Source organism: Haliotis cracherodii, unplaced genomic scaffold (assembly GCF_022045235.1).
Source record: "Haliotis cracherodii isolate W230 unplaced genomic scaffold, xgHalCrac1.p SCAF_1, whole genome shotgun sequence".
Classification (NCBI taxonomy): Eukaryota; Metazoa; Mollusca; class Gastropoda; order Lepetellida; family Haliotidae; genus Haliotis; species Haliotis cracherodii.
This window is the reverse complement of record NW_027266264.1, coordinates 45,511,377-45,635,871: the sequence shown is the minus strand read 5'-3', so window position 1 is coordinate 45,635,871 and position 124,495 is coordinate 45,511,377. Positions and strand designations below refer to the sequence as shown.

The 124,495-nt window shown below is 40.3% G+C and overlaps 4 protein-coding genes and 1 pseudogene across 6 annotated transcripts; 2 read left to right on the top strand and 3 right to left on the bottom strand.

Moving 5' to 3' along the window:
- Positions 1-11,296: 11,296 nt before the first annotated feature.
- On the bottom strand, positions 11,297-13,555 carry LOC139464694 (uncharacterized; annotated as a pseudogene).
- LOC139464705 (uncharacterized) lies at positions 13,397-16,297 on the bottom strand. Its single transcript, XM_071246225.1, has 4 exons — positions 15,966-16,297; positions 15,482-15,582; positions 14,077-14,253; positions 13,397-13,467 (listed from the first exon to the last, which is right to left on the bottom strand). Exons 1-3 carry the CDS (start codon positions 16,295-16,297, stop codon positions 14,096-14,098), a joined length of 591 nt encoding a protein of 196 aa, XP_071102326.1. The 3' UTR covers positions 13,397-13,467; positions 14,077-14,095.
- A 15,479-nt stretch (positions 16,298-31,776) lies between these two features.
- LOC139478304 (NAD-capped RNA hydrolase NUDT12-like) lies at positions 31,777-39,224 on the top strand. Of its 3 annotated transcripts, none has more exons than XM_071260736.1 (7): positions 31,777-31,977; positions 33,092-33,216; positions 35,575-35,674; positions 37,116-37,759; positions 38,206-38,349; positions 38,493-38,644; positions 38,807-39,224. In XM_071260736.1, the coding sequence occupies exons 1-7, from the start codon at positions 31,931-31,933 to the stop codon at positions 38,966-38,968; spliced, it is 1,374 nt and encodes a 457-aa protein (XP_071116837.1). In that variant the 5' UTR covers positions 31,777-31,930; the 3' UTR covers positions 38,969-39,224. The 3 variants fall into 3 exon arrangements, with proteins under 3 accessions (XP_071116837.1, XP_071116830.1, XP_071116845.1); XM_071260729.1 differs by having other exon boundaries at positions 35,572-35,674; XM_071260744.1 differs by having other exon boundaries at positions 31,777-32,085; positions 35,572-35,674.
- An 8,771-nt stretch (positions 39,225-47,995) lies between these two features.
- On the bottom strand, positions 47,996-101,034 carry LOC139478299 (nicotinate phosphoribosyltransferase-like). Its single transcript, XM_071260717.1, has 14 exons — positions 100,931-101,034; positions 94,436-94,606; positions 89,390-89,600; positions 88,907-89,037; positions 85,660-85,775; positions 76,301-76,385; positions 75,867-76,116; positions 75,674-75,758; positions 74,771-74,851; positions 74,431-74,533; positions 73,110-73,195; positions 63,872-63,943; positions 56,791-56,898; positions 47,996-56,171 (listed from the first exon to the last, which is right to left on the bottom strand). Exons 1-14 carry the CDS (start codon positions 101,028-101,030, stop codon positions 56,094-56,096), a joined length of 1,677 nt encoding a protein of 558 aa, XP_071116818.1. The 5' UTR covers positions 101,031-101,034; the 3' UTR covers positions 47,996-56,093.
- Positions 101,035-112,684: 11,650 nt separating this feature from the next.
- LOC139478292 (uncharacterized) lies at positions 112,685-122,329 on the top strand. Its single transcript, XM_071260707.1, has 3 exons — positions 112,685-112,962; positions 115,768-115,867; positions 116,964-122,329. Exons 1-3 carry the CDS (start codon positions 112,859-112,861, stop codon positions 117,093-117,095), a joined length of 336 nt encoding a protein of 111 aa, XP_071116808.1. The 5' UTR covers positions 112,685-112,858; the 3' UTR covers positions 117,096-122,329.
- Positions 122,330-124,495: the final 2,166 nt, after the last annotated feature.

Sequence of the window (124,495 nt, the reverse complement as noted above, 5' to 3'; positions counted from 1 at the left end):
TTTTATGCATATACCGGTAAATTGGAGTGATGAATGAATTGGACAAAATATCAACACTGTAAATGGTGACACAGGAGTGTATTAAATGTTATGGATTTATCTAAGTGTTAAAATAAAAATGACTTTGAGAAAACAGCCACATAAGTACCATTTATCAGAGCGGTAAATCAGTTCTAGAAATGTGAATTTTATTGGGATTCCAAACTGTATATTTGTTCAAGATAAGGATTTGAAATATCTGATGTTGGTTCTTTTTGTAATGTTGGAAGATAAACATAAATACAGTCATCTCTTGCTAAAACACCCTTCATGATACCACAGATTGGGTTAAACTTCAGGTAAAATAAATGGGTCACATAAATTTAAATACTTCTCCTTTCTCCTTCCCCCCCCCCCCCCCCAAAAAAAACCCAAAACACATTTTTAAGCATATCAACAATTCTGCTCTGAATTGATGCAAGTTTGTTTTTTTTATAAACGTTTTTATTGTTCCCAGAGTTGTAGATTAATACAGTATTCCGTCAAAGACATATTTCGGTTTGCATAGAATGGCACAATACACTCTTTAGAAAATAAAAGGATTGGAAGCAAACATGGTCCTATTTCAAACCAAGCCGGTTGCAACATACAGTCAGACTCAAACATATCATGTATCAACAGAGAGCTATGAATCAAATGCTGAGAATAAAGGTAACCATTTTTGGTTAAAGTTACTTTTGTCATCCTTTTTTTATAGCAATTTCTCGATTGAATATATGTTTTTAAACTATTTTAAAAGTATGCCTAATTTCGGTTTGGTTCCTATAATTCCACTTACATGAATATGCCTTTTTCCCAATAAAACTATATGATTGATTAAAGTATTAGAGTAGTTAGAACCAAACCAAATAAGATATTTTGTCAATTTAATTTTTTACGGAAGATAATTGTTAAGCCAAAGTTCGAGATCATTCCAAAATTGTTTAGTTTCATTACATTCCCAAAAGACATGGCTGACGTCCTCTTTGACAGCATTACAAAAGTTACAAACACTGTTGTCTACAAGATTCATTGTTAATAGTTCCTTATTTGTGTAGATAATTCCATGTAGAAATCTGTATTGAAAATCTAAAAGTTTTACATCCTTCAGTTTATATCTATAAACAGTAAATATCTTTTTCCAATTAAAATCACAGTGAAAAGTTAATTGCCATTAATTAAAAACTTTAAAGGGGCACTGATCTAACGCCATTCCCCGGACTGGTTGTTGCCTTTGTTATTGTTTTTTCCCCCGTGAGTACCCGGATGATACGCAACGCAATTGAGCGTGACCAGAGACTGGGCTACCGTCTGCAAGGACAGCTAAATAAACTTGGAGGCAATATTTGTTTTACGCATTTTTGCATAAACGCTGATTGGTTAACTGTGATCTATAAAGATTCGACAAAGGGCGCATGTTAAATAATTTCTTCAGCCTAAACAAACATACAAAAAGAACGGCGGAGCTCATCGGAAGTCGTCATTTGGAAATACCCCAGATGGTTATAGTTTAATACTAAAAAAAGTATCCATGCAGTGAAAGCATTTTCGGATTTCGGATTGTGTAATACGATTACTACTCCCTTGTTGTCATACACGTTTTCTCGTATAACCCTACACTTGTGTATTTGTCGTCATTCACTTGATGCTCAGTTAATGAATTTATTACAGGTACAATTAGTGGTAGCACCACTTAGATTACCTGACAAAGGTTCTCATTTGGCATTTATTGTGTCTGGGGTAATTATTCAATCTAAATCCAGGTTTGAAGTGAGGTTATGTAATATGCACGTGGCAGCCCAGCAAGAGATGAATGATCAGTTGATTTACTTTTTTTTGTAAATCAACGGATCGTTCCTAGTCATCAAAGGATTAACAGAAAATACGTTGATTGATTAATCACTGTTATCTTGCACAGTGGATATGTCAAAAGTGAGTGTTTACATGTCTAGGTTTACTAAAACAAAGGGAATACACTCATATCATGGCGTGAAGTGCCGATGTAAAAACAACATACAATTTGTTCAAAGGGTTAACTGATAATACGTTGATTGGTTGCTCATTGTTATCAAACTCAATGGATTTTTTAGGAACCGTCGACGTAATGAAAATAGTTGTCACGTGGCCTTTCTCAGCCGACCCTTGAGACTTGACACCCGAAACGATATATATCTTTTAGAATATTTGATAGTTACAGAGACACGTGACATCGAATAAGTTATTTTGTATAGCTGCAGACGAGTGGGATATTATTCCTTTGTGTGGATATTCACGGATACATTCCTCGAATAAGGAAGCTGCCTATTTATACAGATAAATTTGGTAAGTTGTAATTATGGTATTTGCATTTTGTTTTCCTTCATTTGAAAAAAATATACACACTAAAAAAAAAGCAATGCTCAGGTGAAATATTTACTTTGTGTTGCAAGTCAAAATAGTGTAAACGAAAATCGCAAAATTAACAAGCAAGTGACTTATCAAAACTTCGTCACCATTACCGATGCTACCCACAAAGATGCCTACATTTCCTTATTATCTCGGAAACTGTATTTCATTTTGTTGATCAATGTGACCATACGCTCTTATTACTACCGGTATCCATAAAAGTGACTAATGCGCTTACGAATGGCGCAACAGAGGTCACGAGCTAGTCTAGATTTCTGCTCTACATCCGGGTACTCACTGGGGAAAAACAATAACAAAGGCAACAACCAGTCCCAGGGAATTGCGTTAGATCAGTGCCCCTTTAAGATTATTTTCATTTGATATTAATTTATCATAAAAGATTCTAGCACCTTTTACAGGCTTAGTCAGATCACTTAACCCTTTCGCCCCGACTGCCCGATTTATCGGGCAGGATAAACCGTGTCCCAGAACCCGGCTGCCCGAAAAATCGGGCGAGAACTGTCCAAGCCCCACACCCGGCTGCCCGATAAATCGGGCGGCGCGAGCGTGTTTACAAAATCGCTCTTTCTACTTCCTTTCTCGTGTGTAATCTCGTTCTAAATATGGAAACGAGATCTACACGTGATTGACACGTCATTCTATGGAATTTCCCCGTCTTTTTGGCGCGAAAATCGCGGATGTCACCTGTTTTCGCGACAGGTATTTTTCTCGCTTGAATCGTAAATCAAGCGTAATGGCGGCCAACTACGATTCGGATAGCGATCAGATGATTAACAACGACTCTATCGGGAATAATAATGTGTTTGAATTGAATAATTTAAGCGAAGGGGAGAGGGAATTTCGCGAATATTTTGGTGAAGATTTTGACGGTTTCGACGAGGTGTCCCCCCCGCCAACTTTCAAGAATGGGAGTGGCAGAGGGACCACAACAGTGGAGACATGAGGGATTTTGAAGAGGCGACCGGACTCAAGAATATATATATATTGACACGTACGGTGAGTGAAGAGTCATGCTATTGATTTTTTCCAACTGTTTTACAATGATTCTGTGTTTAAACAGATTATCAGTGCGACGAATGAGAATGCAGCCTACACGTGAATGAGCGATCACAACAACAACAAAGGTGAGTGGCATGACGTATTTGTTTCTTTTTTTTTTAATTTATTTTTCTGATCGCAATCCGAATTGTAGTTTGCCGGTTTGTCGTATGTCCTTATATTTCGCACAATTTGAATAAAATTTATTTCTATAATCATGTTTGTTCTCTTGTTTTTTACATCTTAATTTAAATTTTAGTAACTGTATAAATTATTTATTTATCAATTGATTTAATAAAGTACTGATTTAATTTATTATGCAGTTGTAAATAGCAGTGTATTGTAAATATGTTATCACAACTTTTATATTTGCAGAACTTGAATTTACGATCTTTCTGTCCTTTTACAATCTTTCCCTCTTCAGATCAATCTGTGATATCTTCCCTGTGATGTCATTCTTATAGTAGCTGTGGTTCAATGTTCATGTAATGTGATAAATTACTTTTTAAAAACTTAAATACTTAATTTTTGTTTCAAATCCTGAAAAAGAACAAAATAAATCAAATATTTGTTTTTACCTGTGTTAACGAGTTTACCTGCGTTAACAAGTTTACCTGTGTTAACGAGTTTACCTAAGAGGCTGTAGGTGTATCATAAGTAATATGTGACATCAGTATAGAAAACAAAGTCAGTACCAAGAGTTGTAAACTTGTTTATTTGTTTACAGATGTGCATGAAGAGAATTTACCTGTAACACCTGCGATTACCTGTGCCGTCCAAGATGACAAGACCACTGTGTTATGTTTACCTTGTATCTGTGATTTAGTTTTGTGATTTTTAATACAATTCGAGCCAAAATTCATTGTCTGTTTTCATTTTTTCAGTGTTTTCAAGTTTTATTTCACTTGTAAACACCTGTAATTAGATAATGACAAAGGTTAGAGACAATAACAACAAAGAATATTAAAGTATACTTAATCCTCTTTACAATGGTATATGATCAATGTATATTAAAAGCAAGTTTCTGGTAGAAAAAGTGCATCAAAAATGATGGTGTGATTTTCCAATAATACTGCCAGGGAGGCCAGTGTACAGGCCTTGTCAGTGTCAGGGACTGCAGGGTTTCAAGGGACATAACTCTGGGGCAGCCAGTGATGAAAGAGTTAAGCAATTGATTAAGTTTAGTCATATTTTTATTTGAAATACTATGTGCTTCTTAAAACACTTGCCTTCAAATATTTGAACTTATGTTTTTGATCGTGCAACTTTCTATGTACTTATCGGGTTGGAATGATCAAAAGTGTAGCAGTTGCTAAGCACAATGCCAGATAATAAATCTTGAAAGTGTGCTTTCACTAATTGTTGTATCAATAGGCAGAGAAATGTGTGAATGTAAAATATTTGAAATATTTCATTTGAGGTTTGAGATTAAATGCAAATTTTACAGTATTTTAATGTCCAGGTTCGAGATATCGTCTGCATGTCAATCTACAATGATGAGTTATCTGTTGTGAGCACCTCCTCAGAAACTACTGGACCACTGAAGCTGAAACTTCGCATTTGTTGATCACATCAGAATTTGTTCAAGACGTTCAAATCCAAATTCCAGTATGATCTTTGCACTTGAACTACACTGTTAGCTGAAACTTCTTATTGCCATTATTCAGTCAGTTTTGTACAAGTTCTAATGAAATTTGGGATTAAAAAAATATTTCTGATTTTTCATAATTCATAATTTTGACCTTGCTTTAACCATGCTTTTAAATTCTATCAAAATGCATATTTGTGTATGTTATGGGATTCAAAAAATATTTCTGTTTTTTCATAATTCATAATTTTGACCTTGCTTTGACCATGCTTTTAAATTCTATCAAAATGCATATTTGGCAATGTAAACTTCTCTAAATTTGCCAGACTGAGGGAGCTGAATTTGTGCCGTGTGCGTTTCTCCTCAAGATGATAGCATGATTTGTTCAGATATTTTAGTGTTTTTTAGTCCTCAGTATTTATATGGAAAATATAAAAATATATATATGCAGGGTAGCAATGATAGTGTCTGTATAGTGGTTGTCTTTTTGGTCATTATAAAGTGTTGACTACATGTGAAGGTGAGCTACACTGTTGTAGCACTATTTTTAACCAGGCTATGGGCTATCATTACCAAATTCATTCACCTTTCTTTGGCAAATATTGTAGCCTTATAGATAAGAAGAATAAAATGATAATCAGTATGTTTAAATTATACCATTTAACTCGTTCAGTTTTTTTTTTTTGTGGTTTCAGATATCCCCTTTAACGATGTCATGAACTGGACGCTGCACTCTTGATTCCAGCACTAATATTGTCATGACCAAATGTTAATAATGTTCATATTCAGCAAGTTGAAGATAACTGACACAATCTTTAAGTTTCACAAATATGTTATTCAGAAGTTTTTTGTTTTCACTACTGATTTATATAAAGTATAAAAAATGGATTTCTGTAATAGAATAAAGTATTGAAATACATGTGATACTAGTTGTGTCTCCATCACCATAGTGTGGATGTTTTATGCTGTTTGAGAGAAAAGTTGGCCTAATGGTCTAAAATGCTTCAACACTGCAAAGTTGTGTCGATTGGTTATGTGAGGATCCATTCTGATCACTGGTTTGGAGAATAGTGACCTTAAGCTGAACAGATGGACATGTGGCAGTGTGATTTGTAAGGGAGACACGGATCTATGCAACCACATGAGGTATTGTGGTGCTGATACGAAGGGTTGTATTCCCGATTTCAACCCATGACCAGGACATCCTGGCACTAACTGCACATCAAGGTCCATCAACCATGACAATTGGGCCACCTGTGCACCCAAGTTTCACTCACTCTACTTAAGCATAATTGCAGTACCATAAAGACAGAAATTAATAAGTAGGATCTGTGTGACTAAGAAAGCAGTTTCTTGTCACTTTTCAGCATGTGTTGGGTAACCCTAGCACCTCATGATTCATATTTCTGTTGAGATACAGTAACACCTGTGTCTGTATCAGGAATGACCCAGTTTTCTACACAATAAGACATATATTGGGAAGGAACACCAGCCTTAGAACCTTACGATTCTTCTGAGGGTTCTTTTGAGATACCACAACAGCTGCGTCTGATTCCAGAAAAATCCATTTTTACATCACTGTCGGACACATATTGAGTAGAAACCCTAACCCTAGCACCTTATCATGTATGTTTCTGTTGAGATTTCGTGACACCTGCGCCTGATTCAAGGATAATCCAGTGTTACATCACTGTCGGACATATAATGGGTAGAAACCCTAACCCTAGCACCTTATCATTCGTGTTTCTGTTGAGATACGAAAACATCTGCGCCTGATTCAAGGATAATCCAGTTTTACATCACTGTCGGGCATATACTGGGTAGAAACCCTAACCCTAGAACCTTACCATTCATGTTTCTGTTGAGATTTCATAACAACAGCGTCTGTATTTAGGAATAACCCACTTTTACATCACTGTCGGACACATAATGGGTAGAAACCCTAACCCTAGCACCTTATAATGCATGTTTCTGTTGAGATACGAAAACATCTGCGCCTGATTCAAGAATAATCCAGTTTTACATCGCTGTCGGACATATATTGAGTAGAAACCCTAACCCTAGCACCTTATCATTCGTGTTTCTGTTGAGATTTCGTGATATCTGCGTCTGATTCAAGAATAATCAAATTTTACATCAGTGCCGGACACATATTGAGTAGAAACCCGAACCCTAGCACCTTATCATTCGTGTTTCTGTTGAGATTTCGTGACATCTGCGTCTGATTCAAGGATAATCCAGTTTTACATCACTGTCGGACATATATTGAGTAGAAACCCTAACCCTAGCACCTTATCATTCGTGTTTCTGTTGAGATTTCGTGATATCTGCGTCTGATTCAAGAATAATCAAATTTTACATCAGTGCTGGACACATATTGAGTAGAAACCCTAACCCTAGCACCTTATCATTCGTGTTTCTGTTGAGATACGAAAACATCTGCGCCTGATTCAAGAATAATCCAGTTTTACATCGCTGTCGGACATATATTGAGTAGAAACCCTAACCCTAGCGCCTTATCATTCGTGTTTCTGTTGAGATTTCGTGATATCAGCGTCTGTATCGGGAATAACCCAGTTTTACATCACTGTCGGACATATATTGAGTAGAAACCCTAACCCTAGCACCTTATCATTCATGTTTCTGTTGAAATTTCGTGACATCTGCGTCTGATTCAAGAATAATCCAGTTTTACATCAGTGCCGGACATATATTGAGTAGAAACCCTAACCCTAGCACCTTATCATTCGTGTTTCTGTTGAGATACGAAAACTGCGTCTGATTCAAGAATAATCCAATTTTACATCAGTGCCGGGCATATATTGAGTAAAAACCCTAACCCTAGCGCCTTATCATTCGTGTTTCTGTTGAGATTTCGTGATATCAGCGTCTGTATCGGGAATAACCCAGTTTTACATCACTGTCGGACATATATTGGGTAGAAAACCTAACCATAGAACCTCATGATTCATGTTTATGTTGAGATACGAGAACATCAGCGTCTGTATTTAGGAATAACCCAGTTGTAAATCACTGTCAGGCATATATTGGGTAGAAACCTTAACCCAAATAGGGCTGTTACATATCTGTGGCGGCATCAGACTTGACATATATAACCTAACCCTAGCTCTTCCTGATGCGACCGAACGGTATGATGGCGAACCATAACGTCTGCAGTATCCAAATAGGGTTGTTAAATACCTGTGGCGGCATCAGACTTGACATATATAACCTAACCCTTGCTCTTCCTGATGCGGCCAGACCCGTGAAGATTCCGGGGTAGAATAGGTCTTCAGCAACCCATGCTTGCCGTAAAAGGCGACTAACGGGATCCGGTGGTCAGGCTCGCTGACTTGGTTAATACATGTCATCGATCCCAATTGTGTGGATCGATGCTCATGATGTCAATTACTGGATTGTCTGGTCCAGACTCGATTATTTACAGACCGCCGTCATATAGCTGGAATATAGCTGAGTGCGGCGTTAAACAACAAACCAACCAACCAACCCGATGCGGCCGATTGGCATGATGGCGAACCAAACGTCTGCAGTAAGTATCCAAATAGGGCTGTTACATATCTGTGGCGGCATCAGACTTGACATATATAACCTAACCCTAGCTCTTCCTGATGCGGGTATGTTGGCCAACCATAACGTCTACAGTATTCAAATGGGGTTAATATCATGTATGACACAACACCATACCCGCATGTTCCTATTATTGGCTTTGTTAAGATGCATTTTTTAATATATTCATTGAGTTTCATGTAATAACTCATTTACTTTTTACTTGTTTGAAGTTGTTTGTGTGCTGTATTGTTGCAAGATTCTTTAGTATTTGACTGGTGGTATTATTGTTGAATGAATACTTTTGTTACACAGATAGGTAATATGTGTTCTCAACAAAATAAATAAACACATTTTGTAAGTTTTATCTTTTTATTAAGACTAACATTAAAGCAAATAAACAAATCTATGTATGACTCATTTCACTGTTCAAACTACAACAAAATAAACCATAAATGTAAAAAGTTTGAGGAAAGCAGTATGACAACATAGATATAACTGGAAAAATATCATTCATCTACAGCAGAGTATTACAGAACAAAGTGCCTAGAAAAACCTCTTATGCACGGAGTAACCTAGTTGGGCTTGAACGACTTTAATATACAGTCTTAGAGCCAGTCCTACATCACCGGTATCATGCAACATTGATGTTAGTGAGTACTATTCATCACATTTTACTTTGAACCATCTAAAGCAACATGCAATCGTTGATAAAACATTTCAGTTTTTCTCTAATTCCATTTTGATTGCTCCAGAAGAAGAAGAAAACAAAACTTGCTCTGGCTCAAATGAGTTGAAGTTGCTTTGATATTTTGTAAGGAACTGTGAATTGAACTGCTCACAGATTTCGGTGTTGACACCCACATTTTCAAACACTGAAGACTTGAAAGCATCGCCACATACATGCGTACAACCATGGAAATAATCATGGAAGAATCAAGTGCCTTTAAAGAATGAAGGTTGTCTATTCAAGCAGTATTCAGAAAGTGAACAAGCAAAGTCATAAAGTACATGTGTTGGTGGTTCAGGCAGGTACCTGAACATGGAAGCAAATGGATCTTTTCTGCCTTCACTTTCAGGAATTATGTGGAACCCAAGACAATGACCATGAATGGAACAAAACCAGAAAAACAAACTACTGCGTCCACTTGTGCTGACTCTAGGGAAGTCCTTGTTACATCTTTCATCTGCTGCTGGTAGGTCATCATAAATTTTAGTTTTGCTGATCTTATTTAGGTTGTAGATAGGGAGTTTTCTAACCTGTTCTCCACTTTCAGTAAAATGATATGCCACGCCACTTTCTGGATTGTAAGATTTAGGGATGCTATGTGCATCCTGGTAAGCAGGTAAATATGTAAGCATTTCTTTGCATAGTCTGCAAGGTACACTATGAAAATAATGTACATGTATTTCAGCTGCAAATTGTGAGGTGTAAGAACTCTGCAAAAGATTATGTTTTTCGGGCCGAATAAGTTTGACATCTCTAAAACTGACTGGTTCCATCACATGCAAGTACTTCGGAAGATTTACAGAATGGATCTCCAATCTTCCTGAAGTCAATCTTCATATTAGCTGCCCAGGAGAAAAAAACAGTTGTTAAATGTACTCTGAGACAATGTGTCTTGACTTGTATATACGATCCATTTCTTTGCAGAAACCAGTGAATGTGACACTGTCACTTGAAAAGCTTGTAATTCTATACAAAAAGTCATGACAGTTCATCAACAGTGGTGGTTTCTTCCTCCAAAAAGGAATACTGTCCTCTTCCTCTGTATAATACAGCAAACATTTGCCATAATAGGGGCTAGTCGGGTGTAAAGTGTTGTTTTCGTGCTGTGCTGCTGTAGTAGGTTAATGCCATCTGGTGTTTGTACATCATGGAAGGTGCACTGAAAAAAGATTAAAGCTTGGTGCATGATTGATAACGCAACAAGGACCAGTAGTAACATATGAATTGGACCTGTAAATTCATGGATTGTCCTCAGTACATTTTGAGCATTATCTGACCCCTACAGTATACATTCTTCCAGTCATCCTTAATCTTGTAAATGGATCTAAAATATATATATATGCCAACATCTTGTGATTGGACAACATCAGACATGAACTGAAAGCAAAGGCTGTCAGAGTGACCTTTTGGTAACAAAGTTCTGTTTGATAAGGTTACAAAAAGTCAAAATGACCTGCAACTGTCAGGTAGTTTTTTAAGCTGATTCTTAACCATGTGCCCCTGGCAGGCAAATTAGGATTTATTTAATCGTTTGGTTAAAAATTAGCATTTTTCTAAAATTACTTAAATTATGATCCATCATAAGATTATACATATATGGCATTCAAGTCAATTTGAGCAGGTGTGGATAAATCCCTCCAGTCCCTATGGCTATCAGCGATAAAGCAAACTGGACATACTGTGCTTGGAAATTCATACATACCCCACATGAACAGTTTTCTGGTAGTGCAGGACAAAGCAAGATAATACTGACAAAACCAGTATTTCTGAAATACAACAAGATATGTCCTAATTAATCCCTTAAAATACAATATGATACACAACATTTTAACAAAGAGCAGTGGAGGAAACAATGTGCACTTGACATGTTTTAATGTTAGGAAACATGAATAATAAGCATTGACTTCAATAGCTTACATTTGAATTTAGATAGTTCCATTGCAGTGTTTTGTTGTCAGACTATATGAAATCTATACACAAATAGTTCACACAGCAGAGCAATTAAAGATAAAGATACTACTTACTCCCTGTATTTTGGGCAACTCTGAGCAGTTGGAATATGTTTACTCAGTGATCCAAAGTCCCAGAAGCCAGTGTCGACATTCAAGTTTGACTTGTGATGAAAGTGCAAACATTAGCAATAACAGTTTTATGAACATGTTAAAAGGAAACAATTCCAAGGATAAAATCAGCAATTTTGACTAAATGGAAAGAAATGTGCCTTTTTTCAACCATATGTTCCTGAACAGTATTTATCAGTATTTGACATATTATGTTTATTAATACTAAGAAGAATGGATGCATCAGATCTGAATTTAACAACAAACCACAAAAATGTATCAATCAGTAAATAATGAACCAATTACGATAGTAATTTTACAATACCGGTACTGGTATATCAAACTATAAAACTATTGCAGTTATTTGCTCTATATCGACAGGAAACTAAAAACACCTTGGTAATGTTAATAGTATGCATAAAAATTAATACCGTATTCGACGTAATAAGCGGCCTAGGCGCTCTCAAAATTAGAAATTGGGGGCTCTTATTAGAATATTATTTTGGTGAAAAAAAAGGAGAGTTGAAAGATAAATTTCGTGGTTTACGCTGACAGCCGGAAATGTTTATGTATGACAGATATATTTTTCCAGAATTTAATTCCCCATTGTTTACGGTGCATATCACAATACTATTGCAATAGTCATGATAGTGCGGGCTACTATTACAATACAACTACAATAGTGAAAATAACACCCAGTAGCCACCCCTATATATAGGTATTACATCTTGAAGTAACTTTGATTCAGATTTTGCTGATAACAAAGCCAGGACAGGCGGAATACTCATGACCCAATACCTACATGTACTTTTAATTATAAGATACAAACGAAGGTTTTGTTGCATGGTTTAACATACCTTTTCAGTGAATGTACCGGGGTAGAAGAAGAAGGGATCATTAGTTCCTCAGTGTTCTCAGTTGATGTTGAAGGAATCCAGAGTTGTTGGTTTTCTTTCATTGACAATAAATGTGGACAGAGCCTTTGGAATGCCTCTAAGTTCTTTACAGTTTTAGATTTTCCAACAGAACAAAGTCCTGATTGACATGAAATAGTCCAGGTATCATTGTTGACATGTACAAATTCAACATTTTCATTTCTTCCTTTGACTGTATATTTGGTTACACAAGGAGATTCTGCAACCAGCACTATTTCATGATTTTGCACTAACATTGAATCCCTTAACTTTTTATCTTTGTCAGATTCAGGTTGAAATTCTGAACTGAAGAGATTGTGATAATCTTGCAGTAAATACTCTTTCACAAATCGGGCATGCATGCATGTAACACCTGATGTGTCTAGATATGTTTCTTCTGTGTTGTCATTTTCAATGTAACTTTCGTTAACATGACATCTTGTAAACAGAACAAGAACACTGGAGATGTGTTGTATCCTCCTCCTCATGAAGCATTGTCACTTTGCAGTATGACTGGGGCTTGAACTTTCCACTTTCAGGACAATAGTCACTCATAATCAACACATCCTTTGTAAAGAAATGAGATTGCCAGAGAATAGTGCCACCTTCAATGAGAAGTTGAGAAGTTGTCAAACAGCAATGATGGTTGAGCAACATTAGAAGTGACTATGTCTTCGTGTAGGTTGAGAGAATGGGCAAAGTTGTCTGATGTCACATGGTTTGCAATTCATCTTCGTTTCTGTGGAGGCTGCATGGATGTAGTCTGTGATGAGTGAGTGGAGTCTTCACTGTTCCCTGAGCATGTTGAGCAGAAAGCATCTTCACACTTTGACTTTACTTTTCTTGACATCCAATTCAGAAGTGAAATATGATTTTATTTCTTAAAAAAAGGCAGGGTACTTCCTTGTGTCTTCATTGTATGTAGAAAAGTACTGCATGTAGCTCGCTTTTTGGTCATTGTACCAGTGATAGTTTGATACTGATGACAAAATGTGGAACTCTTCTTCAACACTTTTGGGTTTTATTTCTTTTTTCAAGCTGCTGAAGTCCACAGGGTCATCTATAACGTGGTTTCCATGGATTCTGTGATGCTTTAGAACTTGCAAAAGTGTATCAGTGTCATGAAGCCCAAATATGTGTAGAGGCCTGTTAAAATAGTCAAATAAATGTGTTACTATCATAGGTGAAGGGAGTACAGTGAAACACAACAGCAAGATCACGATACAATACGTATTGTAGAACTGCTTCAAATCATGTGGAAACTTCTTGACTATAAAAAGGTCAAAATAGCTGTAGACATGTTTTGCAGCGGCTATTTTTAGTAGTGAACTTGAAACCCTAATTACAACACATTTCGCTATATTTGACTGACAAAAATGCTTGGTGTCATCAAACGAGCAGTAAGTAATTAATTTTATCAAGTGTCGATATCGTCTTGTATTGATACAAAAAAATGACGATGCATCGATGCACCAATGTGCGGTTTCACCCCAAGAAGGGAGTAGTGAGTGAGCAAGATTGAGACGGTTTGTAAATAAGCAAACTTTGTGGTAAATGAAACTTGATAATATCAGTCAGGTGAGCTAAAAACAAACACTGACTTTTGTTTATTGACTATTTGGTTACATTCATAACAGGAGGAGGATGCATAATGATGGCCTTTCAAAGTTTAGCATTTGTGAAATGAGATTGATAGTGGCACTGCCAAGATAAAAACATTTATACTGTAACTATGGAACTTGTATATAAAGTTACACCGGTCATGTATGTGATTTCATCTGCATTCTTCTTGACAGTGGAAAATCACAGATGATACCTGACGCTTGTTGGATATGTCTTCAGACTGTGCAAGAATGGACAACTTATCAAACACTACTTTGCATATACTCCATCTGCTGTTGAAATACTGGCTGTAGCATTGTCTCTTGGGTCCTGAAAAACAACAACATTGCTCTGATCATGCTGATTAACTACAAAAGTTTTTAAAAAGTTTAATTTGTTCTTATTATATTCATGGCCAACTATACTTTATTATGTTTATACTTAAAGAAACACAAGGCTGAAAGAAACCCATGAAAATTACAAACAATGAAAAAACCTGATGATGCCTTAAACAAACCTAATCAAACATTACAATAATGTTATTGCTATTTTTCCAAACCAAGTTGGTATATACAATAATTACTTTTTCAATACTTGTCCTCTCATGTATAAATTCATATAAATTATTTGACATAGATGGCACCAAATGAGAATAACATTTCGTAGAAAATGTATTGTCCACTGTGGTCTTTAGTAACAGAAATAAAACATAACATAGTGATGAAACGTATGGAAATTAGACTAATATAAGATGTAACTAACAAAAGCAAACTACTGGGTATATCATTAAATGTGAGCAACTATGACTATGATCACAATGAAAATAAACATACTTACAAAGAAAATCTAAAGTATGCAATCATAACAACTGCTGTTAAGGTAGTGGTATGTGCATAATAAGAGATGAACATGATGAATGTCAACATACTTTGAGTTCAATACAGCTACTCCACAGATTACTCAGGGCTTGACACATTGGAGTGCCATACCAGCAATAGAAACTAACAGTTTTAGTACACTTGTCCTTATAATGATAACATACAGCAGAACCCTTAAAAAGGGTAAATTTCTACTGGTACGTATAATACCTTAACTAATGGGCAGTACTGCAAAGGACTACAGGACTCGAGCAGTGGTATGTAGAATTCAATGCTTTAGCCACTAGTGGGAAGCCCAGGTTTTTAAAAAGTCTCTTTGGTCTAGTAATGCCATATGATAACACTAAAATATACTGAATATGATGCTAAGAACCAAGTTTGGGCTCGTAGTCTCAAAATATACTGATCAAAAAGGTTTTACTCGGTGAACAAGAAAATGCAACAAAGGTAACAGAGGTTTCCACACAACTTATATCATTACTGCACATATATGTCCAATAAAATACAAATTGATTCATACATGGAAAACTGGCTGACAAAGGAACCAGAATTAAATTCAAATTGAGAATATGTACCAAATTACAATGCTCAATAAAATGCTTCCAATATATCAAAGATTGTCAACATGCCATTTAAACTGCTACCTTTTACAGCACAATATATTTATCTATATACATTACCATCAGTATGCCCATTCTGTTTCACATGGCTTTTGCTTCGAGAGAGTGCTGCCTTTTGCTGCTGTAGAACTTTCTTGTTCAAGTCTTTGCGGGCGAGTATTCTTAGGACAAAAAAGATATAATGTGCATAATTCATAAATGTATTATATTCAGGGCTGCACCACTCGTGCTATATAGGCTAGTAAAGTAACACATAATCAGTCTCCAAAAACTGCTAAGACTACTACTGGTACTAGTCTGAGGTCGGCTCTTAGGATCATTTTCAGTAGAATGTAGTGTTGTTATATGGACTATTCTTAACTGCGTTTAATAGACCAAACAGAATTTTACTAGCCTTGGGCTTCCAACTAGTGGCTAAAGTTGCAGACTGCTAAATGCTATACAGATAGATAATAATAATTTTCTGACTTCATGAAATTGGTATGAATCCATACTATGATAACTGTATTGAAGGACAGACATTACTAATACTTAACATCACCACCTATATGGTAAAAGTTGAGTGACTGTTGAATCCGATTCCTGAAGAACATTGGAAATGGATGGCATGATTCCAGAGAAGCATCCACTTTCAAAATAGGACACAAACATCTGACTTCCCTGTGTAAAGGCAATGGAGTAGAAAATGCCTTGTACAATATCTGTAGCCGCAGCTAGGTCTAAGACTTTTCTTTCCATTTCAGGGAGTTGTCTACGGGTTTTGGAGACAAAGCTGCTGTTAAAAAGGTCTGAATCCATTATAGCAGAGAAAAGCATGACTCTGTTACATTTATTTAGAGTCTCCAATACAGGATCTGCAAATTGAAAAATAATCATATGTATATAGAATTGAATCATGTCATGTTTTTGTCTCAACGCAACACTCAGCATTATGTTTATAATTAGGCTTGTGACAGTAGTTTGTTTGTTATCTATTATATTAACTTAATCGAAGATATCATTAAATATTGTTTATATTAATTTCGGCAAAATCGTGATTGAACTCAACTTTTTGAGTTAACGGACTATAAAAGCCCAGTTTCCATCCTTGCCAAACTAGGTTGGAATTTGCTTTTAAGAGTTATGTCCCTTCTATGTCCCTCCCAAACAGCAATCTTAACAGCAGTTTACGAACCACATGTCGATTATGTAATGCAATTTTGATTGGACTATGCATAGACTCGTAGTCCAGCCAAAACATAACTTAGAATTTCAAGGCCTAGTTTGGCAAGGGTGGAAGCTGGACTTTTAAAGTAAGTTAACTCCCTTGCCTAGGAAAGATGGTGTAAACTGATCAGCAGATCGCACTAAACTCACCATTATTTACAATAACTCTACTGACCCCTTAAAATGAACATGAGGAGTTAGAGACACAATGTATTTCTATCACAGCATTACAAATTATTCTCAGTTATGATTTTGGGTATTTTTTAAAGTGAATAACTGATAGATAAGGAAGAAAATGTGGGATGTACAGCTGATTGCTATTTCAGGCTTATTTTTTTAAGAGACAATTACACACAGTAATATTAATCTCATTATCTAAAACAATGCCTAGCATACAGTAAATATATAAATATTAAATTATTATCTCCAGTGATTTTCCTGAAAATTTGCAAATGGCAAAACAAGCACACAAACTCCTCAGAATCTGCCACCATGATCCAAACAGGAGATGTGCAATAGATCAGTGCTCATGTGACATGATGTAAAGAGAAGTAACTCTGCACTCTATTTTATCAGGTTTATCCTAGTATTGCAATATTTCACTGCTGAGGTTTGTGTTCGAGACACAGAATATTAACTGATGTTTTTTTATGGAAAAAAAACCCCCGAAATGTTCTGCAGACTTTATCATGATGCGGTTGTGACTGAAAACCAGGAGTATTTTTTTAGTCAACCATAGCAGTTTGAGTTGTCATTACAATTTAAAAGATACAACAGCAGTCTAAGGCCACTATAACTTAATGACATGTTAAATCTGAATGGTTTTTTTTTTGTTTACAGGTACTTTGGGAATTTTTTTTTAATGTAATAGAAGTTAAAAATATAGAAATAATTGTGCAAAATGTTAGATGCAAATAAACAAAGAAAAACGTTACTTTACCTCGAGATGGTCCAATCAAAACAGTTGAAAGAGTACTTGGTCCACCAAGCTCTGGCCGTGTTGTAGTATGTCCGCTAACAGAGACAATGCCACTCTGAAACAAATTTAGAAAATTAATAAGGTACGACACAGGAAGATAGGTTTGTGGAAATCTAAACACAATTATCTTGCTCTGGCATTTGGATCATCTCATTTGTGAAAGCTTTAGAAGTGCACAATCAGGGCCAATCCAGGTTTCAAACCCGAAACAGAAGAACCTGGCAATGGTAAGGGATGCAACAAATTGCATGACATGACTGAACCAAATGTACCCACCTAAATTGTTATGAATTCTCTGAACAGTTTGGTTAAGGTGTGCTATGAAAAGGTGTTCACCAAGAAAAGAATTCATACACTGTAATCAACGCCTACAGATGCTTGTGTTTGTTTGTTTGTTTGTTTGTTCAGCAATATTCCAGCTATATGATGGCGGTCTGTAAATAATCGAGCCTGAATGAAACAATCTATTGATTGACATCATAAGCATTGATCTACGCACTTGGGATGCGATGTCATACATCAACCATGTCAGCGGGCCTGACCACCCAACCCCATGAGATGTCTCTTACGACAAGCGATGGGTTTCTGAAGATCTATTCTAACCTGGATTTTCACGGACCGGATTATGACACACTAACAATAGCTTTTCAAATAATATCAATAATATAAGCTTCGATTCCTTCACGTTTAAGCCCTCTAGAAGTTTTCTAATAATTCTCAGAGGAACATTCTTGAAAAAAAATATTTGAATTTTGGTCTAATTAAATATTTTAACATATTTCTGGTAAACAATCATGACTGTTGCAAAGTCATCTACAATAACTGGAGTTAACTGTGCTCACGATGGTTGAAAGGAATACGAAACTACTAATATCAAATTAACATGCAAAGTCAAAATTGAGAAATGCCTATCTTAACCAATGCTTCACCTCACCTTTTTGGAAGTTTTGGAAATTAATACTGCACTGTCAGAAGCGAATAAGCTATTAGTAGTGGCTAAACCTTTGTGCATCTATTGTTTTATTTATTTATTCAAATTATCATGCCTTCACTGTATACAGATCAAATTAATTCACGGCCGTTTTGACTGTTTCTACGCGATGTCTATTTTGACGTGTTACCGTTTCAACCGGGCCGTCTAACGTCGGTATTTCTTCTGCCGTTCTGGTGTCTGTTACCAACAGAGTGTAAGTCCACTGAATTATACACTGATACCGCACAGTGTGGGCACGTCAGATATGATCATATAGAACAGTCCGTAGAATATTCAGACCAAATCAGTAGTTTCGTGGAATTTTTATATCTTCTAGGATACCCCTTGTAACAAACGCAAAGTTGCTAAACTTCGCTGTAAGCTAAAGTTAGTCGCATCACGTGACCTTTTTCGCCACGCCCCCTTCAACTTCGTGCACCTCAGAAAAAAACGAACGGGAACCAGCCAACTCATGCAGTGACAGCCATCCGACATCTTGATGCCTTCTCCCAAGCTGTCTATACTGTATACTTTGAATGTTACTTTCGACTCCCGCCTGTACTACATAACCAGGCAAATATTTATAAAGGGTGTGTGTAGCCCGTCCTTGCGTCTGATTTTACATCATCTTGCTCGGGAAAATACATAACGAATTTCTAGTTTCCTAAAACAAATTATCGCAGAGTCTACGATTTACGGAAATATAGCTCCGTCTTTTTTATTCCCGCACGTGTTGTCTGTCCTTTTTCATTTTGTCTTTGAAGCTGTCGACATCGTTACAACGTCCGTCGCACCAGCCAAAGATTATATATTAGTGGTGCTCATCAGTATAATCACGGAGTCTAAAGTCTCCCTGGTATAAAAAAAAATATTTGGAACAGCAAAACAAATAATTGAAAAATCCCCTTCTGTTTGGACTAAACTGTATTCTTAAATAGGTTAATAATACCTGTTATTACCAGTTGGGTTAGAAATAACCGTGTTTATAAAAACCGTATGTTCACTAGAGCAAATATCACTTCACGCGCACCAGTCTATTGTTGACGTCATCCGTAAGGCTTTGTTGACGTCATTTGAATCTTATTGTGACGTAAGGTCGGAATGACGTCCCACAAGCAACGACATCATAGCTGAAGATAGTTGACGTGATTCGTGAGTTGATGTTTTTCTAATACGGCGGTCGTGATCAGTGCATTTTTCTAACGGGGAGCTAAAACAATTAAGAAATAAAGGATAATAACGAATTGATTACATTGCATCTGTGTCAAACTGATTTTACGCAACTCGTGTAAGAATTCGTATATTACCCTCGCTCTCGCCCTGAAAATACAAGAAGTCTGACACTCGTTTCGTAGTATAAGTATGAGACATATGCTCGTATAATAATCTCTGTTACTTGTGAGTTTCTCCAAAGTGGTTAACGCCTAAGACCTGTACCACTTCGGACTTTCCTCTCACATCAAGCTGACATGGCGTGATATAACTCGAATACAGTTAAAAGCGGTGTAAACCCAATTCATTCACTCACTTAAACTTGCTGATTAAGTGTGTGAGCCAAACAGCATCGCGCCGGGATTTTTATAGAGAGGGATTTAAATATGTACGACCCCCTCTCATACACCATGAACAGTGCCAAAAACATTGATGTTATTGTCCCTGTGGGCGAGTTGTCGTCACTTGCATAATTACTACTCTACAAATGTTAGTCGGGGAGGCAACCGACAAACATTCACACAAGGGTCCTACACAAGGCACTGCAAAATACCTCTTGCCCCTGCCTGTTGAGGTGCACCCGGTCTTTCAGGAAATGTTGATACTGAATGGTGTGTCTCACCACTCTACCGCCAATAGCTCTTATAACAAAATATCGGAGCTGCATCCATATTCATTTGGTCGAACAACTCCAGTGATGGGACATAGGTCATTGGATCCAAAGTGAACAAGCTGCTGTATCTGCTCAGCATTGAGCCCCGGCATGGGAGCACATTTCTGGATTGAAATGCAACACAGCAAGAACAAAATGATGCAGACACTGTAGCAGCTGAATGATCGGACCGTAAGAAAATGTCAACGGGACCTGAACAACATCTGTTACGATGACGTCAGAAGATCAAAATGGAGTAGGGGGTCATACGATAAAGTCACAAAGTCAATAACGGGTATGACCACCCTGTGCGTGAATCACAGCAGTGCATCGGCGACGCATGGAGTCCACCAAATGGGCATGGAAGGCCTGGGGAATGGCCTGCCATATCCTCCTCAAATCCTGTGCCAAGTCACGGACGTTATCTGGAGGATGTGGAAGACGACGCAGACGGCGCTCCATTTCATCCCACACATGCTCTATTGGGGAGAGATCTGGAGAAATTGCAGGCCATGGAAGTAACATGACATTGTTATGGTGAAGGAAATCCATTGCGACCCTAGCCGTGTGAGGACGAGCGTTGTCCTGTTGAAATGTCAATCCCCAGCCATGACGTTGCAGGAAAGGAATGACCACAGGCCTCAGAATCTGATCTCTGTAGCCAACACCGGTGAGATTGCCCTGAACAACCACCAAAGGGGTTCGGTGCCGTGCTGTTATCCCACCCCAAATCATCACAGAGCCACCTCCAAAACGATTCCTCTCCACAATATAGTTGCGTGCATAACGTTCTCCCAAACGCCGGTAGACACGTTGGCGTCCGTCACTGTGGGAAATGTTGAACCTCGATTCATCTGTAAAGACAACATTTCTCCACCATATTCGAGGTTGGCGAACATGATTTCGACACCATCTTAGACGGTTGACTCGATGACGGTGTGTCAGGATGGGACGTATGGCAGGGCGTCGTGGTCGAATCCCGTACTGACGTAAACGATTCCTGACAGTGTTGGGATGGATACGGCGCAGTCCAGAAATTGTCCGGGACGTCGTTACTGCCGTTTGGAACCTGTGTCGGAGATGTGTAACTCGAATCCATCTGTCCTGTCTTGGCGTCGTTACTCGGGGACGTCCTGAACGTGGTTGGTCGGCAACGTCATTTGTGTTCTGATAACGCCTCACCAATGCCGATATCGTGTTACGATGGCATTGGAAATGTGTTGCCACCTGTTGTTGCCTCATTCCCGCTCGGATCATTCCAATGGCTTCATGGCGCTGTGCAGCTGTTAATCTTGGCATGATTTGCTTGTGATATGCTTGTGTCTGCGGCTGAAAAGTTTTGAATTTTTGAATGACCACAGATCATGCTTTCCAAAGTGACAGCGAATATTGAGTTGCACATGCTGTGTACAGCTGCACAGGATGCACGTGCAGTAACACATTGCACGTCCAAAGGCCCCCATCAATGACGTCATATCGCATGGCACGTGCATGAGCGTTTAAATGTCTCTAATAATTGCTGTGTTCAAACCTATATTTCATATATGGACGGTAAGCCCTTATATCTATATTTTCTCCGTGCACAGTTTCTTAATGTGGCTAGTATATATTCGTATAGAACAAAAAAACACCCCTCTATATACATACAGACAAGGAGTGACACCGGCCATCTTGATCCTTATTCAATATTTCGCACTGGGTTCGAATCACAGCTCAGCTTGGAATATGAATGTCACTTATTTCAACCTATTGGCACGCTAAACAAACCATAGGCTACACAATCGTGTTAATCTGTGGTCATCTTACCTCGTATTTATTTTTTTTAAAAACCACATCAAATCTCAACCCTAAACTTCGCCGCCGAGGTAAACAAGAAAAGGGTGGCCGGAAATGACGGCGCTACACGTGCTTGAACTCAGTTTGAATCTAAAATGAGTGAATGAAAATAAATATTCACATCGGGACATGCGGTATTATACAGTTATAACTTTTAACTTTATCTTAGGTAAATTTTTAGATGCAAGACATATATAAAATATAAAATTATTCCTGAGGTTTTCTTTGATCGAAGAATTTGAAGCCATACGCGTATTCTGATTGGTTTGTCGTATTTCCGCATTCATCTCTAGGAGGATGGGTCCTCATGCAGGTCACGGAAAGGGGTGAGTGGTGACGATGGAATGTCGCGACTTAAGTCTACGGACGCTTACGAGTGATCCCGATGCCGATGGTGAGGAATGAGCCGATGTGGCGCGAACTGAAAACGGTTCCAAGCGTCAGACGTCGAACTCGCCGATACGCATGAATGACATGGTATTAAATAATTTGTCGTGTGATTTAGTGACAGAAAAGCGTGGTAGGGAACACTGTTAGGATAATGTGTATCACAGGATGGAACGAGGGAGGAATAAGCATGGGTATAGTGACGCCACAAGAGTGATTCCACTTTTGAATCAATACTGAATATACGTAGCGGGTGAAAGTGGCTTGTATGAATGTTCCAGGACAGTTTCCAGTAGCCAACATATTCGACACTAAATCATTCCATCCTGCTTTTTCGACATTTTTGTTTGAAGGGTATAAAGAGCCGCTATAGATTCTATATTAGCCACTAAACCCTAGTGATCGTAAAGCTAGGGCTGATTGATTGTATCACAGAGTGACTTAACTGTACTCTGGACAACGCAATGTTACAGAATTATAGCTTCTGAACTACATCCCTTTTGTACAGTGTTGAGTACATATCGTTTAGGAAATTTGGACTACTGGTCTATTTAACATGATGTTATCCATGCGTAACAGCAGTCAGTTGTACCATTGTCTTAACACAGCATTTCACATTAAGACATTCATAGCCTTAATCTATTCCCCCCTGGGCCGTGTCTGTTATCACATCAATAAGTCCCATGTCCAGGGTAACGCCATTGTCTCTTTGTCTGTCTATTGTTGTCCAATAGTGTATATATATACTCAACAACAAAAGTTCCTGTGATACCAATCGTTAAGTGTATTTTTCAAACAAGTAAAGTTTGGTTTTCAATATTGTAGTACATGCATGTATGGAATCAAGTCACAAAAACGCAACTTCTACAGAAAAGCATGCATTCCATGCAAAAGTTGACTTCTATGCAAGCCCCATGCATTTCACTACCCAAGAATGGGTATAAAAACATGTGAGGTAACGGGATTCCATATGCATTGTTTAGCATCGTGCTGACAACAACCACTCAGAAAAACAACAACATTACACAATTATTCAACATTACGAAATATCACGCCTGTCCAAAAATGAGCGTCTGCGAGCCATTGGTATGCTTGAAACAGGATCGAGTCAACGTGATGCTGCAAGACAATTTAACGTCCACAGAAACACCATTTGGTGTTTATGGCAACTTTGGCAACAGACGAATGCAGTCAGAGACCATCCTCGGAGTGGCAGGTCACGCGTAACCAATAATCGACAAGACAACTGGATTCGAACAACACACCTACGAAATCTATTCCAGCCAGCAACCGTGACTGCAAAAAGCATCCCTGGCCTTCGACGAATATCTTCACAAACCGCAAGTCGTCGCCTCAGATGTGCAGGGATTGTCGCCAGAAGACCCGCCAGACGTCCCATTTTGACAAGAAACCACCGTCAAGCACGTCTACAGTGGTGCAGACAGCGTCTACGCTGGACTGCCATGCAGTGGGGACAAGTTCTATTCACTGACGAGTCTCGTTTTCACCTCAGCCACAGTGGTGGACGGATTCGAGTGTACCGACGTCGAGGTGAACTTTACGTCAATCATTGTGTCATGGAAGATAATCGGCGGCAGCGTTATGGTATGGGGTGGGATTACAGCAAGACAGAGGACCCGTTTGATAGTGGTAGAGGGAAATCTCAATGGACAGCGCTACCGCGACGCGATCATCGGCCCTGTTGTTCTACCGTTTTTGCGTCGTCATGGCCCAGGCATTACCTTTCAACATGACAACGCCCGGCCTCATATTGGACGACTTGTTCAGGATTCTCTTCAACAAAACAACGTGAATGTCATCCCCTGGCCGGCTCGCTCCCCTGATCTCTCACCAATCGAGCACATGTGGGATGAGATGGATCAGCGCCTTCGACGTCAACAACGTATTCCACAGCCACTCCAGGAACTTCGAAACATGCTCCAGCATAAATGGACAGATATCCCACAGGACTTTATGCGACGCCCGGTCTATTCCATGAGACGAAGATGTGTTGCTTGCATCGCAACCAGAGGTGGACACATTGCTATTGATTTGTAAATTGACATTTTGGCATGTTCATGAAATCACGCATTTTCTGAAGTCAGTATGGCAAATTAAACCATTTGAACACTAACAGGAGTCTTTTATCTGTTGCAAACCGTTTCAGATTTGGTAAAAAACATAACTTTGCATTAAGTCTTATTCAATGGCACAGGAACTTTTGTTGTTCAGTATATGTTTACATCTTTACTGTTAGTTAGCCTGGTATTCCGACAGCACCTGTATGTACAGTCGCGAGCAGGTTACGCCTGCTTGCTGGACTATTTCAGGAGTAACCATTCGCCACGGTAGAGCAAAGCACAACCACATTTTTCTTCACATGATGCCATTTATGCATTAGAAAATTATGGTTGTGGTGATTTCTTTTGGTGGCAGACATGAGTTTTGGTGGTAAAATGCACATTTGTATGACAAAATGAAGTAAAACAAATAATTGGCTCTAAAATAGTCAGTTTGCATATTGCAGTGCTCATTTCATAAACAAAATCAGTGTACTGACTTAGGAAACCCAAAATAGAACAAATTTACAAGTAGCAAAATGGTGGTTTAAGTCGAGTAAAGGGCCAAAATGTGTCAAAAACAGGAAAAAATCGCTCAATTTTCAAATTATTACAAAACTAAAGATAATGTCAATCATGTCTTGTGTTATCTCAAAATCTGCCTGAATGCTTTAGGAGATTATGAAAAATTCCAAATTAATAAAGGTATGATATAATGTATGAAAATTTAATAAATGCGATCCAACCCCCATCCTGTTAAAAACACAAATATATAATAGCATATTTATAAAACTACAATGACTCCACAAACATTCTTGTACACCAAATTGATTTATTTGAACACATTAATCGTTTAAGTATCTTACATATATGAGCTTGAGAAATTTAATTTATCCAACATGGCGGACAAAATGGCCTCCAAGATGGCCGTCAATACAGGAAAATGACAATTTAGATGTCCAAATATCTTGTTATTGTCATATATAAGATACTTATCGCCTATGTTATGTACTATAATTGCTGATCATATTGACTTACTTTGAAGTGTCAATGTGGAGCACTTTTTTGCAATTGCTTCAACATTGTCAGTAACTTATTAACAAATCCATTATTTTTCTCCAATACAGTAAGAAACATTTAGTCACTGCCACCACTGCCACTGTCACGCAAGCTTTCAGGATCATCATCATCATCGAGAAAGCTGTCTTCTTTAAATTTATAACCAGACATCGCCACAAGAATATCACATTTCACAGTGTTCTAGATCCAGATAATACCCAGTCTTGTTTATCTCAGCTCAGTGCAATTACGCAATTGAAGCTTGGGTCCAAAGCAGTGTATCCTTAAGTGGCACAAGAATGTGAGTTCAAATCTTATCCTTATAATTCTTTCAGCTAATTTGTAGTTATCTAATATGATCTCTGTTTTGACCCACCCACCCCTCTCTCTAACCCTCTAAACCGTTTAAACAGTTTTGGTACTTGGTGTATCTTCCTCTGGGATGCTTTCAATATGACAGGGGCGGTCGGGTAGCCTAGTGGTTAAAGCGTTCGCTCGTCCCGCCGAGGACCCGGGTTCGATTCCCGACATGGGTTCAATGCGTGAAGCCCATTTCTGGCGTCCCCCGCCGTGATATTGCTAAAAGCGGCGTAAAACCATACTCACTCACTCACTCACTACTATACGACAAAATCAACACCAAGCAAGACATTAACCATGTCTGTTCACTTTGTACATTTCAACAATCTTTGCTCGACTCTTGCTTGCTGCTGTATTTATCAAAGCAAAGTGATGAAATATTCAGGTAATCTAGTATTTAATGTCTAAATGTGTTTCGACTGACATCGCACAACAGTTGGCATTTCTTTTCTGACTCTTCTTGACTCTTGATCAAGCGATTGTTACGACAGTAGATGAAACGCTCCAATAATGTAATGTCTTTGATCCGCCCCTGCTGTATCCATTGTTCTGGCCAACTGGGGTTAGTACAGTGACCCTGAAAGTATGCTCCGAAACCCTGGCTGTCCGCATTGAAGGTGTGGGGCGCTAACCCACTCCTGTTCCAGGAATAACGTTGTGTTATTGATAAGGAATTTTTGCCAGAGGTTGAGGTTGCTGTATTCTATGATGAGGCTAACCTGACCCTTTTTGAGCGTCTATGAGGCGATGTATGAATGGGCGACCCATGGGAATTGCACTGCAAACAAAATTTAACTTGCCTACAATCGATTGCAGTGTATGCAATGTAACTTTCCTGCTTGTTCCTTCTGGTATTTGTGACAGTTGCTGGACCAATTGAACCACATTTGTCCTTTGGTAGCCTGGCTTCGCCCTTAAGGGTATCTATCGTAAGGCCAGGAAATGTAAGGCAGGTTGTAGGGGGTACTGTTTTCTGGTGTGCAACAGGTACACATAGCTTTGTTGCAGCGGTGTATTGAGGATACCCGAATATGTGCCTTACCTTGACTGCTGCCAGGATTAAATAATTTAGGTAGTGTGTGTTAGCCTTGCTCTGTGTCAGATCCATAAGTGCCCATTCTATAAAGATGCACAACCAAAGGCATTTGTCGAAGTCGATTTTTTTCTGGAAATTCATACCTAACAGTTGAAAATCTGCTGGTGCTACTTGTCGATGTCGGAGCTCATTTGATGTCAGATTTGCATATGTGTACGCCCTTACCGAGCTTTTGTATCAATGGAGCTTTTGTATTCTGGTGTACTGCACTGTGCATACCTCTGGAGGTATGAAGTCATTGACCGAAGAAACCCTCTGGATAACATAGATGATGGATGAAGCGGAAAGCAGCCTCACCTTGCAGTGTCGGATCGGATTTCTTTGGCAACCTAGTCAACTGGGGAAACTATAAGGTTATCCAAAGGTCTGTGAGAGAATGGGACTGCTATGCGTCCTAATTGAATTTCTTTCTGTAGTTTTCCCCTGACAATTTTTGGGTGAGCATTAACGGAGTTAAGGTTACTGGCATCACGTGGTTCCCGGGATTCCTTTGTAAAGTAAGCTAAAGCTGTGACAAAAACCTAGTTTTATTAATGACGCCGCTGCTGGGTTGATTAACCGATAACTTGGTAGCCATTGCTCTAACTGCAGGAGAATAATTGGGGTTGGGGACTTTCAGTGCATTTATTTATTTTTGTTTTGCATGTCGCTTTTGTGTTGGTGCTTGCACAGATTTGACCTTTTTGCCTCGAAAACAAGATGAAGCTTCATGACCGCCGATGTTCCATGACATGCATTTGTGAGCATACCGGCATGACTGACCCTGTCACATTTACATTCCTGCCAGTTTCTGCTGGTGTTCATGTGTGCTGTGTCTGATTGATAAACCTTGAGGATGTTGTGTTGCATCAGGTGTTGCCATAGCTGCCCATCGATCATAACCCATGACTGGGAAAGGTCCCTCTCCATTTTTTTGTAGAAACTGCAGCAGCGCCGCTGTTTGTCTTGACGTAGATGATCAGCTCCTGCATTTTGCTGACTTACACTATGCTTCACTCTATGACAATGCTGATGTCAGTCAAAAAGGCTGACGTCCAAGACTCGATACTGAAAGGCTTGGTTGGCTGTTGTCTGGGTTTGATGATAACCTCGCCCAATACATCCTAGTCCATGGTAAAGTTGGATCCTTTCTGTGTTGGTTGGCTATCCAGTGGTATTCATGTCAATAAAGTCGCCCCAGTGTATAACTGCATGTTTGACATGAAAACCAATGCTTTCAGCGTTGAAACTTAACTGATGGTTAATGACTAGCTTGGTCACTGCATTTATCATTTGCTGATTAGAATTTTGATAAGCTGGGTTGGTTTGGTGAGCCTGTGGCATCGTGACCAGGTTTTGGTGCCCTTGACTAATTAGTTGTGCATTTATCATTTGCTGGGTTGAGTTGTGTTGGGGAATGTCGATAGGTGTTTGGTTAACCTGTAGAATAAGCATTTCAGACATTATATTGACATGGTGGGCGTTTTGGTTAAACCGGTATGTACCTTTGCTGGTACTGTGAGGATGCCCCTGTGAGGATGACGTTAATAAATAATGCCACAAGCGATAGCGAGAGAAGTTTAGCAACGTTGATAAAAGAATGCTGAAAAAAGGCGACCTGGACCTGATGGAATTTTAAATGAACATTTAAAAAGAGTATCTCATATACTTTGACCATATATCCACAGGTTATTTAACAAGATATTATCTGTTGGAGTTTACCCATCACAATGGACAGAGGCAATAATTTTTCCTATTCATAAAAAAGGTGAAAAAACAGATCCTAATAATTATAGGGGTATATCTTTGTTATCAGTAATTGGAAAGGCCTTTACCAAAATACTAAGTAATAGACTTGTTGGCTGGTGTGAAGAAAAAGAAAAGCTGTATGAGGAACAAGCTGGCTACAGAAATGGATATAGCACCATAGACAATATATTTGTATTACAATCAGTTATTCAGAAATACCTCTCCAAGTCAAAAGGGCGCTGCTATTGTTTATTCATAGACTTTTCGAAGGCATTCGACAGCGTCCAGCACCATTTATTGAAATATGTACTTTTACAAAAATGTGTTAAAGGTAAATTTTTCACAGTTATTTCATCTCTGTATAGTCAGCTAAAATCATGTGTTCTAGTTAACAAGTCCTCACTGTCTGAGTTCTTTGAGTGTACAATAGCAACCAGGCAAGGGTGTATGATAAGCCCACTGTTATTCACCCTGTTTTTGAATGAGCTAGTAGATAATTACAGGTTTAATGATTGCAAGGGTATTTTTGTCATTTTTTAGTATGCTGAAGACATCACTTTGATAATGTTTGCAGATGATATTGCTAATGTTGGAGATTCTGTTAGAAGGTTTCAGCACCAAATAGATTGTTTAGCAGGATTTTGCAATCAGTATGGGATGAGGGTTAATTTGGAGAAAACGAAAGTCATGGTATTCCGAAGAGGTGGTATAGTAACAAAAAAGGAAAAGTGGCATTATGATGGTATTCCTCTGGAAGCAGTATCCGCTTATAAGTATCTTGGCGTGTTTTTCACCCCTAAGCTCTTATGGAGTTTGGCAAGAAGTACCCTGGCACAACAAGGAGAAAAAGCTCTGTTTATTTTGTTTGGATTCTTGAAAAAGTCTAAGCTTAACATTAAAGAGTCCTTGTTTCTATTTGATAGGATGGTTTCTCCAGTCTTATGTTATGCATCATGTGTTTGGGGATTTGAAAGTGTCCAAGTTATAGAAAATGTGCACTGCAAATTTCTTAGAAAAGTTCTCCATGTTAATTCAAACACTCCAGCAGCAGTCTTGTATGGGGAGCTAGGGCGGTATCCATTACATGTAACAACCATGTTCAGTTCAATTAAGTATTGGCTGAAAATATTAAACATATCCACAAATAGGTATCCTAAGGCTTGCTATCTGATGTTATATCAGTTAGATGGGGTTGGTAGAGCCACATGGGCAACTAGAATAAAATATCTGTTGAACAGACTTGGATTTGGTCTAGTTTGGTTTGAACAGGGTGTTGGTGACATAACCCATTTCCTTAGAATTTGTAGGGAAAGGTTGCAGGATTGTTGGAAACAAACATGGGCACTATCTATTAGTGAAACAAGTAAGCTTTATAATTATTCCATTGTCAAATCAGTGTTGGAGCCTGAAAGGTATTTGCACAATATGAAGAGTAAAAATTTAAGAATGGTTCTTAGTCGATTCAGATGTGGTAACCACAAACTGGCTGTTGAAATTGGGCGGTGGGGAGGTGTTGCTAGAGAGGATAGAGTATGTAAATATTGTTTTGATAATCTGAGTGTATCAATTGTTGAGGATGAAGTTCATTTTATTACATCATGTTACTTGTATAACAAGTTCAGAAATATGCTTTTGCCAAGTATTTGTACTAGTAATCTTTGTACTCTCGACAAATTTGAGAGAGTTATGACAGATAATTCTTTGTCAGAATCTTTAGCACTCTATATTGTTAAATGCACGCAGGCAAGGCAGGTTTATCTCATAGGTTAAAGGGAGACAACTTTATATACAGTTTACGAATGCTTCACCTCCTCTTGATGATTATAGTAGATCTCTTCTTAATGATTGTAATTGTTGTTTGTAACTTAAAATTGTTGTGACTTGATTATATACACATGTACTCTGGGCTGGAGGCCTTTATTACACAATAAAAGAGTCTTGAAGTCTTGAAGTCTTGAAAAAAGGCGAAAGTGGGGACGTTGTATTAGTAATTAATTTGATTTACATGGCAGTTACTATGTAATTGACTTAAATTGTTTAACACTTACTGCAACACAATCATATGTGTGAAGCCCATTTCTGGTGTCCCCCGCGGTGATATTGCTGGAATATAGGCTAAAAGCGGCGTAAAACTATTCACTATAGCTCACTGTGACAGCTAGATACCAATATGAATAGCAGAGCAACCTGTTTCTTTGACGTCCTAGTGCAGAGTTCCAGAATTCCTCGTAAATGGTGTCTACGAGTTGGCATTGTCTACGAATTCATCGCATTCCGTAAGATATATGAAATGTCTTCATTTGGTAAATATGTTTGCAAGATTAATTTGTGTGAAGAATAAATGGATGCATGGTGAATGAAACTTTATTTTGTTTTCATTATCCTCCCTTATGTTTCCCGATCCCGTTCCAAGAAACTCGACAATCAGTGGCCGTTTTCGCCAGATGACATAAGCGACGTTTCGATGGGGTGCCGTTTCAGTCCACACATAGCCAAGAGCCGCTATTAAAATGGGGTCCCAGTCAAGACATGACCCTACATCATGTAATGTCTTGACTGTAGGACCCCATCGCGTCTCTCGGAGAGTCATTTGGTCAAAACAGACCTGTGGAATCAGATGAAAACACAATATTTGTTAAGTGGATACAAATCAGAACCAGATTGATCAGTTCAAAGACGTATACGTCTTTGATCAGTTAGTATCGACTTTTGTCCCTTGCCTTGCCTTCGTGCCTTGTGCAAAACTGTTGGCTTTGATAAGCTCCTCACAGGGATGTCCTGTTCGCGGTGCTCCCGAGAGCGTAACGAAGGTGACACGCACTGGGAAGGAGCTTGGTGCTTGCCCCTTCAAAGGGAGGTAGCTCTGAAGAAATAATTGTAAACTGTTGCATTGCAGTTGACATCCGAGTCAGGATCTTGTATTGTATCAAATCTTGACCAATCGAGTCGATAAATATTTAAATGCGATTTCGTCCTCTCTTTCGACTTGGCTTCAGCTGTGCCAGCAGGTAATGGATCTGCATACATAAATTAATCGCGGTTGTACGTATAGTATTTGTTGCCGGTGACGTGAGTGCATTCTGCCGTCAGACACTGAACGATCAGCTGATCAATAGGTAAATGTGTGAAGTATTTGTGGTTTGTTTATAGATATGGTTATTACTATTTTGGGTCATTTTGTTTCTCTGGTGGGCCACAGTAGCAGACAAGACTACAAAATAGATTCCTTTGATGAGTTAACAAAGAATTATCAGTGTAGCCATGGACTTTGGTCAGATGATTTGCACTCGACCTAGAAAAATATTGAGTGAAGTTTCTACCATACTTTGGTAGTTTACAATATGTTAGTTAGTTATCTATATCTAGAGCATAGGTTTAGGGATGTATGTGGTATATGAACATATAAACCTGATAAATTGTGAACATGCCATTCTTTTGTACATGTTGTAATTTATTTGGTCCAGCACATTTCAACCTGGGCCCATTGGTTTTGGGGTACGATAGTCCCGAGTATGTATGCTCTGCTTGCTGTAAGATAAGAAAATACTTAATTTCCTGAAAGGGAATTCTATTTTCATCATATCATCACATGGCTTTACAGATTTACATAAGCATGAATGAATACAGAAACATATCAAAATTATAAAAGTGAAGTACATTCTATTAAAGTATGTATTCTGAACTGCAAAAGAAACATCAACCCAAGTAACATTTCATGAAAAGTTGTCATTTAAATATCTGGGTAATTTTTGTAAAGTTTCTAAAATTTAACATTACCTTGTCCAGAAAAATGAAATTTGATGATAAAAAAACAAAGCAGATGACAATAAAACCAATCGCCCAAACGCAATTCAAGTCACCCGTGTTTGTATTCCTTCTGACTTTTATATGTTTGAGTAAAGATAAGGCTTCAGTGTGTGCATGATCGGATCATTTTATACATGTATCGAAACTGTTTTTGGCAGAGCTCCAGTAAAACAACTCCCATTCAGACATATTTTACCCAACATGAGACCTACAGTGGGTTCTGGGTAGGGTCGGATTACAGAGGGTCCAGCCCTAATGGCTGTCCTATAAATATTGGAAATAGATTTGAAATGTATCGGTAATTTGTAATTCCAGAATGAGCGGAGATCGTACCACCAGTAGTGCAGTGAGGCCCAGCAATGTGGCCACCCAGTACCAGGAGCAGCTGTTTGACAGTGCTGCCAAGGGCAATGTAGAACATGTCCTCGCTATGCTTAAAGGTAATGCTGGTATGGTGTCAGTATCTTAACTAGTTACTTTAGAAAGTGCATAATAAGGACACAAAAATGGTTCTCAAAATGGAAATGTTGCTTTATTTTGATGCACAATCAGGATGATTGAATCTCTCTTCACTTGCCACACAGACCATTTTCAGTTTATACATTTACATATATTCTCTTCAAAAAAAGAAATGCAAAGGTGATTTTAGATGTATATTTTATGCATCATATAAATAATGAAATGGTAATCGATTGTTCAAAATTGGCACACATCATTGTCGAACCAGGTTCAACAGTAGATTTTAGAGGTGTTCTCAATATCTTGTGTGGCCACCATCAAAGTCCACAACATCGTCCTCCCATGGAAACAATCAGATCCCGAATTGTGACATGGGGAATGTTCACCCACTCTGTCTGCAGTGCTTGTGCCAACTGCCACAGGTCTGGAGGGCCATGGCAGGACCTGGATGTAGTGATAATGTTTGCATAATGGGAAGGATATGTGGCCGAAGAGTCTCATCTGTGTAACATGGAGCTGTTAATTTCCCCAGAACCATCTGTGTAACATGGAGCTGTTAATTTCCCCAGAACTTGCACCAAGACTGTTCTACGAGTGTTGGAAATGGCTGCCCACATCATCACACTACCCGCACTGTCCACTTTCTGTGTGCATAATGTTCCCCGCATCGCCTGTAAACACGTTGTCTACCATCCGCACAACAAAGCGTAAAACATGACTCATCACTAAACCAATCTTGTCTCCATCACAGTTGTGGTCAAACTCTGTGACCTTGACACCACTGATGTCGCAGCCAATGATGCAGTTCCATCAAAATGACACCTGAACCTTCAGCGCATAAACAGTTCCTCGCTATCTAGGGTGATATCCTACTCAATCCTAGTATTGCCATAGTTGTATGGGTGGCCGTGGTGGTTCTATCCCGTAAGTAACATAGCCATATGAATGTGCTCTAGTGGTGATATGTGGTCTACCGGATCTGGGAAGGTCACATGTTGTTACATGTGTCCACAGTCTTGTATTGATGTTTGGTGCAATATGGCCACAGCTAAAGATGATTCTCCTGTTAACGGTCGGATGATTGAGTTGTTGTGTTGGGCTTCTGTCAGTCCTGGCATGTTTTTGCTGTTCACTTGCCGTAAGATTGTGATGGCATGCAAATGAAATGTTTTTATATCCCAATCCATGCAGGAATGACCAATTCATTTCTGGTATTATTTTTGTATGGATGTCAACTGTCAGATATTTATGATTTTACTACTTTTGCATTTTGCGTTTTGCAGGGAAAATAATCTATCTTTATATCATCAAAAATATGAGATGTACTTCATAATCAGTGAAATGTTAGTAGTCAGCTACTTGAGATGGGAATCAATTTGAATTTCATCCATATTTGGTAATAAGCACTTTATTCTTGCAGCTGTTTTTTATAGCAGATGTGGTGAAGCCTGCTTTACATGTCCTGTATTGTTATGGCAGATGAGATGGAGCCTGCTTTACATATCCTGTTTTGGTTTGACAGATGAGGTGGAGCCTGCTTTACATATCCTGTTTTGTGATGGCAGATGTGGTGAAGCCTGCTTTACATGTCCTGTTTTGTTATGGCATATGTGGTGAAGCCTGCTTTACATGTCCTGTATTGTTATGGCAGATGTGGTGAAGCCTGCTTTACATATCCTGTTTTGTTATGGCATATGTGGTGAAGCCTGCTTTACATATCCTGTTTTGTTATGGCAGATGTGGTGAAGCCTGCTTTACATGTCCTGTATTGTTATGGCAGATGTGGTGAAGCCTGCTTTACATGTCCTGTATTGTTATGGCAGATGTGGTGAAGCCGGGTTTACATATCCTGTTTTGTTATGGCAGATGTGGTGAAGCCTGCTTTACATATCCTGTTTTGTTATGGCAGATGTGGTAAAGCCTGCTTTACATATCCTGTTTTGTTATGGCAGATGTGGTGAAGCCTGCTTTACATATCCTGTTTTGTTATGGCAGATGTGGTGAAGCCTGCTTTACATATCCTGTTTTGTTATGGCATATGTGGTGAAGCCGGGTTTACATATCCTGTTTTGTTATGGCAGATGTGGTGAAGCCTGCTTTACATATCCTGTTTTGTTATGGCAGATGTGGTGAAGCCGGGTTTACATATCCTGTTTTGTTATGGCAGATGTGGTGAAGCCGGGTTTACATATCCTGTTTTGTTATGGCAGATGTGGTGAAGCCGGGTTTACATATCCTGTTTTGTTATGGCAGATGTGGTGAAGCCGGGTTTACATATCCTGTTTTGTTTCAGCAGATGTGGTGAAGCCTGCTTTCCATGTCTTATTTCGTTACAGCAGCCGTGGATGTTGATGCCAAGAATGATCGTGGGTGGACAGCGCTGATGTTTGCTGCCAGGAATGGCCAGGTGTCTGTCATCAAGTCCTTGTTAGAGCAAGGGTAAGTTCAAACACCTGATCTGGCACCTACAAAGCAGTGTGTTGTCTAATCATTTGCTAACACTGAGTGTGATTTGGGTGATGCAGATGGCAAATTGTATGTCTTAGTTTTGTTCTTTGTATGCTTAATATCTGGAGACAGTTGTCCCACTACACAACGGCTTTTCTTGGTTAGATCTGAGCTGCATATCTAAATTGTGTGTTTGCATGTCAGTATGGAAGAGTAATACCATTGACAATGACACTCAAAGTCTCTGATACCACAAGGAATAAAACAAATTCTCCATTTGTCATCATTCAGGACAAGCAAGAAGACAAAATTTGAGATTCAATTTGTGTTGTTATCACTTTGAGATGTCTTTCAGTGTGTTGATGTATTATTGACAGGCTTGTGACATAAACATACACTAATGACATTGAATAATAACAGAAGGTAAATTTGTTGGATGAAAGGCCAAGTTGTGGATGCATTAGTAAGGCACCATCCATTAAGGGAGATAACTCCCATGGTGTTAGTATAGTGCAGCTTGCAAATAAACCAGCTCTTTTATGTACCCTAAGCACATGAACTTACCACTCTTTTGCTGGACCCTTAGCAGACAAGAGTTAACACCTGCTGAAGATCTGCAGGCTGGATAAATGGGCCCCAGCTGTGATCAAGCAACAAACATAATAGAACTACCTTTTTGCCCATACCATGCCATCTGCACTACTAGAGTGCCCCCATCCACAACTGCAATTACTTTGATCAAAATTTGATCCAAATTTCCCCTGTGAACAAAATTATACACTAACTGCATTACTTTGTAAAAACATGGGAGATATCTCTTATGAAGCTGGTCTGTGTGCTTGCACATTGTCTCTGAGGTACATACTATCAGTATGTGGATCCACGCGGTCATAACTAACCACTAGGCTTGTGAGCTCTTTCACACAAATGGCAGCTTGATGATTAAGCTTCTTTCTTGCTGTTTCGACAGCTCCTTCGCTGGTGCTTTGTAGCTGTGCCCCACATCCATTAAGCAAGTATAAGTAGAGTTAGTAACTTATGTAATGCTGATAGCATGACGATTAGCATGTCATGTCAGGGTTATTCATTGATATTAACTTTATTTTTCAAGTTTTGTTATTCGTGAGTAAATAATGACATGTAAGTATTTGATTGTTATCGCACACTGTTGATCTTTTTCAATTGATGTATTTTATCATAGAATGGCTGCCTATACTTCAGAGCTGAAAGTATGAAACAGAACAGGTTTACCAACAATCTGTGTTTTGCTGTACGCTGCCTCCAGCTTGCATGGTGATGGTATATGTTTTCCACGAATTGAAGGGACATCAATCAGGAGCCCTAAATGCTAAGTCAGTTGTCTCTGCCATGGATCTGTTATTTTCAGTGTGTGATGCTTGTGGGATGATATGTTTCCTTGTGTCACCTATAGGTGTAGTATGAATGTCCTCAACTCATCTGGCCAGACAGCTCTGGATATCGCCGACTTCTGGAACCACAGCGATGCATCTAGCGCCCTCTCTGACGGAGCTGTCGTTCCCACCCAGGAGTGTCAGAACTACTACTCCCTCAACCCACTTAACAGAGCCTCTGACCGGAGGAAACACCCAGAATGGATCCACCAAGCTGTCAGAAGGGACAACACAAAGTTCATCCTTTTCTCAGATCTGAATCCCTTTCTTATAGAGGACACAAACCAAAAGTCCAAGAAGAGTAAATATGTCCTAGGTCTGTTTAGTTATAATCAGCTAGCAGAACATATATCAAAGAAACCTCTACTCATATTCCTAGGGCTTGAAACTTGGGACCCTGAGTCTGCTGTGTGGTTTGCTGTTGATGTCACAGGGGTCGAAGAGAGCAAACTGAAGGATGTGCACAAAGATGGCTTCTTTGCAAATCCGTTTCCATTAACTATGCAGATGGATGACCGACATGCTGGAATATTTGCTGAAGCTCGGTCTATTCTAACCTGGCATGATCGGTACTCCTTCTGTGCTACATGTGGCAGCTCGACAGTGGTGCAGGAGGCGGGCTACAAACGGGTGTGCAGCAACGCTGACTGCCGCAGTCACAAAGGTGAGTGAGCTGTGGAGGAGACTGTTCTCAGGATATGGAGATAGGGTGTTTGTTTTCAGACATCACCTGTGTTAGATTTTCACCCCACATAACCAGAGCTGTGCTTTGGATTTTAAAGATAGATCAACCCCAAAAGACATCATTTGGAAAATATTCCAACAAAATATGCTTCCCGGTATGTTTTGCTGCAGGGATACTCATGTCAATCATGAACTTTAAAAGTAATGTTCATAGTTTTATCATGTGCTTTTAAATGATTCACTTCACATTGTTTTGTCATCATGCATGTCAAATGTATTGTGTTCATTGAACTTTGATTTAACTTGGCCTGGTTTTGGTTTTTGCATGAATCAAGGCAGGTCCATCCGTTCATTTTATTTGTTTCTTCATTATTCCTTAAATCACTATACTGGATAAATAATGTGGACACTTTAACACATTGTCAGGGATCAACAACACCTGTTACCCCCGAGTTGATCCATCCCTCATTATGCTGGTTGTCTCCCCTGACGGCAATCGATGTCTGCTGGGCAGGAAGAAGACCTTCCCACCCAAGATGTTCTCGTGCCTCGCTGGCTTCATGGAGCCAGGTGTGTATGGCCTGTCTATGTCGGACTGCAGCATGTCACTCCAAGTTAACACTGTCAGCTGCTGTTTTGGTGTAGTGTTGTATTGAATGGGTACGGAGAGAGTACATGTTGGTTGGTCAGTAAAGTTGTTTGTATTTGGGCAGGTGAAAGTATCGAGGACACCTGTAGGAGAGAGGTGGAGGAGGAGAGCGGGATACAAGTGGGCCGTGTGGAGTATCACTCCAGTCAGCCATGGCCGTTCCCTGCTGTTCTCATGCTGGGATGCATCACCCATGCCAAGACAGAAACAATCAAGGTAAAGCAGAAAGGCTGATCTGTCAGCATAGTAGTCATAACATATGTTTCTATAGTTCATGTTCCTTTTCACTTTTTCATTCTCCCACGGTCTGCATAAGGAATGGTAATGGGAGTTACTTCCTTCGATCATCTTGATGAACTTTTGATGCTCTTCCTGCAGCTTGATAATGATGATGAGCTAGAGGCTGCTCAGTGGTTCTCAAGGCCGGAGATTGTCCAGATGTTGACCCATCAGCACCCAGGTGGCCTCTTCGTTCCACCGAGACAAGCTATAGCTCACCAGCTCATCAGGACATGGGTTGGGAAGACCAGCAACCTGTAACTCATCTACACAAGGGGGGAGGAGCAAGATGGAGATTGTAGGAGCAAGAGGTGGGAGAATCTTTCCACCATCACACTGATTCACAGTCAGGGAATAATGATGAATATTATAATCATTAATCATTCTTTATCACCAATCATGCAGAATTCATTAATTTTATTGAATAATTTTAGTAGCATGTTACCATGAGTTTATGTAAATGATTCTCGGGGATCTCCTGTCTGTGATATTTATATTTATATATTCAAGAAATAAAATTTAGAACATAGAATTTGTCTGGGTTGTAAGTGAACAATGTAAAAAAGAATATCAAAAAAATATTTGTGATTCCTGGTTTTTTTAGTTCAGTGAAAAAGGTAAAAAACCACCAATGCTTGCACTTGGTGGAGGGATATCATTGTGTAATATATCGGCAGTTTTTGCACCTGGCAGTGAGATATCACTGTGTTAAGGTATGGGTAGTGCTAATGTCTGGTAGAAAGATATCACTTTGTAAATACATGTAGTTCTTGCACCTGGTGGGTAATTAACTGTGTGTGAACATATGGTCAGTGCTTGCACCTGGTGGGTAATTAACTGTGTGTGAACACATATGGTCAGTGCTTGCACCTGGTGGGTAATTAACTGTGAACATATGGTTAGTTCTTGCACCTGGTGGGTAGATAAATTTCAACATGCTTGCACCTAGTGGGAAGATAACAGTGTGTAAACATATGGTCAGTTCTTGCACCTGATGGGTAGATACATATCAACATGCTTGCACCTGGTGGGTAGATAACAGTGTGTGAACATATGGTCACTTCTTGCACCTGGTGGGTAGATGGCAGTGTGTAAACATATGGTCAGTTCTTGTACCTGATGGGTAGATACATATCAACATGCTTGCACCTGGTGGGTAGATAACAGTGTGTGAACATATGGTCACTTCTTGCACCTGGTGGGTAGATGGCAGTGTGTGAACATATGGTCAGTTCTTGCACCTGGTGGGTAGATAAATGTCAACATGCTTGCACCTGGTGGGTAGATAAATGTCAACATGCTTGCACCTGGTGGGTAGATAACAGTGTGTGAACATATGGTCAGTGCTTGCACCTGGTGGGTAGATAAATTTCAACATGCTTGCACCTAGTGGGTAGATAACAGTGTGTGAACATATGGTCAGTTCTTGCACCTGGTTGGTAGATACATATCAACATGCTTGCACCTGGTGGCTAGATAACAGTGTGTGAACCTATGGTCTGTTCTTGCACCTGGTGGGTAGATAACTGTGTCAACATGCTCGCAATTGGTGGGAAGATAACAGTGTGTGAACCTATGGTCAGTTCTTGCACCTGGTGGGTAGATAAATGTCAACATGCTTGCACCTAGTGGGAAGATAACAGTGTGTGAACATATGGTCAGTTCTTGCACCTGGTTGGTAGATACATATCAACATGCTTGCACCTGGTGGCTAGATAACAGTGTGTGAACATATGATCAGTTCTTGCACTTGGTGGGTAGATAACAGTGTGTGAACATATGGTCAGTGCTTGCACCTGGTGGGTAGATAACAGTGTGTGAACATATGGATGGTGCTTGCACCTGGTGGGTAGATAACAGTGTTAACATATCGTCAGTGCTTGCACCTGGTGGGTAGATAACCGTGTCAACATGCTTGCTCCTGGTGGGAATATAACTGTATGAATATATGGTCAGTTCTTGCACCTGGTGGGTAGATATCTGTGTCAACATGCTTGCACTTGGTGGGAAGATAACAGTGTGTGAACATATGGTCAGTGCTTGCACCTGGTGGGTAGATAACAGTGTGTTAACATATCATTATTGCTTGCACCTGGTGGGAAGATAACTGTGTCAACATGCTTGCACTTGGTGGGAAGATAACAGTGTGTGAACATATGGTCAGTGCTTGCACCTGGTGGGTAGATAACAGTGTGTGAACATATGGTCAGTTCTTGCACCTGGTGGGAAGATAACAGTGTGTGAACATATGGATATGTGAGTTCTGGATCAGCAAGCAAGTCTCCTCGGCCAATGATTGCTAAGTTCATTTATGTAGAGGACAAGGTATGGGCCTTAGGTCTCAGAGAAAATCTTAGAAAGAATCTCATTGGAATTTCTAATGACTTTACCATGAAGCAGCGTAATGTGTTAAAGAAGCTCAGAGAGAACAATAAAGTGGGCTACTATAAATATGGAAGGCTGGTTGTCAAAGAAGGTGATAGTCAGTCTACCACGAAAGATGGATCTGCAAATGAGTCTACTAATTTTCATGGAGGTGGAGATACTAGTTGCACCAACGTCAACAGTGGTGATGAGAGTCCTTTTTGGAATGTCAGCGGATTGTTGACAAAGATAGTGGACAATAACTTCATTTCTTTTGTCGATACATTCGACATTATTGGACTAACAGAGACTTGGGTAAAAGACATTGAATTTGTGGATGTATTCACAGATTATATTGCTTATAATGTAAATGCTATCAAAACTGCCCAGTCTGGACGTTTATCAGGCGGAATTTCACTATTACTTAGAAAATCATTAAAATCTTTTAAATAGTATGTGCATATTGGTGAAAATGCGGTATTCATTGCATTTAATAAGTCCTTATTTGTTCATGAAAAAGATATCTTGTTGTGTTCAGTTTATATTAACCCAGATGGGTCTTCATTGTATGACAGTAAGAACTGTAGATGTGGTATCACTTTATTTCAAGAAGATTTATTTGATGTCCTGCAGAAAGTGGGCGATGTTTATATAATTCTTGGTGGCGATTTTAACGCTCGGACAGGCACAGATGTGGATTTTGTAAAGGATGATATAGCCGAACACTTAAATATAAATTTCTTTGATTTTATGTGTGATAGTCTCAATATTACTAGGCATTCATGTGACAAAAAAATCAACAAATATGGCCGAAAATTGTTGTATCTCTGTGCAACTTTGAATCTGAATATATTGAATGGAAGAGTGGGTCGTGATGCCGGTACAGGTGATTTTACCTATATCAGTTCCACAGGAACAAGTGTGATTGACTATATTATTGCTTCCAGCAACCTGTTTTCTTTGTGCGATAGCTTTAACATTGTCTCGAGAGGGGAATCCCCCCACTTACCGGTCTCATGTTCATTTCAATCACGTGTTCAGTCGGCAGCACATGCAGAGAGGCAAGAAGCACGTGCTGGTGCAAGTGCCAGATATAAATATATGTGGGACACTGACAAGCTGTCTGATTTTAGGGACAACCTTCTGTTCCCAGGTATTTTAAATATGTTAATGTCATGCTCTGACGTAGCTATGACTGATATTGATGCATCTATAGAAAAACTTACAGCTATATGCTCCGCAGCTGACTGTATGAAAAGGGATCTGTTCATAAAACCGAAGTCACAACCTTGGTATGATAAGTAATGTGTTTACTTCAGGATGGAAAGAGATAGACTTTTGAAAGTATTCAGACAACTCAGGGACAATATATCTCTTCAGAACTTTATTACAGCCCGTAATCTGTACACAACTATTCTTAGGAACAAAAAGAGACTTTATGCTGAGAAGATTAGTGTTAAATTATTGTCACACATTAATAATGCTAAAGATTTTTGGAGAATATTGAGAGATTGTTCATCATCTAGTAATAATATATCACCTATATCTACAAGTATGTGGTATGAGCATTTTAATGATTTGTTTAATAGTTCTGTTTATTTGACAGAGCCACATGAAGATGATGGTGAAGTTGACAATGAGTGTTTTGATGACGTTGTTGAACCATGTGTAAATACCTTAACTGATGAAGTCTCTAAGAATATATACCAATCTCCCGAGAGGAAATATTAAAAGCAATTTCACAGCTTAAATGTTCAAAATTTAATACCAGAGTTCTTTGTGGCTGCTCGGGATATTTTAGTCCCATATATTGAACTTGTCTTAAATATTATTTTTGACACAGGTAATTTTCCACAATCTTGGTGTACTGGCATAATAATTCCATAACATAAGAAAGGTGATACCTCCCTACCCAATAATTATAGAGGAATAACTTCATTGAGTGTATCTAGTAAACATTATACTTGAATTTTAAATAACAGGCTATCCTTTTGGTCCAGTGCATATGATAAAATTGTGGAATCCCAAGCAGGTTTTCGGAAAGAATACAGTACAATAGACAACATTTATATTTTACATTCAGCGTTATTTAGCAAAAAGAATGGCAAAATTTATGCATTATTTGTAGATTTTAAAAAGGCTTTTGACCTTGTTGATCGGTCTAAATTGTGGTCTATATTAATGCAGCAGGGTGTATCCACCAAGTTTTTACTTTCTTTAAAGTCTATATATAAATGTGTTAAGGCTAGTTTAAGGTCAAATAATATTTTCTCTTTAGAATTTCACGGTCCTCTTGGCTTAAGGCAGGGATGCGTCTTAAGTCCAATATCATTTTCTATGCTTATAAATGAGTTGGCAATGGATATAGAATTATCTTGTTCAACAGGCATACAGCTTCATCCTGAACTTATTCAACTATTTTGTTTTTATTTGCAGATGATGTTATTGCTTTCTGACACTGTATATGGTCTTCAGAAACGTATTGATACGCTAAAATATTTTTGTGATACGTACGTATACGTGATACTTGACACGTACGTTCTTGAATCCAAGACACTGCAACAGTTTGCACATCCTTAACCAACAATCTAGTTACGTGTTTCTATGTAAGGTATATATTTAGAAAATAATAAGCAGATGAAACACTCCTACGCTTACGTCAACAAACACATGCACTATTGGTGGTCTAGTGGTAGAGCGTCCGCCCGGAGAGCGGAAGGTCCGGGGTTCGATCCCCGACCGCGTCATACCAAAAGACGTTAAAAGATGGTACGTGTTGTTACCCTGTCTGGCGCTCGGCAATAAGGGGCTAAAACAAGGACTGGTCGGCTCGGAGTCAGTATACTGTGTCTGAGTGTGGTATTCATGTTAAACTGCGGCATGGTATCTCAGTGAGCTAGCACTATAAATCGGCATCAGTCCGGACTAGTACAAGCAGCCACACAAAAAACACACACACGTACATGCACGTCTCTATATAAGTGCAATAATCTTGGACGCGACGTTAAACTCCATTTCACCTCACCTCACCTAACATGCACTATTGTTTCCAGACAATGCGTCCAGTAAGTGTGCGCTACTTGTTCTGTGATTTATCCTGGACAAATACATATATGTATAACTTATCTGTGATATATTTACGATGTGAACAAAGTCCTCTTGCGAAGATAAAAAAACAAGCTAGAAGTCATTTGGGGCTTGTGCTCAACTGGTGTCATCATGTACTGCAGTCGTCGTATGAAGGTTGAAAAGGCTGACGTGTCACCGCCTGTACGGATTGCTTGTATAAATATCTCGATACTTGTCCAAGTGGCCAGCTGGATATCAGGCTATTCGAACCTAACACGACCATTACATTAGCCAACCAACTCAATCCATTACACACTTCTATCAAACGTGTCCCCTATTCCATATATAACATAACTGCCAATCTGACCTGATATAAATCTAATTAAAATAAGACCTTAGTTCTCGCTACCGCTAAACAAAGATCTGAGGGCATCCCAGTAGAGGTCACGTCAGAACGACCTTTCATCCGACCAATCAGGGCTTCGCTTACCAGATCATGAAAGTGACAGTCGGAATGTGATTTCTAATCATGCATCCTCGAAGACTTTAACACGGGGTATTCCGAACGCTAGTTACGGGTTTAACGACTGAATCCATGCAATGTAGACCATCTAATAGCGATTCCAGAATGTTCTGTTGTTCAGGTTTCAAATTTTAATCGAGAATTTGTCAAAATATGTTTCGAAGCGTTGTCGCCAATTTGAAAATAGTGCCGAAAGCACGAGAAAGCTGCCTTCTGATTGGTCATTCCACTGGTCGGCAAAGCTTCCGCAAGGTCCATCGGACATGACCCGTAATGGGATGTCCTCAGATCTTTGTTTTAGCGGTAGCGAGAACTAAGATCTGATTTTAATTAGATTGGCCTCAAACGAGAACTATATATATGGCAAGCTAGTAAAGTTAAATCTGTTATTTAATTATCCTCACTTAGAAAAAGAAAAAAACAACCTGGAGCTAAAATTGAACTTCTATCTGGATACCTCCTGTGAAACCTTGCACTGACGTGCGCAAGACGCATGGCGTGGTACCAGAGTATGCCACAAGTTTTCAACCTCGGGTAAACTAAAAACAATTTCACTCAGAACATTAACTTGATATTATTTTGAATCGTGTATAATATCCAACAAGTATACCACAATTAGACTAGAAACGGTGATGGCCAAAATAGCGTCATATTACAGTTCAAAATATGAAAAAGGTAATTAAGTTGCTGTCACCATTTTGAGAAAGTAGCAAGGTGTTTACAATTACATGTTAAAAACCAAGAAGCCAGTCATATCACTGCATTTTCCTGATGCCTAAACTCAACCAAACCATGGCTGTGACCAACCCAAGAGAAGGAGTAGAGTGAGTTCGGTGATGAGAACATTCATTTTTTATGTTCGTTATTTAACACCACACTTAGCAATACTGCAACAATATGACGGGGGTCTGTAAATAATCGAGTCTGTATCCAGTTATCGATATTGTCATTATCGCCGAATATATTTAATTCTAATCTATAGTGGCCAAGAGGGGATATTGCTTTGACGTGAGAAAGAAATGTCCCTCTCGGCCACCACATGGAGACGGTGTACTCATGTTGTGCACGTGCATGCCATGGCGATGAAACCCATGCTTACCACATAAGGTGAATGTTTGTCGTAAGAGGCAACTACCTGGATCAGCTTGTCATGCTCAGTGACTTGATTGATTCATGCCATTGTATGTCAGTTGTGTAGGTCGATGCCCATGATGTCAATCACTGGTCCAGACTCGATTATTTACAGACCGCCGTCATATAGCTGTGGCGTTAAACAACAAACAAACATGACGATGAAATGAACAACGCTCCCGTGGACACATGTGTTGCTCAAAAGAATATTAAGAGGTCGGTGTGACAGGTCGATACCAGAACATTTACAGCAAATGAATTCCCTTCATTGTGACGATACTTCTCATTTGTTGTTATCTATGCAAATTTGCTGTTTTCACAGTAATCGGTTACCTCACATCAGCAAGTAAAAGTATACGCTATTTAAACTCGTCACTAGAACTCGTCGGTAGAACTCGTTTTTAGCCACAGATTACCCGTGAAGATTCAGGTTAAAATAAGGTCTTCAGCAATCCATGGTTGTGGTAAAAATCGACTATGCTCGTCGTAAGAGGCGACTAACCGGATCAATGTCATATTCACCACCAGCGTCATATAGGTGAAATGTTGGCGAGTGTGGCGTTAAACAACAAACAAACACACCACAACCAGGAGAGACCGTCTTGCTTCCACGACTGGACATCCACTTATACTGCTGCTTACATTATATTGGATAGAATAAACCACATTTTCCCATCTAAAAGGCTTCAGTCCATCGTTGGCCACAACCGGTGACAAAATGATGCCCTAACAGTGACTGAGGTAGAGTATATCATTGACAGCGTAACATCACCATGAACGATCTTATCTTTTTATCTACATCAACTTAACACATGTTACATTTGGGATAACACTCTCTCAGTAAAGTACACATTCTACTACACATGCCGGATTCGAACCCACACTTACTTCATCACCAGCACACAAAGTGAGCAATCTAACCCACTCGGGCCCCGAGGCTAGAAGTATACTTTGACATTTTAATGATATTTTCATAATCATTATCTATATTGTCCGTAAGCTGTGATAATTTATTTTCAGACTGTGAATTCCAGGGACAACTGTAATATGCATTATATCCAGTGCAAGTGTGCATCATCTTCATATTTCTACACATACTTGTGATGTGTACTTGACAAGTTGACATCTGAATGCTGCATGTTCGTTTTATACCTGACTGCTGTATTGTTTCACTATAAAGCATCCAGATATTTTCCTGGCTTTTCCCCCTCTCGAGGTTTTACATGTGTCAAGCAAATCATCGAGTCCTATTTTAACTATAAAATCTTGCTCAATCAACAATCATGTTGATATCCACTATACTTTACAGAGCAAAGTATAGTCACCAATCTACTTTAACCATCAGCAACTGTGGCCTTAGTTATGTCTTTGCCAGAGAAAGTTTTTTCAGGATATGAAGTGTCTCTTCCTGTGTACTGTACTGTGAGGCCTTGTTACTGTGAACAAAGACTGGAGTGCTGGCTGGTCCACAGTTCTACCTGGCGCAGGTGGGCGTAGGTGGCCAGTCGTCCAAGTAGCTGTGCAGGGGTATATGTTCCTTTGGCACACCAGAAACCTATGAACCTACTAATCCTGTTTAGGCACACTTATGTTTCTATGTTTGTGATCACCAGACCTGTGTTCGTGGGTTTCACTAAGGTGGTAAACAACCGAGACCTGCATCATTTGGGGCTTTCCTCACATCTGATGCTGACACGCCACTGGAATACTGTTCAAAGTAGTGCAAAGCCCAAATCACTCACTCACTCTTTTAGTGCAGGTATGGAATAACGATTCTTGGCTACAAAGTCTGGGAGAGATCTGATAGTAACAGAGCTCCAATCCTCTGCATGAGAGAGGACTGAGAAATCTAATGCATGAAGCTGTGATTCTCTAGCTGAAGTGTCCACAGAGCACAACAGATCTCAGCACTCCCAGCAGGTGGAATGGGTGCCCCAGCAATCTCGTATTTACCACATTCCCTGCAGGCAGCTGGTGATGCCAACAAAATGTCACCGTGATGAGATGGTCGACTGAAGGCACAAGAATTCTTAGCTGCAGACTTGCTGATTAGCCTGGGAGTCCAATGACAATGTTTATATACAATGTACAGTAACAACTTGCCTTACTCAAGCCAAAACCAAACGCTGGAAGTCATCATCCACCAGCCCCAGGATGAGATGGTTGGGATCATCAAGACTCAACATACAATCAAACTCCACCAATCTTTTATTATCTTTTATATATGTTTTTAAAACGGAAAATAACATACTGATGTTTAACAGAGGAAGATGTTAAACATGGCATCTACCTACAGTACCACATCTGTGTAGGTAAGTAATATCACAGTAAAAGCTAGCCCACTATCACACTCAACTATCCCATAGTCAAATTGATACTCAAGCATGCCAATACTTCTCCCAACTAAAACACAGACAATGGAATAATCTAAATATCATATTCTTTGTGTAGTTCAAAAACTATATATCAATATACTCAACATCTCATTTTGAGGGATGATAAGATAGAAAACGTGTCTGTTTAATATATGTTGCCAATACAACATCAATCTCACATTGCTATTTCCACCAATTACAATTGTACATAAGCTGTCCCTGCAATACCAAAAAGAAAGAACAAGTGGCTCAATGTGTGCAAGTTACATCTCACATCACCGTCTGAATTGTGACATTTTGATTAAAGGTTAGTAAATGCACATCTTCTGCCTCTCCCTTTGCACATATCCATAAAATTCAGATTGACCAATTCATGGTAGATTTATAAGTGAGTTGTTGTACGAATTTGTGTCAATAATGCCACAACAGAGAAATCCGGAGCACATTTCAACCTCTGCTACTACTGAACATATTGCTGTAAACAGTAAACCTTGGAGCAGTCAAACACATACTGACCATGCTATATGTAGCCAGTAACTGTCATAATGTTGGCAGAGAGGCTGTAACTGTCATAATGTTGGCAGAGAGGCTGTTACTATCATAATATTCGCAGAGGGGCTGTGACTGTCATAATGTTGGCAGAGGGGCTGTAACTGTCATAATGTTGGCAGAGAGGCTGTTACTATCATAATATTCAGAGAGGGGCTGTAACTGTCATAATGTTGGCAGAGAGGCTGTTACTATCATAATGTTCGCAGAAAGTCTGTAACTGTCATAATGTTCACAGAGTCTGTAACTGTCATAATGTTCTCAGAAAGTCTGTAACTGTCATAATGTTCGCAGAATGTCTGTAACTGTCATAATGTTCAAAGAGAGTCTGTAACTTTAATAATGTTGGTAGAAAAGTCTGTAACTGTCATAATGTTGGCAGAGAGGCTGTAACTGTCATAATGTTGGCAGAGAGGCTATTACTATCATAATATTCGCAGAGGGGCTGTAACTGTCATAATGTTGGCAGAGGGACTGTAACTGTCATAATGTTGGCAGAAAGTCTGTAACTGTCATAATGTTGGCAGAGGGGCTGTAACTGTCATAATGTTGGCAGAGAAGCTGTTACTATCATAATGTTCAAAGAGTCTGTAACTGTCATAATGTTGGTAGAAAAGTCTGTAACTGTCATGTTGGCAGAGAGGCTGTAACTGTCATAATGTTGGCAGAAAGTCTGTAACTGTCATATTGTTCAAAGAGAGTCTGTAACTGTCATAATGTTGGTAGAAAAGTCTGTAACTGTCATAATGTTGGCAGAGAGGCTGTAACTGTCATAATCTTCGCAGAAAGTCTGTAACTGTCATAATGTTGGCAGAGAGGCTGTAACTTTCATAATGTTGGCAGAGAGTCTGTAACTGTCATAATCTTCGCAGAAAGTCTGTAACTGTCATAATGTTGGCAGAGGGGTTGTAACTGTCATAATGTTCACAGAGAGTCTGTAACTGTCATAATGTTCTCAGAAAGACTTTAACTGTTGTAATGCTGGCAGATATGCTCTTACTGTGTTATAGTGCCACCAGTGAGGCTGTTACTGTGTTATAGTGCCACCAGTGAGGCTGTAACTCTGTCATAGTGCCACCAGTGAGGCTGTAACTCTGTCATAGTGTCACCAGTGAGGCTGTTACTGTGTTATAGTGCCACCAGTGAGGCTGTAACTCTGTCATAGTACCACCAGTGAGGCTGTAACTGTGTTATAGTGCCACCAGTGAGGCTGTTACTGTGTTATAGTGCCACCAGTGAGGCTGTAACTGTGTTATAGTGCCACCAGTGAGGCTGTTACTGTGTCATAGTGCCACCAGTGAGGCTGTAACTGTGTTATAGTGCCACCAGTGAGGCTGTTACTGTGTCATAGTCCCACCAGTGAGGCTGTAACTGTGTCATAGTGCCACCAGTGAGGCTGTAACTGTGTCATAGTGTCACCAGTGAGGCTGTAACTGTGTCATAGTGTCACCAGTGAGGCTGTTACTGTGTTATAGTGTCACCAGTGAGGCTGTTACTGTGTCATAGTGCCACCAGTGAGGCTGTAACTGTGTCATAGTGTCACCAGTTAGGCTGTAAGTGACTAAGCATATCAGGTGTTTTGACACATTCTGCAAAGTTTAGTGATTATTTTTCTCTCATCTGCTGTTGAACCAGTCCAACAGATGTCTGACCTTCTTCTGCTAAACTTTAGCCCCAGAGATTGGACTGCTCAATTGATGACAATGCCTTTCTTCCAGAAAAAAAGTGATACTTTTGTTGATAGTGTGATTTTTGGCATTATATCGTGTAACAACAGATTTTTAAATCTACCACAAAATGGAGACAACCTTGATAGTTGTACATATCAGCCTGGTAATTCTAATCAGGAAGGCAAACTATATAAGAGTACAGATAACTTTCAATACTAACAAGTACAGGCACATAAATATTGCCAACATTACACTGCTCTCTGTACTTGGCAGCTAAATGCTAGATTAAGGCGGCATCATATCTGGTACACAGGAATGCACATTAAATACATACTTTCAACAAAATATTTTGGTTATGTTAAAAAAATGAGTTAAGTGCAAGTAACATTGAGAATAAAACATTTTCTCAAAGAAAACAAAAGTGATTACAATGATTTCTTTAGTTGATTGTGTTAATAAACAGAATATATACCACTGAAGAAATCAAGATCAAATCACATTATATGTGTGCAAAACAACAAGAACACAAAATGGGTTATCACCCGTCAATTACAACATGAGTGGTTCAAACACCTGTGAATATTTTGAAATTGCCAGGTTTGAACAGGTTATAATGATGCAACATTAGTGAATTCACTTCATGACTATGCCAGACAGGCAACATATGCATCGCCATGTCAAGACTATCAAGTGTTTTGTAAGAGTGTGTTTCTGTTATTGTTGGTACCTGATATATCAGGTTAACATGTTATCCTTAACACCTCTCTAAAATATCATCAGACATGTTAATTACACTGCTGCCTGTTTGCTTCACAGCTCACGCCAAAGTATACAATATTGTTTCATGAATATAGTTTACAGTAAAAGTGGTATTAATTTTGGTCCTTGCCTTTGCCATGAGGTCTGACACCTATACTAGTAGTGGCTAGATGCATGTTCATGATGCAAACTAGCATGTGTGTACGCTAATTATGTTTGACATACTGTAGTAACACTAACTGGCACCAATTTCATCATAATCAAACACAGATACCGTATTCGACATAATAAGCGCCGGGGTGCTCTCAAAATTAGAAATAGGGGGCCCTTATTAGAATATTATTTTGGTGAAAAACAACAGAGTTGACAGATCGTAAATTTCGTGGTTTATGCTAACAGCCTGAAATGTTCATATACAACAGATATATTTTTCCAGAATTTAATTGCCCATAATTAAGGTTGCATATAACAAACATATTATGCATGAATAAATAGTCTTGCGTACATTTATCAATCAGAAGGGGTGCTAAATGGGATTGTTCAATATATTAGCAAATATTGCTGTGGGCGCTTATTAGAGCACGGCTCTTATAATGTCGAATACGGTAATTAATTTTGATTGCAAAAGCAGAAATATTTATAATTATTTTGTGTATACATCAACCTTTGAAACTTTCACTCTCTGTAATGGGAAGGTACACATCTGATAATATATCTTATAACAAAAAAGTGCAAGACAATTAGTTCTGTGAACTTGGATGCCCTTCAGCAACAACACATCTAATTACAACTACCCCGGTAGTCATGTGCCAGGTACCACAACTGTGAAACTGTAGAAATTACAATGAACATATACTCAAATCTGATTGAACAGCAGGATTGTGCTGGCAGTCAGCATTTGATGAGTTAACTCAGAAGTCAACCTGGTTTTGTGTCCAATGTATTTGACAATACAGATCTGGCCACATATTCTTTCACCTTAGTATTCTTACAGTGTAACAAAGAAACAAACTTAATGCCAAGGCAGTGTTCCTCACCAGTGACATTCATTCAAAGTGAGTGTTATTTGTTATTTGTTGTGTGTGGCGGGTGTGCAATGTGGTCTGGTTGATGTTAACAGACAGAATAATCTCAGTGTCCTATTCTTATTATATGTTAACAAACATTTTTGTAAAGTATCTATTTTCTGAAATGTATGGTACCTAATCGTCACATCATCAACAATGACCACACTGAGTGCAGATGGTCGGGCAGGAAAGTAACTGATAATAAGTACCGCAGCTTGACCACTGCCATATTTTTAAATATTCTCCGTTTTTAGTTCTTTGAAATAAACCTACATCTAATCTTAATCTAAATGACATTATTAAATCCCAACCTCATTGTAACGTTATGTCTCATACCAAAATACCAGCTCTCAAAGCTTTCGGGTTCTTTAATGTTTTCAAATTAAAAAAAACAGTTGAAAAAATAACTACAATATTCAGTTCCATGTCATAACAAACTGAAGGTCAAATTATGGTCCTCCACATGTATCTTTATAAGTGAGAAAAAGATTCAATACAAAGTTTGCATTTCCAAAGAGTCAAGTCTTTTTCATAAGGTGTACAACAAAGTCTTAAGCACATTTATGCATTAAAAACTATTTCACCCATGTTTTGATGTTGATTATTCACTTGCTGGCACAACACATGAGCCGTGCTAGGGTTAACCACACGTGTAAACATCCTCCTCCGCTGGACACACACTGATGAGTGTACCACCTTGCAATGCTCTATTGTCACTGCGTGTTGTACAGTGTCCAGTATCTGATGGACACACACTGGTGAGTGTACCACCTTGCAATGCTCTATTGTCACTGCGTGTTGTCCATTATCTGATGGACACACACTGGTGAGTGTACCACCTTGCAATGCTCTATTGTCACTGCATGTTGTACAGTGTCCATTATCTGATGGACACACACTGGTGAGTGTACCACCTTGCAATGCTCTATTGTCACTGCGTGTTGTACAGTGTCCAGTATCTGATGGACACACACTGATGAGTGTACCACCTTGCAATGCTCTATTGTCACTGCGTGTTGTACAGTGTCCAGTATCTGATGGACACACACTGGTGAGTGTACCACCTTGCAATGCTCTATTGTCACTGCGTGTTGTCCATTATCTGATGGACACACACTGGTGAGTGTACCACCTTGCAATGCTCTATTGTCACTGCATGTTGTACAGTGTCCATTATCTGATGGACACACACTGGTGAGTGTACCACCTTACAATGCTCTATTGTCACTGCGTGTTGTACAGTGTCCAGTATCTGATGGACACACACTGGTGAGTGTACCACCTTGCAATGCTCTATTGTCACTGCGTGTTGTACAGTGTCCAGTATCTGATGGACACACACTGGTGAGTGTACCACCTTGCAATGCTCTATTGTCACTGCGTGTTGTACAGTGTCCAGTATCTGATGGACACACACTGGTGAGTGTACCACCTTGCAATGCTCTATTGTCACTGCGTATTGTACAGTGTCCAGTATCTGCTGGACACACACTGGTGAGTGTACCACCTTGCAATGCTCTATTGTCACTGCATGTTGTACAGTGTCCATTATCTGATGGACACACACTGGTGAGTGTACCACCTTGCAATGCTCTATTGTCAAAGCATGTTGTACAGTGTCCAGTATCTGCTGGACACACACTGGTGAGTGTACCACCTTGCAATGCTCTATTGTCACTGCATGTTGTACAGTGTCCATTATCTGATGGACACACACTGGTGAGTGTACCACCTTGCAATGCTCTATTGTCACTGCGTGTTGTACAGTGTCCATTATCTGATGGACACACACTGGTGAGTGTACCACCTTGCAATGCTCTATTGTCACTGCGTGTTGTACAGTGTCCAGTATCTGCTGGACACACACTGGTGAGTGTACCACCTTGCTATGCTCTATTGTGGCGTGCAAATGTTGACATATAACTAGTGGCAAGATAGTATGAATGATTATCTTCTTAGTTGTTGCGATGATTCACTGTTTCAAGCAAGCCTACTTGTTCCTCATCAGCTATATGACACAATACATGACTGACTGATGAAAAGTAGATCCTATGTCTATAAGCACATTCAACGGACATGGAATATTGATCTTCATCATGTATACAGGAAGAGTGCTGTAGATTATCTGGAACTTGATAAGTACACAAACTTAGCCATGTGTGAAGTTCCCGGTGTCTACAGCACCGTCCATGCTGACAGACTACAGACACTCTACAGGTGTACATCTTTCTGTGACTGTAGGACACTATCATATTAAACAATTAAAATGACTTCACAAATCTGGACAGGCTCATAAATGTACAAGTACATAGACATAAGGAGCATTGTACAATATACATGTTTAATACAATATAGATGTTTAGTAGAATCTAGATGTTTTGTATACTATAGATGTTGAGTATGTAGTGATGTTACAGAAGGGATTTCTTAACAGTAAACTCTTTTGATGTGGACATTACATGATGTCAAAAACTTGACCACAGCACGTTCCTCAAATTTGTCCATTTTCCAAAGGTCACAGACCCCTGCTTATTTACGGACTGGACACAGCTACACAATTTGTTCTCTTGTCTCAAGTGTTTGTGGACATGCCCCGACAATATCGTGTAATGTCATGTAATTTCACTATTATGAAATTCTGGCAGTGGCAGTGGCTTTTATTATGCACTTGACAAAATTTACTTAATTAATTGACTTAAATAAATCACATATGAACATATTCTTTCATACTAAATTTCACTTTACTATTTAGAGCACTGTTAGAACTTAGCATATGACCTGTCCTAGTTGTTGAGGTACTTTAGAGGAGACAATACCTTCAGTCTAATTCTAACCCACCGTGTCACAGACAGAACATCATCATCATCACCCCTGCAGCTGACACAGTATCAGACTCTGTCTTCTTAAGACTATAACAGCTATAGGTGGAGTTCCATTTATCTGCTATATAGAGAAATATTCATCTCCTGTAAACTGATTGTTTACTGTTGACAGGAGGTAGTTACCACTTAGTTGTTATGCCCTAAAAATAAATAACCCTAAAATGTATTGCATTGTACATGTATTACATGAAACCTGTATATAAATAGACCACTGTTGATACGGTACATTCATGACCAGTAAGTTCAAGGGACATTATTCCTATTGAATAATACTTATCTTTGTCTGATAGTCTGTGCATGTATGATAACATTACCCCAGTAAAGACATATGCATCAATTATTGCCATGACACACGCACTCTACCCTGACCAGCAACATCAAATATGACCTGGCACAAGTAAATATACAATCCAATTAAATATATATCATCAAAAAAGATTATAACATCATAAAAATTGTATATCATAAAACAATATATCACTGAAGGTTCTAAAAATTGCATTTTAAAACTGTACAGCTTCAAAATTAATGAGATTTGTATATAACAAAAACCTAAAAACATATTCTTATCCCATCTCTACATATTGTGTCTAGCACTCTAAATACAGCAATACTGAGCTCTGGGAACCATGCTGTGTAGTCCTCACCAACATGCACACATATCTCGCTAAGACATGAGGATCCACAGTGGGCAAGACATCAGTAGGCACAAATAGGCCAACCCACAGCCCCAGGTTGGCCATTATTACTATAACTACAACTAGTAATTATTACTACCTTAGAGTTCCACTGGATGGCAACCTACTGCCTGGAAGCTCAACAATAACTGTTGTATCAACAAACAAATTCACATGTCAAAGAAAGAAGAAATGAAGCAAGATAAGGTACAAGAGTGCTCAGAGATGTGACAAAAACATGGGTGTCTGACAACAGAGTGATCATGAGCTCTCCCGCCACTGGAACAGAGACGTCCTAATCAGGTGTGGCTGGGAGATGTCTAGGAGAGCTCTCCTATTGGTGCACTCTCCAGCCACAGATCATGGATGAACGTGTACAGGTTGTCAGAGACAGAAACCTGAAACAACCAATCAGAATACAATCACTGTCCCTATTCAGTTACATGAGCGTCAGACATTCACTTATTTCATAAAAAGTATGTCAGAAAGCTGTTTCTTTTATCGAGTAAGCATGATTTTATGCCGCTTTTAGCAATGTTTCAATAACACCATGATTGGTTACACCTGAAATGGGCTTCACACATTGTACCCATGAGGGTAATCAAAACCAGGCCTTTGGCATGATGAGTAAACGCTTTAACCACTAGGCTTCCCCATCCACTATTTGTATTGAGCCTGACATGAAAAACTATCTTGTTCACAGGAACAGGCCTAGGTGAGTGGTGACAAATGGTAACTGAAGATGGTATTTTGTAGTTAGAAGAATATCTCCAAATAATCATATCATAAACCACAACAGGGGACTTATTTCAGCTGGCAAATCAGACTATTTCCCACATATCAGTGGAATAACAGATAATAACAGGAATATGAGCTGTCTGCTTGCCTTGTATATACTCATGCAATCTTTCCATGTATGGTCTAGCTGGCAGACTAGAGGTCACAAGAATCAACTCCAGCATTACCCCTTAAAGGATATACAGTCTTATATTGCTGCACAAATAGTTGGTGCCTTACCTTGTATGGAGTAGGGTTGAGGGCTCGCTTGTGGTCTTGTCGTATAGAATTGAGGGATGATTTGGCTGTATCTCGGATTTCTTTCAGTGATGGCAATGGTTGAGCCACCTGTTTGCAGAAATAATTGTGATGGTGAAGAGAGTAAAATGAAGCTATTCATGGCTTACAAGAACAGATATATTTCCTCTGCTGTTGCCACTCACACCTACAAGCTGGTCATACAGTGTGCATCATCAATTAGGACACCTTCCAATACAATCACACCTACAACCTAGTCATACACAGTGCATCATCAATTCGGACACCTTCCATTCCACTCACATCTACAAGCTGGTCATACACTGTGCATCATCATTTAGGACACCTACAAGCTGGTCATACACTGTGCATCATCAATTAGGACACCTTCCATTCGAATCACACCTACAACCTAGTCATACACAGTGCATCATCAATTCGGACACCTTCCATTCCACTCACATCTACAAGCTGGTCATACACTGTGCATCATCATTTAGGACACCTATAAGCTGGTCATACACTGTGCATCATCTATTAGGACACCTTCCATTCCAATCACACCTACAAGCTGGTCATACACTGTGCATCATCTATTAGGACACCTTCCATTCCACTCACACCTTCAAGCAGCTGATAAACTGTGCATCATCAATTAGGACACCTTCCATTCCACTCACACCTTCAAGCAGCTCATAAACTGTGCATCATCAATTAGGACACCTTCCACTCCACTCACACCTACAAGCTGGTCATACACTGTGCATCATCAATAAGGACAACTACAGGTAAGGGAACAAGAGTCAGCTGTCTGTAAAGTAACCACAAGTAAATGTGCATTTCTGTATGTAATGAGTAAAGAGATGAATGTTCTTGAAGAAGCTAAAATTGTTTACCCACAAAAGATCCACCATGGTCACATCCATATGAAATGGAAAGTAAAACAAGTGTGTTTCTGTGGGGTGTTTTTATGAAAACAAATGACAAATTACAAGAAACAATAACTAAACAAGTGTATAGTCAACGAAGTCATCTATATGCCCCACCCATTTTAACACGTTATGGTCCGAAACCAGGTAACTGACCCAACATTTCTCTTAGCCCGTGTCAAAATAGCTGCAATGGAAATTATAAAATAAACATTTCCAAATCTCCTTAATATCAAATGACACCAGTTCAGTCTGTCCACCCTTAGAGAACCAAGTCCTAATTTGTAGAATTTTCCTATTCGGAATATTCTATAAGTAATACGTTACCACTGTTATACCGAGGCTGTTGTCTCCCACAACTGCTGCTATAGCGAAATCTACCACAGAGATCTCAATTACCTCATGCAGCACGTGCGTAGCCACCTAGCTGCCATGTGACACCCTTCACTCTTGTCTCCTGCGAGAGCAAGTGCTCGGGGGACGGACGGGCGGGCAGCAGCCCAGTGGTAACGTATTACTTATAGAATATTCCGAATAGGAAAATTCTACAAATTACATTAAGTAATACGTTACCACTGTTATACCGAGGCTGACTACCACAGTAGGCGGTTGGGAGCACCTACAACCCGAATCCTGACTGCTAGCGTTCCTTCCGACCAGCGGAAGTAAACACCAAGGCGGAAGCACTCGATGCGCATGCACCTAGCTAGGCGTTAGCCTATAGGAATACCAAAGCACTGTCAAGCGCATACCGTAAGGCTCAATCGTCATTGCCAAAACGATTGGTGACTCCAAACGGCCCCACTGGATAGGTATTTCATCGCCGCAGCGGATGAGAACACTGTATCCGCGTGAGCTAAATCTTAGATCAGGTTAAACAGTCGAAAAGAGGGAAATTAATTTCCTTCAGACCGTATATCCCAGAGCAAGCCTACTTAAAGCATGCATTAGGCGCGTGACCTAATTCCAGTATTCGTAAGCATGTATCGCAAGGTTGGAATACACGACAGACAATTAAATGCATAATTGTCAAAATACAAATAAGGACAAAACACACAAAAAGCCGCCTCACCTGTGGTGTGAGTGCGCTGGTTTGCAGGACCCCCACTCCTGTACCCACGGCGTGGGAACATCGGAGACGACCCAGATTGACCACCGTGCAAGGACTGACGACTGCGGAGTTTGGAATTGCGCTGGACACACCCCCTAGATGACCGCTTGTGCCGCGATCAGCGGCCCAAGACGGTGCACCCCCTCCACGTCTTCATCAGAAACCTTTCTGAGGTAATGATTGGCAAAAACCGAGTCAGAACGCCAGTAACAACCTCGTAATATTCTGTGAACAGAGATATTCGAGTGTAGGGCAAATGTTGCCGCTAGCGCCCTGATCTCGTGCGGGTTTGACCCCGCTACCGGTAACCCCCAAGACCGGTACGCCAGATTGATGACAGAGCGAAGCCACAACGCAATCGAGTTGCGAGTTATGTCAACCGTGCGATTAGGGTTACACGATATGAACAGACGGTCACGCCCTTGTCTACGTTCATTCGAAGCCTTAAGATAATACTTCAGGGCCCTAACCGGACACAGCGCTCTGTCCTCAGTATCAGCAGGATGTAAGATTTCTTTGAGGGATCTTACAGTGAATTCTCTCTCCGTTTGCCCGACTCTCTGATTCTTGGCGACGAAGCCCATGAGCAGGCCCAGGCGGACCGCTCCTTCGTCACCCCTATTGAATCGTACCTTGGCGACATCGAGTGCATGAATTTCGGATACACGTGCCGCCGTGGCAAAGGAGAGGAGAAATGCTGTTTTCCAAGTCACATGCCGGAACGAAGCACTATGCAAGGGTTCATACGGAGCTTCCGTAAGTGATTGCAACACTAGGGAAAGATCCCAGGCCGGTGCCCGAAGGCGGCCCTTCTTAAGATCGTGCTGTTTGAAACCCTTGATAATACCCCGCATCACCGGCTCTTTGGAGAGACTGGTACCCATAGCAACGTCCCGTACTGTAGCAACGGACGAGACATAGTTGGCAATGGAACCCCCGGAGAGTTTCCGGGTCTCTCGCAAGTGAGACATGAAACGAGCAATATCCTGCACAGATACCTTATCTGGCGAATGAATGTGATGTTTACAACACCACTTCGGGAAAATAACCCAACGTGCATTATACACCTTCTGGGTAGAATCACGATGCATACTAACGTATGCCCGAGACGCCCGGCGAGAAAAAACTTTACTCCTCAGACACTCGGTGACAACATCCACGCGTGCAGATTGAACTGCCCTGCGTTTGGATGAAGCTGACGGGTGTGAGGGTGGATCAAGAGATCCGGTCTCACAGGCAGTGGGAGTGGCGACTGCGTGACCTGGGTCAGCAAGTCGGGGTACCACGATCTGTTCGGCCACATGGGCGCGGTCAGTAACATTCGACAGCGAACTCCTCGAAGCCGGCTTAGAATGTGTGGTATCAACGCTGTCGGCGGGTAAGCATAAGCGTCCAAGCCCGTCTAGTCTAACGCGAGAGCATCGTGATCGATGGCCCTCGGGTCCGGGACTGGTGATACAAACAACGGGAGTTGATTGTTGAACCGTGTTGCGAACAGGTCGACCATCGGACGACCCAAACGTTCGCACAGCCACTGAAACACTACTGGGTTCAGCATCCACTCTGTGGGGTTCGGATCCTGAGGCCTCGATAGAGCATCAGCCAGTATGTTCCGCACACCTGGGATGTGACGGGCGCGTATCTGGCACGGGACACTGTCCACCAGAGCGTAAAACTCGAACGTGAGATCGAGTAGCGAGTGACTGTGGGTTCCCCAAAGTTTGTTCACATAGGACACTACCGTCGTGTTGTCAGTCGCCAGCATGAGCCGGGCGTCGATGAGACGATGCTTCCAGTGATTGACTGCGTTGATCACTGCCTTGAACTCGAGACAATTGATGTGAAGACCTAGTTCGTCTACGCACCACAGCCCCGAACTCACCTCCCCCTCTAGATGGGCGCCCCAGCCCACTAGAGAGACGTCTGTTTACAGGTTCAACGTGGCCCGGTAGGGCCGCATAGAGACTCCTGATAAGACATTGTAAGGGAGCGTCCACCACTCCAGATGCGGTCGGAGCCGATCCGGGAGGGCGACGGTCGCACTGTTCACCTCCGTTGCTAACAACTGGATTAAAAACCGTTGCAGCGGGCGGAGTTAGAGACGACCCCGTTCGGTGCAGTCCTGGGCTGATACAAGTAGCCCTAACAGCTGTTCCCAAAAGTGAACAGTCTGTTGCACCGCTAAGACTTTGGCAATCATCGCCTGAATTTTGTGCCACCGGTCTGGGGGGACAAATAGGCGATGGGACCCCGTGTTGAACCAACCTCCGATGAACTGCAAGTTCTGAGAAGGGGTTAACTCGCTCTTGGGGAGATTGACAATCCACCCCAATTGCTCCGAGAGCCGACGTGCGAAAACGAGATGGCGTGACAGGGTGTCCGTCATTCGATTTGCTACTAGCGAGTCGTCCAGGTACACGAAGTACCGGACACCCCTCCGGTGGAGGAACCCCACTATGGGGGTGGTTAACCGGGTGAACAGCCAGGGAGCGGATGTAAGACCGAAGGGGAGTACAACCCACTCGTAGTGCCTGCCTTGAAAGACAAACCTGAGATACTTGTGATGATCCGAGTGAATCGGAACATGCAGATAAGCATCCTTCAGGTTGATCGAAGCTAGCCAGTCGGCCGGCATGATCAGTGCTTTCAGGTCCGTCAAGCTCAACATTCTGAACTTGGGCGGCTTGCGCAGGTAGAACTCGTTGAACGATTTCAAGTTGTGAATCATTCTGAGTTCGGCACTGTCCTTCTTGGGAACGAGAAATATCCTGGAGTAAAACCCCGGTGTTATTTCCGGTAGAGCTAACTCCCGAACTGCCCTCTTCTCCACCAACCTGCCGATGGCATCGGCGAGGAAGGGAAGATCGGTTTCCGAATAGAAACCTGCCGACGGGGCAACGGTGAGCGGCGGATTCGCTTTGAGATCGAGCCGATAGCCGTACCGAATCGTGTTGACCACCCACGGGTCGTCGAACACTTGTTCCCAATTCTCCCAATAAGTCTGGAGTCTGGCTCCCACTGGGGAAAGAGAGGGGGGCCGGACGGGCTGCGGCAGGCGCAACTGTCCAGGGCCAAGTGACTCGGGTTCGCCTACGGGCCAACCGAAGTTGGCGCTGTCGGCATACGAACCCCTCCAATGAGAGTCACCTGGAGGGGCCCTTGCCGTCCTTAGACGACTTGGGCTTCCCCCAGTTCCCCTTCTTCCCGCGAAAGGGCTGCTGAGAACCCTTACCGGAGCCCTCAGAGCGGGGCTTCTTCCCGGAGGAAGAAGGACCCGACCCCTTAGGCCTGCCGGACGCAGCATCCTGGGGCGCGCTCCGCTTCGGAGCGGCACCCAGGCGCCTATGCAAGGACCCCACAAGATCCAGTGTGTGCCGAGAGGCCTCGGCAGACACAGCGGCCTGTTGTTCCTTCAGAACCCCAGGGATCTTGTTATTAAACAGGGTCCGAGCAGACCAAGGCTGCACCTCCTGACGAAAGGAGCACCTCCTGATTGGCAGCGTCCAACCCTGAAGCAGCCAGATACGACTGGCGCCGAAGAAAATGGCACGTGCCAGAAACAAAGGCCGAAGCCCCGGCAACGTACTCCAGGGAAGCATTCAAACCGAGCAAGCAGTTGTAAATGCGCTGGTCTCGGTCCGTAGGAGAACCTTCGACCAGACTGGCCGCTGCAGCCAGGTATGTGTCTCCGTGAGACATTGCCAGCATGGAGTGTCGAGCGAGGGTGTCCAGCTGTTGCAAGGTACCTTGTGGTACCGTGGCAACCAGTGGGGCACAGACCCCCAAACGCTCCACATGGGCTTCCGCAGAAGGACCAGCCTCGGGAAAGGCAAGGTCATGTACTGGGAAAGACCCTTTTCTCCACGACGGGGGAGGTAACGGGAGACCCCGACCGGAGGCAGCCGTGAAGGCCTTCTCCAAAGAAGGCTTAATCCCGCGCAGCAAGGTTGATGCCGGGAAAGCCTTGTCGGACGTCTCGTCGTATACCTCGGAGGAATCCACGGAACCGTGGATTCCCCGCGGTATCGGAACCGGCCACCACAGGGGTGGAGACGGACTGTATGTACAGCCGGTACCGCTCAAACTCCGCAGGCCCCAGACCTTCGCACAGGGTGCACCGGGTGTCCCCGCAAGGAACCCTGCACCGCGGGCAACGATCGTGGGGATCCCGGGACGACAAAAACTTTCTGCACACCCCACAACTCCGAGGAGCAGGGGTAGAGGGGGTGGATACTGGGGACATATCCATGTCAGACATTGATTGTTTGCTATAAACAAAGAACAAAACATGGTTACAACGCACGCACCACAATGATTCACAAACGAGCATTTTCACAAGAAAATAAACGAGCAATGTGAACATATAACATACACATATAACTTTTATTAAAGAAATAAGTTATGTTAACCCCAAAAACATACAAGAACAGGGGAAACGTTAAACACAACGTGCATACGCGAACCCCGCAAGTATATAGAAAAACGGGCGGGAAAAATTTTCCGTTTGGCGGGAAAATTATAACCAAGCGTAGCTACCGCAACGCCCCATAAAAGCACAGTTTATTAGAGAATAAACTATAATAAATATCACCAAATCTTCAAGGAACGCTTCAGCAGGAGAAAACACGTCTTGCTTAGCAGACAAAGGAGACAAGAGTGAAGGGTGTCACATGGCAGCTAGGTGGCTACGCACGTGCTGCATGAGGTAATTGAGATCTCTGTGGTAGATTTCGCTATAGCAGCAGTTGTGGGAGACAACAGCCTCGGTATAACAGTGGTAACGTATTACTTAAAATAATTTATGGAAACACAAAAAATAAAAAATGTGACTGATAGATTTGCCAAGTTTCGATCAAATACACTGTATGGTTTTCAAGTTCTGCCCCGGGTATCGTCTGGAAGATGACAAAAATATTCAAAGGCCATATGGTTCCGTGACATAAAAGCTTAGAACATGAATAATAGGAGTGAAACTCTCTGCATCGTGGGGTTGATAGAGGGAGGCAGAGAGAGAGAATCCTACCTTGCCATTATCCCAGTACAGTTTGTGGAGTCTTTCTACTTTGGCAGGGTTTACATATGCTCGCTTGGATTCCTGCAATAAATTAAAATAATTTGTTGTTGTATTATCCAGTCAAGTGACAGAAATATATAGATTGAGTCACAGGAGACATGAGAAAGATGAAGTCAAAATAAAACATTTTTTTTACCTACTTTTTTTTTCTGACAATAATTCATCATTGGGAGAAAAGCCAAAATGATGCAGCTATCAAACGTTTACAGCTTTGGTGAAACCCACGAGCATGGATATGGTGCTGACAGACATAGAAACATAATCGAGGCGAACCGGTATCCGAACCCACAATGATAGCGAATTGCGGCACCTTAGATGACAGGGCTACCTGTGCTCCCTGCATGGATAAAGAAGGATAAAACAAACATCACAGGTAGAAAGGGTCTATAACATTGAAGGGGGTGGTAAGGAAGTCGATAATTGAAGTTTGGAAACGTTTTGCTGTGTCTCATTTAACTTCATCTATGACATGTTTTAATTTCCCGTTAAATGTTGTGGTCGCTGATGTAGGTTGTGTCATAATAAACTTCTTGGTTTGGTTTGACACGGCTCTGGATCTGATCTGAGCTAAAAGTTGTTGATGTTGTAGCCTCAGAAGTCCAAACTTGGGAGGAGAGAAAGTCTTCCTGCATCATGACAATCAAGTGTAGGAGGCTATGGATGAGTCCGACTTGATCAGTCCTAATAAGTCATGGGTGTTTCTGGTGCAACTCCTTCTGGAGACAGATGTCAAATACTTGAACCACGATGCCGATAATGTGACATAAGTGTCGGGATTGAGCACCAACTTGTAGAAATCTTCATCTATACTTGGGAATTCCAGAAGTGTAGCCTCATGCATCCTATAGAACTTCCATTTCATAGGTGGTAAAGATAAACATTCATCATACTTGAGCCTGTGAATGTTATCGGTCAACTGGTCAACAACCTTGCCAGCTTAACTGGGCCGAGGTAATGTCTGATGAATGTGTTGAGACGATGTAGGAGCATGACATCCCCTGTATTCAGGCATCTGGGGTGGCGAATTTTCTGCCAGGGCGGTTGAAGCATAGGCATAAGATGGTAGAGTTCATCAATTAGTTCCACGAAGGTATAACCTTCGGTGTAGTCTCGTTGAGGTGAGTTTTCAGCCTGATCCTCAACACCCTCTGACTCCGCCTCCGAGTGGCCTTGGGAATCTCCCCTGGGGGTTGGATAATCGTAGCACGCCATGTCTACCCTGAAGGGTTTGTCATCCTCCGGTGACCATGATTCTGGTATAATCTGCCTCCATGTGGCTTGTGGTCCATGGGTAACGGTAGTCGTGCGGTGGCTGTCTTCTCGGTTGGCTGGACCATCGGCTGGACCGTCGACTGGACTGCTGGCTAGGTACTCCCGTGTAGTCCGTGCGGCTGGCTTGGGAGATGTTGGTTGATGAAAGTCATATGGTAAGCCGAGTGGCTGGACGGTCAGCAAGGAGTCTGTGTAGCAGTACGGTGTCCTAACGGTAGGCTGGCATTGGTCGTTTGTAGGAGAATGCTGACTGATATCAGAGGTGCTACTCGACATTTTGATGCCACCAAGCAACTAGACACTGTCCCTTTTTGATAGTTAGTCACGTTGTATACAACTGCCCCATATGCACTTTCTAATGCATCAACGAAAACATGCAATCTCCTGTCCTCAATGTTGAACTTGAGTTGCAAGCATCTCTGGAATCTAACAGTCTCCATCTCTTTCACTTGATTGAGCCAAAGCAACACTTTCTCTTTCAAATCAGTTTAAAGCTCTTCATCTCAATCTAACCCCCTGATCCAGACTTCCTGCATGATAAATTTTTCATTTTTTCAATGGATCGAATACCCTAGCCATTATTTTTAAGAAAACCTCTCTTTGTAAGTGTCCAACTATTGTGTGTATTTAGCAACCCACGTCAAACCAAGTGTTTTTGCAGTTGGCAACTCATCCTTACCAAGATCAACCTCAGTAGCCCTATTTTCTTGGGGAATTTTCTGTAAAACTTCAGGGGAATTGCTGAACCACTTTCTTGCGCACATACCTGAACTCAGTTCAATGCTCACACATCTCTATGGCTTCGAACTCATTTGGAAGGGAGTCATTTTGTCATCCATAGAGGTCGACTTTAACACAATTTCAGCAGCTTTTGGTGAAATATCTTGAAATCTTCTAGCATGTTCTTGTGATATGTACAGAAAGGCATTAACACCAAGACTGCACTTGAGAACACATAAACCTGTGTCATGTCATTCTGATTGTTTTACCTCCAAAGAAATCGAAAAAAAGACCTGTCTTTTGTCAACATTTCTATTCGAAGATACATTTCTGCAATGTCACATACTATGGATACTAGGTACCTTCAAAGCCTAAGCAATATCTGAAAAAGGTCCCCTTGTAATTTTGAACCTCGCTGAATACAGTCATTCAAAGACAATGCAAACCTTTGTAGTTGCCCTATCTATTTCTGTAATATTGAACTCAACATTCCTACTGTCAATGAAATATTTGCCCGAATTGTGACAACCATCACTTATACCTGGTATTCTACCAACACAGGTCCAACCTGAGGGGTTTAGCTGTGCTGTTGGCTCACCTTCCTCACCTGGGATATCCTGATAGGATCTATGCAGTTCAAGATAATCCATTCCAATAAGGAGATCTATTATATGGGGAGATTTAACTTTTGGAAACTCAATGCTGTCCAGGTGTTTCCATCTGCCTACAAACTTCTGCCAATCAACAACTTGCATCTGTCTAGAAATCTGAGTAGCTAAGGCAGATGTTGTAGTATTGTTTGAACCATTCAAATTCTCTAGCCCAATTTGAACTGACATAGTCTCCAACGTTCAATGTTGACCATTGAATTAACCCTAATTCTGAGGCAGCATCTTGATTAATATAAGTCTGTGTGCTGGCATCATCCAATAGTACATTAACAATAATTCTGTTCTTTCCATTCTTTAGAACTACTGGCACTTTTCTCAATGATACTAGCGTTGACTTGCTAGATTTAGTGGAAGACGTTGTGACTACAGAGAGAGTCAGAGACCTGACTTCCAAGTTGTTTTTCGGTTTCAAGAGTTTCAGCTTTAATAACATCATTGTCACAACTTCTCTTTGTTGAGTGAAGAAATCTACCATGAGTTGCGTAAAACTTCCACAGGTGATTCTATGATTGCAACTATTACCTCGATGGTTAGTGCCCAGACACCTGAAGCACCTGTATCTGTGAATTTCATCATGTACCGTATTGTAATGATATATTGAGCTCATTCTGTTTATTTCATTATTTGCATTTGGAATTTGCTGATTAGCAATACCAAGAAGAGAGAGTCTTTGTATATTCTGTTTAATAACTCATACAGAAAGATATGCTTCTGATTTAGACTTTTATTTTAACAGGATTTTATTCCAGAAAAGACAATATAATAATAGGTTGGCATAACATCTGCAAATTTCAAGTGCGAATGTAGGGTTGTTCAGTTTACAGTGCACTTACGGACACTTGTGTTTTCTCAAACATTGATGAAGCAATTTTACGAACAGCTGAATCACCTGTCAACTGTTTGTTTATTTGATTGTTGTTTTACGCCGCACTCAGCAATATTCCAGCCATATGATGGCGGTCTGTAAAAATTCGAGTCTGGACCAGACAATCTAGTGATTGATGTCATGAGCATCGATCCACACATTTGGGATACGATGACACGCATCAACCAAGTCAGCGAGGCTGACTACACCTGTCAACTGACCAGAGTTACCTTCCCCACCTAAATTCTAGGGAGGGGGTAAAAAAACTTTATTATATAATGAATACATTTTCGAGAGTTATGCGCAGTAAATAAACTACATTGTTATGTACACATCCATTCAGCAAATTCAGATGGATGAACAGGTAATAACAAACTTGGTCAATAAAACTGTGAAATTTGCAACAAAACATCACTAGACTTCATGAACTAACATTAAATTGTGTCTCCTGTTCTGATAGGCATTGTCTTACATGCAGGGATTAAAAATACTGTGTGCATTTTCTCACAAACTAAGCCAGAAATAGCAACCAGCTGTATATACATTTTCTACCAGTGATTCATTTAAAAAATACCTGATGATATAACTTCACAGGATTGTGATGCAATGACCAGAAGAAATTGTACCTGAAACTATTATCATATCAGAAACAACAGCTTTTACAATATATATTTTAAGCAATAATGAACATAGCACTTTGGTACAGTTGATATATTTCAAGTATGGAACAGTTTGACCAGTCAACGTCAAAGCTTCCCGCGAACCGACGAAACAGTGAACATTTGTGCAAGAAAATGTCAACGAATTGTTTCATCACAAAAAAACGTTCACGAAAGTGATCATTGAACAAAAGAATATCAACAAAAAGTATGTCACAAGAAAACCATTCTTGGGCGTAGTGATGAAAACGAAAACGAAGAAGTGCAAGTTTCAGTAAAGAGTTATTACAAAGGATTCTTGGAAATTCCCAGAGTATGTGTTCTCGGATTATTTCATATTCATGGATATTACTTTTGGACAAATGAAATTCTATGTTCTCGCAGTAAGTATTCATCTTGTCCTCATCATGGTTTATTTGGAAGATGAGAAGAATTTGATAAAAGTGAGACGTACATTGAACGAATTGAACAATTTTTTCTTGCAAATGCAATTGCAGAGATGCCAACATTTCAAACAAATACATTGTACTTTGAACACCTTTGGTAATTATAGATCATAAATCACTTACGAAAGTATTTAATTCAAGCTGTCGTGTGTGGGCAAGCCGAAACACATGGTCAAAGCTCCACACATCCACAAAATTAATCATGTAACAATACTAACTGTATTGCAGAAAGATTATGCAGTGTTTCGAGTTCCTAAGAAATATCGGTGTACATGCAATTAGCTCTCTGTAGAATGATCGTGCATTAACAAGTTGTATGTGGACTGAGGAGTCCTGAAATTCAGAAAAGAATTATCTGAATCTGAATTAAAATTAGTCACAGCAAGGGATACAGCAATGGAATTGGCTGAAAAGAATTCACCTTTCAAGCACCAGCATATAATCTAGCTTGTCAGTAAACAAATTAATGAACAAGCGGCCAACCAATGAAAAGGCTTCTTCAGGACCTCGATCTGACAGGTCAAGTTCACAACAACAAATGTGCTTCTGGTGTGGATATTTCAATCACTCATCGGACAATTACAAGTACAAGCCCTAAAAATGTAATCAGTGTGGCAAGAATGGATATTTACAATCACAATGTGGATCTAGAGGGAGAAACAAAACAGCTACGACAAAATTTCTGAGTGAAGTGGACAATGAAACCTACAAAAATGAAGATGACAAACTTGGCTTATTTCACACGGGGAAGGAAACCAGAAGTTGTGATTTGGTGATGGTGAAGTGAATCTAAACAACATTCCAGTATCCATGGAACTTGACACACACAGGATCGGCTCTAATGTAAAAATTTGTGTGAAACTCGAAAAAGACAGATAGGATATTAAAGACTTATTCAGGTGAACGTGTGCCATTGTGTGGGAAAGCTAAAGTTGCAGTAGAACATAATGGTGATAGGCATGTGTTATCATTGATAAAGGCAGATGTTAAAGGTTAAACCCCAATTTTAGACAAAGATTGGATTTCACATTGCCAATAAATTGGAAGAAATTGTTCAACAAAAATGTAAACAAGCCTTTTAGTGACATTGACAATGTTGACAACTACGAACAAGAGATTGACAGTTTATTGAAGAAGCACAAGTCATTGTTTGAAGAGAAACTTGGAACTATCAAGGGTTAAACAAGTTGAAGAGGGGCTAGATTGTCTTGAAAGGGAATGGGTCACCACCACAAGTGAAGACGAGAGAATGGGCTACTCCCATAGTGGTCATTCCGAAGAATTCTGCGGAAATTAGAATTTGTGGCAATTACAAACCAACTGTGAACCCCAATATAGAAGTTGACAAGTATTCAAGCTGACATATCTGCAACTCTAACAGGAAATCAACTCTTCTCTAAAGTTGACTTAACAAAAGCTTATCATCAGATAAAAATCAGTGAAGACAAGTATTTGTCACAGAGTGACGAAATGTCCCCCGCCTGTATATACACCATAGTACCAAATATGAAGACAATCATGCGATTAGTTCTTGAGATATTGCGGCAACACCGTTTTCCAACTCCAAAAGCAGATTTGCCTGCTGTGACCTTGAAAATGGGGTCAAGGTCACCAAAACCAACTGGTGTCTGCGGTGTCTGTATATACACTATAGTTCCAAATATGAAGACAATCCAGCGATTAGTTTTGAGATATCGCAGCAACACCGTTTTCTAACTCCAAAAGCAGATTTGCCTGCTGTGACCTTGAAAATGAGGTCAAGGTCACCAAAACCGACTGGTGTCTGCGGAGTCTGTATATACACCATAATTCCAAATATGAAGACAATCCAGCAATTAGTTCTTGAGATATCGCGGCAATACCGTTTTCCAACTCCAAAAGCAGATTTGCCTGCTGTGACCTTGAAAATGGGGTCAAGGTCACCAAAACCAACTGGTGTCTGCGGTGTCTGAATATACACCATAGTTCCAAATATGAAGACAATCCAGTGTTTAGTTCTTGAGATATCGCGGCAACAAACAGGTGGGACGTACAGACGTACATACGGACGGTCGTGAATACTATATCCCCCGCTTCGCACTTTCGCGCGGCGGGGGACAAAAATTTGGTGATCAACACACACAAAGGTCTGTATTGTAACAACCGACTGGCCTTTGGAATTGCTAGTTGTCCCTCATTTTCAAAGCTACAATAAAGAAGCTTTTGCAGGGAATTCCATGTACTATTCCTTTTCACGATGTAATTATGAAAAAGGAGAGAAAAGTCCAGAAGAAAACCTCAGTGTCGTAGATCAAGAATCAACAAGACTTGGACAGCATGGAGTCCAGCTAAAGAAAGATAAATGCCAGTTCCTGAAGATATGTACAATACCTGGGACACATCATTGTCAAAGACGGTCTGCATCCAATACCAGACAAAGTGCAAGCCATTGTTGATGCACCAGCACCAAGGAATTAACAACAGTTTAGATCATTCTTGGGCATGCTCCAGTATTATGCCAGATTTATTCCAAATTTATCCACGATAGATCTCACTCTAAGTGGATGGCTGTCAGACGTGTCTCAACTTGATCTGAAGATCTATTTTGATTGACAAAATGAACACTGAGTTTAAAGAGTAGTGTTACTATGGGGCCTACAAGTAGTGGTGCCAACACTCCTATGCCCTGGGCTGTTGGAAGAACTGCACACCAAGCATTTGGGAATTGTCAGAATGAAGACACTCGCAAGAAGTTACGTTTAGCGTCCCTCTCTCGACAGTGACATAGAGACTATGGTGAAAACATGTCCACGGTGTATTTCAGTTAAATGCACACCAGCCACAGCTCCTTTACAGGAATGGTCATGGCCATCTCACCCATGGCAACAAGTGCTTATTGATTATGCAGAGTACAAAGGGAGAAACTACCTAGTGTTAATTGATGTTCGTTCCAAATGGCCAGAGGTTTATCTCACCCACACCACCACAACGATGAAGACAATACAGATTTTCAGACAGACATTTGCTATCCATGGTCTTCCAAATTAACTTGTGTCAGACAATGGGCCCCAGTTAGCTGCAGAAGTTTGTTCTTAAAGAATAATGTCATTCAACACGTAGTCTAGCAACTAATGGGGCTGCAGAAAGATTTGTCCGAACACTGAAAAATAATATGAAAGCCTCAACTGAAAATGGTCCAGAAGAGAAACCGTCAAATCTGTTGATCAAGTATCGATCCACCTCACACACAGTCACAGGCCTCACCCCAGCTGAGATGCTTATGAATAGAGAAATTTGGACACGCCTTGATTTATGATCACTAACATTCATGATCACTGATCAATAAACAGGCCCGTGATAAGAAGAGTTCATTAAGAGAATTTCAACCTGGTCACCAAGCGTGTGTGAGAAGATTCAGAGAGCCTGACAAAGGATGACATGTACACATTAATTGTCCTAAAATAATACTTGGATGACATGTACACATTAATTGGCCTCAAATAATACTTAGGTGACATGTACACATTAATTGTCCTAAAATAATACTTGCATAACATTTACATGTTTAATTGGCCTCAAATAATACTTAGGTGACATGTACACATTAATTGTCCTAAGATAATACTTGGATGACATGTACATGTTTAACTGTCGTAAAATAATACTTGGATAACATGTACATGTTTAATTCTCCTAAAATAATACTTGGGTGACATGTACACATTAATTGTCCTAAAATAATACTTGGATGACATGTACATGTTTAATTGGCCTCAAGTAATACTTGGGTGACATTACACATTAATTGTCCTAAGATAATACTTGGATGACATGTACATGTTTAACTGTCGTAAAATAATACTTGGATTACATGTACATGTTTAATTGGCCTAAAATATCCATTGGATGACATGTACACATTAATTGTCCTAAAATAATACTTGGATGACATGTACACATTAATTGTCCTAAAATAATACTTGGATAACATGTACATGTTTAATTGGCCTCAAGTAATACTTGGGTGACATTACACATTAATTGTCCTAAAATAATACTTGGACTACATGTACATGTTTAATTGTCCTAAGATAATACTTCAAAGACATGCACATGTTAATTGTCCTAAAATAATACTTGGATGACATGTACATGTTTAATTGGCCTAAAATAATAATTGGATGATATGTACACATTTATTGTCCAAAAATAATACTTGGATGACCTGACATGTTAATTGTCCTAAAATAATAATTGGATGACATGTACACATTAATTGTCCTAGAATAATACTTGGAAGACACGTACATGTTTAATTGTCCTAAAATATTGCTTCGATGACATGTACATGTTTAATTGGCCTAATTAATTAAAGGAGATACTCTATATAAAATATCCCTGATGTCCAAACATTATATGGTTTCAAAATGTAATTTGGTCGAATTCTGATAAAACCATCAAGTTTCCTATCTACTTTTGGAAATTCTGCTGAGGATTGTAGCGTGGTATTTTGAATTACAGTCAGACTCCACTGAAGGATGAACAGTCCATGAAAACATCTGTACTTATATTTACCTGAAATGGATGTCGACACAGCGTCCTCTGGTTGACCTGAGGCTCTTCCTCATCTGTCTGCATCATCAGATCAACCAGCGCGTTGCCTGGAAATACAACACTATCTACTAGCTCCAATGTTATATGTGTAGGTTATATGTGTAGGTTATATGTCATGTGTAGGTTATATGTGTAGGTTATATGTCATATATAGGTTATATATGTAGATTATATATGTCATGTGTAGGTTATATATGTAGGTTGAAAATGTCATGTGTAGGTTATATATGTAGGTTATATGTCATGTGTAGGTTATATATGTCATGTGTAGGTTATATGTGTAGGTTATATGTCATGTGTAGGTTGTATATGTCATGTGTAAGTTATATGTGTAGGTTATATGTCATGTGTAGGTTGTATATGTCATGTGTAGGTTATATATGTAGGTTATATGTCAATGTGAAGGTTGTATATGTCATGTGTAGGTTGAAAATGTCATGTGTAGGTTATATGTGTAGGTTATATGTCATGTGTAGGTTGTATATGTCATGTGTAGGTTGAAAATGTCATGTGTAGGTTATATATGTAGGTTATATGTCATGTGTAGGTTGTACATGTCATGTGTAGGTTATATATGTAGGTTATATGTCATGTGTAGGTTGTATATGTCATGTGTAGGTTATATATGTCGTTTATATGTCATGTGTAGGTTGTATATGTCATGTGTAGGTTATATATGTTGTTTATATGTCATGTGTAGGTTGTATATGTCATGTGTAAGTTATATGTGTAGGTTATATGTCATGTGTAGGTTGTATATGTCATGTGTAGGTTATATATGTAGGTTATACGTCATGTGTAGGTTGTATATGTCATGTGTAGGTTGAAAATGTCATGTGTAGGTTATATGTCATGTGTAGGTTGTATATGTCATGTGTAGGTTGAAAATGTCATGTGTAGGTTATATATGTAGGTTATATGTCATGTGTAGGTTGTATATGTCATGTGTAGGTTGAAAATGTCATGTGTAGGTTATATGTCATGTGTAGGTTGTATATGTCATGTGTAGGTTGTATATGTCATGCGTAGGTTATATATGTAGGTTATATGTCATGTGTAGGTTGTATATGTCATGTGTAGGTTATATGTGTAGGTTCTATATTTCATGTGTAGGTTGTATATCTCAAGTGTAGGTTATATATGGCATATATACAACACTATCTACTAACTCCTATGTTATATGTGTAGATTGTATATGTCATGTGTAGGTTGTATATGTCATGTGTAGGTTGTATATGTCATTTGTAGGTCGTTTTTGTCATGTGTGTGACAAGCATCTCACCATCTTGTCCATACAGGCGGAATGCAAACTTGCAGCCAGGGATGGTGACTTTCTCCATATCCTCACTCAGCTTGATACGGGCCTTGCTGTTCACCTCAACTAGCTGAAACACACACACTCATGTTGTAGCAAGCACACACAGAAAGGATCACTGATACATAGAGGGTCTGAGAACAGCAGAATTATGCAGAATGTACAGTAGTTTTCCAGATAGCAGATGATAGTGCACATGACCAATGCAGCTTGGCAGCTGAAGGAAGGTGAGCAATGGTACAACGGTGGTCAGTCAGCACTTACACGAGGGTCCACCAGCTGTGTGACAACTGTCACAGTCACTCACCTTGAACACACATCCCAGGGCAGGTTGCTTCTGGCAGGTCACCAGATGGGTTCCTATTCCAAAACTGTCAATGGCATGACCCTGCACAATGGAAAATAACACTGGTTCACCTTTACAATGATGTGTAGTGTGTAGGAAGTTGAAAGATTGTAGACTGAAGTACATTCTCAGGAGAGGAAATACTAAATAGCACTCACTGTTTCATCACATCTACAACTCAACAACTGCTCATGTAACATGCCAGAGATTCTGAATTCTCACTAAACTGTAGGCATGTACCACTGTCGACACACTTTACTATAGATTGACATACAAAGGCAACAAATCAGTTGGCTGAGTGACGTGCAACAATCTTCAAGTATTGACATACAAAGACAAATACAAATATATCTGTTTGCTAAGGGAAGTGAAACATTATTCTGTTGTTGACATACAAAGACAACCTACCTGCTGGTTGAGGGAAGTGCAACATTATTCTGTTGTTGACATACAAAGACAACCTACCTGCTGGTTGAGGGAAGTGCAACATTATTCTGTTGTTGACATACAAAGACAACCTACCTGCTGGTTGAGGGAAGCGCAACATTATTCTGTTGTTGACATACAAAGACAACCTACCTGCTGGTTGAGGGAAGTGCAACATTATTCTGTTGTTGACATACAAAGACAACCTACCTGCTGGTTGAGGGAAGCGCAACATTATTCTGTTGTTGACATACAAAGACAACCTACCTGCTGGTTGAGGGAAGTGCAACATTATTCTGTTGTTGACATACAAAGACAACCTACCTGCTGGCTGAGGGAAGTGCAACATTATTCTGTTGTTGACATACAAAGACAACCTACCTGCTGGCTGAGGGAAGTGCAACATTATTCTGTTGTTGACATACAAAGACGACCTACCTGCTGGTTGAGGGAGTGTATGGTGTCCTCGTTAATGTCATTGCTGGCCACTATGGCCAGGCTCTCAAACCAAGGCAGGTTGTACCTGCAACACAGTGTAAAGGTATACTTCACATTATACCGCAAATTCATGACACTCAAGTCGGACAATTACCAAATTCCTCTTTTCAGATTTAGGACAATTTTTTCTTACTTGTCTGCAATCTTCTTGAAGGTGTGGCGCACATGTCTAGAGAGATAGGACAAGTCACCACTGTCAAGTCGGATACCACGGGCCTTGTAGCCCACCTCATGAAGTGCCATGGCAACAGTGCAAAAGTTTGGCAGGCCGGACCTGATCACGTCATATGTATCGATGAGAGCAATGAGACTGTCAGGAAACGCCAATGCATAGGTGATAAAAGCTGCAAGTTCACCATCATGCACTTGATCAGATAGGAAACCTAGGCAAAGCAAATGACAAAGTTACCTCTGTATCTGGAACTGTATCCTATGATAGGATACTATACAAAGTGCAAAAATGCTGCAGACAAGACAATGACAAAGTTATATTCAGATTATCATCAACAGGATGGCTCTCTTAAGACAACTTTTACGTATTGACTTACTGGCTTAATGTTTTGTTACCTAAGACTTTGGAGAGCTCTTGCTGCCATTTCAAACATATATTAACAAAGTTCACTTCTTCTTTGGTGTCAGGTTTGCAGAGTGTCTGAAAGAAAGAGAACCAAAAATGTATCTTTCAGATTAAAAACGATGTTTTATTGGTCTGTTTTCAGTCATACAAATGGGTATCTCTCATACCCTCACGTCTAGTCTCACGTTTAAAAGGAAGCCAGAAGCTGGAATGTAAACATTAAACTTGTTTCCGTCCGGTTGCGCACGCACCTCCCTATGACATGTCACAAATCTCGAAGAATAAGCCATCAAGCAGGACTGGACTGGATTACTTCCCTGTGGGGATGGCTGGGTGGGAACGTACGACTGAAAACAGACCAATAAAACATCCATCTTAATCTGAAAACCCCATGTTTTAGTCTGTTTTCAGTCGTACAAATGGGTAGAATTCGACGGAACACTGGAAGGAGGGTCGGGAAAGTAATCAGGAAGTGACCTCTTTCACGTCGAATGTACCAAGTGCCTTACCCCTGTAGTGACAATAGAACATTCGAACAGATGCACGGACAAGACAAGTTGTTTATCACGAACGCACAACATGGTTAATGCTCTTCGATACGCAACTAATTATCGATGCGACAGGACAACTGCACGCGTCAGTTGTACTGCGATCGAAGTGGGGGTCGACGTATAGTTTAGTTACAGAGCAACTCGCAGTATACAAGGTAACTAAAACAGCATGGTTAATGCTCTACAACCCACAAGTAACTATTAATGTGACAGGACAACTGCACATGTCAGTTGAATTGTGATCGAAGTGTGGTCTGTGTATAATTTAGTTACAGAACAAGTCGCCATAGTCAAGGTAACTAAAAATAGCATGGTTAATGCTCTTCGACACACAACTAATTATCGATGCGACAGGACAACTGCACACGTCAGTTGAACTGCGATCGAAGTGTGGTCGGCGCATAATTAAGTTACAGAGCAACTTGCAGTATACAAGGTAACTAAAAAATACAAGCAGTACTATATAGTATGGGAAGACGATGCATACACCGAATAACCATAATAAAAAAGCCAAGTACTACACGCAACAAAAAACCATAAGAATACGTACATTCACCAACAGCTTTTATTGTAACATGTTATATGGCAGGAAGTGTCGAGCAAAAAGTCCAAAGTGAATAAAGCACAAATTCACTGTCTTTTCTGAGAGATCTGTTGTGCCACCACGAGTGGACCAAACTGTTTGAGTCCTTCAACATCTTCTGTTGAGATATCTCTGAGATAATGCGAAGCAAACACTGAAGTAGATCTCCAAAAGCAGCCCTCCATAATAGCTTGCAGCGAACAATTACTGTGGAGTGCTAATGCTGAAGCTATGGCTCGAACTTCGTGCGGATGAGAGGAGGTGGGAGGTGTGAGTCCTTGCGCCTCGTAAGCTCTGAGAATTACCTCTCTCAACCAAAAGGAGAGAGTATTACGTGTAATCTCTTTCTTTGCATTAGTTGAGAGCGGTATGAACAGCCGTCGTTGCTGTTCAGATCGCTGCCGGTAAATACGAAGCGCACGAACTGGGCACAGGGTGAGATCAGCGTGATCATGGGGGCCCATAATGGCAGACAAGGAAGGAATGTGGAACATTCTCGCATCTTGGCCAGGAAGTTGATTTTTCGCTAAAAATTTCCATCTGAGACCAAGATGGATGTAGCCATGGTTATGCTGATCGAACGTAATCCGACCGACATTAATGGCATGTATTTCCGATACTCTCGTTGCCATAGCCAGCGAGAGAAGGAAAGCCGTTTTCTCAGACAATAAGTTGAACGCGACCTGATCTAGAGGCTCGTAAGCCTGACTAGACAGGTTGCGCAGAACGACATCGAGGTCCCAGGCCGGCGGTCGGAATTTACGTGACTGATCTTCAACCATGAAGGCATGTAGAATCTTCTGCAACTCTGGTACTTTAGTGAGCTTGTCGCCCGTAGGAGACGGCACCACTGAAGCCAAAGCTGCCAGATAAGTCGAGATCGTCGACCCTTTCAGACGCCGAGATGACCGGAGATAGACTAGGAACTCCGCCACCTGTGGTGGGGTTGCTACCGCCGGGTTGAAGCCATGAGACCTGGCGAAAATGGAGAAAGTGGTCCACTTGTCATCATACAACTCGATGTGCTGATGAGTCAAGTGCTGCCGCTTGAGGTCTTAAGCAAACCCAGGCGTGAAGCTGGAAGTTCTTTATCCCCGGTGTCATCGGTGTGAGGATGAAGAAGGAGGTCATCTTGATCTGGCAACGGGAACGGTGACTGATCGATAATCTGAAGAAGTTCCGGGAACCATGTTCTGGCCGGCCAATAAGGCACGACCAAAAGCAGACGTAGGTTGGCCGTTTGACGAACTTTCTCCAGTATCGATGGAAACAGCACCGTTGGCGGAGACGAGTAAGCGTCTAGACCCTCCCACGATGCCGCTAGAGTGTCCTGGTCCCATGCCCGTGGGTCTGGAACCGGCGACACGAATCGAGGTAGGCGGTTGTTGTAGCGGGTTGCAAAGAGATCTACTTGGGGCAACCAGAGTCGATCTGTCAGCAGATGAAAGACTGTCGGATGGATCATCCACTCCGTGGGAGACGGCCTCGATGGTCTCACATTCTTTGCCCCCGGGATTTGATGGAGGCGTACGCCCATGTCCAAGTCGTCGACGAGGGCGGAGAACCTGAATGTTCGGTCCAGAAGGGCCGCCGACCGAGTCGTTTCCTGTTTGTTGATGCAGTGGACGACTGTGGAGTTGTCTGACTGTCTGACAGTCGAAGTTTTCAGAACTCGACCGCCTGAATCACTGCAGTTGATGTGGAGGACCTTTTCTTCTGGCGACCAAAGCCCGGCCGCTTGGTCGTCCCCGAAGTGCGCTCCCCAGCCTTCCAATGACGCGTCTACAAATAGGTGTAGTATGAACGGAGGCTCGCTCATAAAGACGCCTTCGCAAACATTCGACGGCTGGAGCCACCACTCCAGATGACAACGTAGCTGCGCCGGAAGTGGAACCAGGAGATTGGGAAACTCCAGGTGGGGGTACAGCAATCTCTGCAGCGGACGAAGTTGAAGACGACCTAGGCGAGTCAGGTCGTGGGCCGATGTCAACAGACCGTGCACTTCCTGCTTCTGGAACTCGGAAGCTATCGGTACATGGAGATACGCATCCTGAAGGTCTATCGAGACGAGGAAGACATTCGGTAATATCAACCGACGCAGAGAGCTGAGGGATATCATGGTGAATGTGTTGGGTTGTTGGAGATATGTTGCGTTGAACTTTTAGAGATTGAAAATAAGCAGCATCTTTGTGGAGTTTTTCTTGGGTACTAGAAAGATGGGCGAGTATTACCCCGTCGATGGTGCCGATGTCCCTAGGCCGCCTTTTCCACCAACGAATCGATGGCCTCCGTCAGCCGATGCGTTGGTGGAGTGTGGAATGTCGGGGATGACGTCAGTGGTGGCGTCGATCTCAGACGTGGGGCGTAGCCTGTTGTCAAAATGTTCTGAACGTAAGGGTCGTTGAGGAAAGCCCACTTATGGGCATAGTGATGAAGTCTCCCCCCTACCGGTAGCTCGTCTAAAGGTAGTGTCACTGGGGGAGACTCCAACGACGGTAACGGCGGGGAAAGGGACCTCACTTCCTCCCCCGCTGGCTCTTTCCCCCTCTGGGATACATGGAAAAGGAGACCTGGCGACCTTTCCTGTCCGAATCTCTCTTGCGGGACGGCTGTCGAGGCATGTCCCTACGAAAGGCCCGTTGCACATTCTCTTTTCAGTAACGTCATCGTGGGGCGTTCGAAACTGGTGGCCGTCTGGACAGGTTGTGTGAAGCCAAAATGATGATGTCACGCTCGGTTTCCCTGGAGTACTTGTCCAGAACTTCGTTGGTACAACCGTCAAACAACTGTTGAGCCCGTAAGAGTGACCTGCCATGACGATCAGGTAGTTCAGTGCAGTCGATGTAACCATGGCGACGTGCAGTAGTAATCTGGCCTGATACATATCGGGACTGGGCGAGGACGTCCGTGTTCCACCGTTGCATACAGGTCCTTGTTCTGGGGTTCTTTCTCCTCAAAGTACACTGAGCGGGCCTCGATCATTGTCGACAGCATAGCAAGCGGTTGTAGCTGGTGAAAAACAGCAGTGTCCATGGATTCCAAATGCCTGTCTTCTACTAGAATCTAGGAGGGCGCTGGTTTCTTGAAGAGTAGCCCCCAATCCAAGTCCCTACTCATGGGTGACAAAAACGGCATGCCATAAATCGGGTAACGAGATCGACCAGGCGGCTTGCAGAAACTCTGCCCACGCAGAGCAGAGGCAAAGTTCTGGTCCATATCTTGAGCCATGGCTCTGAAGGCATCGGGAGGAGAAAACTGAAGAGACTGCAGTGTATCTCCAAACTTAAAGCCCGCACACATCGGTTTGACATCGTCTTGTGATAACTCAGGCAGAAGTTAGATAGCCAAGCAAACAACTCAATGTCTTTGGGAGGCCTAGGAGGGCTGCCGTGACAATCCATCGTCTACGTCGATTGTGGAGGCGTAGATGAAGGAGCTGGTGTACTGGTTGACGGTCCATGGACCCTCGACGCAGTCGAATGCTTCTTGGTCGACGCCATCGAGGCGAGGACCGCCGCTGTGATCTGGGCTATCAAAGCCGGGTCGATATCAAAGTGAGACGAGGGCGTCGTTCTGTCATTATCTTCACTACGACGCAGAACTCCCAGAAACTCCCTGCGAGAACGCTGCACGTCCTCGTGGGGACGAGGGCTACAATCACTAACTGTAGCAGTACTACGATCCCCATCGTAGTTATCATCCGAATCGTACTCCCGACGACCACGAAGGCGAAGAACGCCCTCGTGTCGTTTACTGTCTCTCGACGAGGCACTCAACCTGTCGTCCCGACTGATTTTCGTCAAGCGGGTAGTATCATCAGCAGGCGGGTCTTCATCAACTGATTTCTTGGGTGTGGCCGACTCGCCACCCCCAGGGCCGGATGTGGAGCGTGCAGAGTCCAAGGATCCACCCGATGACCTTCTCTGCTTGTAGCGCTGGTCAGCAGCCCGCTTTGCCAAAGCACAATGATACAAGTCAAAGTTTATAGAAGACAAGTGCTCACATTCTTTACAACGTTTATCCCACGAACACGTTGAAAACCTGTCCTTAATGATGCAGGAAGGACAATACTTGTGAGGGTCTTCTTTAGACAGTTTTCTTTGACACGAGGCACAAATGCCCGACATGTTGCAACGTGTAAAATCAAGTCAAACAGTGAAACACGTGTTGAACACAAACAATGGATTACCAAGGATTACATTCCAGGAGTCTACAGGTAAGACATATTATTATTATCATTACTTTATTAGAACAACAACTGTAGACAAGCGATAAGTACTAGTAGAATACAAACTAGCAGTCTACTAGAGCGACCAGCTCAGAGGCAAGCTGAGAGATTTGTGACTTGTCATAGGGAGGTGTGTGCGCAACCGGACGGAAACAAATTTAATGTTTACATTCCAGCTTCTGGCTTCCTTTTAAATGTGCGACTAGACGTTAGGGTATGAGAGATACCCATTTGTACGACTGAAAACAGACTACCGGTAAAACATATGCACAACTGCACAGAAAGCATTACATTTATTGTCATTTTCATGAACCATGAGTTGTCACAATAATCACATCAATACTTAAAAGAACCATCTTACTGAGGCAAGAGAGTTAACTGACTTTAAAAGTCAAGTTTCCAACCTTTACCCATCTAGGCTGGAATTCCTGGGCTCCTGTATTGGGAATGTCAGATAATGTATGAACAATGTCAGATAAAATACTGGGAATGTCAGATAATGTACCCACAATGTAAGATAATGTACCAACAATGTCAGATAATGTACCCACAATGTCAGATAATGTACCGGGAATGTCATATAATGTATCAACAATGTCAGATAATGTACCGACAATGTCAGATAAAGTACTAATATGTCAGATAATGTACTGGGAATGTCAGATAATGTACGGACAATGTCAGATAATGTACCGGGAATGTCAGATAATGTATCAACAATGTCAGATAATGATCCGGAAATGTCAGATAATGTACCGGGAATGTCAGATAATGTATCAACAATGTCAGATAATGTACCGACAATGTCAGATAATGTACCCACAATGTCAGATAATGTACTGGGAATGTCAGATAATGTATCAACAATGTCAGATAATGAACCGACAATGTCAGATAATGAACCGACAATGTCAGATAATGTACGGACAATGTCAGATAATGTACGGACAATGTCAGATAATGTACTGGGAATGTCGGATAATATACGGACAATGTCAGATAATGTACTGGGAATGTCAGATAACGTACCGACAATGTCAGATAATGTACCGACAATGTCAGATAATGTTCCGACAATGACAGATAATGTACCGACAATGTCAGATAATCTACTGAGAATGTCAGATAACGTACGGACAATGTCAGATAATGTACCGACAATGTCAGATAATGTATCAACAATGTCAGATAATGTACCGACAATGTCAGATAATGTACTGGGAATGTCAGATAATGTACCCACAATGTCAGATAATGTACCGGGAATGTCAGATAATGTATCAACAATGTCAGATAATGTACCGACAATGTCAGATAATGTATCAACAATGTCAGATAATGAACCGACAATGTCAGATAATGTATCAACAATGTCAGATAATGAACCGACAATGTCAGATAATGTTCTGGGAATGTCAGATAATGTACCGGGAATATCAGATAATTTATCAAGAATGTCAGATAATGAACCAACAATGTCAGATAATAAACCGACAGTGTCAGATAATGTACTGACAATTTCAGACAATGTACCGAAAATGTCAGATAATGTACGGACAATGTCAGATAATGTACCGACAATGTCAGATAACGTACCGACAATGTCAGATAATGTACCGACAATGTCAGATAATGTACCGACAATGTCAGATAATGTACGGACAATGTCAGATAATGTACGGACAATGTCAGATAATGTACCGGGAATGTCGGATAATATACGGACAATGTCAGATAATGTACTGGGAATGTCAGATAACGTACCGACAATGTCAGATAATGTACCGACAATGTCAGATAATGTTCCGACAATGACAGATAATGTACCGACAATGTCAGATAATCTACTGAGAATGTCAGATAACGTACGGACAATGTCAGATAATGTACCGACAATGTCAGATAATGTATCAACAATGTCAGATAATGTACCGACAATGTCAGATAATGTACCGACAATGTCAGATAATGTACCCACAATGTCAGATAATGTACCGGGAATGTCAGATAATGTATCAACAATGTCAGATAATGAACCGACAATGTCAGATAATGTATCAACAATGTCAGATAATGAACCGACAATGTCAGATAATGTATCAACAATGTCAGATAATGAACCAACAATGTCAGATAATGTTCTGGGAATGTCAGATAATGTACCGGGAATATCAGATAATTTATCAAGAATGTCAGATAATGAACCAACAATGTCAGATAATAAACCGACAGTGTCAGATAATGTACTGACAATTTCAGACAATGTACCGAAAATGTCAGATAATGTACGGACAATGTCAGATAATGTACCGACAATGTCAGATAACGTACCGACAATGTCAGATAATGTACCGACAATGTCAGATAATGTACCGACAATGTCAGATAATGTACCGACAATGTCAGATAACGTACTAACAATGTCAGACAATGTACGGACAATGTCAGATAATGTACTGACAATGTCAGACAATGTACTGACAATGTCAGATAATGTACTGGGAATGTCAGATAATGGACAGACAATGTCAGATAATGTACCAACAGGGTCAGATAATGTACTGGGAATGTCCGATAATGTACCGACAATGTCAGATAATGTACTGGGAATGTCGGATAATGTACTGGGAATGTCCGATAATGTACCAACAATGTCAGATAATGTACCGACAATGACAGATAATGTACCGACAATGTCAGATAATGTACTGACAATGTCAGATAATGTACCGACAATGTCAGATAATGTACTGACAATGTACCAGTAATGCCACATAAATACAGACAATGTCAGATAATGTACCAACAATGTCAGATAATGTACGGACAATGTCAGATAATGTACCAACAATGTCAGGTAATGTACACGGAATGTAAGATAATGTACCGACAATGTCAGATAATGTACTGGGAATGTCAGATAATGTATCAACAATGTCAGATAATGAACCGACAATGTCAGATAATGTATCAACAATGTCAGATAATGTACACGGAATATAAGATAATGTACGGACAATGTCAGATAATATACTGGGAATGTCAGATAATGTATCAACATTGTCAGATAATGTACCGACAATGCCAGATAAGTACGGACAATGTCAGATAATGAACCGACAATGTCAGATAATGTACCGACAATGTCAGATAATGAACAGACAATGTCAGATAATGAACTGACAATGTCAGATAATGAACCAACAATGTCAGATAATGTACTGGGAATGTCAGATAATGTACCGACAATGTCGGATAATGTACTGACATTGTCAGTTCACGGACAGACAATGTCAGAAAAATGTACTGGGAATGTTAGATAATGTATCAACAATGTCAGATAATGTACTTGGAATGTCAGATAATGTATCAACAATGTCAGATAATGTACCCACAATGTCAGATAATGTACCCACAATGTCAGATAATGTACCCACATTGTCAGATAATGTACGGACAATGTCAGATAATGTTCTGCTTATTCCAGTTAATGTACTCTCAATGTCAGAAGATGACAAATCCCCCTGGCCCCAAAATATTGAAAGAACAAATTATCTGACTGTTGCTTTAGGTCATTGGTGAGAGAATGCAGTAGTTTTTGAACTATCAAAACAATACCAAGGAATTTGGATTCAGAACTTTGTATTTCTATGTCAGGTATACACCAAAATGAACTTGTTGATGGAAACAGTAAAAATATAAATTCTAAAAGACCCTAAATAGCAAAAGGCATCAAAGACAATATCTTTGACAGAATCAGTCCTTCCGCCAATAACTGTCTGTTGGTATTCCCCCATGTGAACCTTCACAAGGTTACCTCCATGATTAGAAACACATTGCAACTGTTGCTTTGCCAATCTGGTAAGGGATACTCTGTTTGATAGGTTGTTATAAAGTGACAAATAAAGGGATGTCCTCATATCTTTGTTTAGCGGTAGAGAGAACTAAGATCTGATTTAAATGAGGTTGCTGTGGTATTATACGTACCCTGATCGACAGCTCCTCAATGCAATGGAATGAAGTAATGAAGGCGTGAGCATGAGTGCCTCGCACAGGGATCCCAAACATCTTCCCAGCCAACACATTACTAGTCCCATCAAACCCTGTCAACACATGCATGGCCATCACATTAGTAGTCCCATCAAACCCTGTCAGCATATGCATGGCCATCACATTACTAGTCCCTTCAAACCCTGTCAACAAATGCATAGCAGTCACATTAGTAGTACCATTCAACCTTCAACATATGCAAGGCCACGACATTACTAGTCCCATCAAACCCTGTCAGCATATGCATGGCCATCACATTACTCGTCCCTTCAAACCCTGTCAACAAATGCATAGCAGTCACATTAGTAGTACCATTCAACCTTCAACATATGCAAGGCCTTCACATTACTAGTCCCTTCAAACCTTGTCAACATATGCATGGCCATCACATTACTAGTCCCATCAAACCCTGTCAACATATGCATGGCCATCACATTACTAGTCCCATTAAACCCTGGCCACATATGCATGGAAATCACATTACTAGTCCCATCAAACCCTGTCAACATATGCATGGCCATCACATTACTAGTCCCATCAAACCTTCAACATATGCAAGGCCATCACATTACTAGTCCCATCAAACCCTGTCAACAAATGCATGGCCATCACACTACTAGTCCTATCAAACCCTGTCAACATATGCATGGCCATCACATTACTAGTCCCATCAAACCTTCAACATATGCAAGGCCATCACATTACTAGTCCCATCAAACCCTGTCAACAAATGCATGGCCATCACACTACTAGTCCTATCAAACCCTGTCAACAAATGCATGGCCGTCAAATTACTAGTCCCATTAAACCCTGCCAACATATGCATGGCCATCACATTACTCATCCCTTCAAACCCTGTCAACATATGCATGGCCATTACATTACTAGTCCCATCAAACCCTGTCAACATATGCATGGCCATCACATTACTAGTCCCATCAAACCCTGTCAACATATGCATGGCCATCACATTACTAATCCCATCAAACCCTGTCAACATATGCATGGCCATCACATTACTCGTCCCATCAAACCCTGTCAACATATGCAAGGCCATCACACTACTAGTCCCATTTAACCCTGTCAACATATGCATGGAAATCACATTACTAGCCCCATCAAACCCTGTCAATATATGCATGGCCATCACATTACTAGTCCCATCAAACCTTCAACATATGCATGGCCATCACACTACTAGTCCCATCAAACACTGTCAACATATGCATGGAAATCACATTACTGGTCCCATCAAACCCTGTCAACATATGCATGGCCATCACATTACTAGTCCCATCAAACCTTGAACTTATGCAAGGCCATCACATTACTTGTCCCATCAAACCCTGTCAACATGTGCATGGCCATCACACTACTAGTCCCAGCAAACCTTCAACATATTCAAGGCCATCACATTACTAGTCCCATCAAACCTTCAACATATGGAAGGCCACGACATTACTTGTCCCATCAAACCCTGTCAACATATGCAAGGCCATCACATTACTAGTCCCATCAAACTCTGTTAACATATGCATGGCCATCACATTACTAGTCCTATCAAACCCTGTCAACATATGCATGGCCATCACATTACTGGTCCCATTAAACCTTCAACATATGAATGGCCATCACATTACTCGTCCCATTAAACCTTCAACATATGCATGGCCTTCACATTACTCGTCCCATTAAACCCTGTCAACATATGCATGGCCTTTACATCACTAGTCCCATTAAACCCTGTCAACATATGCAAGGCCATCACATTACTAGTCCCATCAAACCCTGTCAACATATGCAGGGCCATAAAATTACTAGTCCCTTCAAACCCTGTCAACAAATGCATGGCCGTCAAATTACTAGTCCCATTAAACCCTGCCAACATATGCATGGCCATCACATTACTCATCCCTTCAAACCCTGTCAACATATGCATGGCCATCACATTACTAGTCCCATCAAACCCTGTCAACATATGCATGGCCATCACATTACTCGTCCCATCAAACCCTGTCAACATATGCAAGGCCATCACATTACTAGTCCCTTCAAACCCTGTAAACATATGCAAGGCCATCACATTACTGCTCCCATTAAACCTTCAACATATACAAGGCCATCACACTACTAGTCCCATTAAACCCTGTCAACATATGCATGGAAATCACATTACTAGCCCCATCAAACCCTGTCAATATATGCATGGCCATCACATTACTAGTCCCATCAAACCTTCAACATATGCATGGCCATCACACTACTAGTCCCATCAAACCCTGTCAACATATACATGGAAATCACATTACTAGTCCCATCAAACCCTGTCAATATATGCATGGCCATCACATTACTAGTCCCATCAAACCTTCAACATATGAATGGCCATCACATTACTCGTCCCATTAAACCTTCAACATATGCATCGCCTTCACATTACTCGTCCCATCAAACCCTGTCAACATATGAATGGCCATCACATTACTCGTCCCATTAAACCCTGTCAACATATGCAGGGCCATCACATTACTCGTCCCATTAAACCTTCAACATATGCATGGCCATCACATTACTCGTCCCATTAAACCCTGTCAATATATGCATGGCCATCACATTACTCGTCTCATTAAACCTACAACATATGCATGGCCATCACATTACTCGTCCCATCAAACCCTGTCAACATATGCATGGCCATCACATTACTAGTCCCATCAAACCCTGTCAACATATGCATGGCCATCACATTACTAGTCCCATCAAACCCTGTCAACATATGCAAGGCCATCACATTACTCGTCCCATTAAACCCTGTCAATATATGCATGGCCATCACATTACTCGTCCCATTAAACCTTCAACATAAGCATGGCCATCACATTACTCGTCCCATTAAACCCTGTCAACATATGCATGGCCATCACATTACTCGTCCCATTAAACCCTGTCAACATATGCATGGCCATCACATTACTCGTCCTATCAAACCCTGTCAACATATGCATGGCCATCACATTACTCGTCCCATCAAACCCTGTCAACATATGCATGGCCATCACATTACTCGTCCCATTAAACCCTGTCAACATATGCATGGCCATCACATTACTCGTCCCATTAAACCCTGCTGACTTCATCTTTCTAATGTAATGTGTGATGTTTCCAATGTTGAAGCTGTACCTACCCCCCAGATAGCAGTACCGTGAGGCAGACAGGCCACCATCTGGTCCCTGGGCTCGTCTCAGACCAAACTCTAGTAACTGTGTCTTCTTACCTGCTGCCAGTCGGAACCTCATGGCATTGGTAGCCACCAAGCTGCATCAGACAAGGAAAAGGTACTTTACAGCTGTTGATCATGTTTACTGGTAACTTATAAACATCAGTTGACTTGACGCTAAACAATTTGAAACTACGTTGCAGCAGTTGTCGTGTCTGCACAGTTTAAATGACTTGATTACAGGCCACAAGAAAACATGTGTTAAACAACATTTATTCACTCACTCCACCATAACTATGGAGCTAATAGAGGAGGTAGAAATCAATTGCATTTATGTTGTTACGACAGTCTTGTTACGCTAATTTGATGCGTAAAGGCCCCCAGTATTTCCACTACAAACTTTGCCACCGATTGTTTTATGAACTGTATGTGTAATAAAGTCAAGTATACCTGGCATAATTTACAAGGTTGAGCAATGCTGTTTCCATCAGTTGTACCACAGGCAGAGGTCCTTGCACAACAAGAAGAGGGACTTTGGGAAACACCACTGTCCCTTCATCCATAGCATACATGACCACATTGTCTGTGTTCAGGTTCTTCAGGTATGTGTAGAAGTCGGGCTCAATGTCCTGTGGCAGCACACTCTTCAAGTAGGAGATGTCTGAAACATGGACGACAGAGAACAAACTGGACACAGTGTCAAACCATGGCACAGACATAGGTTCTGGATGTCAGGACGTTGAGTTATTGAAAACTATCAGTTACTAGTCAATGGCTGTACAGGAAACTTTCTGGCTTTGTTCATCACCACCTGTTAAGGCTCCGTTTCTTGTCGTTTGACCTGTGATCACAGTACACATGGGAATAGCCGTCTCTTAATACTTATGCATGACCCCGAGGTCAAAATTTAAAACGGGGCTATGCACGCAAGCTGTCAAAATGGCATCCAAGCATTGCCATTTCCTCGAATGCGTTTCCAAAGTGAGCTTTCATAGTCGTTCTGGCCAATTTATCTTTGAGGAAATGATGGCTGGTAGACGTATGACGAGATAAAGGACAGTTGTTCACCATAAGTTATAATTTTCATTCATGTTTTTACAAAACTGAAGAGCGAAAATCGCCTGTCAACTATTGATTTTATAGGAGCTTACATGACATTTCAGTACGAAATACTCATGATTTTTCTTAATACAATATTGATTTCTTTTCTTGTCATATAAGACTACATATTATACATATCATATTTAATTCATCTCAAAATATATATCCTGGAACTACAAAAAAATATTTATTTTTATTATTTATTAAGTTATGTTAGTCACATTATGATGACTAATCAAAGTGCCAATCAAACAATTACATTAATTATGGTCAGAATTTACTTATTCTAGGTTAAATAATGGATATAAATGGACTAGACGTATATAAAGCTATAATGAATGTCACTCTTATAGTTGTTTTAATATATGCCTTATTGGTTTCATTTTTACGTCTTCATAATTTGAAAAATACTTTGGGCCTTAAATGAATTGTATGTTTTATATTTCAGTCCTAGATTTGTGTTGTAAATATTTCAATAAGACTACAAGTGCAGCCCAGTGAAAACACTGATACCAGGGACACAACACCACGGAAGTCACCCTGCAGGGTGTCAGAATTTACAACTATCCACTATAATAATATGTGTATAAATTTATGTTTGATCATAAATCAAGTTTGTATTTTCAAATTGTTTTTTAGTTTAATTATAACATTTATGTTAACTCAGAAGTGTATGTGACTCTTTGTAGTTTCTTATCAGGTGTGCAGAGAACCTGGTTCCAGGAGGTGAGATGCAGGCTGAGGGGGATGATCATACCCCACAGAATGATGGAGGGGCGTGAGGCACACTTTGAAATGAAGGCAATGCAGATCCACATTGAACAACTTGAGAGAGAGAGAGAACCAACTACTCTATAATCATCTGGTTCTTGAGAATTTTGGAGAATCCAGATTTAGGACTGACCCATGTTTCATGCAATATTATACTCATTTTACTGATTGTGAGACTTTCCAGTTATTTCTATTATTTTGTTCCACCCAGTGCCACCAACATGTGTAGCATGTATTATGCTTGTTCTGACACTGTTTCTTTGGCTGGAACACCCAGGACCAGGCTGCTGACTGCACTCAAATTCAAATTCAAATCCCATCTGCCTTTGTCCTCAACTCAATGTTTTATTTTCATAATAAATCTAAATGCACACTCAAAAGCCTGATTGGTATAGCCCCTCATGAGGCTGTGACACTTGTATCATGTTTGTCTACGGGTGGTATGTTTGGGCCACAAATATTTTATTACACAATGTACATTCATGGAATTTATACTGTGATCCACAACACTGGCTCTGTCTGATGGTACATGAACAGTTTGTTGCAGAAACCCTTCCTTCAGAAAAAATCTGAAAATACATTGAAAGTGAAGAAATACATACAAATGTCAATTGTATGAATGCAATTTAATTAGTGTTCTACCATTAAACACTTAAAAACATTGTGCCCAGGCACCTCGATTTCATTGATAAACAAGTGCAAAAGTGAGCATGGCTCACTAATACCCCCGACCCGTTTAGTGTGTCAGTAGTTACAAATTAAATGGCTAGGATAGGGTTAGGCAGGGTTCCCCCTAGGCTCCAACATCTGAGAGTCACCTTGACTCAGCCTATGAATTTCTGGGAGTCAAAAATACTTTTTGAGAGTCAAATGTTTTATTGAATGATTAATGAAATTTAAAGTGTTCACTGTTAATGTTACACTTAATGTTGAGTATCTTTTAAATATCATATGTCTTCAGTTTAGGATAACAAGTGCTAATTAATGTTCTCAGCTGATTGTACTACAGAGAAATAAAGGATATATGAATGAAAAACAAAGTTTGTTGGTTTTATCTTTTCACAATCTTTAATTACTTCACAGCTCATGAAACAATTTACAGTGACACTAATACAGGATGAATAAATAACATCAGTCTCAACTGTGAGACATAATTTTTAATCATGGATGGATATTAAAATACATTTCATGTCAGATTATAATTTAATACCACTAACTCATTTACATCTTTTAACAGTGAAGTTGAACCGAAGAATTGTGAACACTCGTAATATTTCCTGGTTGAATACAGTTTATTAGCAACAACAAACATGCCCAAAGCTTTACATTTCGTATATACCATATTTATTTGTGTATAATACACACTCGTATATAATATGCACCCCTAATTATGGGCAATTAAATCCTGAAAAAATATCTTTCGTGTATAATACGCACAGACTTTTCTTCAGTCTCATTTCAGGCTGTCATGATCCGCCATCGGAAATAGCATGACAAATAAAAAGAATTACGAGTCTACACATCCAGATAAACATCTGTCATGGTTAACTTTTAGTGAGAAAATATGCAAAAACATCAAAAACTTTGTCCATTTGCGGAGTTTTCCTTTGTTTACATCACATGCTGTCATTGAAGCCACAAGGAGTGTGAGAGTTACGTTCACTTTGATGAATACATATATTTTGTCGTGTACCTCACAGTTGCACAGTTTTAGTAGCATATCTATATAATCATGCAAAACAATATGTAAAGATCCCGGCTGTCTGATTTTAGCGTTTGTTTTAAAACAAGAGGAAAGTCTGGTCATGTGACAGGCTATGCAAAATAGCCCATGGCAGTGGTGTTATGCGAAGTTATGTTACTTCTAAAAACGACGTAAATTTTAAGACGTTTGCATATATTGTCTTCGGAAAATGTTTATAAATTAAATTCAGGTGAGTAGTTGTAATATTTTCATTCCAAAGCTGGTAAACAACAACATAGATATTTTGAAATTGCGTCAGTCATGACGCAGTCATTAATTTCTGGACGTATTTTCCCTTAATTGAGAGTCATATACGCAAGAATCCTGCATCAGGGGAAACTCATAAAAAAATGGAAAATTAATAAAAACAATTTTTTTTCTTTTGACTGCACCCCTCCATATGACACAGATTATATGTACTAAGTTTGAGATGAATCCCCTGAATAGTTTAAGAGAAATCGCGTGGACAAAGTTTTCAGATGGACGGACGGACTGACGGAACCTTGGTATAACTATATACCCCCAACATTTTGTCGGTGGTATAATAATACTTTTTATATGCTTCACATTAACAGATACACCCAGAATTATTGTTGCAGTTTAATGAAACTTTCATACCCATTGATTCCAATGCATACGAAATATTTCCTTCATAGTCCTTACCTCTAAGTTATGTGGGGTTTCATTCTTCCCAATAGATCGAGTCCACACAGGAATACATCGCATGATTTTGAAAATATAATTATTACCATATACACATAGTTAACTATCAAATAAAACTGAATTTGTGATTCATGAAAGGTTTGTGCATGGTTATGGTTTATACAAAAAACAAAAAACATCATGACCATTGCAATATACATGATATGGTACATAAACTAACCTTAATAATCTTATCAAATTATAGACTACGGTCATATCCCCCACAACACCAAAAGTAAAGGCAATAAAATATAGGGCTTACACACGCTTGAAAAGATGAATGTCAGTCATTATGTCTGTCTTAGCCAATTCATGTTACGCCCATCGAAATCAGTTTGGATGATGCCTATGAAAACATCAGTAAATGACATGTCAAGGTGACCTGTCAAACTGGTCATTGTTATGGAGTGTAAAATCACAATATACCTACTTTTAAGATTGTTGATGAACCCATCGCCGTTATACTGGAATCCCTTGTTCAACTGGGAACTCCCCGTGCTCTTTGAGTGGCTTTGAACAAAATCCTCAACGAAAGCAAACGAGACATGCTTTGCCACCATGCGGGTAAGACCTCATTTTGGAGTTTGACCTCAGGGTCATGCATAAATATTAAGATAGGTCTATCATCACTCCCATTTTAAAAAGTGACAGTGCTAGAAAATATGGGAACCTGGTGTCCCTGAGGTTGGACACTTTATATTTACTACTTTAATGTAGGGGCCTCCTAAAACTGCAGTTTTGTCAAGAAGGTCATAAAAATGGCCTCCTAACTTTCATGCTTAATTTCAAACACTGCTGTCATAATCATACAGGTACTGAAGGGCCAATAGCATGACTAATATCATGATGGCACTGTTAAAATAGGTCTCTCATGCCTTAAGGTCATACTTAGAAATCAGTCTATGCTGAAGGAAAGTACACTGTGATGATTATGAGGAGCAGGTGAGATATGTACTCTGCACAAGTAAACAAAAAATGATCTTGCTTAATGAACTTATAAAGTATACTTCTGGTTGGCAGCCTTAAGTTCCATATGACACACCTAAACATCTTTAATCATGTTTATCAGTGCTCAGTGGCACATGGCTATATTTCTATCCCTGTCATCATGGTCATAGAACTGCCTAAATAAACAACTTCTTTGACACTTCAACATGGGAAGTTGATATGCTACTTACCACTGTCAGAAAAATGGAAGTTCTGAATAAACTTTATACATTCTTCCAACCCAGCAAACACTGTGAACTCTCCCTTGAAGGGATTCTTCCTGAAGTATAGGTCAAACGTAGATTTATCGTTCATCTTTCCACTCTTCCAGTAGGCATAGGCCATGGTGATCTGGTACAGGTCTGCAAGTAGTCACAGTCATTCAGCTCAACTACAGTAGACTGTACAGAGGGATGGACATGAGGACTGATCATGCTAGACTTCAAAAGCTGTCACTGAGTGGACTGCACTAGCCAATGGAAATGTCATATTAGCTGAAGAAAAATACACATTAAAATACACTTGCCAAGGAATTTAAAGAATCATGCATGATAATCCCATGAACAAACACTTTGTCATCATTACCCACGATGACGCTGAAATTGCACGTGCATCCCCGTCATTGCATGCATAAAGTCCCACATACAAAGAACTTGTCGGACCGAGTCAATTCAAACACACATTAAATCATGTAAGTGTTTTGACTGTGAAAAGCAACTTTGTTGATGGTCAGTCCAGGTAAACATCATGCCACGCCTATCTGAAAATGAGCAGTTGCTTGCTAGTGCCTTGGAAAATATTCAGAAACAAAACAACGATAACGGAGCCGTATTATTTCATGGTAAGTTGACAAATACAAATTTATTTAAAAATGTAATTAATAATGATGAAAATAATAGCAGTTGGCTTCCAATATACGTCTAACATGCCCATCAACGATAAATTGTGCTATGTAACTACGGCCGCACCAGCAGAGAACATGTGTGTTAAACACGACCGATAACCATACTCCTGTCTTTTATAAATTCATCCAACATTGTTACAATTATTAGAAACATAATTATGTGAAAAATTATATCGAAAAGTGGAAAATCAATACAAACCTTGGACCCTCCCTGATAGAATAAAAAATGTATGGAAGCCCATGAGTGACATGATGTATAATCATTTGTGAAATGCGTACGTAATTTCAAATTCATTAAATTCATTACGTTTTACAACCAATCTTGACAATATTGATATCGGAACAAGTTACCTATTTCTAAAACACCCGAAATTGACATTTCTCGTCTTGAGAGCATTTGTTTTACTGTTTAAAGTCACAAAATTAACTCTTTTAACCGGCTTGTAACTTTTTTTTTTGTCTGGGAAATTGGTGAAAAACGGAACCAGAAAAATTCAGCAAATGCAGATGTAATTACTTGAAATATATAGGAATTTAAATTTGTAGCAGGAGTAGACCAAATACTGTCCCCATAGATTGTTTGGAGTACAGTGAGGCACTTGTGTGTTTATTTGCTGAAGGCCCGGGTTTGATTCCCCACATGGGTGCAATGCGTGAAGCCCATTTCTGGTGTCCCTCGGGGCAATCTCATTAAAATCAAATCTTTGTACTCGCAACCGCCAAACAAAGATCTGAGGACATCCCATTAGGGGTCACGTCAGAACGACCTTTCATCCGACCAATCAGAGCGTCGCTTACCAGATCATGAAAGTGACAATCGGAACATGTTTTCTAATCATGCAACCACGAAATATTTGACACGGGGTATTCTGAACGACAGTTACAGGTTTTATGATTATATCCATCAATCTAGGCCATCTATAAGCCATAAGAGTGTTCTTCTTATCAGTTTTAATTTTTTTAATCGAGAAAACATCAAAATATGTTTCGAAGCGTAGTCACCAGTTTGAAACTAGTGTCGTAAAGCTCGAGAAAGCTGCCTTCTGATAAGTTAATGTCGATTTCTTGTCAGTCATTTCATTGGTCGGTCAAAATTCGAGAAAGGTCGTTCTGACGTGACCCGTAATGGGATGTCCCAAGATCTTTGTTTAGCGGTAGCGAGAACTAAGATTTGATATTAATGAGATTGCCCTCGGGGGCACGGGTGGCCCAGTGGTCTACGGCACCGCGATTCGTTATGCAGAGTTGCGTCCTTTGGGCACCCCAGAAACCTATGATTGTGGGTTCGAATCCCGGTTCGCCCCGATTACGTTTCTAGGTTTGTCAGCACCATACCCGTGCTAGTGGGTTTCACTGAAGAGTTAAACGTGTAAGACCTGCATCACTTCGGGTTTTCCTTCCACATTAAGCTGACACACCGTGATATAACTGGAATAAGGTCAAAAGCGGCGTCAAACCCAACTCACTCACTCAGGTGTCCCCCGCCTTGATATAACTGAAATATTGCTAAAAGCAGCGTAAAACTCACTCACTCACTCACTCACTTGAGCCTTTGCCATATTGCTATGCTATGCAACAGTCTATGATTATCTTGTACTTATACTCAAATTGAATAGATTCGCTCACTAAAATAAATGAATCTATAGTCAGTAGAACATGTGTTCACTCAGCGTATCAGCGGCAGTAATAGATAACCGGCTGAGATGAGTTTCACCAGGGCCCCTTTCACCAGAATAGACTATAGTCGGCCAACTACCCATGCGTAAACAAGTTCCAGTTCTTTATGCTGTTAACATATTTATTTCCATAAAGTGGAGGGATTGGCAAACAAGCAAATTTTGCTTATCTGAATGCCTCTCCCAAACATGATACACATACAAATTACAATGTATTAAGATATGAGAAAAAGCATACATGATATTATTGACATTAAAGATGATTATTGTTCTGTAAGTGTTTTATTACTGGATTATCTTTCGAAACTACAGCTACGTTATATTATTTACAACATCACAGTATCATATATACTTGCCGTAAAAGGCGACTATGCTTGTCGTTAAAGGCGACTACGAACATGATCGGGTTGTCAGACTCGCTGACTTGGTTGATGCATGTCATTGATCCCAATTGCGTGGATCGCTGCTCATGATGTCAATCACTGGATTGTCTGTTCCAGACTCGATTATTAACTGGCCGCCGTCATATAGCTGAAATATTGCTGAGTGCGGCATTATACAACAACAAAAATTTAACTTCTGAAATATGCAACCAATATACTTACTTAAACGAATGAGTGATCAACTATCAGTAGTTGTGTATAAGCATCGGAGTTTATAAAAGTTGGGATTTATACGACAATAGTTTGGTAATAATTTTCTTTCAGATCTAAAACAAGTATACTGGAACATATGATAATCATTTCTCCTTGTACGCGAGTCACAATTCGGGCAGTGTCTCAATCAAAGGTACATTCTGCCACGACCCGTTTCTACGGACAAAATAGTATTACTTGTACGAAATTGTAAAACTTGTATTGAAGGACACTTGACTTATCAAAATCACCCATTGTCTTTGGAATTATATAAACGTCAAAACTTTCATCCACATAACATAAAATAGCAAATATTTCAGTCGATCGAACAGATTAGATCTAAACTTGGAGGCTTGCTCATTGTTACCTCAGACTGTCACTGGCTACAATTATTAATGGCTATGTATGACTGTCCTTGTTGTCGTAGCCAAACCCCCCCCCCCCCCCCCCACCCCACCCACACACACACACACACACACACACACACACACCCCCACGCACACACAGATTTAGGTGATTTCTTCCACAATTAGTACATTAAGTTCTTAAATGATATATGAAGTGTGATAATCTTACATTTGAATATAATATGTACATGATGTATGACTTCATTCCAATATTTGAAAATCTATGGCAACATTTAACTTCTCGGCCACTCTTCATATATGTCCTCTATTTGACCTTGAACTATTATAATGAATTAAATTGTCCCTGTGATATTTTTTATAAAGTAAATAAAAGTTGTATATCCAGATTGTTCTTTAATTTAGTTATATTAGAAAGAAAACTATAATAAAATTGAATCTCTTCCTTCCTACAAATATCCAAGAATACGAAAATACGAATTATATAGGCCTATATCTTGTGACCTTGAGAAAGGTCATTCCCATGAGTTGATTTTGGTAGACTTTTTTTTCCTGAAAGCTGACATGCTACCAAATAACATAAAGTATGAATTAATTCTGTTGCAATTTTCTTGAGGTTGGCCATTTATTTCGACCAAAATGACCAGACTAACTTGACAATTGTTTGGTACTGTGACAAAGTTATCCGTTCTCACTTACTCCCGTTCCTGAAGACCCATGGACTTTAAATCACCTTACAGTAGGATTAACATTGCACAGTTGGTGGTGGACACTGAACAGTCCTGGTCTAGTTACTGCATGTTGGGCAGGTGGTGGACACAGAACAGTCCTGGTCTAGTTACTGCATATTGGGCAGGTGGTGGACACTGAATAGTCCTGGTCTTGTTACTGCATGTTGGGCAGGTGGTGGACACTGAACAGTCCTGGTCTAGTTACTGCATGTTGAGCAGGTGGTGGACACTGAACAGTCCTGGTCTAGTTACTGCATGTTGGGCAGGTGGTGGACACTTAACAGTCCTGGTATAGTTACTGCATGTTATGTAGGTGGTGGACACTGAACAGTCCTCATCTTGTTACTGCATGTTGGGGAGGTGGTGGACACTGAACAGTCCTGGTCTAGTTACTGCATGTTGGGCAGGTGGTGGACACTGAACAGTCCTGGTCTTGTTACTGTATGTTGGGCAGGTGGTGGACACTGAACAGTCCTGGTCTTGTTACTGCATGTTGGGCAGGTGGTGGACACTGAACTCTCCTGGCCTAGTTACTGCATGTTGGGCAGGTGGTGGACACTGAACAGTCCTGGCCTAGTTACTGTATGTTGGGCAGGTGGTGGACACTGAACAGTCCTGGTCTTGTTACTGCATGTTGGGCCGGTGGTGGACACTGAACAGTCCTGGCCTAGTTACTGTATGTTGGGCAGGTGGTGGACACTGAACAGTCCTGGTCTTGTTACTGCATGTTGGGCAGGTGGTGGACACTGAACAGTCCTGGCCTAGTTACTGCATGTTGGGCAGGTGGTGGACACTGAACAGTCCTGGTCTTGTTACTGCATGTTCAGCCGGTGGTGGACACTGAACAGTCCTGGTCTAGTTACTGCATGTTGGGCCGGTGGTGGACACTGAACAGTCCTGGTCTAGTTACTGCATGTTGGGCAGGTGGTGGACACTGAACAGTCCTTGTCTAGTTACTGCATGTTGGGCAGGTGGTGGACACTGAACAGTCCTGGTCTAGTTACTGCATGTTATGTAGGTGGTGGACACTGAACAGTCCTGGTCTAGTTACTGCATGTTGGGCCGGTGGTGGACACTGAACCGTCCTGGTCTAGTTACTGCATGTTGGGCCGGTGGTGGACACTGAACCGTCCTGGTATTGTTACTGCATGTTGGGCCGGTGGTGGACACTGAACCGTCCTGGTCTTGTTACTGCATGTTGGGCCGTAACGAAAACAATACATTTCAATGTAGAGCCCAAAATCATGTGTCTGACACTGACATCGAATACTGACTCGTCACATGAACAGTATTGACACAATCATGTGATGAATATTGACTTTCTGCTAGAAAACAAGATGACGTCTGGTACTAACATTTCACAGTTCACAGCTTGGTTACTTTTATGAAACAGAGGATGCTTTACATGCTTTATAGACTTTAAAGTGTTTTTCGGTGTGACAAAATGAATGATTACTCAATATGCCAATATGCAAAAACAAGAGCCCTCAGCCCCGACCCCTTCAGCGGTCTCCCTGGATCTTGGCCTGCAGCCTCAGTCCAGTCAGACAACCACAGGGGTTCTTGTTTCTGCATACTGACCTCGTCAAGAGAAATTATTTGTATATTATTGCAACATATAAATTTGGTAACAACTAGACAGACCATCTCAGGGTTTTCTTGATATATTTCGAACTTTCAAATTTACAACATGGTGTTCCTGCTTCCAATATATAAAAAAAAAAATACAAATTAACAATTCATGCAAAAAAACAGACATTTTACAGAAAACATGTACTTTTCGTGTTAACAGAACTGTTGAGAAATAACATATCACAGCTATTTCTTATAGATCTAGTGAAATATTGAATCAAATGACAAATTAAAAACATAAAGCTTATAATTTTCAGATAAGTATATTTCTAGATCCCTATAGTATCTTATGAGAAGCAAACCCAAATGAGTCGCAATCATGTGCACACTATATTGGGTCGTTGGCTATAATGTGGAATTCTTGTAGCTAACCAGTGTTGTACAATTTACTTTTATAGTGCAAATAAAGGAAAGTGAAAGTAAAACTAAAAAGAGGACAATTTCCAGTTAACCATTATTTTATTCACTTCTTCCTAGTCTTTGTTGTCAATTTTCGGATATTGTCCTGCATGATTTATTAGGCACTCCATGACCATGTTTAGTAACTGCAATTGACGCGTCAGTAGCTGTTGTGATACTAGTGACAGTCTCATTGGCAACAGGCGATCCAAACTCCATTTACACCTCACGCAGAAAGTACGAGCACCGGGACGAAAAATACAGAAACCATCAACAATTTGATTCCACGTGACACCGCCCCAAAATATAAGCTTTATTTCCCTGTGTTGTAAAAATATATTTACCCGTAAGCAGGGCCTGTATAATTCCATTTCTTTCGCCGTTGCCACGGTAATCTGTGCCGTAATTCACCTGAACACTGTTTACAGCAGACATTCTGCCCATATGATTAAAGGTTGACACTGAAACTAGGATCGGATCTATTCGCGGAAATTGGCACAGTGACGGCGCCAGCCAATGAAAAAAGGTGCAGGGATATTTGCTGTTTTCGCTTGAGGACTAGCTGTTTCACAGTCCATGAACAACAGTATCAAGATTTTCCACAGGTTCAGGTTCTGAATCTCCCATCTGACTGGGACTCCTTTTCAATTGATAAGTAGTTACTTGTTTCTATCAAAATTATGTACGTTTGTATTTGCAGAGACACATGGATAGTTTGCTTGCAAACGAGCAGGTTTGATTATCTACGTACATGTTACACTGACAATCTAGGGCTCCAGGATGACGTTGTAACGGCGGGGTGTGGTTTGGTGCAGTTTGGGATGACAAGTTCATATTCAAATGATGGTTTCAAACAATCCGCGATGAATTATTCAAATTTAGATATCTTCAGACGTGTGTGGGTGGTTGGGATGAGTTAGACAATGATATACTGGGGACACTAACGACTTCGTCTGTATTTCAATTCTGCAAAAAGGTAAAAAGAAATCAGTGAATGTCACTAGGGACATAATGTGATTTCAAAACGAGAGTTCGAACCCCATGCTCTTTATCCGTTCACGAAATGGTATATGCTCGTTCTATTATCTATGTGTCTGCGTGCGTGCGTATACCCGTTTTATGGGTTTTCGGACGCTTATGCGCGATAAACATTGCCGTCCGAAAACGTATGATGTCCGAAAACATATGATCCGATGATATATATATATATCCTACAGATACACATATAACACACTCATCGATACTCACAATCCGGTTGATATATCGGAGTCGTACCTATCTGCAAGCCAGTTGATTCGTTGTCAGCCTTGGTATTTTCCATCAGTCTTGCTAAAGAAACCGGAATGTTACCTGAAAAAATGTTCTTTATCTCTTTTAGTAGGTTTTTCGTACTGTAAACAAAATATTTCGAAGACATTTGAATTTCATCGCACCTCCTTAAACTTTCACGTATTCACCTTGACTCAAGTACAAACACAATAGGCGTGACGTCATTTATTTCATGACGTCATAATCAGTATTCGCCTGTGTACATGTCCGTTCTCATGCGTGTAGGAAGTTAACTTGACAAAACGTAACGTATTTCTGTACGTGTTTAGTGCCCTTTAGGTCACCGTCAAAGCATATCCTATACAGCCCGCATAATTACAAATACAGTTTCACAAACGTCACTCGCCATCACACATTGATATTAAAATGTTCAGTACTACCTGGATTGTCTTACCGAGAAAACAATATGTGAAATGTTGGACTTCCTCATTGACAACATATGTGTAAAATGTGCGTGTAAGACATTTAGGCAAGAAGTAGGCATCCCCATGTGTCCCAATGGTGCTCTCCTTCTTGCTGATCTGTTACTTTATGCTGTAGCGTAGCAAAACGGACTAAGGTGGTGGTGTAATGACGATCCCTTGACCTTTCGGCCTCATACTGTGAACATGTCTTCCAATCTGAGAAATGGAGGCATTCTTTGGATTACCCACTGAGGACGCCCTAATGTGGTAAGAACGATTTGAGGCCTGGATATATACATTTGCCGTAGGGCAGATAATCCCGAACGTCTTTTCATTTCAAACCACCAGAAAATATATATAATATGTTTCTCCCTATGTGAAATTTACAACAATGTGTACATAGCTTTGCTACGCTACATCACCCCCCGGTTAAAACATGAGTACCATTCGAATAGGACTTAAAATGATGGCAAGGCAAAATGGTATAATATGAACACGAAACATTAACACAGATTCCTTCAGTGAATACAAATGTGTAAAAATAACTGTTAATACTGTAAAGAGGGAATTTAGAAAAGAGATTGGCTGCAGCCGCGCCAGTCTCCGTTAACAGCCGACTGGAATCTGACATGGCCAGTATTAAACTTCAGTAGCATGAATGTGAGGGAGGGACACTACGACAAGATTTGAGATAAGAGATAGTTCAGTGAAGAAACCTTCATCAAACAAGTTGCTAACACTCAGTATACATGGATACAAACTTGTAGTTAACCCTGCGAAATAAGTGCATACAGTAAAAGTTTAAGATAGCAATGTTCATACTGACGTAATGATAAATTCATTGAAGTTCTAACAACAATGCACAAAAACTATGACAAAAATAAAATATGACTATATCTGAAGAATAAGAAATTACATTAAATAAAATGTTGAGGTTAAGTGTTACTGGATATCCCTGTACCGTGTAATAAACAAACATTGTTATTATGGTTAAGGGGTGAATCCAGTCTCCAGTCCTCATTTCTTGACAAATTATATTGGCTTCATTACACTTGGCAACCATTAGTGAAATATGTTGCTGGTAATAACAGGATCAGGACGTCTCCTAATCCAAATTAAACTTGTGATGAATACTACTACATGAACACATCACTAATAAGGCCAAGAACTTGGGTCTAAAACAAACTAGACAATGAATATTGTAGATATCTAATATTAAACATCATGCAAACATTTTCTTCTTCTTTTTTAAAAAAAATAATGACAATAGAACAATATCCAAACGTGCATGAATCAAAATTTGCCATAGTATCCGTATCCTAATACACAGAGAATATAGTCACAGTAGGTCAGAATAGGCACAATGTATTTAGGGAAAGTGTCACAGAATGTCACTGCCTCCATGCATTTTTTTATCCTTAGGAATTTTGTTATGATTGTCATCAACATATTGCTGACAACTCTCTGACAGGTCTGAAAATGGAACCCAGGAATTGTCCCTAGATTCGTATCCTAACCAATTTACACGATGCAACTACTCATTGTTCTTGTATTTCTTTTTGAGAATGTTCTCAACTTCAAATCTTCAGTGTTAGGAGCGTTGTCAGATTTGTCACTTTTGTCATTTGGAGGATTGTCACTGGGCACAGATATCTCAGTAGAGTTATCACTATACATCGAGTCCTCTACTTCATCTGCGTCCAGTAATGCTGGTTCCATACTTTCTTCATCAGGAACAGGTGTATTGTCATCAGTCTGGTCCCGACGGGAGATATCTGTGTTTCATCTGTTAATGTGTACCCTGTTGTGTACTAGCTTACCATCACGCTTCCGACGAAGTCTGACATGGATTTCTGACAATTTGTTCTACTATAGCGTGTTTTATCTAATTTCTGGTGGTTTGAAATAATATCGCGTTTGGGATTAACTGCCTTGGGGGCAGAGGTGAAGGTTGTAGAGAATGAAAAGGCGGTAAGGTGTTTCATTCATGCATAAAGATTCAGTGATAAAAACCTCTACACAAGACTGTATGACAAAAGGGATGCCTTCAACTTTCCCTTTGTGTTGAGCAATATCCCAGCAGCTCCAGCTTTTGGTGTCTACATTTCAAGGTCCCAGTAAAGCTTCCAAAACGTGTTCTGGTAGATATGTGGAGGGCATTTCCAAAGTTGACGCATTACTGCCCAAAATGATGTCCGATGCAAGTCCCTATTTTATATAGGCTACCATATGTTCCCGTGTTTGCTTGCTTTTGCATGTGTTTGTGACGGGTACCACCGATGGGGCAGGATATGCTCACCTTTTCGCGAACACCTGGTATCATCGCTTTTTGATAATGATTCATACACATGCTCATGACATAGTCGGAATCGTACAATCGACTCTGCTTTGGTTAGAGATTTCTTGTAAATAAATTTATGGAAAGTGTTTTGTCGCTTTTATTTTTCTTCATATATGTATCTCTGTTTCTCATAAGCATACTACACTGAGTGTTTTTGTAAGAAAATTATTTAATCTAACAATATTACATTAACCGCTTCGTTTAATTGAACCGAAGCGTCACTGAGAGATTCTTCATTGAGTACATGCTGTAAAGTCCATAATTATGAAGTCATGAACAAACAACATTAAGGTTACAAAGCCAATATATATCTAATACTCGGGCTCATAATCACCTCCTTGTCTAAAAAAGGCAAGCGTGACACTGAGCAATGTTATCAGGTCTTGGCGCCGAAGCTGAAATGTGACAGCCCTTCTCTCCACCGCTGCTGCGTGCAATCTACCAGGCAGGATAGTAAAATGAACATGTCATGCTGTACGTAGATTCATACTACGGAAGCGTAGTGGGGCCACGGTGAATTTTTTGTGTGTCTAAGTATCTCCTAAGTAGCACTTAGTATCTCCTACGCTAGGACTTACTATCTCCTACGGAGGACTTACTATCTCCCACGTAGGACTTAGTATCTCCTACGTAGGACTTAGTATGGCCTAGAGTGAGTGAGTGAGTTGGGTTTAACGCCGCTTTTAACAGTATTCCAGTTATATCACGGCATGTCAGCTTAATACGACTGGGCCACCCGTGCCCCCAGTATGACCTAGAATTACTATCTCCTACGTAGGACTTAGTATCTCCTACGGGGGGACACTATGGAGTAGAATAACTATCTCCTGCATAGAACTTACTATCTCATACGTAGGAGATAGTAAGCCCTACGTAGGAGATAGTAAGTCCTACTTAGGAGATACTAAGTCTTAGGTAGGAGATACTTAGTCCTACGTAGGAGATACTAAGTCCTAGGTAGGAGATACTTAGTCCTAGGTAGGAGATACTAAGTCCTACGTAGGAGATACTAAGTTCTACGTAGGAGATACTAAGTAGTACGTAGGAGATACTAAGTCCTACGTAGAAGATACTAAGTACTATGTAGGAGATAATTATCCAAAAAAAATTCACTATGGCCCTACTACGCTTCCGTATCATATAGTTTGGTTTAAAAATGGTTTAATTTGCCATACTGAATTCAGAAAATGCGTGATTTCATAGAAAAAAAACATGAGCATGCCAAAATGTCAATTTACAAATTAATAGCGTGTGTGTCCACCTCTGGTTGCGATGCAAGCAACACATCTTCGTCTCATGGAATGGACCAGGCGTCGCACAAAGTCCTGTGGGATATCTGTCCATATTTGCTGGAGCATGTTTCGAAGTTCCCGGAGTGGCTGTGGAACATGTGGTTGACGTCGAAGGCGCCGATCCATCTCATCCCACATGCGCTCGATTGGTGAGAGATCAGGGGAGCGAGCCGGCCAGGGGATGACATTCGCGTTGTTTTGTGGAAGAGAATCCTGAACACGTCCAGCAATACGAGGCCGGGCGTTGTCATGCTAAGGGGAATGCCTGGGCCATGGCGACGCAAAAACGGTAGAACAACAGGGCCGATGATCTCGTCGCGGTAGCGCTGTCCATTGAGATTTCCCTCTACCACTATCAAACGGGTCCTCTGTCTTGCTGTAATCCCACCCCATACCATAACGCTGCCGCCACCGAACCGATCTTCTTCTATGACACAATGATTGACGTAACGTTCACCTCGACGTCGGTACACTCGAATCCGTCCATCACTGTGGCTGAGGTGAAAACGAGACTCGTCAGTGAAAAGAACTTGTCCCCACTGCATGGCCGTCCAGCAGAGACGCTGTCTGCACCACTCTAGACGTGCTTGACGGTGGTTTCCTGTCAAAATGGGACGTCTGGCGGGTCTTCTGGCGACAATCCCTGCACATCTGAGGCGACGACGTACGGTTTGTGAAGAAATTCGTCGAAGGCAAGGGATGCTTCTTGCTGTCACTGTTGCTGGATGGAATCGATTTCGTAGGTGTGTTGTTCGAATCCAGTTGTCTTGTCGATTATTAGTTACGCGTGGCTTGCCACTCTGAGGATGGTCTCTGACTGCATTCGTCTGTTGCCAACGTTGCCATAAACACTAAATGGTGTTTCTAGTGACGTTAAATTGTCTTGCAACATCACGTTGACTCGATCCTGCTTCAAGCATACCAATGGCTCGCAGACGCTCATTTTCGGACAGGCGTGGCATTTCGTAATGTTGAATAATTGCGTAATTTTGTTGTTTTTCTGAGTGGTTGTTGTCAGGACGATGCAAACAATGCATATGGAATCCAGTTAACGCACATGTTTTTATACCCATTCTTGGGTAGTGAAATGCATGGGGCTTGCATAAAAGTCAACTTTTGCATGGAATGCATGCTTTTCTGTAGCCGATGCGTTTTTGTGACTTGATTCCTTACATGTACTACAATATGGAAAACCAAACTTTACTTGTTTAAAAAATATACTAAATTATTGGTGTCACAGGAACTTTGGTTGTTGAGAATATTTTATGGTCTCTGATCATATCTCATTCTTTGGGTGAGGAGAGATCCAAAACACAATCAGGCTGCGGGAAACTGGGTAACAAGTTCACGTGTCTGTTTTATGAGACATCTGGTGGCTACACTTAGAGCTCATTAGAAATATCTCATAAGTTCGATATAAGTGCAACTGAAAGTTGTATGCATCTAAAAGGCACTTGTTTTATTATTGATACGGTTTAGGCGTATTTTGTTCCCTTAGCGTTGGGCGGAGTTTGGGTGGTTACCTGCTTGGATGTTCGTGTGGCGTCACATTGTATATGCAGCTATACTTCTTGGGAAGCCCAAGCCGCATGCATCCTAAATCTGGCTTCCTAAATACTGAAATACAAAGGAACAACGAAACCGTTCCAAACTAGGGTGTACCCTAAACCTCACCGAGCGCTCATGTCATTCTAATACAGGAAAAAACAAGAAAGAAGTGAGCGAAGCTCACATACCCCCGTTATCCCCGCTGGTCAACAACAAATAGTAAATAGTTTGTTAATTAATGAAATATTACATATTTCTAACTGATTTTAACTTCAATGTTTTAAAAACTAAGATTGAGTTCCGGTGAGGTCCCCACCCACCACCACCCCCCACCCCCCACCCCCACACCCCTCCACTCCACACACCCACACACCCACACACCCACACACCATCAAATCTCCCATGTTACCAGTGTTCACTACGAGGAAGTAGATCACCATGAACACCTTTGAATAAAAATTTGATTGAGGGGTTACACAAGAAGAATTATTAAAAGGACCAAAAATTGTTGATATAAAAACACATAAAAAATGGAACAATATCATATAGGAAAATCGATAAATTAATAATTTCCATCAAGGCCTTAACAAATATGGTAAAGAATTCATAAATTCAAACTAACACAAAGCACAGATACTTATGATGATGTACATGTGTGGAAACAATTTTAGAAAATATATTAGCTATACAAAACCAGTCATCAAAATTTCTAACTTCCATCATGTTTCCATGAAAACAGCAAAAGAGGAAACTGTCAGAATCTTATAAAAGATGTAAAAAAACAATCATAGTGGTTAATGTAGCAAGTTTGCTGAAGCTAGGATACATAATACTGTAAACATGGATCGTACAAAAATACTCTACCCAAAATTTATGTTTCACCATGATTCCATGGAAACGGCAAAAATAAAAAAAATCAGAATCTTCAAACTAGCAAAAGGCACTTGTACTCATTGTGGTAAATATGTGTAGCAAGCTTGATGAAACTAGGATGCATAGTTAAAAAGATGGGCCGTACAAAACACCCACCCTAAAAGTTTAAGTTTCCTAATGTGTCCATGGAAACGGCAATTATTAAAAAATTCAGAATCTTCAAACTAGCAAAAGGCACAAGTACTCATTGTGGTAAATATGTGTAGCAAGTTTGGTGAAGCTAGGCTGCATGGTTAAAAAGATATGGGCCGTACAAAAGCTCGGACGGAAGGACGGACGGAACGCTATATACCCCCGATTTACTTCGTAAACGGGGGTATAAAAACTCAGGGAAAACGCCAAAATCATTTGTACTGGGTACACCAAATACAGAAGAGACAGAAAAAGACTTCTGCTTGGTAACAAGCGAGGAAGATAGATCACCCATGTCCATCTCTACCCCTAAATATATACTGAACCAAATTAAAAACTTCACACTCCTAAAATTTTAACCTTTTGACCAGTTATCATTGTGGGCCCTTATTGTGTATTTAAACAGTAATGGCCACGTATTGTCTTCAGATAACACCCGTTTTTGTGCAGGTGAATCTATCAAAATCTTGTGCACAGCACTATAGTGGCAAAAGTGTTTTTTCACGTGCAACTGGTCACGTGGCCATAATACCGCACGTGTTTTCAGCCATACTTGTTAGCAGTCATTAACAAAAAAAAGAAAAACACAAGAAAACAAAAGTCTTTACGGCCATTTGTCATGCCACGCCTTTCAAATGTGCAACGTGAACGTGCCATCGGCATGATGCAGACGGGAACGTCCGTAGCTGAAGTCGTAAGGACGATGGGTTGTAGTCGACGGACTGTTTATGATTTACAGACGCGTTTAAAGCAAACGGGTACCACCGATGATCGCCCTCGGCCAGGTCGACCACGTGTGACGTCACATGCAGAGGATCGTCAGATTGTCTTACGTCACCTCCGTAACCGATTTTTGACGGCTACATCAACCAGAAATGAACTGTTTAGGGGTAGACTGAGTGCGCAAACTGTTCGAAACCCTCTGAGAACTGCTCACCTTCAAGCACGACGGCCATACTGCGGGCCGATTCTGACTCAATTACACAGACGTCAACGTCAATTGTGGGCACAGCAACACTTACGATGGACTCAGGGGAATTGGAATAATGTCGTCTTCAGTGATGAATCCCGATTTAATCTTCGATTTGCTGATGGTAGGGCGAGGGTGTGGAGGCGGCGTCATGAACGTTTCGCCCAGTGTTGTGTACAGGAAGTTGACAGTTTCGAGGCGGAAGTGTCATGGTGTGGGGTGCTTTCTGTGGCAATGCACGTTCCAGGCTTCTTGTCATCCGTGGCAACCTCAACGCTGCTGCTTACCGCGACCAGGTACTGGTACCAGAACTTCTACCTTTTATGGCAGCACATGGACCCGCTTTGATCTTCCAACATGACAATGCCAGACCCCACACAGCAATTTTGACATGGAATTTTCTTCAGAATGCGGGAGTCAGCTTCATGGACTGGCCGTCAAGGTTCCCCGACCTCAATCCCATCGAACACGTCTGGGGTGCTCTTGGCAGAAGTCTGCGCACTCTCCAGAACCAACCACAGAATTTGCAAGATCTTGGCACCATTTTGCAGCAACAATGGCGTCGTCTTCCCAATCATGTGTTCACAAGCATGACAAGGTCCATGCGGGGGCGTTGTGTGACAGTTGTCAACGCACATGGTAGCCATACACGCTACTGAACTTGTGTGCCATCAGATTCTCGTGCTTGGGACTTATGATTTAAACTGTTGATGTTATTATTGAATACCGTAGGTGCTTGGAACAAATTATGGTTACCACCGTTAATTTAAATCCTTCTTTGGACATTAATGATTAAAACCTACCTTCTCTGATACATTTGTCCGTTGTATATCATATATGGGATTACTTTTAAAAATGTGAAGTTTTTAATTTGACTATATATATATGTGTGTGTGTGTGTGTGTGTGTGTGTGTGTGTGTGTGTGTATTTGGCGGAAGTCTCACCGAAATAGAAACAACTACAGGGAAATCCAAGCGATCAACCAAGTCCGCAGGCCTGACCACCTGATCATGTTAGCCGCCTCTTACGGCTAGCATAGTTGCTTTTTACTACAAACCTTTGTTGCTGAAGACCTATTCTAACCAGGATCTTTACGGATAGCCTTACATTGCCAATGGACGATCAATGATGACACTTAGGAAGCGACCAACTTCCCGTAATCACCAACATAGCTCACCACATTATAAAATGTCAAAAACTAAATTGGAAATGTCAAAAACTAAATTGGAAATGTCAAAAATCAAAACGTAAATGTGAAAAACTAAAATGAAACCACAGAAAACTATTTCCACCGCGGTGATAATATTTCCATCGCGGTGTAATTAGTTTTCACCACGGTGGAAATAGTTTTCTGTATTTTCATTTTAGTTTTTGACATTTTCGTTTTTGTTTTTTGACATTTTCGTTTCACTTTCCTGCGATTCAAAATCTTCTTTACACATGATTTATCACATATTTGTAAGACAAATCGTGTTAATTTGCAAAAGGTAACGACAAAAGTAAGTGAAATATCAATATATGGAAAAACAGACTCCATGTCCCTTATGGGCCACCGTATAGTTATATATTAAGTAATTTTAGATAAGGCTTAGCTATATATTTAAGTAAGATTTCCAAATTAAATTATTTTGGTGCTTTCTTCAGTGTGGTTGTTAAGTTTGTCAATTTTATTTGTGTAGCTGTTTAGTGCATGTCTTCTTACGAATCAACAAACACATACTTCAGGGATGAGGTCTTTATTGCAGATGCCAAAGATCAAGGATCTAAGATATCAGACACCCTGAAACACATAATTACATAATAAATAATAAGGAAAACATTATCATTAATGCTAGATACATAGCATAGGCTTATTACAAGTAAGTATTACACATATCAGTCATCCATTAGACCACTAGATCAACTGTACTCTAAACGATTATAATAGAACATATGCAGTAATATACATGCAACACAATACCTACATACAAGGGAGATAACTCCTTGACTTTCATTTGACTATAATATACACACAATAACCGTACACATTCTGTATAAACATATACAATACTTTAAGACAGAAATTAATGATATTATGATCTTACATTAAATGTGGTCTTCACAATTAGATTACATCTTAAGTGTTAGACAAATATAAATAATACAATGCATACCCTGTGGATGATACAAGGGTGTGTATCCCAACAGCCACATATGGCAACACCATAGATGATCTGAATAAATAATACATAAACTAAACACTATTTAACAAATATAGATAATACAATGCATACCCTGTGGATGATACAAGGTTGTGTATCCCAACAGCCACGTGTGGCAGCACCATAGATGATCTGAATAAATAATACATAAACTAAACACTATTTAACAAATATATTGAACAGGATAAGACACACAGTTTATTTACAATGATTTGCATGTATCGCCTCTGAATTTGTAAATTACAAAGCTTTTTAAAACACTCTTGAAGTAACACACTTTCACACATATTTAATTGAAGTGATGGAATATTTTAGTGATAATGTATGGTTGTTTAGCTTATCTTATGCAGATTTAAATAATTAGACGTAATCAACATTTATATTAGATTACATCCATCTAGTTTACTTAATATAACACTTTAAACATACTGTATTATTTCAATACAACACAAGATAGAGATTGTAACCATTTAACTCACCTGATTAAAGATCAGTCTTTATGCTTTGCTGGTCTGAGCAGTTCTGTCAGTTCATGTGCTGAGAGAGTATGCAGTGAAATCAAAGCATACAATTTAACAAGGGTGTTAGCTTGGCCAATCAGCAAATGAAGCTTCTGGCCATGGGGCTGTTAGTAGGTAAAATAGGTCAGATACGCTTTGTTATAACTGACAGAAACTGACAACTAGTTATATGTAATAAATATATGTAAAAACCTAAAATGAAATTAAAACAATTATATACCAAATAAACTACATCGTCCACATTTGGTTGTTAATCTATGTTTATGACAAGCCTTTTCCAAATCGATCAACAATAACCCCAGCTGCTTTGATTTGAACTATCTCATTCGTAAGTTAAAACTATCCCTTTTTTACATTATTGAAATAAATACCGGATCCGATTTCATCTTTCGATCGCTGTTTTTAATCGGTACAAGCATTCTTACCTCCAACACTAAAAATGTAACTTCCGGTTAGCGAGCGAAGACATTTTCTGCATTTCTGCAGGGTTTTTCCCTTATCAGGCAAGAAAGACCCTTAATTTCAAATGCATTGGCATGATAATATTCATTGAGGCTACACGGATCATCTCTGATCTTCGGTTTTACAGTAGACATAACCATGATGCCTTCTGGCGATGACCCAGATGTTGACGATGTGAAAGACTGGGTATTGCACACTTCAGTTGGTGAAGGACACAAGTTTGGAATCATCCGTATTCCACCGTAAGATTGATTATTTTTGTCATCGTTTTATCTAGCTGCTAGGGATGTGAACACAGTCAGTTGTTGAGTTTTTTAATCATTGATGAACCATACACTCTTCTAAATCTCGTTCCCTTTCTTTAGTTTTCATTCATGAAAAATAAATAATGAACAAGATTGGAAGGATCGGTGTTTCCTCACTAACAACATAACTAATGATAACAAACAAACTGACACGTCCTGTGGTAAGATAAAAAATCATTTGGACTGCTTGCACAAAGCAACCTCAGCACTAAGACTGTAATATTCTCAGGTTGTCGTATCAGCTGAGAACTGCATAACGAACACTGGGTTTGGTTAATCACTGTTTACTAATATACTAAGAGATGTCTGTACAGGCTGACGGCTTACTGGGACTCACGCCGCGCATGCGTATAGATGTACAATGCTGATAGTCTAAGATGATAGTATCCTGACGGATAATTATGGATCATATATTATTATGGGTATATTAATGTCAATCTGTTCCATCTTAACTGCTATAATTTAACATAGGCAATAGTTTTAGCGCTGTGATTGATTTGGGCATTTTTGGGTGTGATCAAGGCACATGATCAACTCACCCACCAATTCTGACAAGTGACAGGTCAAGGCGGGAAAGTGAAAGAAATGGGCGAACAAACCAAAACCCATAATTCCACCTCAATCAACCATCATCAACATGATCATGCTTACGTCGAAAGCAAAGCAACTTTCTGAAATAACTAGGCATTGACAACAATGGAGCTGTGAACAGGATCAAGCCCATTTTGTGATTCCTGACAAAATACATCATGTGATGTCCTAAGTTTGCATAGTACAATACCTGATACACTTAATTTGGCATTGATTCACATTTAAGCCCATATTGATTGTCTGGCCTACCTTTAGAATACAGTACCACAAACTTCGAACACGGCACAATACCCTATGAAGTAATTTGTATCCAGTCACAACTACTGTTAGCATACACTACCACAAACTTTTCAAACTGTGACGCAATTGGTAGGCAGTCTCACCAGCAAAAGAATCCCTTGTGATGTCGGGTCATAAAGTGTGCATCAGCTCCTCTCAGTGATCTATCATTTCTACACGTAGTGTCATTGAATAAGCCCAGCGATGTTGAGAGTTTTGAATATTTGTTTGCTAAATATTGCCTGCGGAGGCACATTTCATATCAAGAGCCGGCTTATAAAAGCATTTTTATTGCAATGTATTTTTGTTGTTGTCATTTTCTTAATTGAGGTCACTGAAATGATTATAAATGGGAACTATAATACATAGATTAATTTTTCGATTAATTAATTTTCATCATTATGCACAGGAATGCAGTTTGTTAGGTATATTATTTTGTCGCCTGTGTTAGGGTAAGCTACCCCGAACTCTATCCTTAGCTCTTGGATCCCCTTTATGATCCATCAACCCTAGCTTTACTATCATTAGGGATAGGTATCCGTTCAGTCACCATTATAGATTCTATAGCTGCTCCTAATATTCTTCACACAAAAACAGGTGAAAGCAGGGCGAAATGGTTTAGTGTCAGATATTTTGGCAATTGCAAACTGTCCTCGAACATTCACACAAGTCACTTTGACACTTTCATTGATTCACCGCCACATTGACTCATCCTTGTGGCGTCATAAGCCATGCTTATGCCTCCCTCGTTCCTTATGAAGATCCACATTAGCCTTACACTGTTCCCAACCACACTTTTCTGTAAAAAAAATCACCCGATGAAATATTAGATACCATGTCATTCATGCGTACCCTCGAGTTCAATGTCTAGAGCCATTTTTAGTTTGCGCTATATCTGCTAATTCCTCACCTCAGTAACTTGTAGACGTTGGAATTTAAAGTGGGCCATCGGGATCACTCAACACCATGCCTACCCGTAACCTTCGTAAGTGTCTATCACCTATTCAACCCTCTTCGTTAGGCATGGCTAGGTAAATTTGCAATAAGTTTCACAGTGTGGACGTACACAGTCAGTTATCTGTCGGGCTAACAATCAGAAGGTCTCGAGTTCGCGTCTGACGAAATTATCACAAAAACTGGTTGCTTGTCTTCATGGTCTTTGAGACATGTGATCTATGGCAGAGATTGTCCTCACGAGAAGTTGTGGTACTGTATTCTAAAGGTGCTCCGATTGTCCTTGTTGATCTCTCATCGATATCAATAAGCAAGTACAAACAATATGTAGATTCATTGCTTCAGCTTAACAACTGCTAAATTTGCACATGGTGTTTGACAAGTAACTTGCTTGTGACTTGTCTGAAGCCTTAGTCTAATAAGATCTTTCCATGTTGTAAGCTCAGCAAAAAACAGGTCATTTATAATGCATAACACACAATAATCCTCTGAAGAAACCTAATCCACAGGCCAAGGCTAGCTAGCTGATTTCTTGCATTGGATGATTTACTTGTATTGTCTTTACTTTAGCTTTGCACCTGGTACAGCCACACCTTTATAATCTTATGTCTCAGATTTAGTCCAGCTTTTCCATAAAGGTCGTCGGCCAAAATACAAATGAACACAAATAGCTATGTTAATCATATATTTATAATATGAAAGTCATAGCGCCATGGAGTTAAAACTACAGCTGCCTTCTTGAATCACTGAAAGTGATGTAGACATGCAATTTATATAGAACATTTTTGTATTGTATAAGAGAGTCTATATTACTAGTGGGAGACAATAAAACTAAATATGTTTAATTTACTTCTTAGACCCGCTGCTATGTTAACTATTTAATGATTTTTAACACTCATTTTCCATTTTCATTTCCAGGTTTAATGATGGACTTTTCCAATTTCTTGCCATCTTTAGCTTCAGCCTTTTCATAGGCCTCTTTTTAGTACAAGCTAACATGGCCTGGCAGTCATACCAGGTAATCTACTGTCAGAGCATTACTATCTTCATGTGCTCATACTCAGAACATATTCTACTTGTGCATGCTTGGGACCCTTCAAACAATGTTTGTAATAGTTTGAAATTAAACTGAGTGATTGAAGAAAATCAGATGGACCATCTGAACTTGCCATGCTTGCTGTTCATATTATTTTTGTACATTCAGTTTGTATGCACATGGAAGGAAATAATTTGTTTCTGTTAAAACCCTGATGTATAGGACTTTTAAAATGTCAAAATGACCAGGGGTTTGAACATTCAGAAAATGTTTAGTGGACCCAACACTGACCTACACTACACTTATAATTCACTTGCTAAAGTTTTAGGATTCTAGAATGTCTCAGGTCCCTGTGCACCCAACCATGAGGCAGAGATTGTACAACTGCTCTGTGTAGATATGGGTACTAGGAGTTGTCTGGTCATGTCATGAATGTGGAATAGATACATTGTATGATGAAAGGAGCATCCTGAAACCATGAAAACAACCATTGCACATCATGATCACATGTATACAAATCAACAAGATGAAGCAATAATTCAAAAATATTCTTTTTGAGCATGTTGGAATGGTATGTTTTTCATTTTCTTTTAAACTACCGGTATATTGGTGTGATTTCACTGAATGAACAGGTGGTCATTTACCCCGATGAACTAACTTGCCCAGCTTGTAAATGTATAACTCCTGGGAATACCCTAACTCTAGTACGTCATTGCCATAATGCTGTAATTCGGCTGTCATCACACAATAAAAATCAGCAATAATACAGGATTATGAGGTAGCTATCGTTTGATTACTGTACACATGGTATATCTGCATCAAGCAATAGGAATCTTAAAACACCTTATACTGATGGACAGGTCTTCAAAGAAAAAAACATTTGCAAGGGAAAAGGTTTTGGATTGTGTGATTACAAAAGCTGCTGAGTATTAACAGTATAATCTATTTGGATGAAAGATTAACTCTCAGCTGTAAAAAAGAATCATTTACTTTCTTTCTACATGATGTGAAATAATTCAATGTTATGGGATTCATTTGAAGTACAAATTGGTATTGAATATGATGTTGTCAATTACAGATGCTTCAACGACTGTCGCGGAATCGACCAGTCCCGGACATGGTGTACCACCTCTACTTCGACTCCCTGGACTGGGAGATTGATCCCAGTAAGGTGGACCTGAAGGTCAACACCAGCATCTTTGTACATTAACATCACATCATCGGGAAGACAGATAATCAACACGCTCATCTGTCTTCAGAGCTTCTTTTCTTAAATGTGTATGGTTGTTCCGAGTTAGATCATTGTTTCAACTCTTCTATGTACATCTGTTGACCGGATATAATGTAACAAGCACCCTGTCCCTCATTCATATTACAAACAGTGGCATTACTTCACAAATATGGCAAGATCTTGGTAATTATGAGACGGATATATATAGCACCAGGGTCTTCATTATTCATTGTTTCCATGCCAAGTTTTATGCCCTGTGTACTTATTGGGTCACTTCAGTACTCATACTACAGTTATTTCTGATTTCTACTCCGTTCTTTCAAAGTTGCAGCCAAATTAATGATTGAATGCAGGTATTACTTTATGTAATATAACCTAATACTTAACGTCTTACAACGAATGTTGACCAATAAATTACCATACATGAAGATCGGTTTGGGGATCAACCTTAGCACTCTGGTGAAAAGTTTCATAAAGGTAGACCCATTTTCTAAGATTTTTGGAGAAAGATTGAGGATCGTAATATGGTCAATAAACATGATAAAGTTGAATATGTTTTGCAACTAAGGAAGGATATGTTCATGGTAGTCTGAACAGTGTATGAGGGTGGTCAAGATTTTTGGAGAAAGTTGGAGGATCGTAGTATGGTCAATAAACATGATAAAGTTGAATATGTTTTGCAACTAAGGAAGGATATGTTCATGGTAGTCTGAACAGTGTGTGAGGGTGGCCAGAAGATGTCAGTCTGTACAAGGTGTATGAGGGTGGCCAGATGATGTCATTCTGTAGAAGGGGTATGAGGGTGGTCAGAAGATGTCATTCTGTAGAAGGGGTATGAGGGTGGTCAGAAGATGTCATTCTGTACAAGGTGTATGAGGGTGGCCAGAAGATGTCATTCTGTACAAGGGGTATGAGGGTGGTCAGAAGATGTCAGTCTGTACAAGGTGTATGAGGGTGGTCAGAAGATGTCAGTCTGTACAAGGGGTATGAGGGTGGTCAGAAGATGTCATTCTGTAGAAGGTGTACGAGGGTGGCCAGAAGATGTCATTCTGTAGAAGGGGTATGAGGGTGGTCAGAAGATGTCAGTCTGTACAAGGTGTATGAGGGTGGTCAGAAGATGTCATTCTGTACAAGGGGTATGAGGGTGGTCAGAAGATGTCAGTCTGTAGAAGGGGTATGAGGGTGGCCAGAAGATGTCATTCTGTACAAGGGGTATGAGGGTGGTCAGAAGATGTCAGTCTGTAGAAGGTGTATGAGGGTGGTCAGAAGATGTCATTCTGTACAAGGGGTATGAGGGTGGTCAGAAGATGTCATTCTGTACAAGGTGTATGAGGGTGGCCAGAAGATGTCATTCTGTACAAGGTGTATGAGGGTGGCCAGATGATGTCATTCTGTACAAGGTGTATGAGGGTGGCCAGATGATGTCATTCTGTAGAAGGGGTATGAGGGTGGTCAGAAGATGTCAGTCTGTACAAGGTGTATGAGGGTGGTCAGAAGATGTCATTCTGTAGAAGGGGTATGAGGGTGGTCAGAAGATGTCAGTCTGTACAAGGTGTATGAGGGTGGTCAGAAGATGTCATTCTGTAGAAGGGGTATGAGGGTGGTCAGAAGATGTCAGTCTGTACAAGGTGTATGAGGGTGGTCAGAAGATGTCATTCTGTACAAGGTGTATGAGGGTGGTCAGAAGATGTCATTCTGTACAAGGGGTATGAGGGTGGTCAGAAGATGTCAGTCTGTAGAAGGGGTATGAGGGTGGCCAGAAGATGTCATTCTGTACAAGGGGTATGAGGGTGGTCAGAAGATGTCAGTCTGTAGAAGGTGTATGAGGGTGGTCAGAAGATGTCATTCTGTACAAGGGGTATGAGGGTGGTCAGAAGATGTCAGTGTGTACAAGGGGTATGAGGGTGGTCAGAAGATGTCATTCTGTACAAGGGGTATGAGGGTGGTCAGAAGATGTCAGTCTGTACAAGGTGTATGAGGGTGGTCAGAAGATGTCATTCTGTACAAGGGGTATGAGGGTGGTCAGAAGATGTCAGTATGTAGAAGGTGTATGAGGGTGGCCAGAAGATGTCATTCTGTACAAGGGGTATGAGGGTGGTCAGAAGATGTCAGTGTGTACAAGGGGTATGAGGGTGGTCAGAAGATGTCATTCTGTACAAGGGGTATGAGGTTGGCCAGAAGATGTCAGTCTGTACAAGGTGTATGAGGGTGGTCAGAAGATGTCATTCTGTAGAAGGGGTACGAGGGTGGTCAGAAGATGTCAGTCTGTATAAGGCAGAAAATGACCATGAAATGTATTATTTGATCTTAATTTGCAAAACACTAACTGGATAATGTGTTTACTGAGATGTTGGTCTAATCACACAGGAGAAGTCTACAATCCTGTCAAACATAGCACATAGCCAACAGTGGGCAATTGTTAGTCCTTGAAATATTTCACTCCAAACAAACATCAATAGACAAAAGGAAATGGTAAACTGATCTTCCACCTTTAGATATAAGACACAGTGGGTTTTGTACATACCGTCATAGGACTGGGATATTCCTGAGATTCACACATACATAGCAATAAATATTGGAGTCAGTGTGTTGGACATGCTGAGAATATATGAAGTGGTCTTAATAAGTTCCAGTAATAGTATATACTCAAGTCCACAGTTGCCTACTGACCAATCATGCAAGGCTTCATTTACAGATTTACAATCCATTTATTGTTTTTGTCACTGCTGAAACATTGTGTAGTATAGCTCTCATGAACGCTGTTATTAGTAGGCTACATGATGACATGGTGACCCATCTTACCCTGTGTCAGGTGCAGGAGCTGGCTGGACACGGGGCACATTTGGTGCATTTGGACAGTTACAACATTTTTTAATGAAGATCCATGTCTGTATGTCGCTTGAGCTGTGAAATGTCTGTTGTTAACATCCCACCTTTTTCTGGTACATATTGTGACTCGATTAGACTGAACAGTGATTCATTGTGCTGTCAAAGAAGGGTTTTACAATTGACTAGGGAGTAGATGTTTTTGGAATGGTGTATTTCAGTCAGTCACATCACCACTTAATTAATGTTAAATCAAGGCACAGAATGAATGTGATTATGAAAGTGTTGTGTATTTTATACACTGGAATCATGTTTATTCCTATATGTTTGCTGTGTTGATTTTAACTCTAAATGTCTTGATGTAGTTATTTATGGACAAGGTACACTGCTCAGTGAGCTGTTCTGATCAACAACCCATTAACATTTATTTATCATATTTATGGATGGTCTTGCATCTTAAAAATTTGAACAGGCCTCCCTCTTGTTCATCAGCCAGGCAGATGGGGAAATATTGGGCATGACTACAGCCTCATGACTTCTAGCACGTCACTTGTTCTAAGCTTGTCCTGTATCTGGCTTCAAGTAAAGCACGAACTAGGGCACTGCTTGCTGATTAAGATTGTATTATCAAATTTAGTGGAAATTTTGTGTGAAAGAACAGAAGCTTCTTTATACCTCACTGCATGTCCATTAAATATCACATTGATATGTGCAGAAGTAGCCAGGTTGGGGGTCAAAACTACTTCTGTGATCTGTTTCAGAGACACCACAATTTTTTTTTTTATATTTTTGTTGTTGTTTAACGCCACACTCAGCAATATTCCAGCTATATGCCACAGCTATATGTCGGCGGTCCAGAAATAATCGAGTCTGGACCAGACAGTCCAGTGTTTGAGATCATTAACATCGATCCACGCAATTGGGACCGATGACATGCATCAACCAAGTCAGCGAGCCTGACCACCCGTTCCCGTTAGTCGCCTCTTACGACAAGCATGGGTTGCCGAGACCTATTCTGCCCCGGATCTTCAAGGGTCAGAACATCTATGAATTCGAGTCAACTTGGAATTTAATGTCATACCGGTATTCCAGAACACAAACTGTCCTTATTGGAGACTTAATTAAGGGTGCAAAAATAAATGAAAATAAATGCAAAGTCAGTTGAGAACAAATCAGAAGGATTTTATGAGAGCATTATTTATACTAGTGTTATGGCCAATAAAGCGAGTTGACTGTATACTTTAGCCATTCGTTCCATGGTTAGGAATCATATAGCCATGGAGAAGGTGTTCTCAGGTTTATGTGTCTCTGAATGAGTGATAAGGAAGGACACAATAGGCAGCACTAGATCGTTTTATCAGTAATCAATACTTTTTCTCTGAAAATCACAAGATTCACATTGATGTTTTGTTTGTTGCACTTGGCAATATTCCAGCTATTTGGCGGTGGCCTGTAAATAATTGCGTCTGGTCCAGACAATCCAGTGATTGACATCATGAGCATCAATCTACAAAATTGGGATACGATGACATCGTATCAACCAAGTCAGCAAGCCTGACCACCCGATCCCGATCCCATAAGTCGTCTCTTACGACTAACATGGGTTGCTGAAGACCTAGTCTACCCCGGATCCTCACGGGTGAGATTCACATTGAATGTACATGATCATCAGTTTCCCCTTGGGATGGATGCTTGGTGTTTCACGTCATCTACTTAACTGATGAGGGCCTCCATTGATTCTTCATGTGCCTTGCTTACACCCCCTTTTAAAAGCTCTAGAGATCAAGGTGTAACATTTCAGTGTTCAAATGTGGTTTCTATTATTTCACATAAAACAGAACAGTATTTCTGACCGATTACTGCTAAACGCGTCTTGAACAGTGTTGGACGTGTATTGGATATCTGAAATATTTCGGTTAATGCATGCTGGCTGATTCAGTGCATATCTACATTATTCATTTGTACAGGTATGTACTGCTTATTTCATTGTTTAATTACAATAATTTGTAAAACACAGAATGGTAAAGATTTTTCAACACCATCTGTTTTCCTGTGCAAAGAATCATTAGCCTATTTGAGCAATTCTGCAGTTACTGCACTTTGATGCTTGCCAGCCAGTGTGATACGGAAGCTGTTGATACAACGAAGAGAGTGGATGGACCTTATGAAATGTTTTGAGTGTGAAAGAATTAATTTTGCTACCAGCATGATTAGAAGTTGATTTCTCCAGCCTGACTGCAAAGCGACAGGTAAACATGCAATACTTGTGCAATGTGATTATATTATGTATATACCGTTTCTGTATTGTGGTGCTATATATGGCAAATACATTGTGTTTCACCCATGGAGGAAACTGGAGGATTGGCAAATAAAACAAATTAATTCTACACTGTTTTTGGTTCTGTATGGAATTGAACGACTTGTAGGGATAAGTAAGTTTGTTGTAGCAGTATCACTCAGGCTACATGAGTTTTATATGTCTCTTGTTAGGAGGCTCTAGATAGGAAACCTGATAAAATACTCTGTTTCCTGCCTTGTTAGGTTTTATACCACTCGCCTACGCATAAACCCCATGTACCCCTCCTGATCCTGCTACAAGGAATATAATCTAACCGACATGTTTCAATCTGCCATTGTAAAAGAATTAAAACAAATTGAAAATTCATAGAAAACAGTTGTTCGATTGAGCTAAGGTGAACATTATTGACCCTAAGAAAGTGTGCTTGTTTTTGCTTCCAAGCGGAATATAAGGGATTTATTCTCCGGCCCTCCAAGGATCCAAGGAGGGATACATAGTATTTTATCATGTAAAATCATGAAAACAAAATAAAGAGAATAAAAATCCCAAATCATCAAAGGCACTAGTTCCCAACTCGACTGATCTACACAGAAATTTTCAACAAAAAATATTTACCAAAACCAAAACTGTTACCGGTAATGGTTTGGGAGTTCTGCTCAGGAAACGGAAAACAACTTTTTTTCATCATGTAAAATCATGAATAAAAAACAAAATAAAACGGAAATCACCATGTAAAATCACGAAAACAAAACCAAAAAAAAAGGACTAAAAATCCGAAATCACCAAAGGCACCAGTTCCCAACTCGACTGATCTATACAGAAAGTTTCAACAAGAAATATTAAACGGTTTTGGAGTTCTTAGAGGATTATGTACATTTTATAATACATTATACAATCACGTGTTGCATTAAGTTATGTGTCCTGTTTTGTTCCAGATTTCCATCATTTGTGTTGTCGAATAAAGATATCTCAAAGCAGTATAACACCTACTCATTTAGTTCTGCTCAGGAAATGGAAAACAACTTGTTTTCATCATGTAAAATCATGAAAACAAAACAAAATAAAAAGAACAAAAACGAGCATTTCTGATTAAATGCAATGTTTTTATACTTACCTGAAGCTACATAGTGCTTTAGCTTCCCTACCTTTTACAAACAGACAGTACTAGAACGAAGAGACAGTTGAACCAGACTAGAGCCCGTGCCTCAGCATCAACAAGTTATACTCATATTCTTCACTGTATGACATCAGACGTAGAGTACACAGCACTGGCGACGGTCCAAGAGCGGGTCATCTGGACGATGTTGAAGGAGTTGCTCCCAAAAGGTACAAATGGCAGTAGGATTTAAAAAAATTAAGCGGCGCTGATGGCACAGATTGGGGAGGAGAGGTGGATCCGAAGGCGGAGGAACCAGATACGGTGGAGAGGGAGAAGTTGGTGGCGGCGAAGTACCAGGCATCTTCTTCCTATCAGCAAGTTGTTTCTGGCGACAAAGAAGAGCCTTTCTGTAAGAATTAGTCTGTCATTGACATGAGAGCGCAAACAGAGCGGTGATGTTCAAATGAACACGCAGGCTTGCAGTAGGGGAAAAGGTGATGTGGGTCTTTCCCCGACTTGGGTCTTTGACATAAAGAACAATGTATAGAATACAATCTGCAAAAGAAATGTAAACAGTGCATAAGTGTAACACTTTACTGGACACAGAGGTGAACCAAGCGCACAAACATAATAATATGCCTAATTAATAGGAATTATGTCAATAAAAAGCCAACATCAACAAAATAAATGAGAGATTCACCAATAGTTTAAGATGAGGCCCATAGGGCCTGTTTTGCTCGCCTGGATATTTACGCAATCATGACAAAATATACATTTGCATTGTACATGTACATAATACTGCAAATATTTCATAATTTTGACTGTCAGCATTAGAAAGGAGTGGATGGCAAATCTGACAGCATGAACATGTACTTCTCTAGATACAAATGTAGCATAAAGATTTGAACCCTTTCCATGTTATGATCCAGGATCTAAGTTTCAGAGGCAAGGCTGGACCCCAGGGCAAATCCTATTGGCATAGTTGTATTATTCTCTTCATAACAAACAAATGTATACAATATATCGGTTTATTATAGGGTGGGGATAATATCTGTTTGCATGTTATGGCCAAGGTTCTAACTCCAGTTCCAGAGAAGAAGTCGTTTAAAGCAATATAGGCAAATTACCCCTATTTGGCCCCGCCCCTCAGGGGAT

Coding starts and splice junctions, on each gene's coding strand:
- LOC139478292 (XM_071260707.1), top strand. CDS start 112,859: ATGATGCCTTCTGGCGATGACCCAGATGTTGACGATGTGAAAGACTGG. Junction 112,963..115,767: donor GGAATCATCCGTATTCCACC/GTAAGATTGATT, acceptor TTTCATTTCCAG/GTTTAATGATGGACTTTTCC. Junction 115,868..116,963: donor TGGCCTGGCAGTCATACCAG/GTAATCTACTGT, acceptor TGTCAATTACAG/ATGCTTCAACGACTGTCGCG.
- LOC139464705 (XM_071246225.1), bottom strand. CDS start 16,297: ATGATTATTTTTCAATTTGCAGATCCTGTATTGGAGACTCTAAATAAA. Junction 15,583..15,965: donor ACTCAACTTTTACCATATAG/GTGGTGATGTTA, acceptor TTTTGTCCTAAG/AATACTCGCCCGCAAAGACT. Junction 14,254..15,481: donor ACAGAATGGGCATACTGATG/GTAATGTATATA, acceptor GTTGTTTTTCAG/GACCCAAGAGACAATGCTAC.
- LOC139478304 (XM_071260729.1), top strand. CDS start 31,931: ATGCGATTTCGTCCTCTCTTTCGACTTGGCTTCAGCTGTGCCAGCAG. Junction 37,760..38,205: donor TGACTGCCGCAGTCACAAAG/GTGAGTGAGCTG, acceptor ACACATTGTCAG/GGATCAACAACACCTGTTAC. Junction 38,350..38,492: donor CGCTGGCTTCATGGAGCCAG/GTGTGTATGGCC, acceptor GTATTTGGGCAG/GTGAAAGTATCGAGGACACC.
- LOC139478299 (XM_071260717.1), bottom strand. CDS start 101,030: ATGGGCAGAATGTCTGCTGTAAACAGTGTTCAGGTGAATTACGGCACA. Junction 94,607..100,930: donor TATACAGGCCCTGCTTACGG/GTAAATATATTT, acceptor GACTACTTGCAG/ACCTGTACCAGATCACCATG. Junction 63,944..73,109: donor TGTGTCGACATCCATTTCAG/GTAAATATAAGT, acceptor AATTTATTGCAG/GAATCCAAGCGAGCATATGT.